Source organism: Hyla sarda, chromosome 8 (assembly GCF_029499605.1).
Source record: "Hyla sarda isolate aHylSar1 chromosome 8, aHylSar1.hap1, whole genome shotgun sequence".
Taxonomy (NCBI): Eukaryota; Metazoa; Chordata; class Amphibia; order Anura; family Hylidae; genus Hyla; species Hyla sarda.
The window spans coordinates 172,237,320-172,381,498 of record NC_079196.1 but is presented as its reverse complement, the minus strand read 5'-3'; the positions used below and the strand labels follow the sequence as shown (position 1 = coordinate 172,381,498).

The following is a 144,179-nucleotide window of genomic DNA, read 5'->3' as shown; positions in this document are numbered from 1 at the left end:
TGTAGTCTGTGATCTACAAGTACACCCAGATCCTTCTCTACCAGTGACTTTGCCAGTTTAATCCCCCCTAAGACATACGATGCATGCAGGTTATTAGTACCCAGATGCATAACTTTACATTTATCCACATTGAACCTCATTTGCCAAGTGGATGCCCAGACACTTAGTCTATCCAAGTCATCTTGTAACTTATGCACATCCTCTATAGACTGTACTGTGCTACAAAGCTTGGTGTCACCTGCAAAGATAGAAACAGAGCTGTTAATACCATCCTCTATATCATTGATAAATAAATTAAACAGCAGCGGGCCCAGTACTGAACCTTGGGGTACACCACTAATAACCGGGGACCAATCAGAGTACGAATCATTGACCACCACGCTCTGGGTACGATCCATGAGCCAGTGTTCAATCCAGTTACAAACTAAAATTTCCAAACCCAAAGACCTTAACTTACCTGTCAGACGTCTATGAGGGACAGTATCAAATGCTTTAGCAAAATCCAGAAACACTATATCCACAGCCATTCCTCTGTCAAGGCTTCTACTCACCTCTTCATAAAAGCAAATTAGATTGGTTTGACAACTTCTATCCTTAGTAAACCCATGCTGGCTATCACTTATAATACAATTATCCCCTATGTATTCCTGTATGTAATCCCTTATAAGTCCTTCAAACAAATTACCCACAATGCACGTTAAACTTACCGGCCTATAGTTTCCTGGGGAAGACCTAGAGCCCTTTTTGAAGATTGGCACCACATTCGCCTTGCGCCAGTCCCTTGGCACAATACCAGACACCAGAGAATCTCTAAATATCATGAACAGGGGTACAGATATTACTGAACTTACCTCTCTAAGAACTCTTGGGTGTAGTCCATCCGGTCCTGGGGATTTGCTTACATTTATATCACTTAACTTACCTTGTACCATCTCTACATTAAGCCAGTTCAGTACATTACATGATGTGTTACCAGCACTGACCTGGCCAATGTCCGCTCCTTCTTCCATAGTGTATACAGAACTAAAGAACCCATTCAGTAGCTCCGCCTTCTCTTGATCGCCTGTGACAACCTCCCCATTATCATTATTAAGGGGTCCTACATGCTCTGTCCTTGGTTTTTTTGCATTTATATATCTAAAAAAATATTTAGGATTAGTTTTGCTTTCTTTGGCCACCTGTCTTTCATTTAGAATTTTTGCTGTTTTTATTACATTTTTACAGATTTTATTAAGCTCCTTGTACTGTTTAAATGTTATAGCTGACCCATCAGATTTGTATTTTTTGAAGGCTATTTTTTTGTTGTTTATTGCTCTTTTAACATCATGTGTCAGCCATGTAGGATTTAGTTTTAATCGTTTATATTTGTTCCCCTTTGGTATATATTTAGCTGTATAGTTATTTAGAGTTGATTTAAAGATGTCCCATTTACCTTCTGTATCAGTATTTGACAAAACCTCCCCCCAGTCTATGTCCTGTAGTGCAGCCCTCAGCCCAGGGAAATTTGCCTTTTTAAAGTTATATGTTTTTGCCTTCCCCGCCTGTCTTTGTTTTCTACATTTTAAGTCAAAAGTAACTATATTGTGGTCGCTATTACCAAGGTTTTCCCGCACAGTTACATTACCAACCAGCTCTGCGTTGTTGGAATGATCAGATCCAACAAGGCATCACTTCTTGTTGGGTCCTCCACAAACTGGCCCATAAAATTATCCTGCAATAAATTTAGGAATTGTCGCCCCTTTGTAGTTTTGGCCAACCCCGGACCCCAATCTATATCTGGATAGTTAAAATCTCCCATTATTACCACTGTACCTGCCCGGGCGGCCCTCTCTATTTGTTTATGAAGCCGAACTTCTATCTCTTCAGTGATATTAAGGGGCCTGTAGATTACACCAAATACTATTTTTTCAGTATTTCCCTCCTTTTGTAATTCTACCCACAATGATTCCACATCCTCAGAATCATCACACACTATGGCATCGTTCACACTGACTTTCATACCACTTCTTACATACAGACAGACTCCACCACCTTTTCTGTTCATTCTATCCTTGCGAAACAATGTAAACCCCTGCAGATTGACAGCCCAGTCATGCGAGGAGTCCAGCCATGTCTCAGTGACCCCAACTATATCAATATGTTCCTCCAGTATCAAGGCCTCAAGCTCCCCCATTTTATTTGCTAGGCTTCTGGCATTTGTGAACATACACTTTACATTTCCATCCTTTATGTTATTGGGGTTAATGGGATTCAAGGGTGTAAGTTTTATTTTCCTATGAAGCCTAATCCTATTAACTATTCTAACCCCTCCCTCCGCTCCACCCCCAGGTACATTTATAATTCCCACCTCTCTATCTACACTATCTTCCCCCTCTTTGCTGTAGGTTCCCTCCCCCCAAGTCCCTAGTTTAAACACTCCTCCACTCTTCTAGCCATCTTCTCCCCAAGCAAAGCTGCACCCTCCCCATTGAGGTGCCCGTCCCTACGGTAGAGCCGGTAACCGACAGCGAAGTCAGCCCAGTTCTCCATGAACCCAAACCCTTCCTTCCTACACCAGCTTCTGAGCCACTTGTTTACCTCCCTGATCTCCCGCTGCCTCTCTGGTGCGGCTCGTGGTACTGGTAGTATTTCAGAAAAGACTACCTTGGAGGTCCTTGCCTTAAGCTTGCGGCCTAAGTCCCTGAAATCATTTTTAAGGACACTCCACCTACCTCTTACTTTGTCATTGGTGCCAATATGTACCATGACTGCTGGGTCCTCTCCAGCCCCGCCCAACAACCTGTCAACCCGATCCACGATGTGCCGAACTCGTGCGCCAGGCAGACAACACACTGTTCGGCAATCCCGGTCTTTGTGACAGATTGCCCTGTCTGTCCCCCTAATAATTGAGTCCCCCACCACTAGTACCTGTTGTCACGATGCCGGCTGGCAGGAGGTGGATCCTCTGTGCCAGAGAGGGATTGGCGTGGACCGTGCTAGTGGACCGGTTCTAAGTCACTACTGGTTTTCACCAGAGCCCGCCGCAAAGCGGGATGGTCTTGCTGCGGCGGTAGTGACCAGGTCGTATCCACTAGCAACGGCTCAACCTCTCTGGCTGCTGAAGATAGGCGCGGTACAGAAGCAAGGTCGGACGTAGCAGAAGGTCGGGGCAGGCAGCAAGGATCGTAGTCAGGGGCAACGGCAGGAGGTCTGGAACACAGGCTAGGAACACACAAGGAAACGCTTTCACTGGCACAATGGCAACAAGATCCGGCGAGGGAGTGAAGGGGAAGTGAGGTATAAATAGGGAGTGCACAGGTGAACACACTAATTGGAACCACTGCGCCAATCAGCGGCGCAGTGGCCCTTTAAATCGCAGAGACCCGGCGCGCGCGCGCCCTAGGGAGCGGGGCCGCGCGCGCCGGGACAGGACAGACGGAGAGCGAGTCAGGTACGGGAGCCGGGATGCGCATCGCGAGCGGGCGCCACCCGCATCGCGAATCGCATCCCGGCTGGAGACGGTATCGCAGCGCACCGGGTCAGTGGAGCTGCCCGGAGCGCTGCGGTAGCGAGAGTGAAGCGAGCGCTCCGGGGAGGAGCGGGGACCCGGAGCGCTCGGCGTAACAGTACCCCCCCCCCTTGGGTCTCCCCCTCTTCTTAGAGCCTGAGAACCTGAGGAGCAGACTTTTCTCTAGGATATTGTCCTCAGGTTCCCAGGATCTCTCTTCAGGACCACAACCCTCCCAATCGACCAGGAAAAAGGTTTTCCCTCTGACCTTCTTGGAGGCCAGTATCTCTTTAACGGAGAAGATGTCCGAGGAGCCGGAAACAGGAGTGGGAGAAACAAACTTAGGAGAGAAACGGTTGATGATAAGTGGTTTAAGAAGAGAAACGTGAAAGGCATTAGGAATTCGAAGAGAAGGAGGAAGAAGAAGTTTGTAAGAGACAGGATTAATCTGGCACAAGATTTTGAAAGGACCAAGATAGCGTGGTCCCAATTTGTAGCTAGGAACACGGAAGCGGACATATTTAGCGGAGAGCCATACCTTGTCTCCAGGAGAAAAAATGGGGGGAGCTCTTCTTTTTCTATCAGCAAACTTCTTCATGCGTGATGAGGCCTGTAAAAGAGAATTTTGGGTCTCTTTCCATATGGTGGAAAGATCACGAGATATTTCATCCACAGCGGGCAAACCAGAGGGCAAGGGAGTAGGGAGGGGGGGGAAGAGGGTGACGGCCGTACACCACAAAAAATGGGGATTTGGAGGAGGATTCAGAGACTCTGAAGTTATACGAAAATTCGGCCCATGGTAGAAGATCTGCCCAGTCATCCTGGCGGGAGGAAACAAAATGGCGTAAATAATCACCCAGGACCTGGTTAATTCTTTCTACTTGCCCATTGGATTGAGGATGATATGCAGAGGAAAAGTTTAATTTAATCTTGAGTTGTTTACAGAGAGCCCTCCAGAATTTTGACACGAATTGGACGCCTCTATCCGAGACGATCTGCGTGGGCAACCCGTGAAGACGAAAAATGTGTACAAAAAATTGTTTTGCCAACTGAGGCGCTGAAGGAAGACCAGGAAGAGGGATGAAATGTGCCATCTTGGAGAATCGATCAACGACCACCCAAACAACAGTGTTGCCACGGGATGGGGGTAAGTCTGTAATAAAGTCCATACCAATCAGAGACCAAGGCTGTTCGGGGACAGGCAGAGGATGAAGAAGACCAGCGGGCTTCTGGCGAGGAGTCTTATCCCGGGCACAAACAGTGCAGGCTCGTACAAAATCCACAACATCCGTCTCCATAGTCGGCCACCAACAGAAACGAGAGATGAGTTGCACGGATTTCTTGATACCCGCATGACCTGCGAGGTGGGAGGAGTGACCCCATTTGAGGATTCCGAGGCGTTGGCGTGGAGAAACGAAGGTCTTCCCTGGAGGAGTTTGCCTGATGGAGGCTGGAGAAGTGGAGATCAGGCAGTCAGGGGGGATGATGTGTTGCGGAGAGAGCTCTACTTCCGAGGCATCCGAGGAACGAGAGAGAGCATCGGCCCTAATGTTCTTATCGGCAGGCCGAAAGTGAATTTCAAAATTAAATCGGGCAAAGAACAGAGACCACCTGGCCTGGCGAGGATTCAGCCGTTGGGCAGACTGGAGATAGGAGAGGTTCTTGTGATCGGTGTAAATAATAACTGGAAATCTTGATCCCTCCAACAGATGCCTCCATTCCTCAAGTGCTAATTTAATGGCTAGAAGCTCTCGGTCCCCGATGGAGTAGTTCCTCTCAGCCGGAGAGAAGGTCCTAGAAAAAAAAACACAAGTAACAGCATGCCCGGAAGAATTTTTCTGTAGAAGGACCGCTCCAGCTCCTACAGAGGAGGCATCAACCTCCAATAGGAAGGGTTTAGATGGGTCAGGTCTGGAGAGCACGGGAGCCGAAGAAAAGGCAGACTTGAGCTGTTTAAAGGCGTCTTCCGCTTGAGGAGGCCATGACTTAGGATTGGCATTCTTTTTGGTTAAAGCCACGATAGGAGCCACAATGGTGGAAAAATGTGGAATGAATTGTCTGTAATAATTGGCGAACCCCAAAAAACGTTGGATAGCACGAACTCCGGAGGGGCGTGGCCAATCTAAGACGGCAGAGAGTTTGTCTGGATCCATTTGTAGTCCCTGGCCAGAGACCAAGTATCCTAGGAAATGAAGAGATTGACATTCAAACAGACATTTCTCCATTTTGGCATACAGTTGATTGTCACGAAGTCTCTGAAGAACCATGCGGACATGCTGGCGGTGTTCTTCTAGGTTGGCAGAAAAAATCAGGATATCGTCCAGATATACAACAACACAGGAATATAAGAGGTCACGAAAGATTTCATTAACAAAGTCTTGGAAGACGGCAGGGGCGTTGCACAGGCCAAAGGGCATGACCAGATACTCAAAGTGTCCATCTCTAGTGTTAAATGCCGTTTTCCATTCATCCCCCTCTCTGATGCGAATGAGATTATAGGCACCTCTTAAGTCCAGTTTGGTAAAGATGTGGGCACCTTGGAGGCGATCAAAGAGTTCAGAGATGAGAGGTAGGGGGTAGCGTTTTTTTACAGTGATTTTATTAAGACCGCGGTAGTCAATGCAAGGACGTAGAGAGCCATCTTTTTTGGACACAAAGAAAAATCCGGCTCCGGCAGGAGAGGAAGATTTGCGGATAAAGCCCTTCTTTAAATTTTCCTGGATATACTCAGACATAGCAAGAGTCTCTGGGACAGAGAGAGGATAAATTCTGCCCCGGGGTGGAGTAGTACCCGGGAGGAGGTCAATGGGACAGTCATAAGGCCTGTGAGGAGGTAAAGTCTCAGCTTGTTTTTTGCAAAAAACATCCGCAAAGTCCATATAGGCCTTAGGGAGACCGGTTACAGGAGGCACCACAGGGTCACGGCAGGGAGTACTGGGAACCGGTTTAAGACAGTCCTTGGAACAAGAGGGACCCCAACTCTTGATCTCCCCAGTGGACCAATCCAGGGTAGGGGAGTGGTGTTGAAGCCAGGGTAGTCCAAGGAGAATTTCGGAAGTGCAATTGGGGAGGACCAAAAACTCAATTTTTTCATGGTGAGATCCGATGCACATTAGGAGGGGCTCCGTGCGGAAACGTATGGTACAGTCCAATCTTTCATTGTTAACACAATTGATGTAGAGAGGTCTGGCGAGACTGGTCAGCGGGATGTTGAACCTGTTGGTGAGAGAGGCCAAAATAAAATTTCCTGCAGATCCGGAATCCAAGAAGGCCTTAGTGGAGAAGGAGAAGGTAGAGGCAGATATCCGCACAGGCACAGTAAGACGCGGAGAAGCAGAGTTGACATCAAGGGCTGTCTCACCATTGTGCGGGGTCAGCGTACGTCTTTCCAGGCGGGGAGGACGGATAGGACAATCCTTCAGGAAGTGTTCGGTACCGGCACAGTACAGGCAGAGATTCTCCATGCGGCGTCGTGTCCTCTCTTGAGGTGTCAGGCGAGACCGGTCAACCTACATAGCCTCCACGGCGGGAGGCACAGGAACGGATTGCAGGGGACCAGAGGAGAGAGGAGCCGGGGAGAAAAAACGCCTTGTGCGAACAAAGTCCATATCCTGGCGGAGCTCCTGACGCCTTTCGGAAAAACGTATGTCAATGCGATTGGCTAGATGAATGAGTTCATGTAGGTTAGCAGGGATTTCTCGTACGGCCAGAACATCTTTAATGTTGCTGGATAGGCCTTTTTTAAAGGTCGCGCAGAGGGCCTCATTATTCCAGGATAGTTCTGAAGCAAGAGTACGGAATTGTACGGCGTACTCGCCAACGGAAGAATTACCCTGGACCAGGTTCAACAGGGCAGTCTCAGCAGAAGAGGCTCGGGCAGGTTCCTCAAAGACACTTCGAATTTCCGAGAAGAAGGAGTGTACAGAGGCAGTGACGGGGTCATTGCGGTCCCAGAGCGGTGTAGACCACGACAGAGCTTTTCCAGACAGAAGGCTGACTACGAAAGCCACCTTAGACCTTTCAGTGGGAAACTGGTCCGACATCATCTCCAAGTGCAGGGAACATTGAGAAAGGAAGCCACGGCAAAATTTAGAGTCCCCATCAAATTTATCCGGCAAGGATAGTCGTAGGCCTGAAGCGGCCACTCGCTGCGGAGGAGGTGCAGGAGCTGGCGGAGGAGATGATTGCTGAAGCTGTGGTAGTAGCTGCTGTAGCATCACGGTCAGTTGAGACAGCTGGTGGCCTTGTTGCGCTATCTGTTGTGACTGCTGGGCGACCACCGTGGTGAGGTCGGCGACAACTGGCAGAGGAACTTCAGCGGGATCCATGGCCGGATCTACTGTCACGATGCCGGCTGGCAGGAGGTGGATCCTCTGTGCCAGAGAGGGATTGGCGTGGACCGTGCTAGTGGACCGGTTCTAAGTCACTACTGGTTTTCACCAGAGCCCGCCGCAAAGCGGGATGGTCTTGCTGCGGCGGTAGTGACCAGGTCGTATCCACTAGCAACGGCTCAACCTCTCTGGCTGCTGAAGATAGGCGCGGTACAAGGGAGTAGACAGAAGCAAGGTCGGACGTAGCAGAAGGTCGGGGCAGGCAGCAAGGATCGTCGTCAGGGGCAACGGCAGGAGGTCTGGAACACAGGCTAGGAACACACAAGGAAACGCTTTCACTGGCACAATGGCAACAAGATCCGGCGAGGGAGTGAAGGGGAAGTGAGGTATAAATAGGGAGTGCACAGGTGAACACACTAATTGGAACCACTGCGCCAATCAGCGGCGCAGTGGCCCTTTAAATCGCAGAGACCCGGCGCGCGCGCGCCCTAGGGAGCGGGGCCGCGCGCGCCGGGACAGGACAGACGGAGAGCGAGTCAGGTACGGGAGCCGGGATGCGCATCGCGAGCGGGCGCCACCCGCATCGCGAATCGCATCCCGGCTGGAGACGGTATCGCAGCGCACCGGGTCAGTGGAGCTGCCCGGAGCGCTGCGGTAGCGAGAGTGAAGCGAGAGTGAAGCGAGCGCTCCGGGGAGGAGCGGGGACCCGGAGCGCTCGGCGTAACACCTGTCTGGCCTGCCCTGTACTCCTCCCTCCCTCCTTACTGGAGCAGACACCCCCCTGGCGGTCAGAGGCGGTATCCTGCTGCAGTTCTGCTTGCTCTGTAATGGCATCCCCCTCATCTGCCAAGCGGGCAAACTTGTTGGGATGTGCCAGTTCAGGACTAGCCTCCCTGACACTTTTTCCCCTACCCCTCTTTCTAACTGTAACCCAGCTAACTGCCTGACTGTCCTGCAACTCCGTCCCACTGTCCTCCCCCACCTCTATTCCCGAGAGTGCCTGCTCAGTGAGCAGGAGACTCCTCTCCATGTTGTTAATGCTTCTCATTGTTGCCAGTCGCCCCTCTAGATGCAGGATCTGGGCTTCCAAACGGACAACTAGCACACATCTCGCACAACAATATGCACCCTCAAACTGTTGTTCAAGGATTGCATACATTGAACAGGATGTACATTGGACTGCATTTTCCAACATGGAGGCCATCTAATTATGGGGATTTCACAAATGTATAGGAAAAAACAGACAGTCAAAATTACACTTAAAATTTTTTGTAGACCTTGTGGGTTCAAAAATTAAAACTCACAGCGATCTCAACCTCCTGCTTTCAAACTCCAGTTTTTGAAACTCCTCTTTCACGCCCCCTGTTACACAGCAACACTCAGAAAGAGCAAGCTCTCAATAAGAGTCCCAAGCTAAGATTTATACACCTGTGCCCAATCTACTCCTCCTCCCCCTAGAGGTGGAACAGAGAAAAAAAAAAAAAAATGAAAAAGGGTGTTTAAACTCTAACAGTTATCCCACTATGTGCAAAAGAGAAAAACTTACCCAAAATATGAATGTGGGCTATAGGCAGTCGCACCCACTCCACAGATTCACTCCGCACAACAGATAATCACAGTTTTTGAAACTCCTCTTTCACGCCCCCTCTTACACAGCAACACTCAGAAAGAGCCATCTTGTAGCTGGGAACGCGGAAGCGAATATACTTGGCAGAGAGCCACACTTTGTCCCCAGGAACGAAGACAGGAGGAGTTCTTCTCTTCTTATCGGCATGTCTCTTCATACGAGACGAGGCCAGTGGGAGCGACTTTTGAGTCTCCTTCCAGATAATAGAGAAGTCCCGGGTAACTTCATCTACAGCAGGCAATCCAGAAGAAGTGGGAATGGGGAGGGGGCAGAGGGTGACAGCTGTACACCACAAAGAACGGGGATTTGGCGGAGGATTCAGAGTTTTTGAAATTGTACGAGAATTCAGCCCAGGGTAGAAGGTCGACCCAATCGTCTTGGCGGGAGGAGACAAAATGACACAAGTAGTCACCAAGAATCTGGTTAACTCTCTCTACTTGCCTATTGGATTGGGGGTGATAGGAGGACGAGAAATTTAATTTGATTTTTAATTGATTACAGAGAGCTTTCCAAAATTTCGATACAAATTGAACGCCTCTATCCGAGACGATATGCGTGGGTAGCCCGTGAAGGCGAAAAATATGCATAAAAAATTGCTTCGCCAATTGTGGCGCAGAAGGAAGACCTGGAAGCGGAATGAAATGTGCCATTTTGGAGAAACGATCAACGACCACCCAGATGACGGTGTTGCCATGAGATATAGGCAAATCCATAATAAAATCCATGGCAATTTGGGACCACGGCTGCTCAGGAACGGGTAAAGGATGGAGGAGTCCAGCAGGCTTCTGGCGAGGGGTCTTATCCCGGGCGCAAACTGTACAGGCCCGAATGAAATCAGTGACGTCACCCTCCAGCGTAGGCCACCAATATAAACGAGAAATAAGCTGGATGGACTTCTTGATGCCAGCATGGCCAGCGAGGTGAGAGGAATGTCCCCATTTGAGGATCTTGAGGCGCTGGCGTGGAGGGACAAAGGTCTTCCCAGGAGGAGTTTGACCAATAGAAGCTGGAGCAGAGGAGACCAGGCACCCAGGAGGTACAATGTGCTGTAGAGGGACTTCAGATTTGGTGGCATCAGAGGAACGTGAAAGGGCATCAGCCCTGACGTTTTTGTCAGCAGGACGAAAGTGAATCTCGAAGTTAAAGCGGCAAAAAACAACGACCACCTAGCCTGGCGAGGGTTCAGACACTGGGCAGACTGGAGGTACGAGAGATTTTTGTGGTCAGTGTAAATGACAATGGGGTGTTTGGAACCCTCCAATAGATGCCTCCATTCTTCGAGTGCTAACTTGATGGCTAGAAGTTCACGATCACCAATGGAGTAATTTTTTTCTGCCGGAGAGAAGGTTTTAGAAAAGAAACCACAAGTAATATTACGTCCGGTAGAGTTTTTTTTGGAGAAGTACTGCTCCGGCTCTGACTGAGGAGGCGTCCACTTTCAGCAAGAAAGGTTTCGATGGATCAGGTCTGGACAGCACTGGAATATAAGCGAAGGCAGTTTTAAGGCGGTTGAAGGCCTCATCCACTTGAGGAGGCCATGATTTAGGGTTGGCATTCTTCCTAGTCAGGGCCACAATAGGGGACACAATGGTGGAAAAATTGGGAATAAACTGTCGGTAGTAGTTGGCAAATCCTAGGAAGCGTTGGATAGCACGGAGTCCAGAAGGGCGTGGCCAATCTAAAACCGCTGACAGTTTGTCTGGGTCCATTTGAAGTCCCTGGCCAGAGACTAGGTAACCTAGGAAAAGAAGAGATTCACATTCAAAGAGACATTTCTCCATTTTGGCATACAGGTGATTTTCGCGGAGTCTCTGGAGCACTAGGCGGACATGACGATGGTGTTCCTCTAGACTAGAGGAGAAAATCAGGATGTCGTCCAGGTAAACCACAACACAGGTATATCACAAGTCCCGAAATATTTCATTAACGAAGTCCTGGAAGACCGCAGGAGCGTTGCAGAGCCCAAAGGGCATAACAAGATATTCGAAATGTCCGTCTCTGGTATTGAATGCGGTCTTCCACTCATCCCCTTTCCTGATGCGAATAAGATTATATGCGCCTCTTAAGTCCAATTTAGTGAAAATATTGGCGCCACAAAGACGGTCAAAGAGTTCAGAGATCAAAGGCAGGGGATAACGGTTTTTGATGGTGATTTTATTTAAACCGCGATAGTCAATGCATGGCCATGGGAACCGTCTTTTTTAGAAACAAAGAAGAAACTTTCGAATGAAGCCCCTCTTTAGATTTTCCTGGATATAGTCAGACATGGCTTGAGTCTCTGGGGCGGACAGAGGGTAGATCCTGCCCCAGGGTGGAGTAGTACCAGGAAGGAGGTCAATAGGGCAGTCATAAGGCCTATGAGGTGGCAAAGTCTCTGCTTGTTTTTTACAGAAAACATCGGCAAAGTCCTGGTAAGCCTTGGGAAGACCTGGTATAGGTGGAGCAGACGTGAGGCATTGTTTGAGACAAGATGAACCCCAACTCTTGATCTCCACGGTGGTCCAGTCAAGGGTAGGAGAATGACGTTGGAGCCATGGCAGACCGAGGAGGATTTCAGAGGTGCAGTTGGGTAGGACAAGAAATTCAATTTTTTCGTGATGCAGTCCAATGCACATTAGCAGGGGTTCTGTGCGGTAATTTTTCTCCGTTGACTGAAGAGATGTAGAGTGGTCTGACGAGACTGGTCACTGGGATGTTGAACCTATTAACAAAAGAGGCCAAAATAAAATTTCCTGCAGAACCGGAGTCCAAGAAGGCGACAGCTGAGAAGGAGGAATTAGCAGAAGGAGAAATCCGCACAGGCACAGTAAGACGTGGAGAAGCAGAATTCACACCTAGAGCTGTCTCACCTTTGTGAGGAATCGGAGTGCGTTTCTCCTGACTCAAGCGGATAGGACAGTCTTTTAGAAAGTGTTCGGTACTAGCACAGTACAGGCATAGATTCTCGGTACGGCGGCGAGAATGGCACAGGAACAGATTGCAGTGGACTTGAGAAGAGAGGAGCCGGGGAGAGAAATCGCCTGGTGCGAACAAGATCCTTCTGTCAGAGGTCCTGGCGTCTTTCAGAGAAACGCATGTCAATGCGGGTGGCCAAATGGATAAGTTCAGACAGGTTAGCAGGAATTTCTCGTGCGGCCAGTACATCCTTGATGTTGCTGGATAAGCCTTTCTTGAAGGTCGCGCAGAGGGCCTCATTGTTCCAAGATAATTCAGAGGCGAGGGTACAAAACTGGATGGCGTATTCGCCTACGGAAGAACTTCCTTGGACTAGGTTCAGCAAAGCAGTCTTGGCAGAGGAGGCCCGGGCTGGTTCCTCGAAGACACTCTGAACTTCAGCAAAGAAGGACTGGACAGTGGCAGTGACAGGATCATTGCGGTCCCAGAGCAGTGTGGCCCATGACAAGGCCTTTCCAGACAGGAGACTAACCACAAAAGCCACCTTAGACTGTCCGACATCATCTCCAAGTGTAGGGAACATTGAGACAGGAAACCACAACATAGTTTAGAGTCCCCATCAAATTTGTCCGGCAGGGACAGGCGGAGGCTGGGAGCGGCCACTCGCTGCGGAGGAGGTGCAGGAGCTGGCGGAGGAGATGGTTGCTGAAGCTGTGGCAGAAGTTGTTGCAGCATGACGGTCAGTTGGGTCAGCTGTTGTCCTTGTTGCGCTATCTGTTGAGATTGCTAGGCGACCACCGTGGTAAGGTCAGCGACAACTGGCAGCGGGACCTCAGCTGGATCCATGGCCGAATCTACTGTCAGGATCCGGATGGGTAAACTGTGAGGATACTTTTGGTGGATCCTCTGTGTCAGTGGGGTGATGACGTGGGCCGTACCAGGGGAATGGAATCTAAGGGGTTACTGGTTTTCACCAGAGCCCGCCGCAAAGCGGGATGGACTTGCAGCGGCAGGTAACCCCCAGGTCGTTCCACCCGATAGCGACTCAACCCCAACTGACGGCTGAGACAGGCGCGGTACAAGGGATTAGGCAAGAGCAAGGTCGGACGTAGCAGAAGGTCAAGGTAGGCAGCAAGGATCGTAGTCAGGGCAACGGCAGAGGGTCTTGGACACTGGCTTGGAACATACACAAGAAACGCTTTCACTGGCACTGAGGCAACAAGATCCGGCAATGCTAGGAAGGGGAAGTGGGTTTTTATAATGAGGGCACAGGTGTGAGTACTGATTGGGCCAGGCGCCAATCAATGGCGCACTGGCCCTTTAAATCTCAGAGAGCCAGCACGCGAGCGCCCTAGGGAGCGGGGACGCGCGCGCCGGGACTGAGCCGACGGAGGATGGGACAGGTGAGGGGATTGGGATGCGAGCCGCTACGCGGGTCGCATCCCCGCCGGTGAGACTAATGCAGCGCTCCCGGTCAGCGGGTCTGACCGGGGCGCTGCATGGAGGTGAACGCCGCGAGCGCTCCGGGGAGGAGCAGGGACCCGGAGCGCTCGGCGTAACACCAACTTGTGCAAATGGGGTCTTTCATGCTGTCGTTGAGGGACCCTCATATAAAAAGGCTGAAGGAGAATAACCTGTACTGGGTGTCCACGCTACAAGACCCCCGGTATAAGCTGAAAGTGCCTGAAATGTTAACCAATTACCGCAAGTTGGAAAGGATGCAGCAGTTCCAAAATAAATTAAAAAGTATGCTTTACACAGTGTATAAGGGTGATGTGACAGCACAACGGGAATCTAACAGGGGAAGAGGTGAAAGTAATCCTCCTCTTCCCACGACCACGCCGGCAAGGACAGGATGCTTTACAGACGTGTTGTTGATGGAGGAAATGCAGAGCTTTTTAAGTCCTACGCATTGCCACAGCCCTTCGGGGTCCACCCTCAGAGAACGACTCGACCGTCAGGTAGCAGACTACCTGGCCTTAACTGCAGATATCGACACTCTGAGGAGCAATGAACCCCTTGACTACTGGGTGTGCAGACTTGACCTGTGGCCTGAGCTATCTCAATTTGCGAAAGAACCTCTGGCCTGCTCTGCTTCAAGTGTCCTGTCAGAAAGGACCTTCAGTGCAGCAGGAGGTATTGTCACTGAGAAGATAAGTCGCCTAGGTCAAAAAAGTCTAGAATACCTCACCTTTATTAACCTCCCTGGCGGTATGATTCTTTCTGGAAATTTGTACCAAAAGCGGTACAATTTTTTGCACTGAATTTCACATCTACCCCCCCGCCCATTTCACATCTCCCCCATCACATTCCCCTCCCTTTTCACATTCCCCCTCTCCCTTGTCACATCCCCCCGTCACATTCTCCCCCCTCCTTGTCACATTCGTCCCCCTTTGTCACATTCCCCCCCTTGTCACATTCCCCCCCTTGTCACATTCCCCCCCTTGTCACATTCTCCCCCTTCATGTTACATTCCCCTTCCCCTGTCACATCCCCCCCTTGTCACATTCCCCCCCTTGTCACATTCCCCCCCTTGTCACATTCCCCCCCTTGTCACATTCTCCCCCTTCATGTTACATTCCCCTCCCCCTGTCACATCCCCCCCTTGTCACATCCCCCTCCTTCAAGTCACATTCCCCCTCTCCTGTCACATTCCCCCCTCTTGTCACATTCCCCCCCCCTTGTCATATTTCCCCCTGTCACATTTCCGCCCCTTCATGTTACATTCCCCTCCCCCTGTCACATCCCCCCCCTTGTCACATTCCCCCCTCTTGTCACATTCCCCCCCCCCTTGTCACATTCCCCCTCTCCTGTCACATTCCCCCCTCTTGTCACATTCCCCCCCCCTTGTCATATTTCCCCCTGTCACATTTCCGCCCCTTCATGTTACATTCCCCTCCCCCTGTCACATCCCCCCCCTTGTCACATTCCCCCCTCTTGTCACATTCCCCCCCCCCTTGTCACATTCCCCCCCTGTCACATTTCCCCCCCCCTTCATGTCACATTCCCCCCCCCCTTGTCACATCTCCCCCTCTGTCACATTCCCCCCTTTGTCACATTCCCCCCTTTGTCACATTCCCCCCTTTGTCACATTCTCTCCCCCCCCCCCCCCCCCCCCCCTTGTCACCATGTCCTGCAGTATCATACACTAGGTTTGCCGGGCAGATTTCAAACCTAGTGTATTTGCTGCAGAACAAGTCCTTTCCCCTTCAGCCAATCACAGGCTTTACACCACTGCGGCCTGTGATTGGCTGAGAAGTGAAAGGTCCTGTAAGATGAATAGAGCAGGGACCAGAGCGCACGGAGGGGGAACGACATCTTCAGGGACAGGGACTAGGTGAGCAAAAGTTTTTTTTATTTTATTACTTTTTCCTTTTACATTTAGCTCAGTGTTTTTCTAACAGGGTGCCTCCAGCTGTTGTGAAACTACTACTCCCAGCATGCCCGGACAGCCTTTGGCTGTTCGGACATGCTGAGAGTTGTAGTTTTGCAACAGCTGGAGGCCCCCTGGTAGGGAAACACTGACTTTTAGTATTTTTCTTTACCTGCTCTGGCCGGCCCCCGCATGTTTTCCCGGGGGCCGCATCGCTATATCGCATTGCTTTTGCGATATATCGTGCAGCCCGGCCGGGAACTCTGCAATTCTACCCCGAGCGTGACTCGGGGTTACCGATCCTGGCTGGGAAAATTAACCCTGAGTCACGCTCGGGAATACCGCTCAGGAGGTTAAGATGAATGAGGGATGGATCCCGAAGGGACTGACAGTGGGCGATACAGTGGGCGATAAAAATGGCATGTGTACATGCATAATTTTTCTGGCCTCTGGTGCTGCACTGTGGCTTCAAAAACCAAACCAAAAAAAAGGCACATAACAGGGATTAAACTAATAAGAATAGTATTACTTAACATACCACTCCTATCTGGTGGCACATTAGATTGCACGTGCAGTGCCCCAAATTTGAAGTAGGAGGTCCGACCAAGCATCTTTTTCCATCTCCAGGTTCCTAAAATCAATGCCATATACACATCCCCTGATAGGGGACGTAACAGGGATTAAACTGATAGGAATAGTACTACTTAACACACCTTATAATAACGCAGAGAGGCAACGCAGAGAGAGGAGTCTGAAGAAGAGAAGTCAGAGGAGGAAAGTGGCTTTGAGGAGTGAGAAGACCAAACACAGCAGGCGTCCCAGGGGGCTGGTGTTGTACGTGGCTGGGTGGAGGAAGAGACCTTCAATGACATCAGTGAGGACAAGGAATGGGACATGGCTAGCTTGGTATCCAACCTTGTGCAAATGGGGAGTTTGCGGTTGTGCAAATGGACTGTTTGCGGTTGTTTGCGGTGCGTTAAAAGGGGAGTTTGGTCTGTCACTGCGAAGCGGGCGTAACCCTTACACTACCTGATCGATACAACATCATACCTGATGTTTTAAAGCACGTTATTCAAAACAATTAAGGAATGTTAGGTGATTTATGCCCTTTATGGATTAAAACCAGACTCTGCATCAACTATGTAATTTTCCATGGGAGTTTTACAATGGATCCCCCTTCGGCATGCCACAGTCCAGGTGTTAGTCCCCTTGAAACAACTTTTCCATCACTATCGTGGCCAGAAAGAGTCCATGTGGGTTTTAAAATTCGCCTGCCTATTGAAGTTTATGGCGGTTCGCCCGGTTCGCCTGTTCGTGACATCACTACTCCAAAGTAAAGCTTGATGAGGTTGCTCTGGCAATGTAGCTGATAATACAGGGATGTGCTGCTTTCCTTCCAACAATCTCTAGAGAGCAGTGCATTTGTGATGCTGAGGATACGGATCCTTATCAGAAACACAAAATGTCACACCCAGCAAGCCTCACACACTTTCAACGGACTCCCTGTAAAGCTGAAAAGTTGTATTTACCACAAACAGGTAGTAAACCCATAGCTGTAAAGGCACAACTGTTAGGTTTCCTATAATTATAGGATGCAAGGAAGAATACTACCAGTGGCACCAGTTCACAATTGTTTGACCAGGTTCATAATGTTAGTGTCCCGGGGTCTAAACACTGCATCATTGAGTCAATGATACAATCCCTTTTATCCCCAAGGGATTTTTGCCAATAGAGTCAGTTTGTCACTATAACATTTTTGTAGGTTCACAATACAGGCCTTCACAGATCATAATTTCCAGCACATGCTGCAGATGCTTAATTGGACTGAGTTTTGGAGGCCAAGTCACCACAATGAACTTAAGGCTGCCCTATAATTATAGACACAACACTTGTAGGCATTAATGGTTTGACGATTAACCTGGTGACTGGGTATTGAAGGGGTATTTCAGCTCTAAAAATGTATTCTCTATCAACAGGATAGGGGATAAGTGTCTGATCGAGTAAATCCATGGATAGTGGATAAGATGTTTACAGCGGAGTGCCCCTTTAAGTGTTTAAGAATACCCTATAAGCTACTAAGAATGGAGAGAATTAAAACATTCTAAATATGGCTTAAATAAATGCTTTTTAGGATGTCCTTTAGTATATAAGTGTAAAGCCATTAAGGAAGCTCAAAATAATAATAAGGATAATAAAATTACTTACAAAGAATACTTGAAGTAAGTGGCCAGAACACTGAATTAAGACTGGAGGGGACGGAGATTACATGTGCGGTGCACTCCCTTTATTCCAGGGGAATAAACAGCTTGTTATCCCCAATCCTAAAGATAGAGGATTACTTCTTGAGATGGAATTACTCCTTTAATGCCTGACCTAGCCTAGACACTCTGAGCTTCTGGGGCAAATATACACTGTAATTGAAAATGTAAGGCTATTTCTAAGTTTCTAATGTTAATCATATATTGAAATATATATGTGCAAGTGACATCTGGTTATTAACCCCATAGGGACTCCATTTACCTTAAAGGGGTTATCCACCATAAGGTGACTTTAGTACTTACCTGCCAGACAGTAATGGACATGCTTAGGAAGTATTCATGCTTGTCTTGGGGCTAAATGGCTATTTTGTGAGTCCACTATAACGCTGTGGCTATCTTTTTGTGAAATGGCTATTTCCTGATGAAGTTTCCTCCCTCCAACTACAAGTCCAAGGCTCCCTTGTTTATAAGTGTAAGTTCACTTTTCTCCCTCCCGCTCATCAGTCACCCCACCCTTTGCAGCACACCTAAGCTATGCAGGCTGTTCACGAAACTACAATTCCATGCATCCTTGTGGAGAATGATCTCCTTCCCACGCAGTGGTCGCTCCAACCATTGAAGCAGACAGTCTCCCTTTTACAGCCAAACTAGTGATATTGGCCCAGATTTATCAAACTGTGTGAGAGAAAAAGTGTAGTGATTTTCCCACAGAAACCAATCACAGCTCAGCTTTCACTTTACGAGAGCCCGTTAGTTGAGCTGTGATTGGTTGCTGTGCGCAAATCACTCCTCTTTTCCTCTCAAACAGTTTGATAAATCTGGGCCATAATGTCTCGGGCTGCACTGCAACCTGGGAAAACCTGAGACGGCACTCATTTTGTATTCTGTTAAAAATAAACATCAGGGCAAAGATCACTTAAGAATTGCAAGACCATCTATCAAACACAGGTACAGACACTATATTACTAGCAACACTAAATTAAAGTAAAATAAAAAATAAATCCTGGAATACCCCTTTAAGAACTGGGTCCTATTTCTCAAACTGATGTGTATCTTTAAGTGGCAATAACTTTAGAATGTTTTTACTTATTGAAGTGATTACGTTTTTATGTGATTATTTTTTGTGACATCTGTACTTTATATTAGTGGTCAATTTTTGCTAATATATGCAGCAGTTTTTGTAAGAAACTCCAAAATATTACGTTGCACAGAGCAGGAGATCAGCAGGACATATGCATACATCCATTCGCAGTAACATACCCACAGATAGGCATACGTCCTGGGGAGGAAAGGGGCTAATGGGCTGGTACAAATATAGAGTTTTAGAATTACAAATGGAAAGGTTAGTAAATGTTTCCAAAGGAAAAGACCTCCATAATATAACATTTAGGGGGACATTTCTCATTGTTTGCTTTGGTGAGTTCTGTAGTCATTTTTTTTTTTTTTTTTTTGCTTTAGTTTTGCTTATGTGCTACATATTTATCATACTATCACAGGGGGTGAACAATTTGGAGCACATAAGCAAAACAAAAAACTTGCAGCTGAGACTTTGTGAGACTTAAAATTTGCTCACGTACGGGAGTTTTGTACTTCAGGTCAGACCTGGAGTAGACTTGCGACTTTTTGAAAGGGGTTTTGCGACTTTCCCAATCATAAATACCTGACCACTGCAAAGTGAAAACTGAACTTTTCTTAGGTAAGGCTGTTTGTAACTTTTTTGCTTACTCACAAAAGTCGCCAAAAAAAGTGCTTAGGCGCACGTGAGACTTTTTGTGCGACTTTTGTAAGCAAAACAAAGGCTCTAAATACCTTGATAAATGTCCCACTTAATGTTTTAAAATCCTCTCTATGCCTGTCTGAAAAACAGGACCAAATGAAGGTACAATATGGGACAATGGAATTCTATCAGTCCATACTATGGATCGATACACAAATACAGTAAAGCCTGAGTGATGTGATTTTCCACTTTGCTCAGAAAAGTTTTATTATTATTATTATTATTATTAATGTCATGTTGTATCACTAAGTACAAAGTATGAAGAAGCACAATAGTCAAATTGAAGACTGTTTTTTAAATGTAATTTAAATATAGTTTAACTAAAATGAATTAAATTTTAGTTGCATACAGTCCTGTTACTGACAAAATTGTGCAATAGTCACTATTGTTGACCACTTTCTAAAAGTTATCAGATTGTTGTGGTTAGTAAGAGGATGATGCAGCAGAAATGTACATGAGTTAACAACAGGAAGGTCACTATATAAAGGACACTCAGTGGCCGAGCTGCACAGCACCCTGCAAGACATTCTTCTCTACAAGCTCCAACCCAACAGCAACAATGGTGCACTGGACTGCTGAGGAAAAAAACGCCATTACCTCCATTTGGGACAAGGTCAATGTTGAACAGGATGGTCATGATACCCTGACAAGGTAATGGCACAACCATATCACATCATTTTCACCATTTTATTATTAATACATAAAATGTGATTTTTTTTTATTTCCTATTTCCTATTTACACCCTTCTTATTTCCTATTTGTTTCTTTTAACTTGCCAGTCAGTGAAGATATTGATATTTACATGCAGGGGTAAAATACTCTCAATGGTTGTAGGGGGATGAAGGGGATGAAGGGGATGCAGTGCTGGAGTAGCGCTCTGTGTCTTCTTCTGAGATTGTCCATACACAGTGGTACTTCCAGAACACCTAGCTGTGCAATGTACTGCAGCTAGCTGTTCGGTGACTGTTGTGCATCGGCAAAACAGTAAAGGGGACATAGCGCTACACTTGTCTCCCTTTCATACCCACATCAGAAAGTTTGCTACTCTTATATGCACATAAGCAAACATCTGATAGTTTGCTCCAATGTACCAATGTATGAACCAAGATATTACAGATAATAGTAGCAAACATTTATGGTTAATAGAGGTGGAAAAGGTTTCCAGCCTCTAAATAGGAATTAGAATATTTCCATTGACAGATAATACACATATAGTAATTGGTGAGATCATGAGATGCAAAGTAAATGTACAAAATGTACAATGAATGAAATATATTTACATATACACAACAGTAACATTAAGACCCTTTTTCAAAATGAATAAAATGTCTTATTTTATTTTCTCATTAGACTGCTGGTCGTGTACCCCTGGACCCAGAGATACTTCAGCAGCTTCGGAAACCTTTCCAATGTGACCGCCATCTCTGGCAATGCCAAGGTCCACGCACATGGCAAGAAGGTGCTCTCCGCTATTGGCGATGCTGTCCATCACTTGGATGATGTAAAGCATCATCTGGCTGCTCTCAGCAAGACCCATGCCACGGAACTCCATGTGGACCCCGAAAACTTCAAGGTAGAAAATTACTTTTTACTCCATTACCATTCATTCCTAACCCGCTAGATTATTATTGATTGACTTTTTCACTTCCTATTGGTGACATTTTTGTGAAGAAGCCAGTCATTGCCATTTACTATCAGTGCAGTGCTCTATCCATAGTAATGGGACTATTGCAGATGTTTTCTAAACTATTCTATAAATAAATGTGACTGTCTCATATACATGAGATGGACGTGAGTTATTACATACATTGGCTGACATTTATCATTGTCTTTAGACTGTTTTTTGTGTCTACAAAAGGCGCAAGCAGGGTTTATTTGCGCCTTTTTTGCACCTTTTGGTTTACACATTTCTGCTGATTTTGAGTTGGAATCCACTGATTTTGGCAATACACATGATACGGAAGGGTATTATGAACTGCGCCTTTTTGTGAAAAGGTGCAAAAAAGGCGCAAAGCCTCTGAAAAGTCTCCAAAACTACACCAGCCCAGAGTTAGCTTTTTGGTGTATGTGAAGAGAGAAATTTCAGAAAATGTGACCTGCACAAAATTTATCAAATGCTCTGTGACCATTTAATACATTTGGTGCTCCTACACATTACCAGAACACCAAAAAAAAGGTTTAGAAAAATGCTTCACTCACACCTACAATGATAAATGCCGGCCAATGGCCGGCATTTATCATTGTAGGTGTAAGTGAAGCTTTTTTCTACACCTTTTTTGTGTGCTGGTAATGTGTAGGAGCACCAAATTTACTAAATGGTCACAGATAATTTGATACATTTTGTGCAGGTCACATTTTCTGAAATTTCTCTCTTCGCATATACCAAAAAGCTAAGCTAAGACTGCGCTGGTGTAGTTTTAGAGACATTTCAGTAGCTTTGCGCCTTTTCTGCACCTTTTCACAAAAAGGCGCAGTTCATAATACCCTTCCGTATCATGTGTATTGCCAAAATCAGTGGATTGCAACTCAAAATCAGTAGAAATGTGTAAACCAAAAGGCACAAATAAACCCTTCTTGCGCCTTTTTGCGCCTTTTCTAGACACAAAAAACTGTCTAAAGACAATGATAAATCTTAGCCATTATGTTTTCTTGAATTAGTCGCTTCTATCTCCCATACCTTTTTTGTAATATTTTTAAAAGAACTTAAACTTTAACAGTTTAACATTTAACAGTTTAGTTTAACACTAACTATAAACTTCTCTTCCACAGCGTCTCGGAGAAGTTCTGGTCATCGTCTTGGCCTCCAAGTTGGGATCTGCATTCACCCCTCAGGTCGAGGCTACTTGGGAGAAGTTCATCAATGTCCTGGTTGCTGCTCTGAGCCACAGCTATGTCTAAATCATCAAGACATTTCTGCTGAAAATGCTGTCACATAAAATAAAAAAGGCTTTGAGAAGTTAGAATTGTATTTTTCCTTCTTCCTTACAACTTGCTACACATAAAGTACACAATAAATCTGCTCATGTGATTCCCATAGATGTCAGCATCTTGTCACCTACATTGTAAAGGAGTATTCCGTCCAGAGTGGACTTTTTTTTTGGTGTGACACTGTTTATACATTTTTATAGTACTATATAATATAAAATTATCACAATTTTTTCTAATTCAAGCTTTTCTATATAATCCTAGATCTTGTTTCAGATGCTTTACTTTTTGTAACTTGAAAGGGTATTATATTAGTTCTATCAGTATAAAAAGTTATACGATCTTACAATGTACTTACTGTAACAATCCCATACAGTTTTTAGAGCTTTGCTCATTGTCACTTATAGGGAATCTTCACTGTTTACATCCAATGGATAAAAATCTGTTCTGGTCATCTGATGAACACACAGGTAATCGGCTAATGGCAGTGCCTTGTCTTGTGACAAGATGTGAAATGATGTGTTCATCATATGACTATGACAGATGGAGGTAATCAATGAAGGTCCCCGCCGCTCAAGTAGAGATCTTGAAAACGAAATACAATCAATGTAGGGACCATAAGATTATGGGTACAAGGCTTGTGTTTGGCATGCACATTCAAAATGCACTGTCAAGTATATTCACAGACTTATGAAACTGAATGCTGAAAGAGTTGCAATTGAGGGTACATTCCCACTGTTTATTGCCGCTGCTTAACATGGCTTAATAACCTATGGATGATGGAGGCCCATAGGTTATAATGTCATCCATTTAAGAAATACATTATAAAAAAGCTATAAAAGCTCATGACTTATCCATTAAAGGGGCTTTCCCATTTACTAAAAGATGTCTCTCTATCAATCTCAGGCCTGCTTGCGGCTGATGAACGTGGCCAGGAAGCTAAAAACAGCCAAGTCAGCTGTCTTACACAATTTGCATTGATATAAAAGTATAGGGTATAAGTGTCTGATTTTGGGGGGCCCAAACTCTGGGACCTCCCATGATCTTCTGTATGGGGCTGGTAGACTCACCTGTCCTCAGAGTGCTCCAGCACCCACCCTCGGAGACAAGCAGAAGTGACAGGCCGCTCAGCCACTCATCAACCTGTGATTTAGCTCAGCGGGCCATCACTTCTGTTCATCTCAGAAGGTTGGGGCTATAGCCCTCCGAGGATTGGTGAGTTGCAGGGCCCTATATGGGACCCACCACGATCAGACACTTATACCCTACCCTAAGGATTGAGGATGAGTTGAGTTTCAGTCCAGGCATTCAGACAGTCCAGGCATTCTGGAAGTTGTAGTTCTGTAACATCTGGCCCTTCAGATGTTGCAGAACTACAACTCCCAGCATGCCTGGACAGTCTCGGCATGCTGGGAGAGGTAGTTTTGCAACATCTGGAAGGGCACAGTTTGGAGACCGCTATACAGTGGCGTCAGAACTGTAGCTCTCCAGATGTTGCAAAACTACAATTCAAAGCATGCCGAGACTGTCCAGGCATGCTGGGAGTTGGATTTTGGCAACATCTGGCACTTCAGATGTTGCCGAACTACAACTCCCAGCATGCCTGGGCAGTCTGGGCATGCTTGGAGTTGAAGTTATGCAACATCTGGAGGGCTACAGTTTAGGCACCAGTACACAGTCGTCTCCAAACTGTTCTCCTCCAGTTGTTGCATAACTACAACTCCCAACATGACCCTCGGCTGTCTGGGCATGCTGGGAGTTGTAGTTTTGCATCAACTGGAGGCACACTAGTTGGGAAACATTGTCTTGTTTCATAACTCACTGTTTCCCAACCCGTGTGCCTCCAGCTGTTGCAAAACTATAACTCCCAGCATGCACTGACAGACCATGCATGCTTGGAGTTGTAGTTTTGCAACAGCTGGAGGCACACGTGTTGAAAAATACTGTTTTAAGTAACAAACTCTCAGTGTTTTGCAACCAGTGTGCATCCAGCTGTTGCATAGCTACAACTCCCAGCATGCATGGACAGCCAAAGGGTAAGGCTCGTAGTTGTAGTTTTACAACATCTGGAGGTTTCCCCCCTCCCCCTCCCCCCATGGTCAGACCTGGAGTAGACTTGCGACTTTTTGAAAGGGGTTTGCGACTTTCACACATCATAAATACCTGACCACTGCAAAGTGAAAACTGAAATTTTCTTAGGTAATGCTGTTTGTAACTTTTTACTTACTCACAAAAGTCGCCAAAAATGTGCTTAGGCGCATGTGAGACTTTTTGTGCGACTTTTGTAAGCAAAACAAAGGCTCTAAATACCTTGATAAATGTCCCCCTTAATGTTTTAAAATCCTCTCTATGCCTGTCTGAAAAACAGGACCAAATGAAGGTACAATATGGGACAATGGAATTCTATCAGTCCATACTATGGATCGATACACAAATACAGTAAAGCCTGAGTGATGTGATTTTCCACTTTGCTCAGAAAAAGTTTATTATTATTATTAATGTCATGTTGTATCACTAAGTACAAAGTATCAAGAAGTACAATAGACAAATTGAAGACTGTTTTTAAAATGTAATTTAAATGTAGTTTAACTAAAATGAATTTAATTTTAATGGCATACAGTCCTGTTACAGACAAAATTATTGACCACTTTCTAAAAGTTATCAGATTGTTGTGGTTAGTAAGAGGATGACGCAGCAGAAATGTACATGAGTTGATAACCAGAAGGTCACTATATAAAGGACACTCAGTGGCCGAGCTGCACAGCACCCTGCAAGAGATTCATCTCTACAAGCTCCAACCCAACAGCAACAATGGTGCAGTGGACTGATGAGGAGAAAGCCGCCATTACCTCCACCTGGGACAAGGTTGATGTTGAACAGGATGGTCATGATACCCTGTCAAGGTAATGACACAACCATATAATTTTCACAATTTTATTATTAATACTTAGAATATGATTTTTTTTTTTAAAGTTTACACCCTTCTTATTTCCTATTTGTTTCTTTTAACTTGCCAGTCAGTGAAGATATTGATATTTACATGCAGGGGTAAAATACTCTCAATGGTTGTAGGGGGATGAAGGGGATGAAGGGGATGCAGTGCTGGAGTAGCGCTCTGTGTCTTCTTCTGAGATTGTCCCTACACAGTGGTACTTCCAGCACACCTAGCTGTGCAATGTACTGCAGCTAGCTGTTCGGTGACTGTTGTGCATCGGCAAAACAGTAAAGGGGACAAAGCGCTACACTAGTCTCCCTTTCATACCCACATCAGAAAGTTTGCTACTCTTATATGCACATAAGCAAACATCTGATAGTTTGCTCCAATGTATCAATGTATGAACCAAGATATTACAGATAATAGTAGCAAACATTTATGGTTATTAGAGGTGAAAAAGGTTTCCAGCCCCTAAATGGGAATTAGACTATTTCCATTCACAGATAATACACATATAGTGATTGGTGAGATAATGAGATGCAAAGTAAATGTACAAAATGTACAATGAACGAAATATATTTACATATATACAATAGTAACATTTAGAACCTTTTTCAAAATTTTCTCATTAGAGTGCTGGTCGTGTTCCCCTGGACCCAGAGATACTTCAGCAGCTTCGGAAACCTTTCCAATGCGACCGCCATCTCTGGCAATGCCAAGGTGAAGGCTCATGGTAAGAAGGTGTTCTCTGCTATTGGCGATGCTGTCCAACACATGGATGATGTAAAGAATCACCTGGCTGCTCTCAGCAAGACCCATTCCCAGGAACTCCATGTGGACCCCGAAAACTTCAAGGTAGAAAAAGACTTTTTACTCCTACCATTCATTCCTAACCCGCTAGATTATTATTCATTGACTTTTTCACTTCCTATTGGTGACATTTTTGTGAAGAAGCCAATCATTGCCATTTACTATCAGTGCAGTGCTCTATCCATAGTAATGTGACTATTGCAGATGTTTTCTAAACTATTTCTATAAAGAAATGTGACTGTCTCATATAATGAGATGGACGTGAGTTGTTACATACATTGGCTGACATTTATCATTGTCTTTAGACTGTTTTTAGTGTTTACAAAAGGCACAAGCAGGGTTTCTTTGCGCTTTTTTTGCGCCTTTTTGTTTACACATTTCTGCAGATTTTGAGTTGCAATCCATTGATTTTGGCAATACACATGATATGGAAGGGTTTTATGAACTGCGCCTTTTTGTGAAAAGGCGCAAAAAAGGCGCAAAGCCTCTGAAAAGTCTCCAAAACTACACCAGCCCGGAGTTAGCTTTTTGGTGTATGTGAAGAGAGAAATTTCAAAAAATGTGACCTGCACAAAATGTATCAAATGCTCTGTGACCATTTAATAAATTTGGTGCTCCTACACATTACCAGCACACCAAAAAAAAGGTTTAGAAAAATGCTTCACTTACACCTACAATGATAAATGCCGGCCAATGGCCGGCATTTATCATTGTAGGTGTAAGTGAAGCTTTTTTCTACACCTTTTTTGTGTGCTGGTAATGTGTAGGAGCACCAAATTTACTAAATGGTCACAGACAATTTGATAAATTTAGTGCAGGTCACATTTTCTGAAATTTCTCTCTTCGCATATACCTAAAAGCTAAGCTGAGACTGCGCTGGTGTAGTTTTAGAGACTTTTCAGTAGCTTTGCGCCTTTTCTGCACCTTTTCACAAAAAGGCGCTGTTCATAATACCCTTCCGTATCATGTGTATTGCCAAAATCAGTGGATTGCAACTCAAAATCAGTAGAAATGTGTAAACCAAAAGGCACAAATAAACCCTTCTTGCGCCTTTTTGCGCCTTTTCTAGACACAAAAAACTGTCTAAAGACAATGATAAATCTTAGCCATTATGTTTTCTTGAATTAGTCACTTCTATCTCCCATACCTTTTTTGTAATATTTTTAAAAGAACTTAAACTTTAACAGTTTAACATTTAACAGTTTAGTTTAACACTAACTATAAACTTCTCTTCCACAGCGTCTCGGAGAAGTTCTGGTCATCGTCTTGGCCTCCAAGTTGGGATCTGCATTCACCCCTCAGGTCGAGGCTACTTGGGAGAAGTTCATCAATGTCCTGGTTGCTGCTCTGAGCCACAGCTATGTCTAAATCATCAAGACATTTCTGCTGAAAATGCTGTCACATAAAATAAAAAAGGCTTTGAGAAGTTAGAATTGTATTTTTCCTTCTTCCTTACAACTTGCTACACATAAAGTACACAATAAATCTGCTCATGTGATTCCCATAGATGTCAGCATCTTGTCACCTACATTGTAAAGGAGTATTCCGTCCAGAGTGGACTTTTTTTGGTGTGACACTGGTTATACATTTTTATAGTACTATATAATATAAAATTATCACATTTTTTTCTAATTCAGGCTTTTCTATATAATCCTAGAGCTTGTTTCAGATGCTTTACTTTTTGTAACTTGAAAGGGTATTATATTAGTTCTATCTGTATAAAAAGTTATACGATCTTACAATGTACTTACTGTAACAATCCCATACAGTTTTTAGAGCTTTGCTCATTGTCACTTATAGGGAATCTTCACTGTTTACATCCAATGGATAAAAATCTGTTCTGGTCATCTGATGAACACACGGGTAATCGGCTAATGGCAGTGCCTTGTCTTGTGACAAGATGTGAAATGATGTGTTCATCATATGACTATGACAGATGGAGGTAATCAATGAAGGTCCCCGCCGCTCAAGTAGAGATCTTGAAAACAAAATACAATCAATGTAGGGACCATAAGATTATGGGTACAAGGCTTGTGTTTGGCATGCACATTCAAAATGCACTGTCAAGTATATTCACAGACTTATTAACCTGAATGCTGAAAGAGTTGCGATTGAGGGTACATTCCCACTGTTTATTGCCTCTGCTTAACATGGCTTAATAACCTATGGGTGATGGAGGCCAATAGGCTATAATGTCATCCATTTAAGAAATTGTCACGATTCGGCTTCCAGGTAGTGGATCCTCTGTGTCAGCGAGGGATTGGCGTGGACCGTGCTAGTGGACCGGTTCTAAGAGGCTACTGGTTTTCACCAGAGCCCGCCGCAAAGCGGGATGGTCTTGCTGCGGCAGTAGCAACCAGGTCGTATCCACTAGCAACGGCTCTACCTCGCTGACTGCTGAGAAGGCGTGGGACAGAAGGACTAGGCAGAGGCAAGGTCAGACGTAGCAGAAGGTCGGGGGCAGGCGGCTAGGTTCGTAGTCAGGATGGGTAGCAGAAGTTCAGGTACACAGGCTTTGGACACACTAAACGCTTTCACTGGCACAAGGCAACAAGATCCGGCAGGGGAGTGCAAGGGAGGAGACTAGATATAGCCAGGGAACAGGTGGGAGCCAATTAAGCTAATTGGGCCAGGCACCAATCATTGGTGCACTGGCCCTTTAAGTCTCAGAGAGCTGGCGCGCGCGCGCCCTAGAGAGCGGAGCCGCGCGCGCCAGCACATGACAGCAGGGGACCGGGACGGGTAAGTGACCTGGGATGCGATTCGCGAGCGGGCGCGTCCCGCTGTGCGAATCGCATCCCCAACGGCCATGACCGTGCGGCGCTCCCGGTCAGCGGGACCGACCGGAGCGCTGCAGGGAGAAAGACGCCGTGAGCGCTCCGGGGAGGAGCGGGGACCCGGAGCGCTAGGCGTAACAGTACCCCCCCCCTTAGGTCTCCCCTTCTCTTTGTCCAGTAACTGCCTCCCCTGGGATGAGGACACCGGGAAAGACTGGAGGGTTTCCTCAACGGCAGGCAGTACAGCAGGAGTGGGAATGGGGAGGGAGGGCAGAGGGCGAGGCCTGGCACGGGGCAGTGTGACACCAGGACGGGGGCCATGGGGTGGCACAGAGGCTTGCCTGACTGGACTGGGAGGGGGGGAGAGGCACTTCCTGTGGCAGGCAGAGTCCCAGTTCCTGATCTCCCCGGTGGTCCAATCAATGGTGGGGGAATGAAGCCGGAGCCAAGGCAGACCGAGGAGAACCTCAGAGGTACAGTTGGGGAGAATGAAGAATTCAATCCTCTCAAGGTGGGGTCCAATAGACATGAGGAGGGGCTCTGTGCGGTAACGCACGGTGCAGTCCAATCTGGCTCCGTTGACCGCGGAAATGTAGAGCGGCTTGACGAGACGGGTCACCGGGATGCTGAATTTATTAACAAACGACTCCAAAATAAAATTTCCTGAGGCACCGGAGTCCAAGCAGGCCACGGCTGAGAGGGAGGAGCTGGCTGAAGAAGAAATCCGCACGGGTACCGTGAGACGTGGAGGAGCAGACTTGGAACCAAGAGACGCCACACCCACGTGAGCTGGGTGCGTGCGTGCGTTTCCCAGGCGTGGAGGACGGATAGGGCAATCCACCAAGAAATGCTCGGTACTGGCACAGTAAAGACAGAGATTTTCTTCCCTGCGGCGATTCCTCTCTTCCTGGGTCAGGCGAGACTTATCCACTTGCATGGCCTCCTCGGCGGGAGGCCCAGGCGTAGATTGCAACGGATACTGTGGGAGAGGTGCCCAGAGATCTAAGTCTTTTTCCTGGCGGTGCTCTTGGTGTCGCTCAGAAAAACGCATGTCAATGCGGGTAGCTAGATGGATGAGTTCTTGCAGATTGGCAGGAATCTCTCGTGCGGCCAGCACATCCTTGATGCGACTGGATAGGCCTTTTTTAAAGGTCGCGCAGAGAGCCTCGTCATTCCAGGATAATTCTGAAGCAAGAGTACGGAATTGTACGGCATACTCGCCAACGGAAGAATTACCCTGGACCAGGTTCAACAGGGCAGTCTCGGCAGAAGAAGCTCGGGCTGGCTCCTCGAAGACACTCCGGAGTTCAGCGAAGAAGGCCTGGACTGTGGCTGTGGCAGGATCATTGCGGTCCCAGAGCGGTGTGGCCCAAGACAAGGCCTTTCCTGAAAGAAGGCTTACTACGAACGCCACCTTAGACCGTTCTGAAGGAAACAAGTCCGACATCATCTCCATATGCAGGGAACACTGAGACAAAAATCCACGGCAGAGTCTGGAGTCCCCATCAAATTTGTCCGGCAGGGACAAGCGGAGGCTAGGAGCGGCCACTCGCTGCGGAGGAGGTGCAGGAGCTGGCGGAGGAGATGGTTGCTGCTGTAGCAGAGGCAGAAGTTGCTGTAACATGGCGGTCAACTGCGACAGCTGCTGTCCTTGTTGGGCAATCTGCTGCGATTGCTGAGCGACCACCGTGGGAAGATCAGCGAGACTTGGCAGCGGCACCTCAGCGGGATCCATGGCCGGATCTACTGTCACGATTCGGCTTCCAGGTAGTGGATCCTCTGTGTCAGCGAGGGATTGGCGTGGACCGTGCTAGTGGACCGGTTCTAAGAGGCTACTGGTTTTCACCAGAGCCCGCCGCAAAGCGGGATGGTCTTGCTGCGGCAGTAGCAACCAGGTCGTATCCACTAGCAACGGCTCTACCTCGCTGACTGCTGAGAAGGCGTGGGACAGAAGGACTAGGCAGAGGCAAGGTCAGACGTAGCAGAAGGTCGGGGGCAGGCGGCAAGGTTCGTAGTCAGGATGGGTAGCAGAAGTTCAGGTACACAGGCTTTGGACACACTAAACGCTTTCACTGGCACAAGGCAACAAGATCCGGCAGGGGAGTGCAAGGGAGGAGACTAGATATAGCCAGGGAACAGGTGGGAGCCAATTAAGCTAATTGGGCCAGGCACCAATCATTGGTGCACTGGCCCTTTAAGTCTCAGAGAGCTGGCGCGCGCGCGCCCTAGAGAGCGGAGCCGCGCGCGCCAGCACATGACAGCAGGGGACCGGGACGGGTAAGTGACCTGGGATGCGATTCGCGAGCGGGCGCGTCCCGCTGTGCGAATCGCATCCCCAACGGCCATGACCGTGCGGCGCTCCCGGTCAGCGGGACCGACCGGAGCGCTGCAGGGAGAAAGACGCCGTGAGCGCTCCGGGGAGGAGCGGGGACCCGGAGCGCTAGGCGTAACAGAAATACTTTATAAAAAAAAAAAAGCTATAAAAGCTCATGACTTATCCATTAAAGGGGTTTTCCCATCTACTAAAAAGATGTCTTTCTATCAATGCTTGCGGCTGCTGAGCGTGGCCAGGAAGCTAAAAAACAGCCAAGTCAGCTGTCTTACACAATTTGCATTGATATAAAAGTATAGGGTATAAGTGTCTGATTGTGGGGGGTCCAAACTCTGGGACCTCCCATGATCTTCTGTATGGGGCTGGTAGACTCATCTGTCCTCAAAGTGCTCCAGCACCCACCCTCGGAGACAAGCAGAAGTGACAGGCCGCTCAGACGCTCATCAACCTGTGATTTAGCACAGCGGGCCATCACTTCTGTTCATCTCAGAAGGTAGGGGCTATAGCCCTCCGAGGATTGGTGAGTTGCAGGGCCCCATACAGGACCCACCACGATCAGACACTTATGCCCTACCCTACGGATAGAGGATGAGTTAAGTTTGCCAGAATGCCCCTTTAATGCCTCAGAGTTGTCAGGATCCGGACTGGTATGCGGGGAGGACACGGGTGGTGGATCCTCTGTGTCAGTGAGGTGATGGCGTGGGCCGTACCAGGGGAACGGAATCTAAGGGGTTACTGGTTTCCACCAGAGCCCGCCGCAAAGCGGGATGGACTTGCAGCGGCAGGTAACCCCCAGGTCGTTCCACCACTCAACCTCACTGACTGCTGAGACAGGCGCGGTACACAAGGACAAGGCAAGAGCAAGGTCGGACGTAGCAGAAGGTCTGGGCAGGCAGCAACGGTTCGTACTCAGGGGCAACGGCAAGGGTCTGGATACACAGGCAATGGAACACACAGAAACGCTTTCTCAGGGCACAAGGCAACAAGATCCAGCAGGGACAGGAAGGGGAAGTGGGTTTTTATGGAGTGGGGAGTGCTTAGAACTAATCGGGCCAGGCACCCCCCTCCCCTTTGGTCTCCCCCTCTTTTTGGAGCCCAGGAACCTATGGATGAGCTTCTTGTCGAGGATATTGTCCTCGGGCTCCCAAGACCTCTCTTCAGGGCCACAATTCTCCCAGTCAACAAGAATTTTTTTTTTACCTTGGAGGCGAGGATTTCTTTTACCGAGAAGACGTCAGAGGACCCAGTGACAGGAGCAGGAACGGTGACCTTGGGGGAAAAGCGGTTAAGAATGAGAGGTTTGAGAAGGGATACATGAAAGGAGTTAGGAATACGAAGAGAAGGAGGAAGATGGAGCTTGTAGGAGACAGAGTTGATTTGACTTTTGACTCTAAATGGCCCGAGGTAACGTGGACCCAGCTTGTAGCTAGGGACACGAAACCGAATATATTTGGCAGAGAGCCACACTTAGTCACCAGGGGCAAAGACAGGAGAAGTTCTTCTCTTCTTATCCGCATGTCTCTTCATTCGAGAAGAGGCCAGTGAGAGCAACTTTTGAGTCTCTTTCCAAATCGAGGAAAAATCCCAGGTCAATTCATCTACAGCAGGAACTCCCAATGAAGTGGGAATGGGGAGGGGTAAGCGGGTGACGGCCGTACACCACAAAGAACGGAGACTTGGCGGATGACTCAGAGTTTTTGAATTCAGCCCAGGGTAACAGGTCGACCCAATCATCTTGGCGGGAGGAGACAAAATGTTGCAGGTAGTCACCAAGGATCTGGTTCACTCTCTCCACTTGACCATTGGACTGCGAGTGGTAGGAGGACGAGAAATTTAATTTGATCTTTAATTGATTACAGAGAGCTCTCAAAAATTTAGACACAAATTTTTCTTTATTTTTTAAGTTCTTGCCGTTCACCGTACGGGATCATTAACATTATATCTTAATAGTTTGGACATTTATGCATGTGCAGGGATGTGGAAATTCTATAGCCCGACGCTCGGGACAAGTAGTTTTGGGCGCCGGGCAGGTGAATTGTTTATAGATTTAGCCCTGTATCGGGCTAGCAGGGACAGACAGACTTCCCCCTTATTTTTCTTTAATGTCGGTGTGAGGCGCAGGAGCGGATACAAGTCTACACCTCACACCGGCACTCAGGGTGTATGGAGGGGGCGGCGGCCCCCAGCTGACTGCAGAGCCCCCTTATCTCCCCTCCCGGAGGATGGACGGAGCTCAGAAGACACAGCAGGGAGAGAGAAAGGATGTAGACAGCTCCGTGCACATCTCCATCCCCCACACACAGCTCTATCCCTCCCCCTCCCCTGCTCTGTCTAGACAGGACCTAATTCACCACGGGGAGGTTGCTTGTTTGCACGGGGAAAACACAGAGCAGGGGGGAGGAAGGGGGAGAGAGGAGAGGACGGAAATCTCACCTCACACCGGCGGTGACTACAGCTCTGATGTCCACTCATGGCGGCTCAGGTGATGAGACCAAGAATACAGGCGGCAGGAAGGGTGGTTGTATATGAATGGTGTGAGTGTATGTGTGATGTGTGTATGTAATGTATGATGGGGGGGGGCGCGGCAGGTGTATGTATGATGTGTGCATATGTATGGTGTATATCAGTGTTTCCCAACCAGGGTGCCTCCAGCTGTTGCAAAACTACAACTCCCAGCATGCCCTGGGCATGCTGGGAGTTGTAGTTTTGCAACAGCTGGAGGCACCCTGGTTGGGAAACACTGGTGGATATGTATAGTGTGAGTGTATGTGTGTATGATGTCTATGTGTGATGTGTATGTAATGTATGATGTGTGTATAATGTATGTAAAGTGTGATGTGTATGTATGTGATGTATGATGTGGGGTGGGCAGCGGCAGGTGTATGTATGATGTGTGTATATGTATGGTGTATATGTATGGCGTGAGTGTGTGTGTATGTAATGTATGATGTTGGGGGGGCAGTGGCGGGTGTGTGTGTGTATATGGGGGCAGTGGCTGGTGTATGTATGATATGTGTATGCATGAATGTTTTGTATAGGAGTGGACTGTCACGTCGGGCATTAGGGCAGTTGTACCATATCATTTTATTTATTTTTAGTGGCACCCGCACTAAATTGCACCCCCAGAATCCCACCCCTTCATACTCACCCGCCAACGAAGAGCCCCACGGATGCACGCAAACACGCCCGAACCAAAACTACAACTCCCAGCATGTTGGACCATAACCTAAACTGTAGAACTATAAAGTGTAACATGCTGGGAGTTGTAGTTTTGGTTGGTGTCAGCTGCAGAGCTATAGGCTGCATCAGGGCATGCTGGGTGTTGTAGTTACTAACTGTAATTCCCAGTATTCCTTGACATAGACTATGGCTCTGCAGCTGACACAAACCAAAACTACAACTCCCAGCATGTTACACAATAACCTTAACTGTAATACTATACAGCACAACATGCTGCAACACCCACACAACCATAGGCTGCATCAGGGCATGCTGGGTGTTGTAGTTATCTACTAACTAAATGCAACTTCCAGCATTTTCTGACACAAAATGCAGCACATAAACTGGAGAAGCAGAACCCCCCCCCCCCCCCCCAGTAACACATAAGTCCCTATGAAGACTGAAAAATAGTGATTAAAATATTTTAAAAAGTGCGTATATATGTGAATAAGCCCCTTACTAATAAAAGTTTCCAATTTTCTTTAAATATAAATAATGTACAAAAATAAAACTTAAGTGGTATCGCTACATGTGGAAATGTCCAGACTATTAAAATATAATAATTAAACCGCACGGTGAACGGTGTAAATGTAAATAATAGTCCAGAATTGCTCATTTTTGGTCACTTCATATTAGAAATTTTTTATAAGGTGATCAAAAAGTTATATCTAGACTTTTCTGGGCTTGTCTGGGGTATAAGAGGAGCTACAGCTCTCCCGCCGCTAATAGCCTGACATACTGCGATCACCTATTAACCCATTAGATCAGCGCTGTCAGCAGTGTCTAAAGGATCTTATATCCATCCCTGGTGGTCTAGTGGGGGGGGGGGGGGATCGTACTATTTTGGTTGAAATTATTTCATCAACCAGGACAAGTGGATTTTCTTGAGGGACAAGTAGATTGTGTTCCGCTTTAGTCCCTTGGACAAGTAGTTTTTTTTTTTATTTCCACACCCCTGATGTGGCGATACCAAATATGTTTATTATTATTATTATTATTATTATTTTAACTTTTTTGGGGTAAAATGGGAAAAAAGGGACAATTTACATTTTTATTGTGGGAGGGGATTTTTCAAATTTTTTAAACTTTTTTTTTTTTTTACAGTTTTTTACTTCTTTCTTTTTACACTTTTTATGTCCCCATAGGAGACTATTTTTAGAAATCACTTGATTGTTAACCTCCCTGGCGGTATGATTCTGTCTGAAAATTTGTACCAAAAGCGGTACAATTTTTTGCACTGAATTTCACATCTCCCCGTCACATTCTCCCCCCTCCTTGTCACATTCTTCCCCCCTTGTCACATTCCCCCCTTGTCACATTACCCTCCTTGTCACATTCTCCCCCCTCCTTGTCACATTCTCCCCCCTCCTTGTCACATTCTTCCCCCCTTGTCACATTCCCCCCTTGTCACATTACCCTCCTTGTTACATTCTCCCCCCTTCATGTTACATTCCCCTCCCCTGTCACATCTCCCCCTGTCACATTCCCCCCTCTGTCACATACCCCCCTTGTCACATCCCCACCTGTCACATTCCCCCCTTGTCACATTCCCCCCCCCTGTCACATTCCCCCCTGTCACATTCCCCCCTCTGTCACATCCCCCCCTTGTCACCCCCCCCTGTCACATTCCCCCCCTTGTCACATCCCCCCTCTGTCACATTCCCCCCCCCTGTCACATTCCCCCCTCTGTCACATTCCCCCCCTTGTCACATTCCCCCCTGTCACATTCCCCCCTTGTCACATTCCCCCCTGTAACATTCCCCCCTCTGTCACATCCCCCCACCTTGTCACATCCCCCCCTGTCACATTCCCCCCCTTGTCACATCCCCCCCTCTGTCACATTCCCCCCCCTTGTCACATCCCCCCTCTGTCACATTCTCCCCCCCCCTTGTCACATACCCTCCCTTGTCACATCCCCCCCTCTGTCACATTCCCCCCCCCCTTGTCACATCCCCCCTCTGTCACATTCTCCCCCCCTGTCACATTCCCCCCCTTGTCACATCCCCCCCTCTGTCACATCCCCCCCCCTTGTCACATCCCCCCTCTGTCACATTCTCCCCCTGCCCCCCCCCCCCCCTCTTCTCACCTTGTCCTGCAGCAGAATACACTGGGTTTGCCGGGCAGATTTCAAACCTAGTGTATTTGCTGCAGAACAAACCCTTTGCCCTTCAGCCAATCACAGGCTTTACACCACTGCGGCCTGTGATTGGCTGAAAAGTGAAAGGTCCTGTGAGATGACTAGAGCAGGGACCAGAGCGCACGGAGGGGAACGACACCTTCAGGGACCGGGATTAGGTGAGCAAAAGTTTTTTTTATTTTACTACTTTTTCCTTTTACACTTAGCTCAGTGTTTTTCTAACAGGGTGCCTCCAGCTGTTGTGAAACTACTACTCCCAGCATGCCCGGACAGCCTTTGGCTGTTCGGGCATGCTGAGAGTTGTAGTTTTGCAACAGCTGGAGGCCCCCTGGTAGGGAAACACTGACTTTTAGTATTTTTCTTTACCTGCTCTGGCCGGCCCCCGCAACGGGAGCCGACCAGAGCAGATAATCGCAAGTTTTCCCAGGGGGCCGCATCGCTATATCGCATTGCTTTTGCGATATATTGTGCAGCCCGGCCGGGAACTCAGCAATTCTACCCCGAGCGTGACTCGGGGTTACCGATCCTGGCAGGGAAAATTAACCCCGAGTCACGCTCGGGATTACCACTCAGGAGGTTAATACTGTTCAGTGCTATGCATAGAGCATAGCACTTATCAGTATTATGGGCGATCTTCTGCTCTGGTCTACTGAAAGGCAGATCAATGCACAAGACGCCGGAAGGCAGCGTAGGCAGGTGAGGGGACCTCCGTCCGCCATGTTAGCTGGTCTAATCCCCGCAGCCGTGCCATAGGCAATCAGATCAGCCAGAACTGTAGCCAGACTGCAGTTGGATTATGAGAATGGGATATTAGGATGGGATGTGAGGACGGAATATGAGGATGGTATATGAGGTGGGGATATAAGGAGGGGATAGGAGGACAGGATATGGGGTTGGATTATGAGGATGGGCTATGAGGTCGGGGTTGGATTATGAGGACAGGCTATGAGGTCTGCATATTAGGACGGGCTATGAGGTCTGCATATTAGGACGAAAGCGTCACTGTTACTTTTTCTCTCCCACGAGGTTTAAGTGGGCAATGCTGGGTACTCTACTAGTTACTATATGATCAGCTAATCTGATCAGCTTCTATGAGGAGGTCAGTTATAGATTGGACTGGAGTAAAGCTGTGGATGTTATATGTGGTGACGGTGTGATGAGGGCAGATGGAATTACCCTAGGGGCAGATGGCATTAACCCTTTGTGTTCATGACGCCAGGGCATGGTTTATCCTCTACACCACCTGAAGGTATACCGCTGGATCCTGGGCTAGGCACGTTGGCAAATAATGACCCCGATGCCAAGTTATGGAACAACAGCAGCTTTACTGAGTCAGACAGTTGGAATAGTCTATGCAGATTGGCTAGGCCACAGAGGTGACCAGTCACTTCAGAGACCACAGGGCTTGCTGGGACTTACAGTGTACTTGGACCATTTGATGCAGGGCCATGCTGACTTGAGACAGGTTGACTTAGGCTGACTTGATTGAGATTGACTATACCCCGTTTGTAGCTTACCAGGCTTTGACTTGGACCTGGGGGGTAGTGGACTTGTGGATCCGTGGCTGCGTGGTAGACTTTGGCCTCCTCTGGACTCCAGACACAACTAGGACTTGACCTTGCTGCACTCAGCAGAGAAAAGCATAAGAGAGTGAGCTAGCTCCATCCAGGGCTTATATGAGGGAGACAAGGAGGGGTCCCATAGGTCACCCTGTAGGTCACATGGTCACTGGAACCTCACTGAGTTACAATCACATGACTTAAAGGCATAAGACATTTTATATACAACACTCTTTATAGCAAGCATTGAAGCAGATATACAAAGGAACAGGTGCAGGGGGGCCCAGGGGTCACTGTATGGAGGCTGCCTGACAGGGCAGCAAGGGTACAGGAGTGCAACTCCTGTACTGGGCCACCACATATATATCTGGACTTTTCTAAGGCATTTGATACTGTGCCACACAAAAGGTTAGTACATAAAATAAGGGGACTGGGACTAGGGGAGGATATATGTAAATTAGTTAGCACCTGGCTCAATGACAGGAAGCAGAGGATGGGGATCAATGGAACTTACTCTGGTTGGGTGGCAGTTACTAATGGGGTTCCACAGGGGTCAGTACTGGGTCCACTTCTTTTCAATATGTCTATAGATGGCATTGTAGAGGGATTACAAAGTACAATTTCAATATTTGCGAATGATACTAAACTGGGTAAGGTCGTCACAAAAGAGGATGATAACATATCAGAGGAAGACAAAGGCTTGGGCACAGACATGGCAAATTAAGTTTAATGTGAATAAATATGAGGTTATGCACTTCGGCCATAAAAACAAAATGTACAATTATGTGTTAAATAATAAGACATTAGGTAAAATCTCTACAGAAAAGGACCTGGGGTATTGGTGGACAGTAAATACAGTGGGGAAAATGTATCAAAACGTTTATTGGAGGAAAAGTTAACCTTGCTCATAGCAACCTATCAGATTGCGATCTGTAATCTGATTGGTTGCTATGGGCAACTCAGCAACATTTCCTCTGAACAGGTTTTGATAAATCTCCCCCAGTGATTTTAATGATCAGTGCCAGGTAGCTGCTGCCAAAGCTAATTAAGTCATGGGATGTATCAAGAGAGGCATAAAGGCTCTGAACAGGAACATTTGCCTCTGTATAAATCATTGGTCAGATCACATATAGAGTATTGTGTCCAATTTTGGGCACCTGGACCCAAGAGGGATGTGGAGAGGTGCAGTGGAGGGCAACAAAGATAATAAATAATATGGGAGGATTATAGGACCAAGACAGGTTATCAAGCTTGGGGTATTTTAGTTTGGAGAAAAGATGGTGATTTGATCACAATGTACAAATATATGAATGTACAGTACAGAGATCTTTCTAGTGATTTTTTATACCTAGGTCAGTAACCATGACAAGGCGGCATCTTCTAAATCTAGAGGAAAGAAAGTTTCACCATCATCACTGACAGAAATTCTTTACTGTAAGAGCAGTGAGACTATGGAACTCTTTGCAACATGATGTGGTGATGTCTGACTCAACAAACATGTTCAAGTGGGGCCGGGATGTTTTTCTAGAGAAATATAATATTGCAGCGCATTAATAAAGATATGACCCCTGTCGGCGCATTTATAAATATATACCCCCCGCAGCGTATGTATAATGTGCCCCCCGCAGTGCATTTGTCATAATATGCCATCGCAGCACTATATGTGAAAAGTATCTAGCAGCAGCGCAAAGGGCCAGCAGCCGGTCGGGCCGATGATGCTTATACAATACTTTTTATACATAGCACTGCAGTGGCATATTTATATAGAAGCGCTGGGTGGAGGGGCAGACATATAGCCTATATATATCTAGCCCCTCACGCATTTATAATATGCCCCCACAGCACATTAATAAAGATATGACCCCCGGCACTTTTATAAATATATATACCCCTGCAGCACATTTGTCACAATATGCCACTGCAGCGCTATATGTGAAAAGTATATCTTTCAGCTGCACATCAGGCCAGCAGCCGGCCGACGGGATGATGCTGAGAGAATACTTTTCATACATAGCACTGCGGTGGCATATGTATATAGAAGCGCTGTGAGGGCAGATAATGCTATATGTCTGCCCCCCAAGCGCTTCTATATACATATGCCACCGCAGCACTATGTGTGAAAAGTATTGTATCAGCATCATCGGGCCGGCTGGCTACAGGCCCAATGCGCTGCTGCTAAATATACTTTTCACATATAGCGCTGCGGTGGCATATTATGACAGATTCGCTGTTGGGGTTTATATATTTATAAATGTGCCGGGGGGGGTCATATCTTTATTAATGCGCTGTGGGGGCATATTATAAATGCGCTGGGGGGCTAGATATATAGGCTATATGTCTGCCCCCCCCGCAGCGCTATATATATCTTGCCCCCCACAGCACTTTTAATATACATATAGCCCCCGATGCCACTCAAAATGTTCATTTTAAAAAACCCGCTGGGAGCCCTCAATGGCTCCTCGGTACCGGCCATTCAGGGCTCCAGGCGGGGGATTTAAAATGAAAGTAAAAACATACGATACATCACAGGGTTGCAGACCTTGCCGCCCGCTCTCCTGCTTTTTAACTTCTGATCACATCGGGATCCAGTGCGATCAATCCCTCAGCCCCTGTACTACAACCACCATCATGGAACAGACTCTGTTCCATGATGGGGGTAGTAGTACAAGCACTAATATAGTCTCCCCAGCCACCCGCAGAGTCCTGCAGCCAGGGAATTACTACTCCCATCATGGAAACAAGTCTGTTCCATGATTTTAGTAGTAGTAGTCCCACAACACTGCAGGAGTCTGCTGATGTCACCTCTTCTGAGCATGCTCAGAAGTAATAACAGATATTATAAACCAGGTGCAAACGGATGACATTGCAGGTTCATCTGTTTGCCATAGACTTCAATGTTAAATTTAAAAGAACACTTTTTCACACGTTATTTTTGACAGCAAAAAAATAAAAATTCTGCATTCAACGTCTTATGGCCATCAAAAATAACAGATTAAAAAAAACGTGTGCAAACGGATGATAAAGGACTGTAATAAAAATCCCATTGAGATCAATGAGATCCTTTTACATCCCTTTGCAACCTTTTTGCAAAAGTAGTAAACGGAGTGCAGAGCGGGGATTTTTTGATGAGAGCAGGCGGCTGTGTGAATGAGCACTTAAATGTATTTCTTCCCTGTTGGTGAAATGTTTCTTAAGAAGCCTCCCATTGGCATTTACTGTCTATTAGTGCTGGTTCCCCTTTTCCACAGCAATGTAACTATTTCTATTACTGTTCTATTCTATCAATGTATGTGAGATAGTTGTGTAGTATTATATGCAGAAATGTACTGCAATACTGAATATGTCATGTCACCTTGTATCAGTCACTTATCCCTCACAAGCCATTTTAGATTATCTAAATAAATACATTCAAATAAGTAACTCTAATCTTCTCTTCCACGGCATCTTGGAGAAGTTCTGGTCATCGTTTTGGCCTCCAAGTTGGGATCTGCATTCACCCCTCAGGTCGGGGCTACTTGGGAGAAGTTCATCAATGTCCTGGTTGCTGCTCTGAGCCACGGCTATTTCTAAATCTTCCAGACATTTCTGCTGAAAAATGTTGCCATAGATAAGTACAAAAAAAAAAAAAGGAAAACTACTTTTAAAAGTTAGAATTATGTTCTTGCTTCTTTCTTTTTCTTTCAATAGTTTTTTATTGAATTTTACCAAAATAGAAAAACAAACATGTATAAAGGACAGGCGCCGCTGTCAACGTATTATTTTACAACTAGAAAAACAGCGAACATTTGTTTACTGCATATAGGAAGACTTGATTGTCGATTCAATCTTACATATAAGATAGGCAGTTGTTTAACCAAACCAAAAGGAAAGCAGAAATAAAAGACTAAAGTAAAATAAATAAAAATAAAGGAAATATAACATCTTCGAGATAACTTACGTGGTAGAATGCGTGCGTACCAATAATGTTATATATGCATATACATATACATACATATACACACACGTACACATTTTTTTTCTTTGATCCTTATATATCTGATATATAATGAAACGTAGAAAAGTGCAAATGCCAAGACATTACTTATAGAACAAGATGATGAAAAGGTTTAACTCTAATAATGGATGTCAATGTGCCCCATGTAACCTAATGTCGTGAAAAGATTGCGAAAGCTTATCCTGGTTCTTCAAAATTTTGTTGGAGGGGTTGCGATCAAAAAGGTACCCTCCTTCACATACTATGGAACTGCCCAATCATCCAAATGTTCTGGCTAGAATGCAAAAATCTCTTGACATCTATATTTTTAACTGTTCCATTCCGTGGAATCCCCAACTAGCCCTTCTTTATATAGGTTTACAAACTATACCCCCTCCACTAAGAGAATTATTTTGTATTATCACGATAATTGCTAAAAACACGTTATTGAGTAACTGGAAAACTCCATTGGTCCCCTGTTTTGATATCATCCTGAATAAAATAAATACTACATATTCATTCGAAAAGGTTATAGCTAGGGGTTCTGGAAAGTTGGACAAATTTAACATCAGATGGTCTTCATGGTCTCTGTCCTCTCATTGTAGAGATATTTAGATTAAAAGTGATTTTTCCACTGACATGATGTTCTTGCTTCTTAAAACTTGATACACATAAAACTTAATGTAATTCATTAAACTACACAAAAAAGTACTGCCCAAAGTAACCAAGTAGATAGGGACAAATGGACTTCAAAGGTGCGGTGGGTCTTTTGCGGTGCTGACTCGGAACAGGCACATCAGGTGAGTATAAAAGGTTTATTAAAATGCAACGCGTTTAACCGCACATGGGCGGCTTCATCAGGCATCAGGAATCATTCAAAGTAACCAAGTGACTGCTATTTTATATGTCACATCACACATATTCATCGCCTCTACATTTTAAGGGGGCATTCTGTTCAAAGTGGACCTCTGTATATGTAATATCCCAGTACAGGACATGGTCCTGTACTACCCTTAGGCCCTGTCAGGTTGAGACCTCAGTGACCTGGGGGCTCCCCTGCAGGGTTTCCCCTGTTATTTCCAGAATGTTGTGTATACTACTTGAATATATAGACAGGAACCTAATGTATAGATAGAGCAGAGGACCTGTGAGAGGTTGTCTCAAGGACCTGTAAGTCTGTCATGTTATGTTATGCAGTCCCATGATTTGTTGTCACATGTTCTTCCAGAGAGCACCAGCTTAACCTATGACCCGCTACTTGACCAATGGGCCTTAGTCCAGCCCCCCACTATATAAAGGGGCGGCCATTACAATTCACTCTCTTATCTCAGATTCCACCTGCTTCTGAGCACAGCAAACACCAGAGATCTCAGTGTTAGTGTCCAGCATCTGGAAGACCACAAAGCTACAGTCATTCCAGTAAGTCAAAAGTCTATGTCTGCTGTCACTACAAATAATCAAGTCACAAATAATCAAGTCCTGCATGTAGTCAAGCCTCAAGATAATTGTCTTAAGTCTATAAGAAGTATTATTGGTTCCAGCAAGCTGCGAGGTCCTTCTGGGTTCCTGGCCATCTCTTTGGGAATCTGGCTTAACTGTGAAGATAATACCATCTATATTAAACTCAGTAAAGCCTCTGCTAAACCATAACTGGTTGTGGACTCTCATTTCTTAACTAGCCATTGGAATAGCGGAGATACCGTTCGTGTGGTTCTGGTACCAAAAACCACTCTGGCGTCACAAACACTAGGGGTTAATAACATCTTGCCCCAGGGGTAATACCATCTGATCCCACCACCTTCACCGCTACACTCGTGGTCCTGCCATACACCAGTGGTCCACCACATATACATCCTACAAACTAACAAATTTCTCTCTAAGGGTTCAGATTTAAGTGTGAGATAGAAGTGTGTTTCTCACTGTGAGTTTGAACCGGGTGGGCTCAAGAATGGGAAGTTACGCTGAAGAAAATCCGCAGCCGATTACATATTCTCATATTCTCCATAGGGAAATTTTTGCTGCTGAAAATCTGCTGTGGAGAGCCTGCCCCAGTTAAAACTCACAGCAGGAAACACACTGCTATCTCACAATAAATCCGCCCATGACCGGACCCTTATGGTACATTCAGACATGTGTATTTTGCTGCAGATTTTCTGCTGCTGAATTTCCTACCCTGTGACTTCAATGGGTAGGAAAATCATCAGCAAAAAATCAGTAAAATACCTACGTGTGAAGTACCCTAAGGGCTCGTTCCACGAACGCATTTAATAGTGAATTCATAGTGTGTTTCCTGCTTCGAGTTTGGAAGGGGGCGGGCTCACAGTGAGTTCCCTATCTAATTCACCTGTGTGAATGGGCCCATAATCAGTTTCCAATACTTAACCACAGCAACTTTTTGTTAAAGGGGTACTCCGGTGGAAAAACAATTTTTTTTCTTTTTTAAATCAACTGGTGCCAGGAAGTTAAACATATTTGTAAATTACTTACTTACTAAAAAATCTTAATCCTTCCTGCGTTTATTAGCTGCTGAATACTACATACGAAATTATTTTCTTTTTGGAATGCTCTCTGATGACATCACGAACACACTGCTCTCTGCTGACGTTATTATAATAATATTAATAAGTCTTTATTTATTGTTGTCCTTAGTGGGATTTGAACCCAAGGCCCCAGCACTGCAAGGCAGCAGTGCTAACCACTAAGCCACCATGCTGCCCTTAGCATACATCTGCTATGCACAGTTGCTAAAATGGACAGAGAGCACGGTGGTCGTGATGTCATCAGTGTTCCAAAAAGAAAGGAATTTCCTCTGTAGCATTCAGCAGCTAATAAGTACTGGGAGGATTAAGATTTTTTAATAGAAGTAATTTACAAATATGTTTTACTTTCTGGCACCAGTTGATTTAAAAAAGAAAAAAAATTGTTTTTCCACCAGAGTACCCCTTTAAAGGGGGAAGTATGGTAATTCTTTGCGTAATGAAGGGTAATCTTGTTACAAAAGTAATAACACTGCCAAAAACCCACTTAACTAAGCAATATTTAAGCTGTCAATCTCAGTTTGTGGTACATTTTATAGAACAGTGGTCTCAAACTATGGCCCTTCAGATGTTGCAAAACCTCAACTCCCAGCATGCCCAAACAGCCATTTTCTGCAGCCAACGGCTGACCAGGCATGCTGGGAGTTGAAGTTTTATCCACAAACAAAAAAGAACCAATTGTGTAAAATTAAATACCTTTATTAAACATATATCAAAAAAGACATACACTTTAAAAATAGAAAGAACATTAAAACATAGGCAATTTCAGTAACAAGAACAGATGACTGGAGATGGTACAGGAGGTATAACATTACATGGAATACGGAGACAGGACCAGAAAATTAGTATAGTAAATTCTCTGAAAGATGACAAGGTATATAAAGAGGAGGAAACTCACACTATAGAGAGAATCAGAGATAAATGACTATGACATGAAAATAAACATCCTGTAAACATAAAGCTGCAAAACAAAAAGGAATACAGCAAACACCTAAAGACTATCCGCCATGCATGCTACCACCTACCAAGTCCAATCCCAACATACGTTTCGCGTTGTGCTTCATCAGGGGGCGTGTCTAAACCCACATACAGGTGAGTATAACTATTCATAGTCAGCCAATCACAACACCTTTCATATCACAGCCACACAGCAAGAGTCCAATCATAGAATACATAGAAGGATCAGCACAGGTTAATGTTACACAGCTGAGATTCCTACCCAGAAAGACATGCGCCAAAGTCGGCGTGTGATCCGGAAGTTGTCACTGCCACCTATGACGCAGCCTATTCTGCGCTGCAAGAGAGCGAGGAAGAACTCCGGAAGTGGTCTGGCCGTGTCACATGACGGGAGAGGGTCACATGACCCGCCGGCGGCTCCGTCAGAGAGCGGGGCGGGGCAGAGTCGAAGTTTTGTATAAGTATACGAGTTGAAGTTTTGCAACATCTGGGGGGCCACAGTTTGAGACCACTGTTAGAGAATGTGTATGTGGGTTACAATATATAGGCCGTACTACACAACCTTTACGGTGGAAAATGATACTAAACAACAGCAGGGCTTAAAGAATTCCTAAAACATGGTGCTACTAAACATTGTTTCCTATTCCACTCAAAGAATCCTAAGTCAATCATTATATATCCAATTGATCAGATCATAGACAGAAAAATGAAAGTTATAGGGGTCAGAATAGGGCGATTTTTAATCATACTTATTTAGTTAAAAAAAAGTTATTCTTTTTTTAAAAGTAGTATAAAAATACAAAAACTATGTAAATATGGGTATTGTTGCAATCCCCCATACACATACAGAAATAATATTTTTGTTGTTTCTCCATATATTGTATGGTAAAATAAAAGGTGTCATTACAAAGTACGATTGTACCCACACAAGAAAAATAGTGTCCATACACAATAGCATATAGCATTTAAAAAGTTGTATATTAACCCTTAGAGGACCCATGTAAATGTACATCATGGTGTCCTAATACTATTGCTACTTATTGCTATGAGACAGGATCTCATCTGTAATGGCAGACATCAGCCCATCATAAACCCTTTAGTTGCTGATCAAGGCATGAGCCCTCATACAGCCATGTATGCAAAAATATAAGTAAGTTATTGGGGTCAGAATAGGGCAGTTTTAACCCCTTACCGAACCCAAGGTGTACTGGTATGGTGCAGGCCTGTGCATCTTGTCCACGTCATAATTGACAGATGCCCGATGCTATCAGCAGTAGACATCTGCCGGTATTAAAGGACATCACATTAACTGGTTAAATGTTGTTATCAATGGCGATCACAGCATTCAAACACTAAATGCCGGTTATCCCTGGTGTCTAGAGTTCCAATTGGCATCCCCACAAATAATATACTGTAAACAAAATAATAAACGTATTTGGTATCACTGTGTGTGTAATTGTCCAAACTATTGACTTATTACAATAGAATGTCCCAATAGCAGATACTCATTGTGAAGGACTTATAGTCCCAGCGAGTGCACAGCTCCAGGGGGCTCGACCCAACATCCTAGTATCCACAAACAAGAGAGAATGAAGCGGCACTCCAAAAGGATTCAATCCAAGCTGGTGTTTTATTCACCCTTCAGTACATAATGCATTATGTACTGATGGGTGAATAAAACACCAGCTTGGATTGAATCCTTTTGGAGTGCCGCTTCATTCTTACAGTATAATCTCCTAAGTGTCGTTTAATCACCCCCTTTCCATCTCCTGTATCATTTTATCCCCCCTTTTATACCCTGTGCCATCTTATTCCCCCATGCATTGTGCCAAATTATCCCCCCTTACCTCCTGTGCCACATCATTTCCCCTTGATCCCCCTGTGTCATTTCATTCCCCCTTCATTACCCTCTGTGTAAATTCATCACCCCCTTTATGAAGTGGCACAGGGGGATAAAGGGAGAATAAAATGGCACAGGGGGTGGTAAAGAGGGGGTGATGAATTTACACAGAGGTTAATAAAGAATGAAATAGCACAGGGGAAGAAGGTGGCAAAGGGGGATCATAGAAGGAGGTGAATGGTGTGGTCGGCGGATGTACAGAAGCAGGAGACCACTGTTTCAAAATTGGTCTTCTGCTTCTGTGCTGGGGCATCTGCAGAGGAGTGCAGCGTGGGCCTGGGCCCCTTACTGAGGTATTGGCTGTACAACTGACGGAAGCCCTGTGTACAAAGTAGGGCCGGCACATAAGCTTGGTTGTCCCCTATTGGGAGTGTTTTGTCCCCTAATGGGAATGTTTTGTCACCTATTGGGAGCATTTTGTTCCCTAATAGGAGTGTTTTGTCCCCTTTTGGGTGTGTCCACGTCTGCGATTGGGAAAGTGCTCACTAGGAGCAATGATCCCCCAGCACTTCCAGACACATGGACATGTGGAAAACACAAACTTTTATTCCATCATTGTTAAAAATATCAAGGTGCAAAAATAGATAAAAACAAGGACCGACGCATTTTGGCTATGTAGCCTTTTTCAAGGTCTGCTTAAACACATGCAAAATGCTGAATAAATACTCTAGTGAAAATAGAACTTTCCCCTGATGTACACATCACTTCTTGTATCATTCCTGAAATTAACTTCAAGCTCACACCTGGCAAACACATGATATCAAAAATTTACGGGAGCCATAGAAAATACATGTGAATGTAGATATACATAACTTCAGTAAGGATAACAATGGAAAAATATTAGCCAAAAAAAATCCCAATTAGTAAAATAACATTATGTCTGACCTCTGGTTGAAACCTTCAGGTACTCTTGTCCCCATCTTCATAATCCAATATGGTTCTCTAGAACATAATTTGCGTGTTCTATCACCGCCCCTCAGGGATTTAGTAACATATTCTATCGGTGTAACCTCATTTGAGTAACTTTACCATCATGCACATCCCTGAACTTCATGTGTTGGCCAGGTGTGAGCTTGAAGTTAATTTCAGGAATGATAGAAGAAGTGATGTGTACATCAGGGGAGAGTTCTATTTTCACTAGTGTATTTATTCGGCATTTTGCATGTTTTTAAGCAGACCTTGAAAAAGGCTACATAGCTGAAATGCGTTGGTCCTTGTTTTTATCTATCTTTGCACCTTGATGATTTTAACAATGATGGAATAAAAGTTTGTGTTTTACACATATCCATGTGTCTGGAAGTGCTGGGGGATCATTGCTCCTAGTGAGCACTTTCTTCTTCTACCACATTCTTTGTCTGCGGCAGCAACGCCCCGACAGCACCTGGACTAATCAGGAATCAAGGCAGCTGCAAAGAGTATGGAGAGGTGAGAGGACTTTATTTGCTGCAAATACATTAAAGGGGTATTGCAGGAATTTTTTTATGTGACTATGCTACAGGGGCTGTAAAGTTAGTGCAGTTCATAATAGTGTCTGTACCTGTGTGTGACGGTTTTCTCATAATTCTTCTGTGATTGTCACCCCACTATTTATTTTTACCAGCATACAAAATGACTGTTGTCTCAGATTTTTCCCAGCTTGCAATGCGGCCGAGACCTGACTCACTAGTCAGCTGATGACAGGGAGCCTGTCTGCTTCAACGGGTGGAGGAATCAACGGGTGATAGAGAGATCAATCTGCAACTAATGCAACAGCTGTAGGCACCCTGATTGAAAACCACAGGTCTTTTGTTTCAATAGGTGGGGTGGCTGATGTGTGGGAGGGAGGAAAATTGAATTGTAGGATTTGTAGTCAAAAAAAGAAAAGTCAAACAGGAAATACAAGTTCACAAAAAGCTAACCACAGTATTATGGTAATGTCATAACATAGCCATTTAGCCCCAGGACAAGCGCAGATCCTTCCTAAGCATGTCCATTACTGTCTGCCAGGTACGTACTAAAATCACCTTATGGTGGAGAACTCCTTTAAGTCTAATGGGACTCTGTCGGGGAATTAAAAACTGCCTGCTATTGGGAGGTTTGACGTAAAATTCAAAAATATTCCAAATGCCAAAATTGCATGTTTTAGTCATATCCCAGAAAAAATTGAATAAAAAGTGATCAAAAAGACAGAACTACACAAAAGTAGTACTGTTGAAAACTACAGGTCATGGTGCAAATATTTAAATCCTAACACAGCTTCGTAAGTGGGAAAAATAAAATAACTATAGGGGTCAGAACATGGCAATGGGCAGAGTTTTTAGTTTATTTTCAATCATAAAACAAAAAAGATTATCCAAATTTGGTATCATTAGAATCATACTGACCCATAGAATGAACTTTGCATGTCAGTTTTACCGTATTGTAAAAAGATAATTGCACCACAAAATTGCACAATTCCATATTTTTATTAAATATTGCTCTACACATTTTATTTCTGGCTTCGTAATAATTAATATGATAAAATGAAATACGCCAATGAAAAAAAAAATTGTTCCACAACAAATAAGCCCTAACACAGCTTTATCAGTGGAAAAATTAAAAAGATATGGATCTTAGAAGGTGGGGAGGAAAAAAAAAAACATAAGCCAGAAATCAAAATTTGCTGGCTAATGAAGGGGTTAAATATATTTATTTTCTTTCTGAAAGCAAGACTATTTTTAAAGAAGTAGTAACGGAACAGACATACATGTAAAGATGGGTATTGTTTTAATTTTATTGACCCACAAAATAAATAGAACTTGTCAGGTTTTACCCTAAAGTGCACTACGTGGAAATAAAAAGTAGCAAAATTGTGTTGTTGTGTTTTCAATTTCACCCCACAAATAATACTTTTTTCATTGTGTTGTACATTTTATGGTAAAATGAAAATTGGCCGTGAAAAAAAAAACAAGCCCTCACATGGGTCTATGGATAGAAGCTTTAAAGATTTATATCTCTTAAGGCGAGGAATAAAAAATGAAAAAGCAAAAATGTAAAGTGTCTGTGTCCTTGAGGGATTAAATTTTATCAACACTAATATAGACACTTTAAATGCTCAAAACCGAGCAACAACAAATATCAGGAGGGGGCTGAGAAGTACATCCTCAGGATGGTATATCTCTAAATGTATAGATGTATCCAATAACCTCTGCCCTAAATTGCAGTGAAATGCAAATTGCATGTACAAATATGTCAAAAAATGCAATTGTAATGGTAAAGTGCACTGTGCAGATAACAGAAATGTATCTATGTCTGTAAGCAGTGAAATAAAGCAGGTAGGAATAAAGCTCTAACAGCAAAATAAAGAAAAAAATGCTGAAGAAAAGTGCAAATAGATGAAGGTCAAAAGAGCAATAACAAATAGGGACCTGTAAGGCTGTGATAGTTGGATATATACAAGGCAGAGGATCAGAGGGGGAAAAAATTACTAGGGAATGATTGAGACAAAAAAAATGTGCCCCCACTGCTACCCCGTGCATTCTGTAGCTCTTTGGCAGCCTTCTCAGGTGTAATGTGGTATATATAATAAAACACAATTGGTTGCACAAAAAATACAAGCTTTAATATGGCTCTGTGGATGGAAAAATAAAATAATTATGTCTCTTAAAAGGCGAGAAGGAAAAAAAATGCAGAAATACAAATCACCCCTTAACGTCCAAATGAGCCTGGTCATGAAAGGGTTAAATTGGAGTTGACAACACTTTTCAATACAGCTTTATATAGAAAATGTATGTTCTTTATGGAAAGCAAGGGCAGATAGCCTATATAAACATACACTGACATATGTCTGAGGATATTCCTCTGTGAAGAAGTTATCTTCTATCCACAGGACAGTGTCATATCAAGCTGATTCTTGGGGGTCTGACAGTCAGGACCTTAACCAAATCCCAGAATGAATGAAGCGTACTGCACGCATTGTTTGGAGGTCCTATAGAGGATGGGTAGAGCCCTGGCTGCGGTGTGCACTATTTATTTAAGGGACAGTTTGTCTCTGTTCTCAAGTCAGATTTCTAGGAATAGCATATACCTCGCTTCAAACAGGGGACAGCATACTAAGGAGTTTAATAATTATATGACATGCTTTAAAAAGTCTAAAAAATTATGACAACCACATACATACATTACACCTAAGAGATTGCACAATTTGTTTGTTTGGTTTTGGACAAGGGCACAGCCACAGTATTCGAGATGTAACCTTTGGTCTGTAATTTTATAAGATGGGTTCAGGAGAAGTATAGGTTATTTTACAGGCTTACAATATGGATGGATTCAGGAACATGTTCCATGCTGCGGACACTGTAGGGAAAAAGCCAGATCACATCCATTGTCAAGTTCAAAATCAATATGGGAATGGGAGGACTACAGTACCCAGAAAGATTATCAGAATTAGGGTTATTTAGTTTAGAAAAAAGAAGGCTTAGGGGAGACCTAATAACTATGTATAAATATTAGACATGTGCAGAACCAAAAATTTTGTTTTTTTCGTTTTTGTTTTTTAAAATTTTTCGGTTCTGTGAACATTCGGAATGCTGTGCATTCGACATATTCGGTTTTCGGATTGCTCCGCATATTTTTTTTTCTTTTTCGGGTGCATTCGTTTAAAAAAACAGATGCATTCGTTAAACACAACAAATGCATTCGTTAATTCTGATTTTTGGTTCTGCACATGTCTAGTGATCCCTCAACATACGATGGTAATTTGTATGTTGAGGGATTCGTGCAATGTAAAAAAGTAAAGTCCTACTCACCTGTCCCCGCTGCTCCCGATGGTGTCCCCGGGCCTCCGCTGGGCTCTCCTAGTCCTCTTCAGTACTCCGCTGGGCTCTGCTGGGCTCTCCTGGTCTTCTCCGGTCCTCCGTTGCCTGCCGCAAGGCCTTACTGGGCCTCCGTAGCGACGTCATCACGTCGCTGCCGCACGGCGTTCCTATTGGATGACGGGACGGCGTGCGTGACGGCGTCATGACGACGTGAGAGGGAGACCTGTATGAAGGCCCCGGACCAGCCCAGGACCCACCGGAGGAAGGCCCAGAGCAGCGCGGAAAGGTGAGTGAACCTGCTTCAACTGCTATCCGGCAGCAGCTTAAGCATTATGTGCTGCCGGATAGCAGTTGATGCATGGCCCCGACATTCGTTATACTGATAACGAATGCATTCGTTGTTCGTTAACATGCATATTCGTTATGCATTAGTTAACGAATGTATTCGTTAACTGTATATTCGTATGCTTTTTCGGGATTTTGTGATTTTTTTTTTCGTGCATTCTTTTCGTAACGAACATCCGAAAACGGGAAACATTTTTTGTTCCGTGTTCGTTACGAAACGAATTGCTCATGTCTAATAAATATATCAGGGGGGCGTGCAGAGATCTCTCCCATTATCTATTTATACCCAGGACTGTATCTATAACAAGGGGGCATCCTCTACGTTTAGAGGAAAGAAAGTTTCTACACCAGCACAGAAGGGGGTTCTTTACTGTAAGAGCAGTGAGACTGTGGAATTTTCTGCCTGAGGAGATGGTCATGGGGAACTCTGTAAAAGAGTTCAAATGGGGTCTGGATGCATTTTTGGGGAGTAATAACATCGCTGGTTATGTATACTAGATTTATAGGGACAGGAGGTTGATCCAGGGTTTTATTCTGATGCCATATTTGGAGTCGGGAAGGGATTTTTACCTCTAGTTTGAGGTTTTTTTTGCCTTCCCCTGGATCAACTCAGTAGGGACTCATTAGGGATATAGGTTGAACTTGATGGACTCTGGTCTTTTTTCAACCTCATAAACTATGTTACTATGTTACCATGTAATATCATCCAGCGTTTACATTTCACGGACTAATTGTACACAACAAACTTGCACATACGGAAAAGCAGCTTAACGCATTGCCATATACGTCGTCTAGTAGTGACAGCTGGATGTCATTGAGGTAATAACAATTTTGCATCTGTCATGGCCTCTGATGTGTGTGATCTAAGATGTGTTCCATAAGGCTTGATGACAAACAAAGGTGACCCAGTCGATGTTGCCATTGCTTTTTACTTAGAAAAACAAGAAGAAAAAAAGCCAATTTAGGATTTTTAATGAGGACAATTCAAAAGAGAGAAACATCTGAGGGCGTTGATGTAAACCTAAGTTTGCATAAACCTAGTAGTTTGAAATCTTAAAAACAGGCAAACCATTCATCAAAACATACAGTAAATTATCAAAAGTACTTTGGATCAAGGCAATTTATTATTTTTATACAATTTTTTCGGAGAAATCAACCAAAAAAGGGTCTACAGCAATGTTAATGTTGGAACAAGCTGTTGATAGACAGTTTCCTCCATCATTTTTTCCTTGGCGGGGATTTGCGCCTTTCAGACAGTAGTTAGCGACAAAAATGTGCAAAACACTAAAAGGCACAAATGATAAATGACTTACCATTTTGAAATCATAAGTGAAATCATGTCCACGAAAGAAAAAAAAAAAAAAAGGCTGTTCAGGAAAGCCGCACGCATTTGTCCCAAAAACGACTGCACCAAATGGATGCGACAAACATATGTAAAGAAAAGACGGGTAAAGACGATTAGAAATTCCCCCCAATCTACTTCTCTTTTCTTTGTTCTATGTTAATTTTGTAAAATGTATAAAAAACTTATTGAAACCAAAAAATGTTATGCGTAACTATTATCCTGCATACATGTATTTACACAGCATGTATTTATATGTGTAAACCATAAAAATCTATCACATTGAAGTCAGTTTTTAAAACAATAGTCATGACTTATATGAATTTTAGTTGAATACAATTGTACAATAACACTATTGATGGTATTGTAGAACTATCGGCAAAGTTTTACAAAACACAACACCTACTGTGTTGACCACTTTCTGAAAGTCATCAGATTGTTGTGGTCATTAGGAGGATGACGCAGCAGAAATGTACATGGGCGGACTGCAGGAAGGTCACTATATAAAGGACACTCAGTGGCCAAGCTGCACAGCACCCTGCAAGAGATTCATCTCTACAAGCTCCAACCCAACAACAACAATGGTGCACTGGACTTCTGAGGAGAAAGCCGCCATTACCTCCACCTGGGACAAGGTCGATGTTGAACAGGATGGTCATGATACCCTGACAAGGTAATGACACAACCATATAATTTTTACCATTGTAATACTATTTATTTCCTCTAGCGGGTTTTAACACTAAGGCTTGTTTCACGCTAGCAAATTACTCCGTCTAGCAAGTTCCATCGCTAGTTCCGTCCTAAAATCAGCTGTCACCGGCAGTAACCAAATCCTATACGTCCATTAGAAAATCCCATTATAGTCTATGGGATTTTTCGAATATCCATTTTAATCCATTATAGTCCGTTACTGACAACGGACGTTATTTTGTGACGGAAGATAGTACGGAAGAAAATAGTTCATGAACTATTTTCTTCCGTACTATCTTCCCTCACAAATCAATAACGGACTATAATGGATTAAAACGGATATAAGAAAAATCCCATAGACTATACTGGGATTTTCTAACGGACGTATGGGATTTGGTTACTGCCGAAGTGAACTAGCGATGGAACTTGCTAAACGGAGTAATTTGCTAGTGTGAAAGAAGCCTAAGATTAGCTCCTGTTTCCTATTTGTATTTCTAAATGCAGATAAGATCACTCACTGTAATAGAAGAGATATCTCTGTGAGGCAGTTTGCTTCTCAATGTTAACATTTCTGTTTGCTATCATTTATGTTTTGTGCTGTATTACATTCATTATCGTGATGGGTGGGTATCCCAAACATGTGTAAAAATTTAATTTTGCTTAGATATTTTTTTACTTTTATCCAGTCAAGGACACTTCAGTGTATAAAATGAAACAAACCAGGATGTTGGATAAAATTGTAGCAAACAGTTTAGCTTAGTATGATGTGTGAAAAGGAATGTAAACATAGAGATTATGGAGATATTGAAACAAACACAGTATACAATATACAATGGATAATCTCAATGTCAGTGATCTATATGTATGTCATATCAATCTATCTTTCTATTTGTCTGTCTATATCTCAAATAGTAATATTCAGACATTTTTTTTAAATCTACATGGTGGGCCATTTATATGGATACACCTTAATAAAATGGGAATGGTTGGTGATATTAACTTCCTGTTTTTAGCACATTAGTATATGGGAGGGGGGGGGGACTTTTCAAGATGGGTGGTGACCATGGAGGCCATTTTGAAGTCGGCCACTTTGAATCCAACTTTTGTTTTTTTTAATAGGAAGAGGGTCATGTGACACATCAAACTTGTTAGGAATTTCACAACAAAAACAATGATGTACTTGGTTTTAAAGTAACTTTATTCTTTCCTGAGTTATTTACAAGTTTCTGACCACTTATAAAATGTGCTCAATGTGCTGCCCATTGTGTTAGATTGTCAATGCCACCCTATAGCAACACCGCAGGAGAAATGCTAGCACAGGCTTCCAGTATCCGTAGTTTCAGGTGCGGCAGAATGGGCAAAACTAAAATTGGAACAGGACCCTCAGTTTACGCAGAAGATTTTGTTCAGTGATGAGGCAAACTTTTATGTGTATGATGAAGTTAACAAACAAAACCACCGCTATTGGTCTGACACTAAACCACATTGGATAGATCCCTCCAAGACTGTTGGAACACAAAAATTGATGGTATGGTGTGGTATATGGGGTACAAAGATAGTGGGGCCATTCTTCATCAATGGAAATCTCAAGGCCACTGGATATGTGAAATTGCTACATGATGATGTGTTTCCCTCTTTATGCACTGAAGCTGGCACATTCCCTTTGTTTTTCCAGCAAGATGGTGCACCACCACATTATGGGTGTCAGGTCCGAGCATTCCTAGATGAACAGTTTCCTGGAAAGTGGATTGGTCATCGTGGGCCAGTTGAATGGCCCCCAAGGTCTCCCGATCTGACCCCCTTAGACTTTTATCTTTCTGGTCATCTGAAAGCAATTGTCTATGCTGTGAAGATACGAGATGTGCAGCACCTGAAACTACGGATATTGGAAGCCTGTGCTAGCATTTCTCCTGCGATGTTGCTATCAGTGTGTGAAGAGTGGGAGAAGAGGGTTGCATTGACAATCCAACACAATGGGCAGCACATTGAACATATTTTATAAGTGGTCAGAAACTTGTAAATAACTCATGAAAGAATAAAGTTAGGTTAAAACCAAGCACATCATTGTTTTTCTTGTGAAATTCCAAATGTCTGATGTGTCACAAGACCCTCTTCCTATTGAAAAAACAAAAGTTGATTCAAAATGGCCGACTTCAAAATGGCCACCGTGGTAACCACCCATCTTGAAAAGTTCCCCCCCCCCTCATATATACTAATGTGCCACAAACAGGAAGTTAATATCACCAACAATTCCCATTTTATTAAGGTGTATCCATATAAATGGCCCATCCTGTATATAAAAATAAAATACATTCTTTTTTTTCCATTAGGCTGCTGGTCGTGTACCCCTGGACCCAGAGATACTTCAGCAGCTTCGGAAACCTCTCCAATGTGACCGCCATCTCTGGCAATGCCAAGGTCCATGCTCATGGCAAGAAGGTACTCTCCGCTGTTGGTGGCGCCGTCCATCACTTGGATCATGTGAAACATCACCTGGCTGCCCTTAGCAAGACCCATGCCGAGGAACTCCATGTGGACCCCGAAAACTTCAAGGTAAATAATATCTTCTATTAATAAAAATATAATACTTTTCAGCTTACTCACGCAAATACTGTTATTAAACTAAATAGAGCTCAAAGGGATACTCTGCTGCTCAGCGTTTGGAACAAACTGTTCCGAACGCTTGAGCCGTTGCCGGGAGCTTGTGACGTCATAGCCCCACCTCCTCATGACGTCACGCCTAGCCTCCTCAATGCAAGTCTATGGGAGCTGTCACGCCCCCTCCCATAAACATGCATTGAGGGGGCGGGTTGTGACGTCACGAGCTCCAGGCGACATTACTGTTGCCATTCATCACATGTATGTAATGGTCTCATATATATGAGATAGATGTGCACTATTATATGCAGAAATGTACCACAATGCATATGTTACCCTCAATCAATCCATGAATGTTACCAAATAAATTCCAAGTCTAACTCTAAACTTCTCTTCTACAGCGTCTCGGAGAAGTTCTGATCATCGTTTTGGCATCCAAGTTGGGATCTACATTCACCCCTCAGGTCCAGGCTGCCTGGGAGAAGTTTGTCAATGTCCTGGTTGCTGCTCTGAGCCACGGCTATTTCTAAATCCCCCAGACATTTTTTGGTTAAAATGTTGTCACAGATTTGTAAAAAAAGGAAATAAAAAATTACTTTTAAAAGTTAGAATTGTGTTCTTGTTCCTTCCTTATAACTTGCTACACATAAAGCCCAATGTAATTCATTAAAATACACAAATAAACAAGCCCAAAGTAACCAAGTGACTCCCACAGATGTGAGTATATGTCAGCATCTTTTCACCTACATTGTAAAGGAGCCTTCTGTTCACGGTGGACTTCTTTCTAATGGTCATACATTATTTCAGTACTATGCAGGCTCTAAGGTCTTGTTTCCAATACTTGACCACAGTAACTAAACGGAAATTACAATTATTCTTTGTGTAATAAAAAGTCATACAATTTTACAATATATTTTCTGTGTCAGCTTCAGATAATGTTTAACCCCTTAAGGACCGAGCCCTTTTTCACCTTAAGGACCGGAGCGTTTTTTGCAATTTTGACCACTGTCACTTTATGTTTTTTCGTGACATATTCTACTTTAACTTAGTGGTAAAATTTTATGGTAACTTGCATCCTTTCTTGGTGAAAAATCCCAAAATTTGATGAAAAAAATGAAAATTTTGCATTTTTCTAACTTTGAAGCTCTCTGCTTGTAAGGAAAATGGATATTCAAAATATTTTTTTTTTTGGTTCACATATACAATATGTCTACTTTATGTTTGCATCATAAAATTTATGAGTTTTTACTTTTGGAAGACACCAGAGGGCTTCAAAGTTCAGCAGCAATTTTGAAATTTTTCACAACATTTTCAAACTCGCTATTTTTCATGGACCAGTTCAGGTTTGAAGTGGATTTGAAGGGCCTTCATATTAGAAATACCCCACAAATGACCCCATTATAAAAACTGCACCTCCGAAAGTATTCAAAATGACATTCAATAAGTGTATTAACCCTTTAGGTGTTTCACAGGAATAGCAGCAAAGTGAAGGAGAAAATTCAAAATCTTCATTTTTTACACTCGCATGTTCTTGTAGACCCAATTTTTGAATTTTTGCAAGGGGTAAAAAGGAGAAAATTTTTACTTGTATTTGAAACCCAATTTCTCTCGAGTAAGCACATACCTCATATGTCTATGTTAATTGTTCGGCGGGCGCAGTAGAGGGCTCAGAAGGGAAGGAGCGACAAATGGTTTTTGGGGGGCACGTCACCTTTAGGAAGCCCCTATGGTGCCAGGACAGCAAAAAAACACACATGGCATACCATTTTGGAAACTAGACCCCTCAGGGAATGTAACAAGGGGTAAAGTGAACCTTAATACCCCACAGGTGTTTCACGACTTTTGCATATGTAAAAAAAATTATTATTTTTTTACCTAAAATGCTTGGTTTCTCAAAAATTTTACATTTTTAAAAAGGGTAATAGCAGAAAATACCCCCCAAAATTTGAAGCCCAATTTCTCCCGATTCAGAAAACACCCCATATGGGGGTGAAAAGTGCTCTGCTGGCGCACTACAGGTCTCAGAAGAGAAGGAGTCATATTTGGCTTTTTGAAAGCAAATTTTGCTATGGGGGCATGCCGCATTTAGGAAGCCCCTATGGTGCCAGGACAGCAAAAATACACACATGGCATACCATTTTGGAAACTAGACCCCTCGGGGAACGTAACAAGGGGTTAAGTGAACCTTTATACCCCACAGGTGTTTCATGACTTTTGTATATGTAAAAAAAAAATTTTTTTTTACCTAAAATGCCTGTTTTCCCAAACATTTTACATTTTTAAAAAGGGTAATAGCAGAAAATATCCGCCAAAATTTGAAGCCCAATTTCTCCCGAGTACGGCGATACATCATATGTGTCCCTAAACTGTTGCCTTGAAATACGACAGGGCTCCAAAGTGAGAGCGCCATGCGCATTTGAGGCCTAAATTAGGGACTTGCATAGGGGTGGACATAGGGGTATTCTACGCCAGTGATTCCCAAACAGGGTGCCTCCAGCTGTAGTAAAACTCCAAGCATGCCTGGACAGTCAGTGGCTATCTGGCAATACTGGGAGTAGTTGTTTTGCAACAGCTGGAGGCTCCGTTCTGGAAACCGTGGCGTACCAGACGTTTTTCATTTTTATTGGGGAGGGGGGCTGTGTAGGGGTATGTGTATATGTAGTGTTTTTTACTTTTTATTTTATTTTGTGTTAGTGTAGTGTAGTGTTTTTAGGGTACAGTCGCACGGGCGGGGGGTTCACAGTAGTTTCTCGCTGGCAGTTTGAGCAGCGGCAGAAAATTTGCTGCAGCTCAAACTTGCAGCCAGATACTTACTGTAATCCTCCGCCCATGTGAGTGTACCCTGTACATTCACATTGGGGGGGGGGGGGGGAACATCCAGCTGTTGCAAAACTACAACTCCCAGCATGGACGGTCTATCAGTGCATGCTGGGAGTTGTAGTTTTGCAACAGCTGGAGACACACAGGTTGTGAAACACCGAGTTTGGTAACAAACTCAGTGTTTTGCAACCAGTGTGCCTTCAGCTGTTGCAAAAGCTACAACCCCCAGCATGTACGGACAGCGGAAGGGCATGCTGGGTCTTGTAGTTATGCAACAGCCGGAGGCATACTACATTGGCTGGGGATGCTGGGGATTGTAATTATGCAACAGCTGGAGACACACTGGTTTACTACTTAACTCAGTGTGCCTTCAGCTGTTGCAAAACTACAACTCTCAGCAGTCACTGACAGCCAACGGGCATGCTGGGAGTTGTAGTTATGCAACCACCAGATGCACCACTACAACTCCCAGCATGCACTTGAGCTGTTTGTGCAAGCTGGGAGTTGTAGTTACACAACAGCTGAAGGTACACTTTTCCATAGAAAGAATGTGCCTCCAGCTGTTGCAAAACTATAAGTCCCAGCATGCCCATAAGGGCATGCTGGGAGTTGTGGTGGTCTGCCTCCTGCTGTTGCATAACTACAGCTCCCAGCATGCCCTTGTTGCATGCTGGGAGCTGTTGCTAAGCAACAGCAGGAGGCTGTCACTCACCTCCAACGATCCAGCCGCACAGGTCAGTCCCTCGTCGTCTCCGCCGCCGCCGCTGCTCCTGGGGCCCCGATCCCAACAGGGACGCCGGAGATCGGGGTCCCCAGCACCGGGGGTCGTCTTCCCGCACCCGCTCACGTCCTCCGGAAGAGGGGCGGAGCGGGTTGCGGGAGTGACACCCGCAGCAGGCGCCCTGATTACCGGCCGACAAATCAGAGCGATCGTGAGGTGGCACCAGTGCCACCTCACCCCTGCTGGCTATGGCTGTTCGGGGCCGTCTCTGACGGCCCCGATCAGCCAGTAATTCCGGGTCATCGGGTCACTGGAGACCCGATTGACCCGGAATCCGCCGCAGATCGCTGGACTGAATTGTCCAGCGATCTGTGGCAATCGCCGACATGGGGGGACATAATGACCCCCCTGGGCGATATGCCGGGATGCCTGCTGAACGATTTCAGCAGGCATCCGGCTCCGGCTCCCCTCCGGCTAGCGGTGGGGGCCGGCAATGCTCAGGGCGTATCCATACGCCCTCGGTCCTTAAGGACTTGGAAACGGGGGCGTATGGATACGCCCTATGTCCTTAAGGGGTTAATAGGGTTCTCTGCCCCTAGACATCTTATCCACTATCCAAAGGATAAGGGACAAGATGTCTGATCACTGGGGTCCAGAACGCTTCGGGAGGTTTCAGGTGGCTGTGGCCATGACATCACGCCCCATCCATCCATTTCTATGGCCTCCTAATATTAAATGGACCATTTAATATTAGGAGGCAAGTGAGAGTGGTATTAGGAGAATTAAAAAATATCACCAAAATTCAGGTAAAATACAATATGACAGAATTAGCTGGGATACCAGTATTCTACTACTTCTCAAAGTTTTGGAAATCATGTTGATTACCTTGAGGGTGACAAAATATCTGGACTTCATGCAAAAATATGTGAGTAGTTTTGAAAGAATAGGAGGTGAAAGAGGATTATTTTCTAATTACAGCAGATGTCAGATCATTGTATTTTTTAAGGTAATAAGGTTTGGTAACTGCGTTTTTTTCTGGAACAGGACAATCATAGCCAACAGGAACAAAACTTTTATTTCAGATTTAGAGCATTTTTCATGAACCCACAATTATTATTAAATGGTACAGCAATGGGCAAAATATGATCCAATTACGTCCCCTGAGGAAGCTCATTCTGAGTGAAACATATGTTTGGGTGGGTACATGCATGGGTAAGGCTTGTATGCATGATACATTTTTGGGACCACTTTTATTTCATTCTATCCTGTTTCATTCATATTGGGGGAGATTTATCAAAACCTGTGCAGAGGAAGAGTGGTGCAGTTGCCCATAGCAACCAATCAGATTGCTTCTTTCATTTTCCACAGGCCTCTTTAGAGGCCTGTGGAAAATGAAAGAAGCGATCTGATTGGTTGCTATGGGCAACTGCACCACTCTTCCTTGATAAATCTCCCCCATTGTGAGTTAATTGCACTGTGCACTTTGGGGGAGATTTATCAAAAATCTGTGCAGAGGAATAGTGGCCTTTTTGCCCTTAGCAACCAATCAGATCCCTTCTTGTAATTTTGACAAGGCCTCTGCAAAACGAAAGAAGCGATCTGATTGGTTGCTATGGGCAACTAGGCCACTTTTCCTCTGCACAGGTTTTGATAAATCTCCCCCTTATGTATATCTTTAGTCTATATATGAATTGAGAAAGATATTTTGATATGACTTGATATGCGTTTACCCTGCCTTCCTTTGTCTTGTACTCCCGAAAAGGGTTGCTATTGGTGCCAGTTTACTAATATGTATGTTTTTATCATGTTTTTCTTATTCTAATAAAGATTCTTGCATCTTGATTAATATCTGTAGTAGTGTTATGTTTTGGTGGGAAAAATCCAAATTGATGCTAACACATCCACAGTGTACTGGGAATGGCAAGTTACACTGTTAAATTGGCATATGTCCATCAAAATCAACCAAGGAGGGGAGGAGAAGGATGAAGGGTTGGGGTATGAGGGGATAAAGGGGAGGGGAATATGATACTAAATTTCTAAATATGTGTTAAAGTTATTTTATGCTAAGACTTATCGAAACCTGTTTTAAAGGTCTCAACTGTTTTTGTTGTGAGCAGTTCCTGAGGTAGACTGTTCCACAAATTCACAGCTCTAATAGTAAAGAAGGGTTGTCGCCCCTGGAGACAAAACCTTTTTATTTCTCCACCTTGTCTCATTAAATACCCCCCCTTTAAACTTTTCCTCTAAAAACTAAACTAATATATCCTGCTGGCCTTAGAAGCAGCTACTTGACATTGAATGCTGTTCTGTAGTCTATGATCTATAAGTACACCCAAATCCACCTCTATCATATTATGCATGCAGGTTATGAGTACTTAGATGCCTTACTATACTTTTATCCACATTGAACCTCATTTGACAAGGGGATGCCCAAACATTTAGTCTGTCCAAGACCTTAACCCCTTAAGGACGCCGCCTGTTTTTACCTGTAAAATATTATGAGATATATTTATTTTTCAATATACAATATAATTGAATATATATGTATTAACGTTATGGTAACCAGGTGTTGAAATAACAAGCTCACCAGCAGCTCTTTTAAGAATATCACAGCATGTATAGATAGGGAATCTTTCCATTCTATTTCAAGTACACATGTAGTGTGGGGAAGAACAAGGCCATATGTGGATGGTTGGTAATTTCCAATCAGGAACGAGTACATAACACATACACCCACAAGTGAATACATATTCAACCAACCCACATGGCAAACCATATATGTATATTTATAGATAGGGAATACATCCTGAATTAGGATAAACACACCCACATGTATAAAGGACACTCCTTCAGTCATCATAAACATGACTAGGGGATATTATAGCTGCTGTAACCTACCTCCCACCAACCCCTTTGTACCCATAACAACCCCTTACCTTAAACACGACAGACACAATGTTGGTGGTAACAAGGCCACAGCAGCCCCTTTATTAAATAACACAATTAAAACGTTGTAATGCAACTATAGTATGAACATCATACATAAACATTGTATAAACATCCTTAAACATAATTTAACATAAGTTAACATGTCCCTAATACATGAGGAGGAGGACCTGAAGGCACTGTTACCGAGCCCAAACTAGAATGGGGCCTCCCTTACTCCTAGCCGTGAGCACCTGCACAGGAGCACCGTTTTGTGAGGCCCCCCGACCATCCTGGGACCCATGTCCCCTTGAAGAATTTCTCCATCGGGCTGGGAACCGCTCCCAGCCCACCTCCACACTGTATCCCATCACCTCCATGCCATCCACATGTACCTCCAGGTCTCTCTCCTGCCACCGCCACAACGGCGACAAGTGACACCTCACTAGTCACCGTTCCTCCACAAACTAAGGGCTCTTTCCACTACCTCTCGAATCTCCAAAATCCATAGATCCATTCCCAAAACATTGAGGTGGACCCCATCCTCAGCCATGAACTCCAAAGGGCCCCCCTCCAATTCCCGATGTCGCACCACCAGTCCCCCATTCCGGGCCACGAATTTGCTAATAACCTTATTAACCTTAATCCGAGCCCTATTTAAAGCCACCACCGAACGAGCCTGCCTCCACTTGCGCCTAGCCACCATCTCGGACCACACAACAATCAGGCCAGGAAAGGACGACCACAACCTGAACAAGTCCATCTTGATGTCCCTGATCAGATCGCGCGATCTCCGCACACCCAAATCATTCCCACCCAGGTGTATAACCAGGACATCGGGGGCCCTATCCAAATGGACAAAGAACTGAACCCTGGCCAACAGCTCCGCCCACCTCATTCCCCCCTTCCCCAACCAATGCACCTGTCCTGCCGAACTCTCCAAGCCCAACTGGCGGCCCGCCGGGCGAACACCAGCCCTCACCCCGCCCCTCACCACATATGAGTGGCCGACAATCCAAATCAGTCCCGGGCCAGCACCTGAAAGACAAAAACAACAAGAACAAACTACCAACCGCACTCCCAAAACACACAGCACTCACACCAAATGAGGACGAACATACAGTTGAAACCTCTCCGACTCCCACCTCCCGATCCGCCGAATGACGTCAGGCCCCAAGCCCCACCGAGACGCCTCGGTGGCTGCCCCGATGCGGAACGAATGAGAGCTATACTCCCTCGCACCGCAACCCACCATCTTCAAACATTTCCGAAAACCCCCAACAAATTGAAAACGCGACAAGAACCCCCCGTCCGCATGCACCAATAGAGGACCCACAACCCTCGTCCGAACTTCCAAAAATGCGGCATAACAAAAAACCGGACACATATCCGAACCCCGCAAAGCCGCCAAACACACAGTCGCCCCACGACCCACCTGATCCGTCTTAGAATAGCGCAAAAAACATCGTAACACCCCATCAGCCAGACTCACATCGGAAAAAAGCAAACCCCCAACACGCCGCTTACTAGGCGCCACCAGTTCCGAAATACGAAACGCCCCAAAAAACGCCAACGCAAACGCCAGCCGAAACAAGCGACACTCATAATCCGAAAAACATATCTCCCCCAACGCCACCCCCAACTGACACAAAAGCGGAAAAGTCACTGGGCGCCTCACATCCCTGGACACCGCCCCTTTCCGAAACCCTCTCAACGTCTGCCGCACCAAAAACGACTTAGAAACATCCGGCAAACCCCGAACTTTAAACCGCATTATCCACCCCCGGTACATGCAACGCCACCACTTGTGAATTAAGTTCCAACACCCTTAACACCAAATGCCGCAGCAACGTAACCACGGGCGGAGAACTCGCCGTCTGGTTGTTAATGGCCAAGACCACCCCCATGTTATCACAATGGAAACACACCTTCCGATTGCGAAACATCTCACCCCACACAAACACCGCCACCACAATCGGGAACAGCTCCAGGAATGCAAGGTTTTTCGTCAACCCCGCCTCCTGCCACTCACCCGGCCATTGCCCCACGCACCACTGACCCTGAAGAAAAGCCCCAAACCCGCAGCCCCCTGCCGCATCGGTATACAAGTCCAAATCCACACTCGACACCGGCTTCCCCATCACCACCGAACGGCCATTATACCGACTCAGAAAATCCTGCCACACCCCCAGGTCCGCCCGCAACCCAGCCGACAGCCGCACATAGTGGTTAGGCCGCGAGACACCCGCCGTAGCCGCAGCGAGACGCCTGCAAAAAACACGCCCCATAGGCATGATCCGGCACGCAAAATTGAGACGGCCCAACAAAGATTGGACCTCCCGCAGTTGCAACTTGCGAACCCGACATGCCCTCCCCACCGCCTCCCTCAGTTCTCCCAGCTTATCCTCGGGCAGCCGACACTCCATGGCTACCGTGTCGATCACTATGCCCAAAAATTTAACCGAGGTAGACGGGCCTTCCGTCTTTTCAGGCGCCAACGGGACGCCAAACCAACCCGACACCCGCTCCATTTCCCGCAGCAAAATCGCACATACCCTAGACCCAGCCGGGCCCAAAAAAAGGAAGTCGTCCAGGTAATGTAGAACCGACTCCAAACCTGACTCACTCCGCACCACCCACTCCAAAAAGGAACTAAACTGCTCGAAAAACGCACAGGAAACAGAGCAGCCCATAGGTAAACACAAATCCACAAAAAACCGACCCCCCAAACAGCACCCCAACAACGCAAAGCTGTCCGGGTGTACCGGCAAAAGACGAAACGCCGCCTCAATATCCGTCTTAGCCAACAACGCCCCCCTGCCGTACTTCCGGACCCACACCAGCGCCGCATCAAACGAGGTGTAAGACACAGCGCAAAGCGCCGGGTCAATGCCATCATTCACCGACCCCCCAACTGGATGGGAGAGGTGATGAATAAGGCGAAACTTGTTGGGTTCTTTCTTAGGGACCAAGCCCAATGGGGAGACCCGCAAGCCCATTAACGGAGGCGACTCGAACGGTCCAGCCATCCGACCCAACGACACCTCCTTCAACAACTTTTCCTCAACTAAATCCGCGCGGGCCAACGCCGAAACCAGATTCCGAACTGCCCCATTACCGGACCCCATCCCCTCGAAGGGAATACGAAAACCCTCCGTAAACCCAGACCGCAAAAATTCCGCCACAACCCTATTTGGGTACCTGGCGAGGAAAGGTGCCATCCTTCCCACCTGCACCGGGGTCGCCCCTCTTCACGTCAACCTCTCCCAGTCTCCCTCTTCCCCGCCGGAAACAGCGCGACAGCCCGTGTCCTCCCACGCCGCAGCCCGAACATTCGTGTTTAAACCGGCACTCAGCGCCGAACTTGCAATTCCCTTCATTGAATTGCCAACACACTCCTTTTCCGGCCCCCGCCGACCGCCCAGACCCAGAACCAGCCCCCCCTGCGCCGTCCCGAAAGGACTGCAAGCCACCCCCCCCCACGCGGAGCGGCCATCAGCCGCATCCACAGCCCAATATCTTTATGGTCCCACCGCAGGTCAGAACGCACCGCCATACGCTGACGAAATTGTTCGTCGTACCGAAGCCACGCCGAACCCCCGTACACCCTGTACGCCTCCCCCACCGCATCCATATAACAAAAGAGACCGGAGCAATGCTCCGGCGACTTTTCCCCCACCACACAGGCCAAAATTGCGAAGGCCTGAAGCCAATTCGAGAAAGTCCGCGGTATCAGCCGGTACCGCCGACGCTCCTCCTCCTCCACCTTCTCCAACCGTTTCGACTCATCCAGACGCACTCTATCCAGGTTAAATTTTTCGAGCGGGAGTAGCGAAAAAATATCCACGTACTCCCGCTTCCAAATTTTCTCCCTCACTTCGGCCCTGAGGTGCGCGCCTAAGGGGCCCTCAAAGCACAAATAAACCTCCCCCCTAGCCGCATCCGCCAAACGAACCCCCCCACCGGACCCCGAAGCCGCTACCACCGGGGGAGTCCCCACCTGCTGAACCCCCGCGCCACCCCCAGAAGCCACCCCCAGCGCCACCCCCGGAGCCACCTGCCCCCCAGGTCCCTCAGCTGCGCCCCACACAGGTAACGGCGACCCACCCACGTACAACCCGCTACCCCGCAACAAAGCATGCAACCCATCAACAAAAAACTGCAATCCCCCCAACCCACCCGCCCCCACCCCCAAACCCGCCGAACTGGAGACATTGGTGTACTCACCGGACCTCACCGGCACCGAACCAGCGGCCGTAGCTCCAGCTGCAGGACGACTCCGGATCTCCTGGACTTGACTCACGGCAACAACAGGAGGAGGAGCCAGGGGAACCCTGCCCGCGTGGATAGCAGCATCACCGGACGAATCTCCACCAGCAGCAACTTCAGCACCCTCGGGCCTCCAGACCCCGCTACCACCCGCGCCCGCTACAACCCCGAAGGGGAGCAGGGGATTGGCCAGCGGATCCAGAGGAAGAACCGGCACCTCCGCCAGCAGCAGGTCGTCGTCGCTGGCATCACTAGGGGCGGGGCTGATCTCCTCACCTCCACACACTGCAGCCCCCCCCGCCGCAGCCGCAGCCGGACGCACTCTTGGAGCCCGCCGACCTCCTCCCAAGGAAGAGGCCGCAGGCGCACGATGAACTTCGGCCTGTGTCACCACCAGGCCAGCCGAGGCCCGCCCCTCCGGCTGAGGGGCGGGGTCAGTCAGGGCACGCGCCGTCCTCCGTCCTCTGGCCTGCTCCCTCGCCACCGGAACCTCCGGGGAGCAGGCCGCCGATTCACGCTCCCTCCGACGAGCCCGGGGCGCACCGCCAGCACGCCCCGCATTCCGCCCTGCCGCACCGGCAAGCGCGGCAGGCGAACCCTCAGGCCGCACACCACTGGCCTCCCCGGTCCTCCCACCAGCGGCAGCGGCCGAAGGGCTCACCCGCCATCGCCGCGCAGAAGGAGAGGTGTCAGGGGACAAGCGCGCAGGCGGACGAGAGCGCCGGCCGCTAGACCGGGACCCGGGCTCCGCCACCGGCAGCACCATCGGAGCAGCGTAAGCGGGGAACTGCTCCGCAAACCACTGGGGCCCACGAAGCAGCGCCTCCTCTCTCACCCTCCGCAGAATCTCCTCCATCACAGGTCAGGTAGGGAGCACTGTACACTTTCCTTCCTGCGTCCCGACTGACCCTAACTTCCTATTCCTTCCCTATATCCCCCTTCTTAACTCCTCCCTTTCCTCTAACAGCTTCCTGCTCAACTCCATTTAACCCTATCCCTGCTGCATAATTCCCCTGTCATGTGCCCCTCCAGTCCTATTCTATCCCTTCCAGGGCATTCTCACCCATCATCTGAGCATAAGTGGCTCCAGAGAAAGCCAACGGGAGTGCACGGTGGAAGGAAGCCCAGGAGACCAGGCCAACCTGGAGGAGGCGTGGATGAAGACGCTAGGACAACTGACCAGATGGGAGAAGGAGGCGGCCATCTTAGACAAGGAAGCAAGATGAATCCATTATTTTGTATGGACTGACTAGGCCTGAGATGGTGAGATGGGATTATCCTGACATTAACCTCTACCATTCCTAAGAAAACTCCTAAATAGTATATAAACTAATCATTGTAGTAAGATATACTATATCTATGTATATATAAGTGTCATATTTAGTTAAAAAATAATCCACTTTTCATATAAAAGCCTGGCATGATAATTTCTCCATCGTAGATAATTGTTTTCTTGATTCTGACATTTCTAACATTACTGAACCCAATTTTTCAAATCTTGCATGTGTCTCTGTAAGTGGTAATACCTCTGACATGCTTTTACTTAGCGACATGATTCTGAGTTTGTTTTTTCATGACATTGTACTTTATAAGGTAAGAAGTACTATATAGCATGAATGTTGTGCACAGCTATCTGTTAACTGATACTCCCGAGCCTTGGCTTTTGACAGCTAGATACCGTCCTATATGTGAAGTGCTCTGTTCAGTGGTGCGTTAAAGTCATAAAGATAAAGTCTATGGCATGAACAGAACAAAGAGAAATTACCACACTCTCACCATAAATCTTGCTGCTGTAAAAGTCTTTATTGCTTGACATGCAAATACAGGATCGGTACAAATGGAACTGGGCAGTGTTCTCAGGAGGGACCTGATGAAGCTCAGGTGAGCGACACGGTCCGTTGCCCTTTGAACGCTACGCCCGCTTGTCACTGCCTGGATCCATTTGTACCAATCCTGTATTTGCGTGTCAAGCAAGAAAGACTTTTACAGCTGCAAGATTTATGGTGAGTGCACAGTCATTTCTCTACATTATGTTTCTATTGTACTTTATATTAGTGGTAAATCTCAGTTTATTCATGCAGCATTTTTTGTAAAAAACTCCAAAATATTGGGAAAAATTGGAAAATTTCTAGCGACTTTTTAAATTGTTTTTTTCTGGAATTCACTGTATGGTAAAAATTATTTTATTTTTATTCTGTGGGTCGTTACGATTATGGCGATACCCAATTTATATAGCTTTTTTTTTTATATTCTTTTTCCCAGCAAAATCCTTTTTTCCCCTTTTTTTGTGCCGTCATGTTCTGACAGCCATAACTTTTTCTTTTTTTTTTTTTTGTCCAAAGCCATTATGGGAGGGCTTATTTTTTGCGGGACAAGCTGTACTTTTTTTTATTGGTACCATTTTTGTGATACCATTTTTTCCCTCATACGTGCATACCATATATGTACATCTAAGTAGTGTATCATTTTGTACCTATTAATCTGTCAAGGGCCTACATACTGTGAAAGGACAGCCAAAAGTAATCACCTGCTGCTGTTCCAGACAAATACTGTTTAAAGAGTAGTGAAGCGTATTGTAATACCCTCATATACGCGCTAAGTATGTCAGGCAGAGAAGTGCCAGGATGTGCACAGAGGAGTGACAGAGGCCTAAATACTTCAGGCAGAGGTCGTAGCAGACTACGGGCGAGTGGCAGCAGGAGTCACAGCGAGAGGCCTGAGCTCCCGTTATCAGCTAGCGGTCGTGTCTTAACCAGCAATCCATCTGCCGTCGTCGATTGGTTAACACGGTCATCCAATTCATCACAAGTGACATCTGACACCCCCAGTCAACAGTCGGTGGGTTCCTCAGACACAACCCTCAGTTGGCATGGCCGTGGAGCAGTCCCTGTCCTCCAATTGCCTCTGTCCTATGCTGTTCCCTCCCCTACAGAAGTATCTTATGCTGTGGGTTAAGCTCTAATAGAGGACAGTCAGCAGCTACTGGACAGCCAAGAAAGGGAGGAGACATGCGCCGCTTGCTCTGCTAAGCGGGCAAGTAGTGATGAGGAGAGTGACGTAGGAGGCGATTTTGCCAGGGTTCAGGGTCCTGAAGCAGACACTGTTGAGGAATCTGAGGAGGACATCAGTGACGTGCAGACACTCCTTGATGATGATGAAGCAGATCGCAATTGGGAGCCAGATGCAGAAGGGGCTTCATCATCATCAGGAGAAGAGAGTTGCAGGTTGCCCTTGAGGCAGCAGCTGAGCCAGCAAGGCGGTAGCATGGTTGGCAGTCAACATGGTGGCAAAAGTGGAAATTCTGGAGCCAAACATGCCCGGGGGAGACCACCTGCTTGAAGGCAGTCTACCTTTCCGGGAGGTAGTGAAACAGGGGTTCCTGAAGACGGTGCCAGTAGCAGTCAATTAGTGTGGACTGTAGGTGGGAAAATTAGCTACTCGGCGGTGTGGCAGTTTTTCATCAGGCATCCGGAGGAGGTTCACATAGCCACATGCAAGATATGTCGGCAGAAGGTGAAGTGTGGCCAGGGTCCCAATGTCAGCACCACGGCCCTGCATCAACACATGCTTCACCACAATAAAGCAGTCTGGGAGAACTGTGGCTCCGATGTAGTGGTCCAGCCTGCTGCATCACCCAGTGGCCAGCCACTCCCTCCTTCAGCCAGCCAAGGCTCCACCACCTCAACTGAAGGGAGCTGTGTGTCATACCCTCCTTCTGTCGCTCCAGATGCTCCTGCTTCTCCCACTTTTAGTCAGCCATTCCGCCAACAATTCCGCAAAGAGACAACAGTATGCGCCCACTCATCCAACGGCGCAGAAGTTGAATGTGCTCCTGTCTAAGTTGCTGGTGTTGCAGTCCCTCCTTTTTCAAGTGGTGGACTCTGCACCTTTCAGAGAATTGATGGCTTGTGCCGAACCGAGGTGGAGAGTGCCAAACCGTCATTTCTTTGCGAAGAAGGCAGTACCAGCCCTGCATAATTTTGTACAAGAGAAGGTGGTCCAGTCCTTGAGCCTGTCGGTGTGTTCAAAAGTGCACGGCAGCGCCGATGTATGGAGCTGTAACTACGGGCAGGGACAGTACATGTCTTTAATGGCATACTGGGTAAATGTGGTTCCTGCATAGCCACAACAGCAACTTGGAGGTGTCACATCGCTTCCTCCTCCACACTCTCGCTCTCAGGAAGTTGGTCCTGTGACAGTGTGCGACTCCGCCTCCTCATGCTCCACCGTGTCCTCGGCCTCCACTGCACGTACAAATCTCAGTGGCCCTTCATCGTACCATGTGTGTAGGGCACGGCGGTATCACGCTGTTCTTCACATGGTTTGCCTTGGCGAACGGAGTCACACAGGGGAGGAACTGCTAAAATTCATTCATCAAGAAATCGGTGTATGGCTTAATCCACGAAATCTGGAAATGGGAACCATGGTGACCGACAACTGGAAGAACATCGTGTCCGTACTGCGACAAGAAGTGTGAAACATGCGCCCTGCATGGCACACGTGTTCAATCTGGTTGTCAAGCACTTCTTGAAGTCTTCACCCCATTTGCAAGACATCCTAACAATGGGAAGGAAACTGCGCATGCACTTAAGCCACTGGTACACCGCAAAGCACACCCTCCTTGAGCTGCAGCATCAGAATGGTATCCCACAACATAGTCTGATTTGTGACGTTGCCACACGTTGGTATTCCACCCTCCACATGTTGGACAGACTATACGAACCAAGAAAAGCCATCACCGATTTCTTGATGATCCAAGCAGATAGGGGTACTCCCCTGTGTAACTTCAATGTGAACCAGTGGCAGCTCATACGTGACACCTGCCGTTTGCTGAGGCCCTTTGAGGAATCCACATTATTTGTAAGTCGCCTGGATTACGGGATGAACGACATCATTTCACTCCTACATTGCCTACAACAAATGATTGAAACGATGGCTGGTCACGGCAATGGAGACATTGTGCTACATGAGCCCTGTGGGGGCTGAACTGGAGGAGGAAGATGAGGGGCAGAGCGGAGCACAGTTTAGGTTGGATGAGATGGGCGGTGTTTCTAGTCATCGGACGAGAGGAGGAGCAGGAGCAGCTAGAGGAGCTAGAGGGTTATTATGAGGAAGGTGAGACAGAGGACCTAGACACACCGTGGCAGTATGCAGTGGAGATGGAGGCAGGGAGTCCCTCCGAGTCACTGGTGCAAATGGCACGATGCATGCTCAGTTGCTTGAGTAGTGACCCCCGAATTTTCAAAATTCGTCAGCGGGATGACTTCTGGCTCTTCACCTTATTGGACCCTCGCTAACATCACAGAATGGGAGCCTTTTTTACACCAACTAAGAGGGAGGACAAACTGAACTACTACAGAGAGATCCTATGTAGTCAGTTGGCCGATGCCTATTGGCAACATGGTCCATCCACTCGCAGGTCTGACTCGGGGGGCCCTCTGCGCTCACCTTCCACTGCCAAGGCTGCTGGGGAGGGGAAGGGTTGCCAGAGCAGGAGCAGCTCCATTATCAACAGCCTTAGTCTACAGTCGCTGATGAGTACCTTTCTTCACCCGCATAGTGGAGCAACTCATCAACAAGAGGTAGACATGGAGCTGGACCTGAACCAGCAGGTGGTGGCATACCTTGACATGGCCATGCAAACAAACCTTGAAGATCCGCTGATCTTCTGGGCACCCAAACTTGATTTATGGCCGCTACTAGCAGTTTGCCCTGGAAAAGCTGTCCTGCCCGGCCAGTAGTGTGCCATCAGAGGGGGTGTTTAGTGCGGCCAGGGCAATAGTCACCCCACGGCGAACTCGTCTGTCCACGAAAAATATGGAGAGACGGACCTTTGTGAAGATGAATCAGGCATGGATCAGCCAGGATTTCCAGCCACCAATGCCAGATGCCTCAGAGTAGATTGACTATGCTGCTACACCAACACTTCACAATTATGGTTTTGAAACCCTCTTGGGTTATCAATTAGGGTTATGAAACCCTCTTGGGTACTGCGAATGCCTGCTCCTGACTGATCCTGTGTCTTTCAGGAACTACTTGCCTCACTGATGCTTCTGGCCTTCGGCCTTTAATTTTTGGATGTTTAGCAGTAGCTAAATACATGCTTAATGCACATTTCAACATTGATCTTTAAATGTAGGCAGTTATGAAACCCTCTTGGGTACTGCAAATGCCTGCTCTTAACTGATCATGTGTCTTTCATGAACTACTTGCCTCACTGATACTTCTGGCCTTCGGCCTTTAATTTTTGGGTGTTTAGCAGTAGCTAAATACATGCTTAATGCAAATTTCAACATTGATCTTTAAATGTAAGGGGTTATGGAACCCTCTTGGGTACTGCAAATGCCTGCTCCTGACTGATCCTGTTTCTTTCAGGAACTACCTGCCTCACTGATGCTTCTGGCCTTGGGCCTTTAATTTTTGGATGTTTGCACTAGCTACATACATGCTTAATTGAAATTTCAAAATTGATCGTGCAATGTATAGGGTTATGAATGCCTCTTGGGTACTGCTGATGCCTGCTCCTGACTGTGTTTCAGGAACTACTTGGCTTATTGATGCTTCTGGGCTTGGGCCTTAAATTTTGGGATGTTTAGCACAAGCTAAATACATGCTTGATTGAAATTTCAACATTGATATTTCAATGTAAGGGGTTATGAAACCCTCTTAGGTACCTCTGATGCCTGCTCCTGACTCCTCCTGTGTCTTTCAGGAACTACTTGGCTTACTGATGCTTCAGGGCTTGGGCCTTAAATGTATGGATGTTTTGCACTAGCTTACTTACATACTTAATTGAGATTTCAACATTGATCTTTCAAGCTTAGGGGTTATGAAATCCTCTTGTGTTCTGCTGATGCCTTTTCCTGACTGTGTCTTTCAGGAACTACTTGGCTTACTGATGCTTCTGGGCTTGGGCCTTAAATTTTTAGATGGTAGCACTACCTAATATTCACCTTTTATTTTAGGGGTTGTGAACCCTTCTTGTGTACTCATGCTGCTTCCTGCTCCACTCTGTCAGCCTGTTGGTCCTGTGACAGTGTTCGACTCCACCTCCTCATCCTCCACCATGTCCTCAGCCTCCATTGCCCGGACAAGTCTCAGACTCTCAGTGGCCCTTCAGCATACCATGTGTATAGGGCATGGCGGTGTCACGCTGTTCTTCACATGGTTTGCCTTGGTGAAAAGTGTTGCAAACAATGGCTGGTCAGAGCAATGGAGACATTGCGCCTATCTCTCATGGCCACATGAGCCCTGAGGGGGCTTGTTAGATTTGGCCCTTTGTACCCACAGCCGGGGTCCGGGACACTAAAACTTGGGAGTTAAAAGTAAAATTTCAGAATCATTAAATTAAATTTCAAATTCTTAAATTTAAATAAAAAAATCATACATTTCAATGGTCTCCTCATACTTCAGCCAACTCCAGGCTGTGTCATTCAGACAATATATGGTTTCTAATACCGCTGCTGGGCCTGGGTCTGGGATTAAAAATGTTGTTATGCTAGGTAGCACTAGCTATCCAAATTATTCTTTTTAAAATTCAAAAATTCTTGTGTTTTTTCTTGGGGATTGTGAAGCCCTGGGGTCTCCTCATGCTTCAGTCAACTCCAGGCTGTGTCATTCAGGCAATATATGGTTTACTGATACCGCTTCTGGGCCTGGGAATAAAATTTTCTTATGGTAGGTAGCACCAGCTATCCAAATTCTTCATTTTAAATTTCAAAAATTCTTGTGTTTTTTGGGGGGATTGTGAAGCCCTTGGGTCTCCTCATGCTTCAGTCAACTCCAGGCTGTGTCATTCAGGCAATAATGGTTTACTGATACCGCAGATGGGCCTGGGTCTGGGAATAAAAATTTTGTTATGGTAGGATGGACTAGCTATCCAAATTCTTCATTTTAAATTAAAAAATTCTTGTGTTTTTTCTTGGGGATTGTGAAGCCCTGGGGTCTCCTCATGCTTCAGTCAACTCCAGGCTGTGTCATTCAGGCAATATATGGTTTACTGATACCGCTTCTGGGCCTGGGAATAAAATTTTCTTATGGTAGGTAGCACCAGCTATCCAAATTCTTCATTTTAAATTTCAAAAATTCTTGTGTTTTTTGGGGGGGATTGTGAAACAATGGGGTCTCCTCATGCTTCAGTAGACTCCAGGCTGTGTCATTCAGGCAATATATGGTTTACTGATACCGCTGCTGGACCTGGGTCTGGGAATAAAAATTTTGTTATGGTAGGTAGCACTAGCTATCCAAATTCTTCATTTTACATTTCTGAATTCATCTTTTAATCTTAGGGATTGTGAAGGCCTAGTCTCTACTCATGCTGGTGCCAACTCCTGGCTGTGCCATTCAGCCACTATGTGGTCTCCTCATGCTGCCAACACTCCACGCTGTGTCATTCAGCCACTATGTGGTCACCTCATGCTGCCAACACCTCCACGCTGTGTCATTTAGCCATTATATGGTCTCCTCATGCTGCCAATACCTCCACGCTGTGTCATTCAGCCACTACATGGTCTCCTCATGCTGCCACCACCTCCATGCTGTGTCATTCAGCCACTATATGGTCTCCTCATGCTGCCAACACCTCCATGCTGTGTCATTCATCAACTACATGGTCTACTCCTGCTGCCGCCACCTCCACGCTGTGTCATTCAGCCACTATATGGTCTCCTCATGCTTCAGCCTCATCCAAGCTGTGTCATTCAGCCACTATATGGTCTCCTCATGCTTCAGCCTCATCCAAGCTGTGTCATTCAACCACTATATGGTCTCCTCATGCTGCCAAAACCTCCACACTGTGTCATTTAGCCACTATATGGTCTCCTCATGCTACCAACACTTCCACGCTGTGTCATTCAGCCACTATATGGTCTCCTCATGCTGCCAAATCCTCCACACTGTGTCATTCAGCCACTATATGGTCTCCTCATGCTGCCAAAACCTCCACGCTGTGTCAGTCAGCCACTATATGGTCTCCTCATACTGATACCACCTCCAGGCTCTGTCATGGTGCCAACATTGAGACCCTGGCCACGCTTCACCTTCTGCCAAAATATCTTGCATGTGGTTATGTGAACCTCCTCCGGAAGCTTGATGAAAAACTGCCACACCGCCGAGTAGCCACACCGCACTAATTGACTGCTACTGCCGCCGTCTCCAGGAACCCCTGTACCACTACCTCCTGGGAAGGTAGGCTGCTGCGAAGCAGGTGCTCTCCCCCGGGCACGTTTGGCTCCATAATTTCTACTCCTGCCACCACGCTGACTGTCAATTATGCTACCGCCTTGCTGTCTCAGCTGCTGCCTCAAGGGCAACCTGCAACTCTCTTCTCCTGATGATGATGAAGCCCCTTCTGCACCTGGCTCCCAATTGCGATCGGCTTCATCATCATCAACAAGTGTCTGCACGTCACTGATGTCCTCCTCAGGTTCCTCAACAGTGTCTGCTTCAGGACCCTGAACCCTGGCAACACCCCCTCCCACGTCACTCTCCTCATCACTATTTGCCCGCCTAGAGAAGGAAGCGGCAGATGTATCCTCCACTTCTTTGCTGGGCAGTAGCTGCTGTCCTCTATTGGACGTCCTCAGTGAATAGTGGAGTTGAACCCACAGCATAAGATACTTCTGTAGGGGAAGGAACAGCATAGGACACAGGCAATGGGAGGACAGGGACTGCTCCACGGCCATGCCAACTGAGGGTTGTGTCTGAGGAACCCACCGACTGTTGACTGGGGGTGTCAGATATCACTTGTGATGAAGTGGATGACCATGTTAACCAATCGACGACGGCAGATGGGTTGCTGGTCGAGACATGACCGCTACCTGATACCTGCTGCCACTCTCCCCTAGTCTTCTGCAACCTCTGCCTGAAGGATTTAGGCCTCTGCCTCTCCTCTGTGCACATCCTGGGACTTCTCTGCCTGACATACTTAGTGCATATATGAGGGGAGTACAATAAGCTTCACTACGCTTAAAACAGTGTTTGAATTCAAGTAGAGAAAACATATATGGTCGCACATCTACATTTTGTATTTTGATCTAATTGCTTCTCAGGATAAATTCAAAAACTAACAGGTTGTTAGTATACATTTTGATCAAAAGGTACACGCCCACTTGCCACGTCAAGGCCACCTATTTAGATTGGGTCCCTAACGTCCCTAGCATAAAATGGCGTAGCACTGAGTGGCGACCACCACCACCACCGCCGCAACACCAGTGTCCACAGGGGGAATGACCCAATGGCAGAGCGGCCCAAATGCCACTCAAACCAGTCCCTGGGCTGCACCTCCCCACAGACACGGTGCCACGGCAGCAATGGATGCTGCGCAGCACCACACCAGTGGGAAAAAGGTGTAAAGGCTCACTTACCATGTGCTCCCAGTCAGACTGGGAGGCTGCCAGAAATGAAAGGGCCCTGTGTAGCTACCTGCTACTTTATATAGGGTTGGGCTGAGGGGGTGGGGCAGAGTGCAGACCAAGTGAAAGCAACAAAAAAAAGGAGGGGATAGAAGACACAATGTGAATAAAGAGAAGTAGAGAAAACAGACAAGGTCGCACATCTACATATTGTATTTTGATCTAATTGCCTCTCAGCATGAATTCAAAAACTAACAGGTTGTTAGTATACATTTTGATCAAAAGGTTCAAGACCACTCGCCACGTCAAGGCCACTTATTTAGAAAGGGTCCCTTACGTCCCTAGCATAAAATGGCGTAGCACAGGGCGGTGACCACCACCACCGCAACACCATTGCCCACAGAGGGAGCGACCCACTGGCAGAGCACCCCCAATGCCACTCAAACCAGTCCCTGGGCCACACCTCCCCACAGACACAGTGCCACGGCAGCAATGGACGCCTCACAGCACCACACCAGTGTGAACAGGTGTGTACTTTTGGCTGGCCTTTCACAGTAACTAGGCCATTAAGACTTTAACAGGAACAAAATGGTACAGCACGTAGATGTAGGTGTGGTATGCACTTATGAGGGGAGTACAATACACTCCACTACACTTAAAACAATATTTGTCTAGAACAGCAGCAGGTGTGTACTTTTGGCTGGCCTTTCACAGTAAAGTTGCCCTTAAGACTTTAACAGGAACACAATAATACACCACGTAGATGTACGTACATGGTATGCAGTTATGAGGGAAGTACAATACGCTCAACTATGCTTAAAACAGTATTTGTCTAGAACAGCAGCAGGTGTTCACTTTTGGCTGGCCTTTCACAGTATCTAGGCCCTTTACAGATTAACAGGTACAAAATTGTACTCTACTTTGATGTAGGTATGTGGTATGCACTGATGAGGGCAGAAAAATGCTCTACAGTACACTTTAAAAGTATCTGAGTGCAACACCAGCCGGTGAGTAATTTTGCCTGGACTTTCACAGTATGTAGGCCCTTGACAGATTAACAGGTACAAAATAATAAACTTATTAGATGTATGTATGTGGTATGCCCGTATAAGGGCAACAAAATGCGCAACAATACACAAAAAAAAAACCTGTATTTTTGTAAAACACCAGCCAGTGATTACTTTTGGCTGTCCTTTCACAGCATGTAGGCCCTTGACAGATTAACAGGTACAAAATAGTACACTACTTAGATGTACATATGCGGTATGCACTGACGAGGACAGAAAAATGCGCTACAATATGCCTAAAAACTCTGTATTTTTGTAAAACACCAGCCAGTGAGTACTTTTGGCTGTACTTTCACAGTATGTAGGCACTTGACAGATTACCAGGTACAAAATAGGACATTGCTTAGATGTACGTATGTAGTATGCACTTATGAGGGCAGAAAAATGTGCTACAATGCGCCTAAAAACTCTGTATTTTTGTAAAACACCAGCCGTGGATTACTTTTGTCTGTCCTTTCACAGTATGTAGACCCTTGACAGATTAACAGGTACAAAATAGTACACTACTTAGATGTACGTATGTGGTATACACTTATGAGGGCACAAAAATGCGCTACAGTACCCTTAAAAAAACATATTTGTGTAAAACACCAGCAGCACACAACAGTGCTGCAGCCAAAAAAAGATTTTTTGCACTCTGTCAAAGACTATTAGGAATGGACTGCTGGGTAATATACTGTCTACAGACTAGTATAACCAGCAGATGATTTTTGGTGGAAATTATTCCTGCCTCCTCTGCTAAGGTTTATGAAGTGGAGGCAGCTTGTTGAAATGTATGAGGCAACACACAGCTCTCTGCCCCTCTCTGTAATACAATGCTGAAGAAAGTGACTGGGAGGTTAATGCCTGCAGCCGCAGTAAAAATCCTTTTCAGTGAAAAAACAGTGCTCTCTGTCCATGAAAACGCTGATGTGACTAGGAGGATGTTAAACACTGCTGGACTACGCTTTTCTCTGCTGTAACACACACACAGGACCTGCGTGCTATGATATTTCTGCAGCGTATTGTAATGAAGTGACTGGCCGCAAGATGGCTGCCGATTATATAGGGCTGTGACATCACAGGGGTGACTGGCTGCTGATAGGCTGCATCCTGCATGTGATTCAGGGTCATCCCGCCTACTTGCCTTCCCACCTTGCCTTCCCACCTTCCCAGAGTTCCTTGCCCCATGTACTGACATGTGGATCCACCATTTTAGATGCCCTGGAGCCTACACAGCAGTAAATGGAGTTTAATGAAGCAATTTGCGCAATATTCGCATTCGTTGTGAATCGAATATTCCTGAAATTCGTGACAAATTCGAGTTCGTCAGCTTCGATTCACTCATCTCTAAATACAGGGTGGGCGATTTATATGGATATACCTTAATAGCATGGGAAGGGTTGGTGATATTAACTTCCTGTTTGTGGCACATTAGTATACGTGAGGGGGGAAACTTTTCAAGATGGGTGGTGACCATGGTGGCCATTTTTAAGTCGGCCATTTTGAATCCAACTTTTGTTTTTATAATAGGAAGAGGGTCATGTGACACATCAAACTTTTTGGGAAGAAAGAAAAAACAATGAAAAACAATGATGTGCTTGGTTTTAACGTAACTTTATTCTTTCATGAGTTATTTACAAGTTTCTGATAACTAAATGATGATAAAATGTGTTCAATGTGCTGCCCATTGTGTTGGATTGTCAATGGAACCCTCTTCTCCCACTCTTCACACACTGATAGCAACACCGCAGGAGAAATGCTAGCACAGGCTTCCAGTATCCATAGTTTCAGGTGCTGCAGAATGGGCAAAACAAAAATTGGAACAGGACCCTCAGTTTACGCAGAAGGTTTTGTTCAGTGATGAGGCAAACTTTTATGTGAATGATGAAGTTAACAAACAAAACCACCGCTATTGGTCTGACACTAACCCACATTGGATAGATCCCTCCAAGACTGTTGGAACACAAAAATTGATGGTATGGTGTGGTATATGGGGTACAAAGATTGTGAGGCCATTCTTCATCAATGGAAACCTCAAGGCCACTGGATATGCGAAATTGCTACATGATGATGTGTTTCCCTCTTTGTGTACTGAAGCTGGCACGTTCCCTGAGTTCTTCCAGCAAGATGGTGCTCCACCACATTATGGATGCCAGGTCCGAGCATTCCTAGATGAACAGTTTCCTGGAAAGTGGAAAAGTGGTCATCGTGGGCCAGTTGAATGGCCCCCAAGGTCTCCCGATCTGACCCCCTTAGACTTTTATCTTTGGGGTCATCTGAAGGCAATTGTCTATGCTGTGAAGATACGAGATGTGCAGCACCTGAAACTACAGATACTGGAAGCATGTGCTAGCATTTCTCCTGCGGTGTTGCTATCAGTGTGTGAAGAGTGGGAGAAGAGGGTTGCATTGACAATCCAACACAATGGGCAGCACATTGAACACATTTTATCAGCTCAGAAACTTGTAAATAACTCATGAAAGAATAAAGTTATGTTAAAACCAAGAACATCATTGTTTTTCTTGTAAAATTCCCAATAAGTTTGATGTGTCACATGACCCTCTTCCTATTGAAAAAACAAAAGTTGGATTCAAAATGGCCGACTTAAAAATGGCCGCGATGGTCACCACCCATCTTGAAAAGTTTCCCCCCTCACATATACTAATGTGCCACAAACAGGAAGTTAATATCCCCAGCCATTCCCATTTTATTAAAGTGTATCCATATAAATGGCCCACCCTGTATATTCCACATAAGGACAGAATAAAAAGACATAAAAACACAGCATAAAATAATGTAGTTTATGATATATGCATATCTATAAAACCTGCAAGGGGTGGGAGGGGGAGCCCATGTAAATTGCTTGGTAAAATGTGGCCAGTTGATAGACCTCTATGCTTACTAAAAACACTGCTGCATATGAACAGATAAGGGCGGGAAGGGGGGGGGTAGCGTGTATGGGAATAAAAAGTGTGAACACACAATCGTGGTAAAAGTAAAGTCAGCCTAAATAGCAGCTTGACAACCGAAAAGAATGTGCAACAAATCACATGAAAAATAAAGTGCTAAGTGCAAAAACAATCAGGTGTAACAATATGAAGCAAACAAAGTGCTAGTGCAAGGGGCATAGCAGCAGTGACACTGGTAGGGTAATACATACAAAGAGGGCTCCACCACACTGCTCCATATCTCCAACGCATTTCGCCCAGGGGCTTTATCAAGGAGTGAGATAGTGAGGGATAAGCGCAGTAGATATATATATATATATATATATATATATATATAACACTGAACCAATCGGGTTCCATATACACACCTGCCGGCATTCTGAGATCTCCAGCGGAGATGGCCGTAACCACTGCGCATGCGCGTGATGTGCGAAGTATTGCGAGATGCCCGCAATTTATGTAAAAATGTCTAAGGGAAAATGGCTGCCATTGTAGCCAGTGCGCATGGGCGCGCATTGGGCACTAGAGGTAAAGGTGGATGTTATCTCCACCAAAATGGTCATGGTGATATGTAAAAATGAATATATATAAACTGGTGCATATATGGATTAGTGGATGGAATAATAATGAGGCAAATACATACATGAAGCCGGAATGTATGGACTGTGAATAAATGGATACATTTAAGTGAAAAATTAAATACATACATCAGGGACCGAGGGAGGGGGGAGGAAGGAAGGAAGAAAGAACAGGGGGGAGAGGATGAAGATAGTGTATAATACATACTTAGTGTAAATAATAAAATACATGCAGTAGACATATTGGTGGACATGCAAATATACATGGGTGAGTGAAGAAGAGAGTGGGGGTAGGGAGGGGGGGAAAGAAGGGAAGAAGACCAATGCGTTCCGAAAATATGACAAATACCTGATACCTAAAAAACAAACATAATAAGTGTTAGTATTAATGTAAGATGAAAAAAGGAATAAAATGGTTAGATAATAAATACAATGTAACAACAATTAAATTAATACCGCATAAAACAAAAAAGCATATGAAAAAGTCATGGTATATAAGACAAATAATGGAATTGTGTACATACATGGTGAAAAAAAGGGGAAAGTATGGAAATATATAGGTAACACGTAAGTGAAGACAAATATACAGTCATGGCCGTAAATGTTGGCACCCCTAAAATTTTTCAAGAAAATGAAGTATTTCTCACAGAAAAGGATTGCAGTAACACATGTTTTGTTATACACATGTTTATTCCCTTTGTGTGTATTGGAACTAACCCAAAAAAAGAGAGGAAAAAAAGCAAATGGGACATAATGTCACACCAAACTCCAAAAATGGTCTGGACAAAATTATTGGCACCCTTAACTTAATATTTGGTTGCAGACCCTTTGGAAAAAATAACTGAAATCAGTCGCTTCCTATAACCATCAATAAGCTTCTTACACCTCTCAGACAGAATGTTGGACCACTCTTCTTTTGCAAACTGCTCCAGGTCTCTCTTATTGGAAGGGCGCCTTTTCCCAACAGCAATTTTAAGATCTCTCCACAGTTGTTCAATGGGATTTAGATCTGGACTCATTGCTGGCCACTTCAGAACTCTCCAGCGCTTTGTTGTCATCCATTTCTGGGTGCTTTTTGACGTATGTTTGGGGTCATTGTCCTGCTGGAAGACCCAAGAACTCAGACTCAAACCCAGCTTTCTGACACTGGGCTGTACAGTGCAACCCAAAATCCATTGGTAATCCTCCGATTTCATGATGTCTTGCACACATTCAAGGCACCCAGTGCCAGAGGAAGCAAAACAACCCCAAACATCATTGAACCTCCACCATATTTCACTGTAGGTATTGTTTTCTTTTCTTTGTAGGCCTCATTCCATTTTCGGTAAACAGTAGAATGATGGGCTTTATCTTGGTCTCATCTGTCCACAAGAAGTTTTCCCAGAAGGATTTTGGCTTACTCAAGTTCATTTTGGCAAATAGCGGGATTTAAACACAAGGCCCCAGCGCTGCAAGGCAGCAGTGCTAACCTCTGAGCCACCATGCTACCCTTAGCATACATCTAATATCCACGGTTACAAAAATGGACAGAGATGTCAGCAGAGAGTACCTGAAAAATTAGGCATGTACACATGCCTGAAAAATGTGGTATTGCTGCAGCCGCTACTGTAGCAGCGGCCATAAAAATTGCAGCACCATAACAATTGCAGCAGCAGAGGCCAGAAAAATTAGGCATGTACACATGGATGAAAAATTGGGTATTGTTGCAGCCGCATCTGTAGCAGCAACCAGAAAAATTGAAGCACCAGAAAAAGTGCAGTAGCAGAGGCCTGAAAAATTAGGCATGTACACCTGGCTGGAAAATTTGGTATTGTCGCAGCTGTAGCAGCAGCCATATAAATTGCAGCACCATAACAAGTGCAGCAGCAGAGGCCAGAAAAATTAAGCATGTACACATGGATGAAAAATTGGGTATTGTCGCAGCCCCATCTGTAGCAGCAGCCAGAAAAATTGCAGCACCATAACAAGTGCAGCAGCAGAGGCCAGAAAAATTAGGCATGTACACCTGGCAGAAAAATTTGGTATTGTCGCAGCTGTAGCAGTGGCCATAAAAATTGCAGCACCATAACAAGTGCAGCAGCAGAGGCCAGAAAAATTAGGCATGTACACATGGATGAAAAATTGGGTATTGTCGCAGCCGCAGCTGTAGCTGTAACAGCGGCCATAAAAATAGCAGCACCATAACAAGTGCAGCAGCAGAGGCCAGAAAAATAAGGCATGTACCACCTGGCTTGAAAATTTGGTATTGTCGCAGCCGCTGCTGTAGCAGCGGCCTGAAACATTTCTGTTTGTTTTGCCAGGCAGAAAGTGCCCTAAAACATTGAACCCTAGTTGGTGGCGGATAAGTCACGCAAGTCATCCGACATTCAGAGTTCAAATACAGCAGCGTGTGGACCATTTTTAGGCCAAGGCAGCTCATCTGATCAGGCCTTGTTCAGTCAAATGTATCACCCAGTGTCAGTCCCTTTGGGATCCATCCCTCATTCATCTTAAGAAAGGTGAGGTAATCCAGACTTTTTTGACCAAGGCGACTCCTCTTCTCAGTGACAATACCTCCTGCGGCACTGAAGGTCCTTTCTGACAGGACAATTGAAGCGGGACAGGCCAGAAGTTCGAGCGCAAATTGGGATAGCTCAGGCCACAGGTCAAGCCGGCACACCCAGTAGTCAAGGGGTTAATCGCTCCTCAGAGTGTCGATATCTGTGGTTAAGGCCAGGTAGTCTGCTACCTGTAGGTCAAGTGGTTCTCTGATGGTGGACCCCGAAGGGCTGTGGCGATGCATAGGACTTAAAAAGCTCTGCATGTCCTCCATCAACAGCATGTCTGTACAGCTTCCTGTCCTTGCCAGCGTGTTTGTGGGAGAAGGAGGAGGATTACTTTCACCTCTTCCCCTGTTAAATCCCGGTTGTGCTGTGCTTCCTGTCCTTGCCGGCGTGTTCGTGGGAGAAGGAGAAGGAATACTTTCACCTCTTCCCTTGTTAAATCCCTGTTGTGCTGTGACATGACCCTTATACGCTGTGTACAGCATACTTCTTAATTTATTTTGGACCTGCTGAATCCTTTCCACCTTGCTGTAATGCGGTAACATGTCAGGGACTTTATGTTTATACCGGGGGTCTAGTAGCGTGGACACCCAGTACAGGTCGTTCTCCTTCATCCTTTTTATACAAGGGTCCTTCAACAGGCACGACAGCATGAAAGACCCCATTTGCACAAGGACGGATGCCGAGCTACTCATGTCCCGTTCCTCGTCCTCAGTGATGTCAGGGAAGGTATAATCTTCCCCCACAGCCACGTACAACACCACGGGAACCAGATAGGTGACAAGGAGCACCCTGGGATGCCTGCTGTGGTTGGTCTTCCTCCTCCTCTTCAAAGCCACATTCCTCCTCTGACTCCTCTTCCTCACAATCCCTTCCAGCGTTGCCGCAGGTCCAGCAAGTGATGCTGATAAGGCTGTTTCTGGTGGTGATGGTGTCCACAACTCTTCCTCTTCACGCTCATCTACTGCCCGATCCAGCACTCTTCGCAGTGCACGCTCCAGGAAGAAAACAAACGGTATGATGTCGCTGATGGTGCCTTTGGTGCGACGGACCAGGTTTGTCACCTCCTCAAAAGGACGCATGAGCCTACAGGCATTGCGCATGAGCCTCCAGTAACGTGGCAAAAAATTTCCAGCTCCGCAGATGATGTCCTAGCACCCCGGTCATACAAATATTCGTTGACGGCTTTTTCTTGTTGGAGCAGGCGGTCGAACATTAGGAGTGTTGAATTCCAATGTGTCGGGCTGTCGCAAATCAAGCGCCTCACTGGCATGTTGTTTCGCCGTTGGATATCTGACAAGTGCGCCATGGCCGCGTAGGAAGGCCTGAAATGGCCACACACCTTCCTGGACTGCTTCAGGACATCCTGTAAGCCTGGGTACTTGAGCACAAAGCGTTGTACAATCAGATTACACACATGTGCCATGCACGGCACATGTGTCAACTTGCCCAATCTCAATGCCGCCAACAAATTTGTTCCGAAGTCACAAACCACCTTGCAGATCTCCAGTTGGTGCGGAGTCAGCCACTGGTCCACCTGTGCGTTCAGGGCCGACAGGAGCGCTGGTGCGGTATGACTCTCTGCTTTGAGGCAAGTCAACCCCAAGATGGGGTGACACTGCCGTATCCGGAATGTGGAATAGCACCTGGGGAGCTGGGGGGGTGCCGGTGATGTGGAGCAAGAAGAGGCAGTGGAAGAGGACTCGGCCGAGGATGTTATGGAAGAGGATGGAGTAGGAGGAGTAGAGGAGGTGGCAGCAGGCCTGCCTGCAAGTTGTGGCGGTGTCACCAACTCCTCTGCAGAGCCACGCATTCCTTGCTTGGCAGCCGTCACCAGATTTACCCAATGAGCAGTGTAGGTGATTATACCTGCCCTGACCATGCTTTGCAGACCAGGTATCAGTGGTCAGATGGACCCTTGCCCCTACACCGTGTGCCAGACATGCCATAATTTCCTTTTGCACAATGGAGTAAAGGTTGGGGATTGCCTCTTGTGCAAAAAAATTTCGTCCGGGTACCTTCCACTGCGGTGTCCCAATGACTACAAATTTTTTAAAGGCATCAGACTCCACCAGCTTGTATGGTAAAAGCTGGTGGGCTAGCAGTTCCGACAAGCCAGCTGACAGACGCCGGGCTAGGGGGTGACTTTGAGACATTGTCTTCTTTCGCTCAAACATCTCCTTGACAGAGACAGAGCAGGAACTGCTCAAGGCGAGAGACGGAGAGGCCGATGGTTGAGAGGGGGCAAGGAGGGCAGCAGTGCTTGACCTGGCTGAAGATGCTGGACCAGGAGGAGGATGGCGGCTTTGACTTTGTGTGCTGCTTGTACTGACGTGTTGATCCCATAGGCGTTTGTGATGTGACATCATGTGCCCTTGCAAAGCAGTTGTGCCTAGGTGGGTGTTGGACTTCTCACGACTCAGTTTCTTCTGGCACAGGTTGCAAATGGCCTCGCTGTTGTCAGAGGCAGACACACAAAAAAAAAGCCACACTACTGAGCTCTGCAATGACGGCATTCTGGTGGTGGCAAGAGCATGCGTTGATTGGCGTCCCGTCTGGCTGACCCCGGGTGTCGATGCATGCTGTCTAACTGTGCCACTAGCTCCTTGCAACGACCTCCCCCTGCTTCCAACTAGTCTCCTACTCCTCTCTGTCTCCCCATCTGAACTTTCCCCCTCTTTTTCTCTTCTAGCGGGCACCCACGTGGCATCCACGGACACATCGTCATCATCAACACATTCACCGCTACAACATCATCATCCCACCGTACGTCCATGTGTGTAATGCTGCCTGACTGAGACATATCCCTGTTAACTACATCCTCTGGCAATAATGGTTGTGCATCACTCAGGTCTTCAAATTGATGTGTAAATAACTTCTCTGACGGATCAAGTAAAGCTGCTGTGGTGCTAGTGTTGGTGGTGGCGGCAGGCGGGCAAGTGGTAGCATGAGAGGTGCCCGAAGCTAAGCTAGAGGAGGAGAAGGACAGTGCGTCAAGGTTCCGAGTGGAAGCTTTAGTAGTAGATTGGGTGTCTTGTGATAGTCAGACAACTAAGTCTGGTTTGGGGGTTCAGGGTACGTGGCCTCTGAACACTGGCCATTCTAGGGCCAAAGGGAATCCCAGCACCACAATGGCCCCTGAGGGTTGGCCTTCCTCTGCCTGTCATTTTGTTGGTTAAATTTACACAAGTGTCACACCTAATGGGATTTGCACTAGGGTGACACAATTTGCCCTGCAGGCAGGAAAATTGGCAACTGTGACGTGAACTAACAGTGACGGCTGATTTTATTTAACAGCCAAAAAAGGTATTTTTTTTACTTTGCGCAACTGTCACACCTAATGTGATTTGCACTAGGGTGACACAATTTGCCCTGCAGGCAGGAAAAATGGCAACGGTGGCGTGAACTAACAGTGACGGCTGATTTTATTTAACAGCCAAAAAAGGTTTTTTTTTTTATTTGCGCAGCTGTCACACCTAATGTGATTTGCACTAGGGGGACACAATTTGCCCTGCAGGCAGGAAAAATGGCAACTGTGACGTGAACTAACAGTGACGACTGATTTTATTTAACAGCCAAAAAAAGTATTTTTTTTTTATTTGCACAACTGTCACACCTAATGTGATTTTCACTAGTGTGACAATGAGCAAAAAAACTTGCCAGTGGAGTTCCCCTTTTATGCAGTGGTCCCCAACCAGGGTGCCTCCAGCTGTTGCAAAACACACAGACTGATATATTTCAGCCCTTTGAATACTGTAGTAGTTAGTTGCTTTAAAGAAAAAAAGCATGCCAGCGGAGTTCCCCTTTTAAGCAGTGGTACCCAACCAGGGTACCTATAGCTGTTGCAAAACCTACGGACTGATATCTTTCAGCCCTTTGAATACTGTAGTAGATAGTTGCTTGAAGAAACTTAAGTTTGATTCTGGAGTACCCCGTTTAACCAGCGGTTCCCTCCCAACCAGGGAGCCTCCAGCTGTTGCAAGACTAACGGACTGATATCTTTCAGCCCTTTGAATACTGTAGTAGATAGCTGCTTGAAGAAACTCAAGTTTGATTCTGGAGTACCCCTTTTAACCAGCGGTTCCCTCCCAACCAGGGTGCCTCCAGCTGTTGCAAGACTAACGGACTGATATCTTTCAGCCCTTTGAATAATGTAGAAAAGTGGCGTAGCTATAGAGGTCGAAAGGGTCCCAATCGCGACCGGGGCCAATAGCCTGGGGGGCCCGCAGAGGGCTGGTGGGAGAGCAGCGCAGGCATGCACGTGACCTGTCACAGCCTCTGACCCCGCGAGATCTATCCCAGGCAGCCGGCAGTGACAGGAGAAGCAGACTCTCCAGCCTCGCACCACTTAGCTTCAGGAAGGTGAGTAGAGCCGAGCCGGGATTGGTGGGGGGTGTAATGTTGATGAGAAGGACGGGGTGGGGGTTGGGATGTGGAGTAATGTTGATTAGGAGTAGGAGACCGAGGACAGGGTGTGTGTGTGTGTGTGTGTGTGTAATGATGAGGGGGGGGGGACCGGTGATAATGAGGAGACTGAGGATGGAGTGTGTGGGGGGCTTTTACTATACAAAATGCCTTCCTCTAATACTGAGGCAAACTAGATTACCAGATATCCAGATGTTGCAAAACTACAACTCCCAGCAAGCCCAGACAGCCAACGGCTGCTTGGGCATGCTGAGAGTTGTAGTTTTGCAACAGCTGAAGGGCTGTCCAGGCATGCTGGAGAAACACTGGAGCAGTAGCCCATAGCAACTAATCAGATTCCAACTTTTCTTTTAAAAAAAAGAAAAAAGGCCTCTGAAAAATGAAATCTGAAATGTGATTGGTTGCTATGGGTGACTGCTCTATTGTTCCTCTGCACAAGGTTGGATAAATCTCCCCCATTATTCTTGCCATGAAAAAGCAACAGGAATGGAGACAAGCATTGGTGTGATGTTATTTACATGGGACTGTATATTGGTGTAGGGGAGTGATGTTATTTACATGGGACTGTATATTGGTGTAGGGGAGTGATGTTATTTACATGGGACTGTATATTGGTGGTATAGGAATTATGTTATTTACATGGGACTGTATATTGGTGGTATGGGAGTGATGTTATTTACATGGAACTGTATATTGGTGGTATAGGAGTGATGTAATTTACATGGGACTGTATGTTGGTGGTAGGGGAGTGATGTTATTTACATGGGACTGTATGTTGGGGGGTATAATAGTGATGTTATTTACATGGGATTGTATGTTGGGGGTATAATAGGGATGTTATTTACATGGGACTGTATGGTGGTGGTAGGGGAGTGATGTTATTTACATGGGACTGTATGGTGGTGATAGGTAAGGAATGTTATTTACATGGGACTGTATTTTGGTGGTAGGGGAGTGATGTTATTTACATGGGAAAGGACTTAGGAATGTAGGGGGGAGTTCAGGGGAGCATGAAGAGGACTTACAAGTCTAGGGGGAAAGAGGGGGAAACAAAGGAATCGGGAGGAAGATTTATATTATATTCAATGTACAGCATATAGCAGGGTTATATTTAGAGGCTACAGTGTGTGGCAGTATTTTACTCAGGTGGTAAAATGTGTACCTGTATTATATTCAGGGGGTACAGTGTGTGGCAATAATATATTTAGAGGGTACAGTGTGTGGCAGTATTATATTCAGGGATACAGTATATGACAGTATTATATTCAGGGCGTACAGTGGGTGGTAGCATTATATTCAGGAGGTATGGTGTGTGAGGGGGGGTATGGGTAGGGGGGCCCAGGACAATTTTTAGCATCGGGGCCCTGTGGTTTCTAGCTACGCTGATGTAGTAGTTAGTTGCTTGAAGGAACTTAAGTTTGATTCTGGAGTACCCCTTTTAACCTGCGGTTCCCTCCCAACCAGGGTGCCTACAGCTGTTGCAAGACTAACGGACTGATATCTTTCAGCCCTTTTAATACTGTAGTAGATAGTTGCTTGAAGGAACTTAAGTTTGATTCTGGAGTACCCCTTTTAACCAGCGGTTCCCTTCCAACTAGGACTGATATCTTTCAGCCCTAAAAAGGGCTTTTTTGGAAGCTGTCCTTAAAGCAGATGTTACACTAGTGCTTTAGGAGTAAACTGGACCCTGAATACACCACCTAGCAGCAACCTAGCTATCGCTTTCCCTATACAGCAGGAGCAGCTTCTCTAACCCTCCAATTCCTAAGCCTGCAGCGTGCTGAATGAGGCTAAAATGAAGGGAGGGACTGATGCTGATTGCCTGTAATGTGTCTGCTGACTCTGACTCACAGGGTCAAAGTTTACTGCAATGTTAAAGTATAGGGGGCGGATCGAACTTCACATATGTTCGCCCGGCGATGCGAACGCGAACATGCTAAGTTCGCCGGGAACTGTTCGCGGGCGAACAATTCGCGACATCTCTAACAAAGGGAGTGAACATGTGTATAGCAAAACGTGTTACTGCAATCCTTTTCTGTGAGAAATACTTAGTTTTCTAGAAAAATTTCAGGGGTGCCAACATTTATGGCCATGACGGTAGGAGGTAGTAGGGTCAAGAATAGTTTGAGGTGTTTAAAAAGACATATCTAGAAAGACGAAGTGTGTGGGGTATGTTGTGAGAGAGGTGAAAAATAAAACCAGAAACTGGTGCAAGAGGGTAATGATGAGCCTAAGCAATAATCATGAATGACATGGGAAGAAGAGAGAAAAAAAGGTATATAATGAATGAATGGGGATGTAAAAGTAACAAGCAGAACCATGTAGTATCAGAATATGTAAAAATATATATAAATATGCATTATAATATCGGTAAAGAGAATGTGTCAAAGAAAAGGGAGGACATTTCCCAATGAGTTGCCAAAAATTTGCATATATATGCCAAAAAAATGAGGTATTATACTATGTCAAATCGACTAAAGAGCAAAAGTGTGTGGAATAAAAATAATTTAAAACAATGAATGTAAAAAATATATGTATAAAAGATCGACTAAAAATAATAAATGCTTACAGGAAAGACATTAAACTGTTTACTTGGAGTTGGAGATATGGAGCAGTGTGGTGGAGCCCTCTTTGTATCTATTACCTGACCATTGTCACTGCTGCTATTCCCCTTGCACTAGCACTTTGTTTGCTTCATATTGTTACACCTGATTGTTTTTGCACTTAGCACTTTATTTTTCACGTGAATTATTGCACATTCTTTTCGGTTGTCAAGCTGCTATCTAGGCTGACTTTACTTTTACCACGGTTGTGTGTTCACACTTTTTATTCCCATACACGCTACCCCCCCCCCTCCCTTATCTGTTCATATGCAGCAGTGTTTTTAGTAAGCATAGAGATCTATCAACTGACCACATTTTACCAAGCAATTTACATGGGCTCCCCCTCCCACCCCTTGCAGGTTTTATAGATATGCATTTATCATAAACTACATTATTTCATACTGTGTTTATATGCCTTTTTATTCTGTCCTTACATGGAATATATTGTTGTAATAATGAATTAAATAAAATATATATATATTTTACACAAAGCTATTTATTCATTTTATCGTTATATTTTTCTTGGGGTTATTGCTCGATGGAAGCTTGGGGGAAGTTATTGAATGGGGCCTGAAGCTGAAAGGTTCGGTCCTTCGGCAGCTGCCCATGCCGCCCCATCATCAGGTAGAAAGGGGTGTACCCTGTCAAACAATGGACCGTGTTGTTATAAATCTCCAATAATTCGTGCAACAATCAGGGCCACTCTTCCTGCTTGGATACCGAAGCTGCTCGCAACATGTCGATAAAGACTTGATTGAAGCTCTCACAGAGCCCGTTCCCTTGAGGGTGGTAAGCTGTCAGCAGTTTCTTACAGGGGTGGAACTGACACAGCTCCTGGAAAAGTAGGGCCTCGAAGGCCGTTCCTCGGTAACTTAGGACAGACTCCGGACACCCAAGGGTTTATACCCAATTGGGGTAGAACATCTGGGCTGCTGTTTTGGCTGTGAGTTCTCTAACAGGTACTACGACAACCCATTTGGAGTAGTGATCCACCATGGTGAGAGCATAAGTGTACACGGACCAGGTAGGAGACAACTTGACATGGTCTAGTGTTACCAACTGATTAGGCCTTTCACTCTGGATGGAATGGAGGGGTGCTCTTGCATCCTTGCGCACATTCTTGGTGACGTTGCAGACTGAACACTCACTGCGCCATTTCTCGATGTCGCTCCGCATCCCAATCTAGTAGAATCTTCGCCTGACAGTAGCCTCGGTATTGTGGACTCCAAAGTGCCCCGACTAATCATGATATGCATTGAGGACCATCGCCGCGTCTCTTCGGGGAACCAGAACCTGATGAAGTCGATCACCAGAGACCGGATCCAAAGAATTTCGGTACAACAGTCCCTTGTGCACGAACAGTCGCTTCCTCTGTTGCCACAGACGTTTCAACTCGTAGTGACACTGGACCCGGCATAGACGAGTTGGTACCTTTTTCATTAGAAGGTAGTCCAACAGATCCCCCATGACTCGACTTTCGTCTTGTAGAGTCTTCCAGGTGTATAGGTCTTCTTGGACCTTGGTTCACCGTCCCCAAGGGGGGTCACAACATTCTGATTCACGAACTTCTGGTAAAATGGCGGCATCTCCACATCTTCCCACTCATCTTCGACAGGTGGTTCTTCGCTGGGGGTCATCCGAGACAGTACATCGGTGTTGACGTTTGACTTGCCGCTCCTGTACTGGATGGCGAAACTGTAGTTGGCCAATCTTGAGGCCCAACGCTGCTCGATGGCACCCAACTTGGCAGTATTGAGAAAGGCCAACGGGTTGTTATCTGTGTAGACAGTGAATGGAGTGGCAGCCACATAGTGCTTAAACTTTTCAGTCACACCCATACAAGGGTAAGAAGTTCCAGCTTGAAGGAGCTGTAGTTTGCATCATTTTTTTCTTCTCCTCGCAGGTTACAACTAGCATAGGCTATTACACGCACTTGCCCTTCTTGAACCTGGGACAGGACAGCCCCCAGACCATTGAAGCTGGCATCAGTATACAGCCGGAACGGCTGACTGCAGTCTGGATATGCCAGGATGGGTGGCTCTGTCAGCAGATGTTTTAGAGCTCGGAACGCTGTCTCTTGCTCCTTGGCCCATTCAACTGGTAGTCTTCCACTGTAGTTCTCCTTCACCGTACCCTGCAGGAGAGCCGTGAGGGGTTCTGCAATCTGGGCAAAGTGGGGAATGAAACTGCAGTAGTAGCCGGCAAATCGCAGGAAGCTCCTGACATCTTTTACCATGCGCAGGGTAGGCCAGTTCTTGACAACTTCCTCTTTTTCAAGATTAGGCTGGACTCCCTCTGCGCTGACAACATGACCCAGGTAGTGTACCTGCGGCTTAAGCAGATGACACTTTGATGGCTTAATCTTCAGCCCATGCTTGATCAGGACTTGGAAGACATCTGACAGATGACTGAGGTGCTCCTGGTAGGACTTGGAATACACAATGACATCGTCCAAGTTCAGATGGCCCAGGCACCTTTCCATCAGACGCTGGAATGTAGCAAGGGCATTACATAGCCCAAATGGCATACTCTTAAACTCGAACAGTCCCATGGGTGTCACAAAAGGCGGTCTTCTCTCGGTCTTCCATGGCCATAGGTACTTGCCAATACCCGCTGGTTAAGTCCAAGGTGGAGAGTTAAGCAGCCGACCTGATGGCTGTGAGTGACTATTCAATTCTTGGCAGAGGATAAGCGTCCTTATGTGTGACATTGTTCTGCTTCCTGTAGTCAACACAAAAGCGGATAGTTACGTCCTTTTTCTTGACCAAACAAGGGGCGCTGCCCAGGAATTCTGGCTTTCTTGAATGACGTCCGCCTCTTTCATGTCGGCCAGCATCTTCTTGACAGTCTGATACATGCCTGGCGTGACCAGACGGTGTCTTTCTTTAATAGGTGGACTGTCACCGGTGAGGATTCTGTGTTGGATCATAGACGTATGCCCAAAGTCTTTACAAAAAGACTCCCTTTACTTGATCCCTTGGGGTAGTATCATCTCCTACTTGGAGTTGCGCCCACTAGGGCTCAAGGGTACTTGCACCGGATCCTTCAGCCACTTGGGCCGCACGCTGTCGGGCCACCTTGCGTTCTGTTAGGATGTCCCTTGACTCTATGAGATACAGCTGGGTAACTGGGGTGTATTTAGGTAACACAGTAGCAGCATCAGACAGATTGACTAACCTGACTGGGATTCTCCCATTGCCAACTGTGACAAGGCTTCTCGCAGCTCAGACAAGGGCATGATCTTCCAGTTGCATAGGTTCCAGCAGGGCTTGATAGTTCCCCCCCCCCCCCCCTTTGTTGGCAACTTCTGCTCCACCTGTACAACTTTCAAGTGGTGCTGTGCAGCCCCCTGGCCTGAGGCTAAGCTTCCACTAGGTTTTTTTCTGGCAGTTTTTGGAATATTGCCACTGCAGTTATTGAGCCAAAGCCAGAAGTGAATTCAAAAGGAATAGGACATATAAAGGAAGGACTTACACTTCTTCTCCCTTGTGGATCCACTTCTGACTTTGACTCAAAAACTGCAGTTGTAGTTTTCCAAAAACTGCCAGAAAAAAAAAAAACAAGTGGAAAGTTAGCCTGAAGGAGACATGTAGGGGAGAGAGGCATGCAAGGAATCTACTACTTTAGCAAAACAGTTTCTCATAATGTTCATCCCCAATATAAACTCAGCAGATCCTTTATCTGACACATTAGTTACAATCACTCCCTGCCCTCTACATGCTACAAGTACATGCTCTCCCAACTGAATGGTTGGCTCCCAAAATCCATGTCTAGGTTTTGGTTTCCCATTACCCACCACTACTCTAAAGTCAACATCATCAGGCTCACACAATAAACTAGCATCCCAATACTTATAGAAACATTTTTAGGTATAGTAGACACTTGTGACCCTGTATCTATCAGCGCCTTCAACTGTACACCTTCTACAACAATTTTTACATCGGGGCAGTAGCCGACATAAAGTGCGAGTCCTGACCAGGGCCGTTTGAAGGAATTTGGGGGCCCCGAGCAAAATGGAAATGGAGGCCCCCCCCCCCCCTTTGATGTTCACGCACGTCACGCTCTAGGGCCGGCGTCAGGACATAGTAACGCCAGCCCTTGAATTCTGGCAGCGCAACGTGAGCGAACTTCGATACGACGCACATTAGGTGCAGCAGTGTTCCCCCCACATTAGGTACAGCAGAGTTCCCCCCTTACATTAGGTTCAGCATAGTTCCCCCCACATTAGGTGCAGCAGAGTTCCCCCCACATTAGGTAGGCAGTGTTCCCCCCACATTAGGTGCAGCAGAGTTCCCCCCACATTAGGTTGGCAGTGCTCCCCCCCACATTAGGTACAGCATAGTTCTCCCCACATTAGGTGCAGCAGTGCTCCCTACCCATACCCCCTGTCCAGACCCCCCCCCCCCCAGGGCCATTTTTTTTGGTGGGGGTCTGACTCCTGAGACCCCCACCGATCACCTCGGTTAAAGTGGTTCTCCAGCTGTTGGAAAGCTAAAACTCCCATCATCTCTGAAGAGCGTCTGGCAATGGGTGTTGTAGTTTTCTAACAGCTGGAGAGACACAGATTGGACACAGTTTTACCCATCATCACTGCAGAACTTACAAGTGACTACAGCTCTGATGGGACAGTCAGGAGAATACACAATGATATCAGTGACCTGAGTGACGTCTTCTGACCTGAGTGATATCTTCTCTGTTATCTTTTCTTCTTCATCTGGTCCAGAGACCAGGTCTTCCTCCAGCTCCATCTTCTCTGCAGAGTCTGATATCCAGAGATCATTGGCTCCTCACTTTGTCAGCAGATCCTCATCCTCTGCATGAAGACAGTAATCATTATAACCTTGCCAGAAAGTGTACCCTAAATAAAATACTGCCCCTCACTGTACCCTGAATATAATACTGCTATACACTGTACCCTGAATATAATCCTGCCACACACTGTACCCTGAATATAATACTGCCACACACTGTACCCTGAATATAATCCTGCTATACACTGTACCCTGAATATAATCCTGCCACACACTGTACCCTGAATATAATACTGCCCCACACTGTACCCTAAATATAATACTACCACACACTGTACCCACTAAATATAATACTACCACACACTGTACCCACTAAATATAATACTGCCATACACTGTACCCACTAAAGATAATCCTGCTATTCACTGTACCCACTAAATATAATTCTGCTATACACTGTACCCTAAACATAATACAGCTATACACTGTACCCTAAATATAATACTGCCCCATACTGTACCCTAAATAAAATACTGCCCCACACTGTACCCTAAATAAAATACTGCCCCACACTGTACCCTAAATAAAATACTGCCCCACACTGTACCCTGAATATACTGCCATACACTGTACCCTGAATAAAATACTGCTGTACACTGTACCCACTAAATATAATACTGCCCCACATTGTACCCTGAATATAATACTGCCACACACTGTACCCTGAATATAATCCTGCCACACACTGTACCCTGAATATCCTGCTGCCACACACTGTGCCCTGAATATAATACTACCACACACTGTACCCTGAATATAATACTGCCACACACTGTACCCTGAATATAATGCTGCTCCACACTGTATCCACTGAATACAATACTGCCACACATGCATACACATCATATATACATATATACCCCTCTTATCCTCTGTGTCCTCATCACCCCCATAACCCCCCCACCAAACCTCTCCTCTTCCCCCCCATAACCCCCCGCACCTCTCATCAACCCCATAACCCCCCAAACCTCTCCTCATCATTACTATAACTCCCCCCCCCACCTCTCCTCATCACTATTATAACCAGGGGGGGTTATGGGGGGGTGATGAGGAGAGGTGCAGGGGGGGGCACCTCTCATCACCCCCATAACACCCCCCCTGCACCCCTCATCACCCCCATTACACCCCCCTGCACCTCTCATCACCCCATTACACCCCCCTGCACCTCTCATAACCCCCATTACACCCCCCTGCACCTCTCATCACCCCCATAACACCCCCCCTGCATCTCTCATCACCCCCATTACACCCCCCCTGCACCTCTCATCACCCACATAACACCCCCCCTGCACCTCTCATGACCCCCATAACACCCCCCCTGCACCTCTCATCACCTCAAGTACACCCCCCCTGCACCTCTCATCACCTCCAGTACACCCCCCTGCACCTCTCATCACCCCATAACACCACCCTGCACCTCTCATCACCTCCAGTACACCCCCCTGCACCTCTCATCACCCCCAAAACACCCCCCTGCACCTCTCATCACCCCCAAAACACCCCCCTGCACCTCTCATCACCCACATAACACCCTCTTGCACCTCTCATGACCCCCATAACACCCCCCCTGCATCTCTCATGACCCCCCATAACACTCCCCCTGCATCTCTTATGACCCCCATAACACCCCCCCCCCCCCCACACATACACACACCTCATCACCATTGCAGTCTCCTAACCACCATACAATCCTCCTCATACCCTCCCCCCCCCCCCGGCCCCCCGCGCCAGTTTACTTACCCTGCCGGGGATCGTTGCAGCGGCGTGAGTCTGCTGCTGCTGCTCCTGTCACTGCACGGAGGATGCTGGAGGTTCGCGTGGGGACGTAAGCAGGGACAGGTCAGGTGATTGGCGTAGACGTGCGTGCCTGCGCAGGGCACGTGACGTCTCTACTCCAATCAGCCCCTGACCTGTCCGGTGCCGGTTTGAATTTTTCACCTCATGCTTTGTTTCTTAAGGGGCCCGCGCCCTACAAAAGGTAATTTCATTGAAATGTGCGGGCCCCCCGTAGTGCCCCATCGCTACAGGACGGGCAAGCACCAGCTCTGCTCGGGGCCCCCCAGCCAGCTCGGGGCCCCAAGCAATTGCTTGGTTTGCCGGTCCGGTAGCGACGGGCCTGGTCCCGACTTAGGTCTTTCGGGGTTTGGACCCGGTGACTGTTTTCCTGAAGGCCGGTCTGCGACCTCAGGGGAAATCTGTTTAAATCCCAACATTGCATCTTCCAATTTCCTGACTTATTGCAGTAAGTACAAAAGGGCCTTTGAGTCCCCAAGGGCCCATTGGGTGGAGGATTGCGGGGTTAAAAATGCGGGGGCAGGAACAGGTTTTCTATATGGGGGCTTTTCACGATCAGGTGGAGCAGCCCGGGTGGTAAGCTCATTCACCGCCTTAGTAAACTGTTCAAGGTCCTGCTTAGAACAGTTGTAGGTCAGAGGCTGTGTTGACTAGCAAAGCAGATGATACTGGGGTGGGGGCAGTGATGGTGGTGGTATGGGCCTAACTACCTCCCCTAGTGGCTCTTGGACAGGGGTACAATCTTCCTCTAACTCAATCCCGGACTCAATCACTTGGACAGCCAGTCTCTTAAAAGATGGGAAGGACAAATTAGGGTTTTGGATTGCTAACATTCTCAACGGGGCTTTGTCCCACTTATTATGAGCTCCATCGATAAATCTGTCCATTAACACCTTGTTGCCCTGCTCGGGGGGTTATACCATCTAGTTTTTGGACAGTCTCTAAGGCATTCTGTAGGGCTACATGTTAAGCACGTAAAGTCTCACCTGGCTTCTGTCGCCTTTCATACAGCCGGAGACGTACCTCTGACGGAGAATGTGACTCAAAAAACTGGTACAGGCCTTCAAAGATCTACTCTACAGTTGCCTTCTCGGAGGCTGGCCAGGTGAGGACTTCCTCTAGTGCTGACCCCTGCAGTTGTCCTTAGAGCAATGGCACCTGTCTATTAGGAGGGAAAGAGTAAAATACAAACAGAGTCTAGATCCTTTCCTTGAAATCCCTCAAGGTGAAGGGTTCTCCATTGTAAGTAGGGAGGACATCGTTCCCCATTAATACCAGTGCTGACGCTGTAACACCCAGGTTGTTAATGGGGACTGCAGGCAGGAATGGCAGCATTCCGGCCGCTGGGGCAGCAAATGATCCCGCTGCTGGAGATGAAAGGGCACCACGTTTGCCTGGTTGATCTGGAGAGCTGGGTGCTGACATCTTGTAGACTTTTTTGAGTGCGCCATCACTTTAAGAAGAATTGAATACGCTTTCGCTTTAAGATGAATTGTGTGCGCTGTCGCTTTAAGATTAATTGAGTGTGCTGAGGTGCTGCAGCGGCTTAGTCTTTTGCAGGTACCCTGTAATACTACTGGGAACTAGGGGGTTAACATGGCTAGTTACCGGCACAGGAGACTGGATTCTGATGCCCGCAGGTACTTGCAGAGTCTGCGCTGCAGTGGGTGTCGGGTAATAAACAGCAGAGCCGGACGCAGCCACCGGCCCCTCCAATATGGCTGCGCCCAGGGAACTTCCTGTTTCGATCCGGCCGGTAAAGTCTTCCCCTGTGCAACACAGGGTGGATCTTTGATTCCTCCTTGCAACACCGAAGAGGCGTCGCCGCTGGGAACTGACGGGGCAGAGCTGCGACCACTCGTGTGCATGGCAAACACCGGACCAATTCCACAGCAGCAAACAACAGTCTTTCCTTCACCTCCCCCTCTATTTCACAAGAGCCACTATTAAAACACTTCTCAATGACAAAGTTCCGTACACTTTTCTGGTGCAAACTTCTGTCGCATCGGCCTGCGCTTTCTGCAAACGAAACTGGACATAGTTCCAACTATGGGGGGGGGGGGGGGGGTGGAGTTGTGGCTTGTAGCATATGGCACACACCCATATCCTGTTCGTAGGATGCCAAATATTGTGTTAACGGGGAGTGATGATGCAGGGCAGATAGAATTACCCAAGGGGCAGATGGCATTAACCCTATCCTGTTTGTGACGCCAAGAAGTTGAGGCATCGGGGTGTGAGGTGCAGGGTAGATGTTATAACCCAAGGGGCAGGTGTTATTAACCCCTTCTTGTCGTGATGCGAGGGCGTGGTTTAGCCTTAAAGTGTACCTCTCATGAAACAAACTTTTTATATATTAAAGACAAAGCCCTACTGAACAATTTTTCAATTGCTTTTATTTGAAAAAATGTCATTCTTTTCATGTTTTTTTTTTTTTTACTTTGAAAACTCCTCCACTAGGGGTCTCCCCAGCAGTCCTGGCCGCAAGCATTTGGGACTCAGGGTGTGAGTCTGAAATCACTCTGCAGCCAGGACACATAGGAGCTCAGCGCAGCTCCCAGCCTGTCAATCAGACTGAGCTTGCACACAAGCAGGGAGCACTCCTGACCCACCATGTGCCTTTTTCCTGCAGGGCATGGCAGCTCTGTCCTCTGAACAGAGAGGAGAAGACTCAGGAGCTGCCACATTCGGGAGCTGTATGCACATTCCCTCTTCTCTTTTTCTCAGTTCCTCTCGACTCTCTCCACTTACTACATGGCTAATTATATATGCATATGCCGTGCTTATCTCGCTCTCTCTGCCGGACTTGCTGTTGATATGATGACCCCCCCACCCCCACAATGCTCTGTATTGAGCTACTGAAGAGCATAGAAAAAATATATTTTTAGGCGTTTTTAAAGCAAAATAAATGCAGGGATAGACTTAGTCAGAGTCAGGGACAGATGGGGAGGGGGATTAGGGAAAGTTTAGTTGATGATAGGTACTCTTTAACCATCTGAAGGTAATACCATTGGTCCTGGGCTATGCATGGGGTCAATGAAGACACCGACAACAAGTTACGGACAACGGTAGCTTTATTGAGGTTAGACATATGACACAGTCTATGCAGTACAGCCAGAATCCCAAGGAGGTGACCAGTGACACAGGGGGACCTCGCAGGCTTGCTTACTTGCAATGGACAGGTGGCTGCAGACTTTAGGCTTGAGGCCTCCAATGCTCCGGATACACACACTGAGATGACTTAACTGCACTGGACCTCAGGAACTAAGAGAGAGATTGCAGCCCCTCCCTAAACAAACCCCCTATATGTATTACACTGCCCCATATAGTAGTCCCTTCTGTGCCCTGTAGAGTATTAGGCCCCAACATTGTCCTCATACATTATAATGCCCCCTCACATTGTCCCCATACACATCCCCCATACATAATAATGCCCCCTCACATTATCCCCATAGATTATAATGCCCCCTCATATGGCCCCCATATATATATATATATATATATATATATATATTAATGCCCCCTCACATGGCCCCTATATATATATATATATATATATATATATATATTAATGCCCCCTCATATATATATATGTTAATGCCCCCTCACATTGCCCCTATATATATATATTTTTTTTTATGCCCCCTCACATGGCCCCCATATATATATAAATATATATATATATATATATATATATATATACATATATATTAATGCCCCCTCACATGGCCCCCATATATATATATTAATGATCCCTCGCAGGGCCCATTTATATAATAATGCCCCCTCACATGGCCCCCATATATATAATAATGCCCCTTCACATGGCCCCATATATATATTAATGCCCCCTCACATGGCCCCTATGTATATTAATGCCCCCTCACATGGCCCCTATGTATATTAATGCCCCCTCACATGGCCCCTATGTATATTAATGCCCCCTCACATGGCCCCTATGTATATTAATGCCCCTTCACATGGCCCCTATGTATATTAATGCCCCCTCACATGGCCCCTATGTATATTAATGCCCCCTCACATGGCCCCTATGTATATTAATGCCCCCTTACATGGCCCATATGTATATTAATGCCCCCTCACATGGCCCCTATGTATATTAATGCCCACTTACATGGCCCATATATATATTAATGCCCCCTCACATGGCCCCTATGTATATTAATGCCCCCTCACATGGCCCCTATGTATATTAATGCCCCCTTAACATGGCCTTCATATATATTAATGCCCCCTTAACATGGCCTTCATATATATTAACGCCTTTAACAAAAACAAAAACACCACTCACCTCTGCCTCGTTCCCCCGCAGCTCCTGTTCTCTCCTCTTCTCTCTGCTTCCTGTGCTGACAGCCTCCGCAGAGCCGCTGCCGCACAGGAAGCCCGGGCTGGAGTGACAGGACGGAGCCGCCGACTCCTTCCTGTTACGTCAGCTGCCGCAGCCGAGCGCACGCTCAACGCTGTTTGCGTCTTAAAGGCGCACTCAGTGTCAAAAGCTGCGGTCGCTCGGGGATTCGGGACAGGTGTCCCGGATCCCCGGGCGCAAACACCCCCCCCCCCCCCTTCACCTGCTGGCCCAGTCGCAGGGGGAACGATGGGGCCAGCAGGTGAAGGGTCGGGTTATGCACATGCAGGGACCGTGCCAGCACCGGTCCCAACATGTTGCAGCCCTAGGGCCCCGGGCCCTCTGAGTGCCCGGGCCCCTGACTGGGGTACTGGCTGTAACCCCCTGATGGCGGCCCTGCCTGTAGAGAGGAAAAGTGATGCAGTTGCCGAGAGCAACAATCAAATTGCTACTATTTATTTTTCAAAGGCTTTCTTAAAAATTTATGAAGCCACCTGATTGGTTGCTATGGACAACTTCTCCACTTTTCTTCTCACAGGTTTTCATAAATCTCCCCCAATATGTGGGAATATTATCAAATTATTAAGGCGGTTTTACAGTAACCAGAATAGGGTATTTTTGATTATAACAGAGTGCGGCGCAGATACATACTTTGGAGCACAGTGTTTTACTGTACTGCCCTCTGCTGTAATCTTATTAAAAATACATAAATAGAAAAAAAAATTGGGTGGGGTGGTCCCTGGGGCGGGCCACCTAGGGGGAAGGGGGCCTAGGCCTTTACCTGTGTTAGGGGCCCCGAAATTTCTGATGGCAGCCCTGTTACTCTATGTGAAATCATGGTGAGTGAGGGTGGGCTCAGTGCTTGCCTCAGATACTCTTCCTGAGCAGTAGATGTCAGAATGAGTGAGCGGCAAAACAGAGGGATGAGTGAGCTAAAATTAGACACATAAAAAAGAAATGTAAAGCATCTGACCGAATAAGTAACATATATTAGCATTATTTGTTTCTGTGATATGACAAGTACGTTTTAAGGCAGTGTTTCCCAACCCAGTCCTCAAGGCACACCAACAGTCCAGGATTTTAATTTTTCCCTGTTCTATTCCAATGGAGTAACTGAAAAAACCCGGAATGTTGGTGTGCCTTGAGGACTGGGTTGGGAAACACTGTTTTAAGGAATGGGTGAAAAGTGTATGGTTTGCTTCAATTACATGGTTTGGAAAAAAAAACTGTGGGGAATATGGAGGTTGTAATAAGCACAAGCACAATAAGAGTTAGTTGGATTGTGGTTATAAGTGAAAATAAAAGTTGATCTAGAGGGGGCCGACACTGAGTATAACACCTACAGTCAATTGGGTGAAAGTTTTTAGTGAATTGGGAAAATGGAACCTGAGTGAGTGGTCTGTGTTGGATCTGGTCATTTATCCTCAACACATTTATCTTTACATGTGCTTCTTGTACATTTGCATCACTGTACTTATAGAGAAATAATTGGTTTTGTTTGTATGTCCAGTTGATTTTATTCCCCTGATGAACCCTGATATTAGTTTAGGGGGGAAATACATTGGGAACATTATTTGTAAAAAGGAATTATGGGGGCCTCGCTGACGCACAACAGAAATGACTACCATATTTTTCGCCGTATAAGACGCACTTTTTATTCCCCAAAACTGGGGGGGAAAGTCGGTGCGTCTTATACGGTGAATACACCCCTATCGTGGCGGTCCCTGCGGCCATCAACGGCCGGGACCCGCGGCTAATACAGGACATCACCGATCGCGGTGATGCCCTGTATTAACCCTTCAGACGCGGCGATCAAAGCTGACCGCCGCGTCTGAAGGGAAAGTAACACTAACCCAGCTGTTCAGTCGGGCTGTTTGGGACCGCCACGATTTCACTGCGGCGGTCCCGAACAGCCCGACTGAATAGCCGGGTTAGTGCTTACAGGACACCGGGAGGGACCTTACCTGCCTCCTCGGTGTCTTCTCCGTTCAGGGATCCCCTGTATGGCCGGCGCTCTCCTTCCTCGTCATCACGTCGTCGCGTATGTGCGTCATCGTGCGTAACGACGTGATGGCGGCGACGGAGAGCGAGGATACCCGGCCAGCAGCAGAGACGTTCCGGAGCGACGGGGACACGGCGACAGCGATGGAGCGACATCCAGGGCAGCGGTGACGGGTCCGGAGCGGCGGGGACACGTGAGTATTACCTCCTATGCAGTGGTCTTCAATCTGCGGACCTCCAGATGTTGCAAAACTACAACTCCCAGCATGCCCGGACAGCCAACGGCTGTCCGGGCATGCTGGGAGTTGTAGTTTTGCAACATCTGGAGGTCCGCAGGTTGAAGACCACTATTGGGTTCAAAATCTTTATTTTTTTAGATTGTGCCCCTAAAAATTGGGTGCGTCTTATACGCCGGTGAGTCCTATAGGACGAAAAATACTGTATATCATGTGACCAATATGTTGCTATACTCTTAGTTGTATACCTACTTACGCTATTTGTGATTTTTTTTTGTGGCACCCCGTTTAACTTTCTCTTTTCTCTATTCCATTGTTTGGGGAGCATCTTGATTACACATTTTGTCATTAGGTCATTGTTTTTATTATTTTAGAGTATATCTAATAAACATTGCTTTAGTTGAGCATTTCTGGTGCTATTTCTCTGTGATAGGGAGAATGTTTACAATTGATGTTGTTCTCTATTTATGACCGATATCTGTGACATTGGGTGATTGACATGAAGTATAAGAGGTCCCAAGTAGGTATAAGAGTACGTTCACACTGCGTAAATACCACAAGCAGAATTATGCGCAGTGAAGTATAACATCAATGTGAATGGGTCTTCCACGAGAACCGTTCACACTGAGCAATTTCAGCTGTGGACAATTTCGGCGCTGAAATTGTTCCGTGCAAAGAAGGAACATATTCATTCTTTGCGCGGAAGTCCGCGAGCTCTGCATAGCTGTCAATAATGATGGTGAAGGGCCGCGGGTGGGTGGATTTGCATTTAGAAGCGGCATCGTAAATTAATGAAGGAAGGACAGGGATTTCTGTTGGCTGGGGCACACCATGTGATTTTATAAACTATAAAGTGTCATCTACAAATTGATTGGGATTCGGGAAAGTAATGGATTCCCATGGGAAAGTAGAGTAGATCCAGTTAACGTCAATTAATTTAAAGTGAGATGAAGAGATTTTCCATAGAGGAGTATTCCTCGTCAGTCTTCAAGTTTTATCTTTCTATGTTCATACCAAATGTTTGTTTTTTATAGGCTGAAAATATTGCTAAAAACACGATATCCCACATGACTGTTTATACATCTATACAAGAATCGGAAACTATAAAAACATACATATCTTTTTATCGTATGTGTTGTATGATGTGCATATTATATGTTGCATCTGTATTTTTTATCAGGATTACCAATTTAAAAACAAGATGTTCAGTTATTTCAAGATTGTAATGAGGCCATGGGATATTCTGGAAATTTGTGTTAAGCTTTTAATATTATGCGCTGAATATAACAAATCTTAAATTGCTTTAAAGGGGTACTCTGCTGTCACGCGCCCTCCCATAGGCTTGCATTGAGGGGGCAGAGCGTGATGTCACACGGGGGCGGAGCCGTGACATCACACTGCTCCGTCCCCGAGATCGCCAGTAATCAGACCCAGAGGGACCACGCTCCGGGGACTGATTCTAACGGGGTGCTGTATGCAAGATCACGGGGGTCCCCAGTGGCGGGACCCCCGCGATCAGACATCTTATCCCTGATCCTTTGGATAGGGGATAAGATGTCTTAGCGCCAAAGTACCCCTTTAATCTTTGTATGGTGTCTATGTGGTTTTTCTGTGCTCTGCTTACACTGAACAGCTGGGATAAGCGGATAAAGAGGGGTCAAAAGGCATGGGTACAAGAGCCATTAGCAATTAAAATGTCTGAAATTGAAGCTGCTGTGGAAGGAACCATCTTCGTCTATTTCCCCTTGAAACACCTGAGACTAGAGTAAGTGCGCTTGGCCGCACGAAACAACTTGTTCCGGGTTCTCGTCCTCCACTCACCTCCCCCGCCTGTTGTCATCGCTTGCATGATCGGAATGCAATAAAGACCATCCTGGTGAGTGCGGCTCCTGTCTTCTCTTTGTACTTGTATCTGCTATCTGCTTGGCTACGCACCTCCGCTGTTGGCTTTTCGTTGAGTCCTGTCCTATGTGTCGCTGCACGCCACTTTCAGCTGCCTAGTTCCGTATATGCCGGCATTTTACCCCTTCCTTGCTTACACCTGAGACATAAGTTTGGTGTGACAGCATTTATTGGCACACATAGTAGCAATTTCATATCATAAAATGTAACCAAAAACATTTATTTCATCATATCATGGGAAAACCAAATTTGCACAAAGTAGAACTACACTACTTTACAAATGTTTTCAAATAAACTGGTGGCAGAAAGTTAAACAGATTTGTAAATTACCTCTATTTCAAAATCTGAAGCCTTACAGTACTTATCATCTGCTGTATACTACAGGGGAAATTGTGAATTATTTCCAGTCTGACCACAGTGCTCTCTGCTGACACCTCTGTCCATGCCAGGAACTGTCCAGATTAGAAGCATATCCCCATATAAAACCTTTCCTGCTCTGGACAGTTCCAGACACGGCCGGAGGTGTCAGCAGAGAGCACTGTGGTCAGACTGGAAAGACCGTCACAAAATTCTGTACTATACAGCAGCTGATAGGTACGGAAAGGGTTAAGATTTTTAAATAGAAGTCATTTACAAATCTATTTAACTTTCTGGCACCAGTTGATTTGAAATTTAAAAAAAATTCCCACCAAAGTTTCCCTTTAAAACATTTTCCCTATTCACAGGGTAGGGGATAAGTGTCTGATCACAGGGTTTTGTGATAACCAATGGGACCCCATGCGATTTTCAGCATGAGGCACTGTCTCTCCCTCTGCATGGAGTGGCATGTTGGTATGCACTCCATGCATTTTCGATGGGAGCACCAGAGATATACGAGTATCTAGTGCGGACACTCTGCGATCAGACACCTATCCCCTAGGGGATACGCTATAAAGTGGTGGCATACCCATTTCATAACAATAAACAATTTTATTTGTTGCCATTCTGCTGCATACATTTGACAGCATTTTTTTTTTATTGTATGTTTAACCCACTAGAGGACGCAGGGTGTACAGGTATGCCCTGGGCACCAGGCATCAGAATTTAAATTTACATCCTGTGCAGCAGGAGCTGCACTCGCATCATAGACCGTGGGTCCCAGCTGCTATTAGCAGCCAGGGATCTGCAGGTAATGGCAGTCATCAGAGATTGCACCGATGTCCGCAATTAACCCCTCCAATGCCGTGATCAATGCAGATCACGGCATTTGCGGCTATGCGGCAGTTCAGGTGGCTGCTGCACAGTGGCAGGAATCAGATCAACTAAAATGGCAGCCGGAGGTTTCCTTACCTGCCTCCTGCTGCCATCATGGGGTCTTCTTCTCTGGTCTGCCATTGAGCAGACCAGAGGAGTAGATTGCCATCAACACTGATCAGTGCTATGCCTATAAATAGCACTGATCAGTATCAGCTGTTTTTTTTTTTTTGCAAAAAATAGTGCCCTCTGAGGACTATGAAAGCGCCAAAAAAAAGTTTTAATAATAGTGAATAAGCCACTCCCCAATAAAAATTAAATTTCTGTGAAGGGGTTAAAGTAGTACAATAATAGAAAAACTACATAAATTGGGTATCGTTTTAATCGCATTGAACTACAGAATAAAGATAATGTATAATTTTTACCATAAAGTGCACTGATTAATCCCTTGGGGACGGAGCCCATTTTGACGCTAAGGACGGGAGCATTTTTTGCAAATCTGACCTCTGTCACTTTAAGCATTAAAGGGGCACTCCGGTGCTTACACATTTTATCCCCTATCCAAAGGATAGGGGATAAGATGCCTGATCGCGGGAGTCCTGCCGCTGGGGACCCCCGTGGTCTTGCACGCGGCACCCCGTTTGTAATCAGTCCCCGGAGCGTGTTCGCTCCGGGTCTGATTACCGGCAAACACACGAACGGCGGCGTGTGACGTCACGCCTCCGCCCCTCAATGTAAGCCTATGGGAGGGGGCGTGACAGCTATCACACCCCCTCCCGTAGGCTTGCATTGAGGGGCGGAGCGTGACGTCACACGGGGGCGGAGGCGTGACTTCACACGCCGCCGGCCGTGTGGTCGCCGGTAATCAGACCCGGAGCGAACACGCTCCGGGGACTGATTACAAACGGGGTGTCGCGTGCAAGATCCCTGGGGGGGCCCCAGCGGCAAGACTCCCGCGATCAGGTATCTTTTCCCCTATCCTTTGGATAGGGGATAAGATGTGTAAGCACCGGAGTACCCCTTTAATAACTCTGAGATGCTTTTACTTATGAATTTGATTCTGAGATTGTTTTTTTTTATGACATATTGTACGTTATGTTAGTGGTAATTGTCGATACTTGCGTAATTTCTTGGTGAAAAATTCCAAAATTTCATGAAAAATTTGAAAATGTTGCATTTTTCTAACTTTGAAACTTTCTGCTTGTAAGGAAAATGGTCATACCAAATTAATGATATACTGAGTCACATATATAATATGTGCAAATCTAAAATAAAAGAGAGGCAGAGCTTCCCATAGGGCGGTAAGCCATTTTACCTGATGAAGAGGCATTGTAGCCTTGAAACGCGTTGTTATATGGCTTGATCAATAAAGAAACAATCTACTTGAAACTTCTCCTGCAGTGGTTTGCGCTACCTATACCGGTCCTTTTCCTGTGATTACTCATCCACATATATAATATGTCTACTTTATGGTTGCATCATAAAGTTGACATGTTTTTACTTTTTGAAGACATCAGAGGGCTTCAAATAAAGCAGCAATTTTCCAAATTTTCCCCCCAAAATTTAAAATCGGAAATTTTTAGGGGCCAGTTCACTGTGAAGTGGATTTGAGGGGCCTTTCTGTGAGAAATCCCCGATAATGGTCCCCATTATGAAAACAGCACCCCTCAAAGTATTCAAAATGACATTGAGAAAGTTTGTTAACCCTTTTAGGTCACAGGAATAGCAGCAATGTTGAGAAAACTTGAAATCTCAAATTTTTACACTAACATGTTCTTGTAGCTCCATTTTTTTTTTTTTTACATAGGGTAAAAGGAAAAAAAATACCCGGAAATTTGTAACCCAATTTCTTTTGATTATGGCAATACCTCATATGTGCATGTAAAGTGCTCTCGGAGTGCACAACATGGCTCAGGAGGGAAGGAGCAACTTTGGGATTTTGGAGAACCAATATTGCACATTATTTTTTCTGGGGGCATGTTGGATTTAGGAAGTCTCCAGGGTGCCAGAACAATGGACCCCCCCCCCCCCACATGTGACCCCAATTCGGAAACTACAGCCCTCATGGAATGTAATAAGGGGTGCAGTGAGTATTTACACTCCACTGGGAAGAAATATGTGGATAGATTCCTCTTAGGAAGGCGCTGGTACCCAAAGATGCATCGGAGGAGAAGTTCCCACTCTCGGCGTTTGAAGAGCCCCTTGGGGCTCTTCAAACGCCGAGAGTGGGAACTTCTCCTCCGATGCATCTTTGGGTACCAGCGCCTTCCTAAGAGGAATCTATCCACATATTTCTTCCCATTGCTTACTACCGGACTGACGGACGTCAAACCGGGTGGTTCCTCGTGGCAGCGGTTTCCCTTGATTTCTACGCTACTATAGGTGTTGTGCTCTAAGCGCAACACCTAGGGGTAAGAACCCATCTTTATGTTACACCTTCATTATCATCAAACGGTCCTCACTAGGGGCGCACCTCTTGTTGTTTTTTTTCTCGTTTTTTATTATTTACACTCCACTGGCATTTGACAGATCTTTGGAACAGTGGGCTGTGCAAATGAAAATGTAATTTTTATGGACGAATGTTAAAAAAATCTGTCGGACACCTGTGAGGTTTCAATGCTCACTGCACCCCTTATTACATTCCTTGAGGGGTGTAGTTTACAAAATGGGGTCACATGTGGGGGGGTGGTCCACTGTTCTGGCACCTTTGGGGCTTTGTGAATGCACATGGTGTTCAATTCCAGCCAAATTCTCTCTCCAAAAAACAAATTTTGTTCCTTCTCTTCTGAGCCCTGTAGTGCGCCAGTAGAGCACTTTACATCCACATATAGGGTATTTTCATACTCAGAAGAAATGATGTTCCAAATTTTGGGGGACTTTTTCATCTATTACTCCTTGTGAAAATGAAAAATGTGGGGTAACACCAGCATTTCAGTGAAATTTTTTTTTGCTGCAGCTCAAACTTACGCAGAAACTCACTGTAAACCCCCGCCTGTATGAATGTACCCTGTACATTCACATGGGGGGGAGGGGTGTACAAACCTCCAGCTGTTGCAAAACTACAACTCCCAGCCCGCACTGAGAGACCGTACATGCCTGGAGTTGTAGTTTTGTCACAGCTGGAGGCACACTGGTGGGGAAACACTAAATTAGGTAACAGACTAACTCAGTGCCTTCACACCAGTGTGCTTCAAGATGTGTCAAAATTACATCTCCCAGCATGCACGGTCTGTCAGTGCATGCTGGGAGTTGTAGTTTTGCAACAGGTGGAGGCACACAGGTTGGCAAACTTTGAGTTTAGAAACAGACTCTAACTCTGTGTTTCCCAACCAGTGTGCCTACAGCTGTTGCTAAACTGCAACTCCCAGCATGTAATGACAGCCAAAGGGCATGCTGGGAGTTGTAGTTATGCAACAACTGGAGGAAAACAGTTTGGAGACCACTGTGTAGTGGTCTCCAAACTGTGGACCTCCAGATATTGCAAAACTACAACTCAAAGCATTGCCAGACTGTCCAGGCATGCTGGGAGTTGTAGTTTGGCAACATCTGAAGGGCCAGATGTTACAGAATTACAACTCCCAGCATGCCTGGACTGTCTGGGCATGCTGGAAATTGTAGTTTTGCATCATCTGGAGGTCTACAATTTGGAAGCCACTGTATAGTGGTCTCCAGACTGTGCCCATCCAGATGTTGCAAAACTACAACTCCCAGCATGCCAAGACTGTCCAGGCATGCTGGGAGTTGTAGTTCTGCAACATCTGAAGGGCCAGATGTTACAGAACTACAACTTTCAGCATTCCTGGGCTGTCTGGGCATGCTGAGAGTTTAAGTTTTGCAACCTCTGGAAACCACAGTTTGGAGACCGCTGCTGCAGGCCTCCGGCGTGCGTCCCCTGCGTCGTTGCTATGCACGGCGCGGCGCACTGACGTCATGCGCCGTGCCGTGCAGCGCATAGCAACGACGCAGGGGATGCACGCCGGAGGCCTGCAGCAGCGCGGACCCGACCCCGGCAACAGGTAATTATGCCACCGGGGATGGGGGGAGGCAACGGGGCAGCGGCGCCGGCAATGGGTGCCGCTGCCCCTTCTCTCCCCCTGGCTGTCGGCGCCGCTTCTCTCCCCCTGGCTATCGGCGCCGGCAATGGGGCGCCGGCACCGATAGTAAGGGGGACAGAACGGGCAGCGGCGCCGATAGCCAGGGGGAGAGAAGGGCCGGCAGCAGGGCTCTAGACCCCAGAAAAGGCAGGGGGAGAGAAGCGGGCAGCGACGGCCTCTCTCCCCCGGCCTTTCCTGGGGGTGTATCGGGGTATGCACGCGCACACACGCACCCTCACTTTACCATGGATATTTGGGTAAAAAACTTTTTTTACCCAAATATCCTTGGTAAAATGAGGGTGCGTGTTATAGGCCGGTGCGTTGTATACCCCGATAAATACGGTATGTACATACCTCACAGTAATGTAGTAACTATTAATAGCAATATTGGGGGAGATTTATCATTCAAAGTGTACCCTACTCTTTTGTTTACTGCCATTTTTTCTGTCTAACTTTTTCCATTTCAGCGTGTAATTTATCATAAGTGTGTGTACTGTAGATGATGAATTCCCCGCCACTCCGGGCGGGAAAAGCTCTAGCTTACGAGGTTTTGTATGTGCACTTTTGGTCGGCGTACTTTAGCTCCTGGAAATAAGGGTCTGCGCAATTTTTTGTGACTTATTCTAAAAGTCGCATATGATAAATAAGGGTGCACTGCATGTCAAAATCGGAAATAGGTGTACTGCTACTCAAAAACTTAGGAAACGTCTACTACAAAAGTTGCACAAATGTCGCTAAAATTACATGACTGCGCCATCACAGCGCCAATAATAGACGGAAAATAATGTCTATATTGAATGATAAATCTCCCCCATTGGCTCCACTAGAAACTTAAAAATAAATTAATAAATAATAATATTATATACATACTATGTTTCTATGTAGTCCTGCTGATTAGTTGTAACTATGTTTACCTTTATTTATTGATTACTAGCTGAGTACCCGGCGTTGCCCGGTTTTTCCTTCCTCATCCTTGTTGGGGAGGAAAATCAACAGAGGAGGAAACTTTTGACTTCATATCCAATCCCCATATATTGTTTTCATATCCCAACCCCATATCCCGTCCTCATACCACAACCTCCTATCCCGACCTCCTATTCATTCCTCCTATCCCATCCTCCTAGCCCAACCCCCTAGCCCGACCTCCTATCCCGACCTCCTTTCTCAACCTCCTATCCCATCCTATCTTGACCTCCTATCCCGTCCTCATATCCCGACCTCCTATCCCATCCTCCTATCTCCACCTCCTATTTCCACCTCCTATGCCGTCCTCATATTCCGTCCTCACATCCCGACCTCCTATCCTGACCTCCTATCCCGTCCTCCTATCGCCACCTCCTATCTCCACCTCCTATCCTGTCCTCATATCCCGACCATCCCGTCCTCCTATCTTGACCTCCTATCCCGTCCTCATATTCCGACCTGTAATACGTGTACCAGGTATTGAAATATCTCCAGCCGTACGGAAGTTATGTGGGAACATACATTTCCCATTGATTTGCATGTGACGTTAAACAAAAACCCCGACCCTCACATACGGGGGTAGTTAAGGGTTAAATTAACTATCCTATATTTTAAGTGGACATATAAGTAACATGTGATCAAGTATTATCAAGTATTATGCAGTAACATATATTTCCCATTGACTTGTATGGGACTTTAAACATAAGCCCCCCCCCCCTGGCAAATGGGGGTGAGTAAGGGTTAAATGACCTATCCTATGTTTGTTGTTGACATATAAGTAACGTGTGTGCCAAGTTTCATGTTAATATCTTTAGCCGTTTGAAAGGTTTTGTGGAACATACACACACACATATACACACACACACGCGTTGAGTTTTATATATATAGATTACGAGTGCTCACATTTTTGTGCTGTGTCTAGTAAAGTTGCTATTATAGGTCTATTATTGATGACAATATATCACAAAGTACAATAGTCGCTGCATTGACTATTTTCTTAGTTATCAGATTGTTGTGGTCATTAGGAGGATGACGCAGCAGAAATATACATGGGTGGACTGCAGGAAGGTCACTATATAAAGGACATTTTATGTCCAAGATCCACTACAAACTGCAAGAGATTCATCTCTACAAGCTCCAACCCAACAGCAACAATGGTGCAGTGGACTGCTGAGGAGAAAGCCGCCATTACCTCCACCTGGGCCCAGGTCAATGTTGAGCAGGATGGTCATGATACCCTGACAAGGTAAGAACATGCAGACTTCATGGGGGAGATTTATCAAAACCTGTGGACAGGCAAAGTTGCCCAGTTGCCCATAGCAACCAATCAGATCGCTTCTTTCATTTTCCACAGGCCTTGTTAAGAATGAAAGAAGTGAGCTGATTGGTTGCTATGGGCAACTGGGCAACTTTGCCTGTCCACAGGTTTTGATAAATCTCCCCCCATGCCTCTTTTATTACACATCGTTGTATAACTATTGCTTCAAGCATCATTTAATAGTTTACCAACTCCAATATACATTTACCCTGTTTCCTGCTTCTTTCTTATGCTTCCTAGATTTTATGTATTGCATAATGAAAACTTGCTAAACTTTCTAATATAATGTTTCTAACCATGTAAATTGTAAATAACGTGGAGTGGTGCCCATCTCACTTCCCAAGCCCGCAGCGCTCGGACTGGCGTGGGCAGCACCTAAGTGTGTAGACTGAAAGACAAGTGAATGTCCAGCGCAGGTAGATGCAGAACCTCTTTATTGCAATAAAAACTTCAGTACATGGACACTGGTGACGCATTTCGGCCCTGGCGTCGGCCCGACGCCAGGGCCGAAACGCGTCACCGGTGTCCATGTTTTCCATGTACTGAAGTTTTTATTGCAATAAAGAGGTTCTGCATCTACCTGCGCTGGACATTCACTTGTCTTTTAACCATTTAAATATCTCTACTATCTCTACTGTCAATGAATGGGAACCTTCACATCCATATGGCTAAAAGCCAGACATATGAACGTTTGCTACAATGATATCGTGTCTATGTGATTTTCGATGCTCCTAACACATAATAAATGTCTACAATGAATCTCTATACTGTTTCAGCCTCTGGGGAAAAAAACTGAAAGTTTGAGACATTTGTATTATATTATGATGATTAACATTTGTTTGCGTAAAATTGAGAACAATGGGGGAGATTTATCAAAACCTGTGCGGAGGAAAAGTTGCCCAGTTGCCCATAGCAACCAATCAGATTTCTTATTTCATTTTGCAAAGGCCTTGTTTAAAATGAAAGAAGTGAGCTGATTGGTTGCTATGGGCAACTGGGCAACTATTCCTCCGCACAGGTTTTGATAAATCTCCCCCAATGTCGTTGAACATTGAGCTTTCCTAAAATATTTTTATATTGTTCTCAATAGGCTTCTAGTCGTGTACCCCTGGACCCAGAGATACTTCAGCAGTTTCGGAAACCTGTCCAATGTGACCGCCATCTCTGGCAATGCCAAGGTCCATGCTCATGGCAAGAAAGTTCTTACAGCTATCGGTGGCGCCGTCCAACACATGGATCATGTGAAACATCACCTGGCTGCTCTCAGCAAGGTTCATGCCCAGGAACTCCATGTGGACCCCGAGAACTTCAAGGTAGAAATGTATTTATTAATATGGAGATATATATTTATACAAGTTAAGTGAATTGCATGTCCCAATAGTATAGAAAAAACTACTATTTCCAATGGGGGGGCATTTATGCCACTAGAGCCATGCTGTTTATTAGCAGCTCTTGACTGATAGAGAGGGGTCATTGGGGTCCTAGTAACTCCCTCTATGATGTCAATGCCTTAGTCAGACAGATGTGCAGGGATTGCCTCTGTGAGAGGATCCTTTAAATCATCAACTTCTTATAGTGCATGTGTCTCAATTGTCTCATATACTTGAAATGGTTAATCTCCCACAAACAAACTTGTTTAGTCCATAAGGCTGGTCTGTAAGAAGTAACTAATAAACTGTTTACTCATCTTCCACAGCGTCTTGGAGAAGTTCTGGTCATCGTCTTGGCCTCCAAGTTGGGATCTGCATTCACCCCTCAGGTCGAGGCTGCCTGGGAGAAGTTCATCAATGTCCTGGTGGCTGCTCTGAGCCAAGGCTATTTCTAAACCATCATGTTGTTTCTTGTAAAGATGTTATGACAGATCTATAATAAAAATGTATTTTACACTAACACCATTGTTATACTTGTACTTGTCCCTATAACAACCAAATAGGCAAAGTAACCACAGAATGTCACATAGCCTCTGGGCACTTACATTGTAAAGGGACTTTCGTATATGTGGCTATGCCCATGCATTGTTCTAGTACTACGTAGTACAGATATTTCCCAAGGTCTTCTATGAAGGTCACAAGGGGTTCTGTCAGCCATTTTGTGCTAGCAATACTGTCCTACATAGTCATCAGGAAGGGGATAGCATCCATACCTTCAAAAAAAATTGTATGACTGCAAAAACAGCTAAAGAGTTGGGGGGGGGGGGGCTTCATCTATGCTCCCTGTAATAAGAGCTGTCAATCTCAGGTGAAAGGCAGGGTTGGGAAGACTCTCATTACGAGGAGCTCAGGAGAAGACCCCCAACTCTTCAGGAGCAGGTAACTAATACAATTAGTCTAAAACCCTTTTATTGGCCATGTAAAGTGCATGACTAAAAGCAGAGGTAGGATACTCCACACACACCCCTCTAACCCCGCCCCCGCGCTGCCTATTTAGGGCTGTCTGCGGTTTGCTAGCAAAAAACTGTTGATAGTTTCCCTTTAAGTTGTTACTGTCATTGATAAATTTTAATAACATATGTAAACTGGTCATATTTTATTGTATAATGAAGCGCAAATCATATCTACAAAAAAATGTAAGCACACTCAGAATTTCCCTACCCCCCTTTTTCCCACACAAGGAAGTAGTTCAGTCAACGGAATGAATGTTCCCTCAAAAATAAGAAATTCCCTCCTTTGCTGCTATGTAGTAGTTTTCAAATGTGCTCTTTGGTGAGGACCATTTAATGGTCCAAGCACCTATCTCTTTAACTACAGAAGTAAAAAAATAACGTGGCACTCCACTTGTGGTGAAAATCTGTAGCAATTTTCATTCAAGCAATCCAAAAAGTAACATTTTGGTCATTTAAGATCTTCCTTAGACCGGATTGCTGCAGAGGAACTGTAAGTTAAGGAACCAGTTGCGGTCAGGTACCATACAGAGGAGCGAGTGGTGTGAGCTACTATCCACCTGCGACTATGGTCGCCACACCACTCACTCTTCTGCACAGTACCTGACCGCTACTGGTTCCTTAACTTACAGTTCCTCTGCAGCAAGGAAGGTCTTAAATGATCGAAACGTTACTTTTTGGATTGCTTGAATGAAAATTGCTACTGATTTTCACCACAAGTGGAGTGCCACGTTATTTTTTTTACTTCTGTAGTTAAAGTGATAGGTGCTTGGACCATTAAATGGTCCTCACCAAAGAGCACATTTGATAAGTGGAGTGCCACGTTATTTTTTTACTTCTATTGAAACAGTTTGGGACCCTAACTGAGCACCCACTTTAATAGGGAGTGTCGTATTTATTGCATTATATCATTTTAACTACCGTAAATAAACGCCTGGCAAGAATGCTGCAGTTTAAAATTAGTATAGACAGAATCCCCTCAAAACATTGTATCAATTTGTATAATTCAATAAAAAAAAATAATAATAAAGGGGATGTGATGGGGCAATGCCTGGCAATGAACCAATGCACTTATATTTCATTAACCCTGTTGTTTTATATTGCAGTGATCCAACAGATAAATGCCTATAATATATACTCTCCTCATTCCAGAGTACTCCTTATCTTCATGGCTCCTGATGCTGTCCAGTGTCAAGAAATATTGTACATTGGAATGATAACTTCCCCCCAATGTCCTCCTGATGCAGCCAGTGATAAACCATGCCCCGACCTGTAAAGCAACCTGAGGGTGAGGGAACAAAGCATGAGTCTGGACTGGGCCTTGAACATTTCCCTTAAAGGGTACCTCTCATCAAATAAACTTTTGATATATTTTAGATTAATGAATGTTGAATAACTTTCCAATAGCATGTTAATGAAAAATATGCTTATTTCTATTGTATTTTTCCAGATCAGTCCTGTCAGCAAGCATTTCTGACTCATGCTGGAGTCCTAAACACTCAGAGTGGCCAGCCTGCTTTGTTCACAGCCAAACAGGCTGTGAACAAAGCAGGCTGGCAGCTCTGAGTGTTCTCCTTTGTGAACAAAGCAGACTGGCAGCTCGTAGTGTTTAGGACTCCAGCATGAGTCTGAAATGCTTGCTGCCAGGACTGGTAGGGAGACCCCTAGTGGTCATTTCTTCAAAGTGGAAAATTAAATAGAAAGAAGCATATTTTTTAATAACATGCAATTGTAAAGTTATTCTGCATACATTAATCTATAATAAATCAAAAGTTTTTTTGATGAGAGGTACCCTTTAACTGATCTAAATTTATGGATCTGGTATAGAGTCTAGATTTACTCCAGCATGCAGTTGAAATTTATGTAGTGGTCTGGTTTGGGGTCTGAATTTATTTAAGGGGTCTGATCTAAAGGTCAGAACAAATTTTGGCATCTGGCCTGAGGTCTGAATATGTTTGCCATCAATTCTAGAATATTTGCATCTGGCCTGAGGTCTTACTTAATTTTAAGGTCTGCTCTGAAGTCTGGATTAATTTTGGGGTAACAATTCGGTAATTAGAGAGGGGCCTTATTTGGCTCACTTCAGCTTAGTAAGAGGGTCCTCATGGTTAGATTCCAGAGCTGGGCTGCCCTTTTTAAGGCAATAACTCTGCCTAGGAATAGGGACTTAGTAATAGAGTTTAATATGAGACATGAATAGGCCCATAGAATCAACTGTCTTTTACTTTTGAGTGACAAAGACTACACTGACTGTTAAAGTTCCATTGCGGAAAACCCACCGTAGATTATGTATGTGTGAACGTAGCCTTTCAAGGCTGTTCTGAAAACACCAAAAAGGAGCCCAGCACAGCAATCTGTCAGTAACCTACAGTATATAGTATTCTTATACACAAAATCTTATTTAACATATCATACAGCTAGATAACTTAAAGGGGTTATCCATCATAAGGTGATTTTAGTACATACCTGTCAGACAGTAATGGACATGCTTAGGAAGGATCTGCGCTTGTCTTGGGGCTTAATGGCTATCTTGTGAGATTACCATAACACTGTGGCTAGCTTTTTGTGAACTGGCTATTTTCTAATGGAGTTTCCTCTCTCCAACTACAAGTCCCATAATTCCTTGTGTGTAATTGTGAGGTCATTTTTCTCCCTCCCACACATCAGCCATCCCACCCATTGAGAATAAATCCCCTCAAGGAAACCCTGACTAAAGACCCTCTAACAAATCTAAAACATAACTTTTATTTCATGGCGAAACGTTAGGAGGAGGAATGACTATGTGGCATGAATATATACTGAATTGGGTTGCTGAAGCATAGTAGTCTGTAGACAGTATCAAAAAAAGTATCCAAACTGAATACAGCACCCTGATAAAGAGTAGTCCGTATAGGACACTAAGATTCTTATTGACAGCATTTCATGCAGGCATTAGTCGTAGTTTTAACACCACTGCCACCTAGTGGCTAATGAGCACATTATCACCCCTTTTTAACTATTACAGAAATAAAAGTTGTGTTTTTGATACTTTAGAGGGTCTTTAGTCCAGGTTTCCCTGAGGTGATTTATTCTCCAAGGATTGTGTTAAAATGAATGGGCCCAGGGATCCTCTGGGGACATTTGGTGTAAAAGATACCCCACCCATTGAGGCACACCTGTGCTGCCTTTCATGCAATTGACCAGTGTTTTTTTAACCAGGGTGCCTCCAGCTGTTGCAAAACTAAAATTCCCTGTAGAATGATCTCCACCTCCCTCCCCCCCCCCCCCCCCCCATCCAGTGGTCGCTCAACCACCCATTGAAGCAGACAGGGTGTCTGTCATTACCTGACTAGTGAGGTAATGTCTCAGGAAGCACTACAACCTGGGTAGACCTTAGATGACACTCATTTTGTATGCTGTTAAAAATAAGCTTCGGGGCAAAGATCACATAAGAAATGCAAGACCACCATGAAACACAGGTACAGACACTATATTATGAACTACTCTAACTTTACAGCCCCTCTAGCATAGTCAAAAAAAAACAAAAAACTGGAATACCTCTTTAAAGCTCCTGGGACTATTATATGCTGTTTATAATGATATATTTACAATTACAAGACATTTTTCAGTTTTATCACGGTTTAACATTTGTGAAAATCATGGTAAAAAATTAAATTGTAAAAAAGGACAAAACTTAAAACCCATTTTTTGTGTTTCTTTTTTCTTCTCTTTTCAGATCCGTGTATGCAGAGGATTGTGGTGCATTCTGTGGATTATGGCAATGAACTCTATTTTTTTTCTTTTAATAAAATTGCTAACGAGGGCTGTGGAAGAGTGAATAAAATATTTTTTCCAATGTGTTGTGTTTTTTTTAAATTGAATTTTCAGGCTTAGTAGTGGAAGCCGTCTTATTGACGGAACCCCCAATTATTACCCCGGTACCTACTGCCCCATGGGTGACGGGGATCTGGGCTAAACTCCTCCACTGGGTAATTACTTTTGTATTTATTCTACTGCATTTTGTCCTGTCGCTTCCTGTGCTTTTTATATTTTGGGTTGTGATTTGGTGGCTTTACATGTTTAGTTACTCTGTTATGCAGACTGTTTTACTGTGGAAGTAACATCACTATCCGAGATCTCTTGTTCTATCTCTGTATCACCGGGATGCATATCTGGCATTCCATCTCTTACAATTTTTAAATGCTTTTAAAAGTATGTCATTATTTTGTATTTATGCATCAATAGATTTATTGTTACAACTTGATCTACAGTAGATACGCCTGCTTTTTGCTTTGTATTTTGTATTTTTGCGTGGGATCTTTATATTTTCTTGGGAGCTCCTTTGTGCCTTTTTTTAAAAGAAAAGAAATCTAGTTCATCCGCCATGATCCATCAAATCCGCCGTAATCATCTGCATGCACGGATCTGAAACGGGAAGAAAAAAGAAACACAAAAAATGGGTTAGTACATTTAGTACATGTAGTAAAATGCAATGTCTTCCCAAACAGAGAGCCTCCAATTGTTGCAAAACTACAACTCCCAGCATGCCCAGACAAACTTTGGCTGTCTGGGCATGCTTGGAGTTGTAGTTTAGCAACAGATGGAGTCTCCCTGTCTGGGAGGACACTGCTAGAAGGGTCTATTGACATTATACAAAACATACAATGTGAACAGAGCCTCATACTTACCACTCTGCCTCCTGTCTGTAGCTCCGCCCCTAATGTCATCATCACTAGGGGGCAGACACGGTAGGAACAGGGAGTGAGGAAGGTAAGGGGATCTCCTCTTCTGTATACACTATATACAGCTGTTTATAGAAAGCTGTATATGCTTTTCAATTGTTTTTTATTGGATTTTTCAAGAAATATACAAGTAAACAATCAAACATTTACTGAAATGATACGAATAGACAATATTCATAAGTCAGTAATCATTATAAGGATCTAGAACTAATATACCGCCCAAAGGGTTAACCAGTTAACCAACAGTGTAAGTTAACTCTTTCCTTGCTGGGCTGGTGCATAGCGCTCTTAAAGGGGTTAAGTGAGCCAGCAATGTGTATACTGTATACACATTGCAGGCTCACTATAAGTTCTTGCTGGGCAGTAGATATGCAACGTATCTCTACTCCTCAGCATCAGCTGTTCTCCCGCCTCTGTAGCCGTGAGCACAGCTGAGTCCCGAAATCCACATCAGGAGGATCGCAACAGGTGTCAGGAGTGACAATTGCTGTGATCTGTCCCTTACTGCAGGTACTACTGCTCCCAACATGGAGCACACTCTGCTCCATGCTGGGAGTTGTAGTACCTGTACTAATTCACAGATCGCAGTGGGTGTCACAATTGCAATCTGTCTATTAATGCAGGTACTGCAGCTCCCAGCATGGAGCAGAGTGTGCTCCATGTTGGGAGCAGTAGTAGCTGCAGTAAGGGATAGATTGCAGCAAATGTCACTCCTGACACCCACTGTGATCCTCCTGTATAATGTATAGATGCGACCATACGCTCTACTATGGTCCCTGCACGGCCGTATATATACACCTATTGATATCTCCTGCAGAGAATTGTGATTGGCTGGAACCATCTGGCCAATCACAACTCTCTGGGGGAAATATGAATCGTCATGAATTCACATTGCAGAATACAGTGCAGGATAGCGGAGAAGAAGCGGCCAACTTGTTCCATGCTGGGAGTAATAGTATTACCTAAAAAAAATGAAGAAAAAAAAGTGAAAAAAGTTAAAAACACACTCACACACACACTTTATTAAACACATTATTAAAATACATTACTAATAAAAAATTATTTATAAAAATGAATTTACATTTAATACATTTACATTTTTACATTTAAATGGCCCCTTTCTACATTTTAATTATTGTCGGCTACATTTTTAGTTCCCTGCCCACATAAATTTTTATTAATAAAAAAATTTTGTTATAAAAATATAAATTTCGTTACATACAATTTTCTCCATTACTACTGTATCTATTTTTTTTTAATGGTACCCTACGAAATTTTAATAAAAAAGGTATCTCCAACCCTTTTTTGTATCCAAAAAAAGAACAAGAACCACCTACAAAAACGCCAAAGTAAAAACCCACATGGCGCTTTTCTTGCCGTTTTTTCACTCTCATAGACTTCTATGGGAGGAAAACACCAAGATTTTCCTGAAAAAAACTCCAAAGTCTGAACAAGATGTCGTTTTTGAAAAACTGCCAAGGAGCCAAAAATAGTTGAAAAACACCAAAAGGATAAAAAAAAAAAAAACACCAAACTGAAAAATGGCAAGTGTATATGGCATTTTGCATTACCCTATTGACTTGCAGCTAACATCTGGCCGCAGCGTTTAAAAAAATAAAAATAAAAAACGCCATGCGGCATTTTTGTTATAAAAAAAAAACAAGTGGAAACCTAGCCTAAAAGGACTTTACTTGACCTTTGCATTTTCACATTGCCAAAAATATAAACTGGGTTCATACGCATTATTTGTTACTCATTAAGGTCAATATTTTAGCCAAAACCCAGGATAGGTCCAAAACACAGACAAAAATCTTTCCATTATTGTTTTTTTTCTGCAATGCTTCAACTCCTGGTTTTCGCTAAAAATACTGACCAAAATACTGATCAAATACTAACCAAAATATTAAGCATGAACCCAAATAAAAAGAGAATTTTATATGGCAACCACCATCAGTTCCAGGAAAAGTACAGTTTTTTTTTTTACCTTTCAGCTATACAGTATTAGTGTTTTCAGCTCTTAGTAGTAAATACAGATGACAGATTCCCTATAATAGTAAAATAATGCATTTGAAACCTGAGAGAAAATACAGAAATACATGGATCGCTTATCCTAAGGAAAGGCAATAAACATAATATCCTAGAAAAACATCTTCAATCAATTTATACAATTCTAATGATAAAATAACAGAAGCATACTGTATACCACAGATGCACTTTTCTAGCAAGTAAATCTAGCCTTAAAGGGGTACTCCGGCACTAAACATCTTATCCCCTATCAAAAGGATAAGGGATAAGATGTTAGACCGCGGGGATCCCGCCGCTGGAGACCCCCGCGATCTCTCCTGTAGCACCCCCGTTTTTCAGCTGCACAGAGCGAGGATTGCTCTGTGGCTTATGACGAGCTATGCAGGGGACGGAGTATCATGATGTCACGGCCCCGCCCCCTCGTGACATCATGCCCTGCCCCTTAATGCAAGTCTATGTGAGGGGGTGTGACGTGACATCACGAGGGAGCGTGGTCTGTACGTCATAACCCCCGCCGCCCGCACCCAGTGTTCTAAACGAATGTCAGGTGCTGCACAGAGGTCGTGGGGGTCCCAGCTGAGGGACCCCCACGATCAGACATCTTATCCCCTATCCTTTGTAGGGGTGGAGTACGCCTTTGAGGAACATGATATCCGAAAGATGAATATTCGTGCAACAACTATCACCTTAAAGTGTAATTGTCACTTCAGAAGACTTTTGAAATATCATAGAGACTGGGGTCTGGGTACTTAGACCCCCATGGATCAGAACAGCGAGAAGGGAAAAGCACATGTGACACTGGAAAACTGTCCTAATTGTGTCATTATTTTGCTGTGCTAAATTCCTATAGGAATCAATAGGGCTAGATTCCGCAGACAGTATATGTTTGTACGGGCATACTGGCATTTGTAGTTTTGCAACAGCTGGAGGCACACTGGTTCGGAAACATTGCTTCAATATAACATTAAGAAGTTTACCATGGAGTATTTTTACAGAATTTGAAGTCTGCATTTGTGGATCTGGGGCATGAGGAGTAAACTGGACCATGATGTGTTAGCAAGTCATATATTTATTCTGCTTGCATAAGGGATACTTTATTGAAAAGAGATATCCCTAAATATGATTAGAATTCTGGTCAGATGGTAGACCAATGTTCTATGTAAAATGTGCAGGCGATGGAGGTTTTCTTATCGTCATGTAATGTGGTCAGTAGTAGATTGTCCACTTTGTCTAGAGTCATCATTTCTATGGCTACTCGGAGGCTGATGCAGCAGAAATGTACATGGGTGGACTGCAGGAAGGTCACTATATAAAGGACATTTTATGTCCAAGATCCACTACAAACTGCAAGAGATTCATCTCTACAAGCTCCAACCCAACAGCAACAATGGTGCACTGGACTGCTGAGGAGAAAGCCGCCATTACCTCCACCTGGGCCCAGGTCAATGTTGAGCACGATGGTCATGATACCCTGACAAGGTAAGAACATGCAGATATCTTATGTGTATTGGGCTACATTTTATTGTTTCTTATATCCTTTACTACTGGGTTTATCTATGATTATATATTTTCTTTTCTTTCTCAATAAATCTACATGAGGGCTTTGGGATTCATTGTAGATTAATGTGTAATATTACTTATAATATGGAACAATGTATTCATAATTTTGGCTATCCATACTATTTCATATCGGCCCGTAGAGTATATGCTACACATGCAGTGAGTAATATATATATTTCTATGTATATAAATAATGTGTGTTTTCTCAATAGGCTGCTGGTCGTGTACCCCTGGACCCAGAGATACTTCAGCTCTTTTGGAAACCTGTCCAATGTGACCGCCATCTCTGGCAATGCCAAGGTCCATGCTCATGGCAAGAAAGTCCTTACAGCTATTGGCGGTGCCGTCCACCATATGGATGATGTGAAACATCACCTGGCTGCTCTCAGCAAGACTCATGCCGAGAAACTTCATGTGGACCCCGAGAACTACAAGGTAGAGTATTATCAGTGTGTTTTTATACTAGATTTCTCTACTTTAAAAAAAAATTACTTAATTTATACCAGATTTATCAACCTATCAAAGATAATAACTTGAGGGATCTGCCCACAGCAACCAATTACAACTCTACTTTTTTATGTAAGTGAGCTGTGAAAAAGGAAAGCTGAGCTGTGATTGGTTGTTATGGGCAAATCACTGAGCCCATTTTTGGCTTTAATAGGTTGGTAAATCTAGGTCAACATGTTCAATAAACCATTAATATTCTAAGAACTCTGAGCTGTCGGGTTTTCAGGTGATCAAATTCACCACATTTTATGTTGGAATATTAGTAAATTAGTTTTATGTTTTTGAAAAGGTGGGGGACAAGCCCCTTTTTCAGACACACATACCCTTTTCAGATTTTAAAGTGGAGAGTTAGTGACACGTGTCCCAAAAACCTTACAAAATGTACTCTTAAAAGCCCTAGTAAATGAGGCCCATAATATTTTGCCCCTTCATTTTGGTCTGCATTTTTTCAAAATTAGTAGAGGGTCAACAGCACAAAAAAGGTGCAAATTATTCTATTATTCTTTCTCTGTGTATGGGTTCTACTTCTGGCATTGGTAAGATTACTGGCCAAAATGAAAACCAAAGTGAGGACAAAAATACTGTGTGTGCGCATATCCCAACAGTTCAAACAGTCATTCAGTATAATGGTTTATTTACCGTATATACTCGAGTATAAGCCGACCCGAACATAAGCCGAGGCCCCGAATTTTACCCCAAAAACCCAGGAAAAGTTATTGACTCGACTATAAGCCTAGGGTGGGAAATACATCATCCCCTCATGTCATCACCCAGACCCCCGTCATCATCCAGACCCCCTTCATCATCACCGCCTGTCAATCCCTTCCTTCGTCATCATCCCTCCCCCTTCATCATCACCACCTGTCAATCCCTTCATCAGTGGTCTTCAACCTGCGGACCTCCAGATGTTGCAAAACTACAACTCCCAGCATGCCTGGACAGCCTAGGGTGGGAAATACATCATCCCCCCATGTCATCATCTAGACCCCCGTCATCATCCAGACCCCCGTCATCATCCAGACCCCTTCATCATCACACCTGTCAACCCCTTCATAAGTGGTCTTCAACCTGCGGACCTCCAGATGTTGCAAAACTACAACTTCCAGCATGCCCGGACAGCCATCGGCTGTCCAGGCATGCTGGGAGTTGTACTTTTGAAACCTCTGGAAGTCCGCAGGTTGAAGACCACTGCGGCCTTTGTCATCATCCAGCCCCCCCCCCCCCCTTTTGTTTTGTACTCACTTCCCCTCGGCAGGAACTTAGGGTGAGCTAGTCCGGGCCATCTATGCTGCAGGGACCGTCCGGTGGGGATGGTTAGTCGTTGCGGGCTGTCCATTTTCACCGGGGGGGGCCTCTTCTCCGCGCTTCGGGCCCAGACTAGTGATGTTGCCTTGACGACAACGCACAGGGACGTTGCGCAAGAAACTCCCTGTGCGTCGTCTTCAAGGCAACGTCACTACTCCGGGGCCGCGGAGAAGAGGCCCCCCCCCAGTGAAAATGGACAGCCTGCAATGACTAACCATCCCCACCGGACGGTCCCTGCAGCATAGATGGCCCGGACTAGCTCACCCTAACTTCCCGCCGAGGGGAGGTGAGTACAAAACAAAGGGGGGGGGGGGCTGGATGATGACTAAGGCCGCAGTGGTCTTCAACCTGTGGACCTCCAGTGGTTTCAAAACTACAACACCCAGCATGCCTGGACAGCCGATGGCTGTCCGGGCTTGCTGAGAGTTGTAGTTTTGCAACATCTGGAGGTCCGCAGGTTGAAGACCACTGATGAAGGGATTGACAGGCGGAGAGTTCACTCAAGTATAAGCCGAGGGGGGCTTTTTCAGTACGAAAAATCGTGCTGAAAATCTCGGCTTATACTCGAGTATATACGGTAATAAGTAAGCCAACAATTTTAAAAAATAGATATGATTCTTATAAGAATGACTTTGAATCTACACAACATTTTTATAGTTTTCATGTCCAATTCCCATATTCCAGTAACTATGCATTTCACTAATTATTTTTCACTTTTTTCACAGCGTCTCGGAGAAGTTCTTGTCATCGTTTTGGCCTCCAAGTTGGGATCTGCATTCACCCCTCAGGTCCAGGCTGCCTGGGAGAAGTTCATCAATGTCCTGGTGGCTGCTCTGAGCCATGGCTATTTCTAATTCTAAAATAGTTTTGACTGATTTGATGGTAAATAAAAATATTTATAACTAAATGCATAGTTGTGGTTATGAGTACTGATGTTCATGTAGTAGTATATTGCATGATTGACTGATCTTCTAAAAACAAGCATACCACTTTTCATCTGGCCCATTCACACAAAGGAATGTCTACCCAGATAACTTCAAAGGACAGGACAAGTCCGTGCTAGGACCACTCGGAATTGCAGTCTCCATTGTCGGCATTGCATTTCCAAGCGGATTCCGGTGAAAGAGTCCGGAATTTGAATTTCGACGGAAGATGTTTCTGCCACGGAAATTGTGCCATGTACACAGTGCAGCAGTATCCCATTGAAAACAAGGGGAGGCTGCTGTAATGGAATTTCTGAGAAAAATCTGGCAGCAAAGTTGCGCTCTGAAATTTGGCCTTGTGAATGGATCCTAAGTACAGGAGGACAACCGCCTCAAATCCACAAATTGCCAAGTCAGATTAATGTACTAGTAGGGTGTATTCACACGTACAATATCCTGCGCATATCTAATATACAGGATTTGAATGTAAACTAAATGAATGATCACAGCTTCAAATCCTGTGCATCAAATATGCGCAGGATACTGTACATGTGAATACACCCTTAAAGTTTTTACCAGGTAAAACCACAACTCCCAGCGCTGAAACCAGGCCCCCTGAAATCTATTATAATACACACTGTGCCTCCTGACATGTATTACAATATATAGCATTTACCCTGAAATTTGTTAGAATATACACTTGCACACATTTTGGCATTAGTAGTGATGGATTTGCTTGTGTGTCACAGTGAGACAAAGCTGCGATATCTAAGTGTGTGCAAGAACAAAACAGAGTAAAACCCTACGTAAACAACACAGTTCTCACAGTCATGAAATATTACCTCCATACTACTAAGAAAACACAGAAAAATATTACCAATGATGCCACTACATAATGCCAAAACAGTAATACCACACCATGACATTTACCATAACATTACCACTAGTAACATAGTTCATAAGGTTGAAAAAAGACCAGAGTCCATCAAGTTCGACCTATACCCCTAATGAGTCCATACTGAGTTGATCCAGAGGAAGGCAAAAAACCCTCATACTAGAGGTAAAAATCCTTCCCGACTCCAAATATGGCATCAGAATAAATCCCTGGATCAACGTTCTGTTCCTATAGATCTGTAATGTTATTCTTTTCCAAAAAATGCATCCAATCCCCTTTTAAATTCTTTTACAGAGTTCACCATGACCACCTCCTCAGGCAGAGAATTCCACAGTCTCACTGCTCTTACAGTAAAGAACCCCTGTCTGTGCTGGTGTAGAAACCTTCTTTCCTCTAGACATAGAGGATGCCCCCTTGTTATAGATACAGTCCTGGGTATAAATAGATCATGGGAGAGATCTCTGTACTATCCCCTGATATATTTATACATAGTTATTAGGTCTCCCCTAAGCCTTCTTTTTTCTAAACTATATAACCCTAATTCTGATAATCTTTCTGGGTACTGTAGTCCTCCCATTCCCCTTATTACCCTGGTTCCCCGTCTTTGAACCCTCTCCAGCTCCACTATATCTTTCTTGTACACTGGTGCCCAGTACTGTACATAGTATTCTATGTGTGGTCTGACTAGTGATTTGTACAGCGGTAGAATTATTTCCTTGTCGGGGGCATCAATGCCCCTATTGATACACCCCATGATTTTATTTGCCTTGGCCGCAGCTGCCCGACACTGGTCACTACAGATAAATTTACTATTAACTAAGACTCCTAAATCCTTTTCCACGTCAGTCACCCCAAGTGTTCTCACATTTAATACATAATCCCAGCCTGGATTTTTCCTCCCCATGTGCATTACCTTACATTTATCAGTGTTGAACCTCATGTGCCACTTCGCAGCCAAAACCTCAAGCCTATCCAGATCCATTTGTAACAGTGCACTGCCCTCTACAGTGTTTACCGCTTTACAGAGTTTAGTATCATCTGCAAAGATTACTACTTTACTATTCAACCCTTCTACAAGGTCATTAATGAATATATTAAATAGAACAGGACCCAAGACTGACCCCTGTGGTACCCCACTAGTAACAGTCACCCAATCAGAATAAGTACCATTAATAACCACCCTCTGTGTCCTATCACTGAGCCAGTTACTTACCCACTTACCCACATTCTCCCCCAGCCCAAGCCTTCTCATTTTATGCCCCAACATTTTATGTGGTACCGTATCAAATGCTTTGGAAAGATCCAGATATACGACATCCATCGATTGCCCTTTGTCCTGTCTGGAGCTCACCTCCTCATAAAAGCTGATCAGGTTAGTTTGACAGGACCGATCCCTCATAAAGCCATGCTGATATGGAGTCATACATTTATTTTTAGCAATATACTCCAAAATAGCATCCCTTAGAAAACCCTCAAACAATTTAAATACAACGGAGGTTAAACTAACAGGCTTATAAATCCCAGGGTCACCTTTTGACCCCTTTTTAAATATTGGCACCCCATTTGCAATGCGCCAGTCCTGGGGAACAGTCCCTGTTACTATAGAGTCCCTGAATATTAAAAATAGGGGTCCGTCTATTACATTACAACACGGGGGTGAATGCCATCTGGACCTGGCAGTTTGTCTATTTTGATTTTTTGTAGGCAACACTGTACTTCTTCCTGGGTTAGACAGGTGACTGTACTGGGGAATTTACCAGCATCCACATGGGCATCCACAGACCTTTTTCCATAAGACGGCATCATTTTAATGATATCCATGGTAGGGTTCTTTTTGAAGGGGAGGGACATAGACAGTATCACATAAAGCACAGGCATGCAAAGGGTTGGGAAACCTTCTGCAATGCTTAATAGAAGGAGCAAGCTGCCATTGGCTGGTTTGAATGTTGCAATTTCCCCACAGGATAGGGGATACAGTAAGTTAACTTTTGTGGGACTTTTCCTTTACGATAGATGACTACAGCGTTCTTGTCATTGACCGCTTTAGTAAAATGGTCCTTAATATGTATTCTATTGACTATACCAAAGCCAGCAGCCTTCTCTCCTTTAAAATACTCCTGTAAGGCTGTAAAAGAACATAACGGATTACATTAGAATGCTCTACGTGCACTAAAGAAGAAACAGGGTAACCAAGTGTAGAAATTGCTCAGTATTAATGTATTCAACGGTGACGCTATTTACACATCTTATTATCACTTAAGATACTTCAGTGGATATGATTAAGTTGTTATTATATAGGCTGCGGAAAGCAAACAAACAAAACAAGAAACGTAATGGGGTAGAATAACACAGAACACATCACTGCAGAAGAAAACTGAATATTCAGGACTTGTGTCAGTAAAAGGAGATCAGATAAAAATCCGGGCAAGGCGTTTAAAAAAAATACCTTAATTCATGACTCATCAAGTCCTATAGACAGTCAGCAAAATAATATGAGAGTATAGTAATAGTATGAGAATAGAAATACTTCAATACAATAGATAAAAAACAGGGATACACAATGCCGAAATAATAATGCCATGTGATGGCTAACTCTGCCATGATGTCCAAATACTTCCAGTCTTCAAATACCCAAATTGATGTGCAATGCAGTGCACATAATACAACCTATGTGCTCATAATTTATATTAAAGAAAAACAACAAAATGTTTTCCAGGGTAAAGAAACATTGCAAGTGGCGATATGATCTCTCAGTATTGACGCCTTTTGTGACTAGATTCCCTGCCTTTATCTTGCAGATGTGAAAAAGACCAAAACCTTTCAGTACCTTCACACTAAATAAAATATGTGCACAGATGCTCACGGCTGCACAGCAAATACAAACACACACAAAAAATACAAGATCTATGTGAACACTAAATCATTTTGAAATAACAATCAAGAAAAAAAAAAACTAAGTGGCCCCGATACCTTCAGCCCGCAGTTACTTGACACGAACACTCCAGGTAGGATAACCAGCCGCTTCCAGTAGCGGTGGTGGTAGGACAATGTAGACAGCAATCATTAACCCCTTAAGGACTGAGCCCTTTTTCACCTTAAGGACTCGGCCATTTTTTGCAAATCTGACCACTGTCACTTTAAACATTAATAACTCTGGAATGCTTTTAGTTATCATTCTGATTCCGAGATTGTTTTTTCGTGACATATTCTACTTTAACTTAGTGGTAAAATTTTTTGGTAACTTGCATCCTTTCTTGGTGAAAAATCCCAAAATTTGATGAAAAATTTGAAAATTTTGCATTTTTCTAACTTTGAAGCTCTCTGCTTGTAAGGAAAATGGATATTCAAAATAATTTTTTTTTTAATTCACATATACAATATGTCTACTCTATATTTGCATCATAAAATTGATGAGTTTTTACTTTTGGAAGACACCAGAGGGCTTCAAAGTTCCGCAGCAATTTTCCAATTTTTCACAAAATTTTGAAACTCGCTTTTTTTCAGGGACCAGTTCAGGTTTGAAGTGGATTTGAAGGTTCTTCATATTAGAAATACCCCATAAATGACCCCATTATAAAAACTGCACCCCCAAAAGTATTCAAAATGACATTCAGTAAGCGTTTTAACCCTTTACGGGTTTCACAGGAATAGCAGCAAAGTGAAGGAGAAAATACACAATCTTCATTTTTTACACTCGCTTGTTCTTGTAGACCCAATTTTTGAATTTTTGCAAGGGGTAAAAAGGAGAAAATTTTTACTTGTATTTGAAACCCAATTTCTCTCGAGTAAGCACATACCTCATATGTCCATGAAAAGTGTTCGGCGGGCGCAGTAGAGGGCTCAGAAGGGAAGGAGCGTCAAATGGTTTTTGGGGGGCATGTCACCTTTAGGAAGCCCCTATGGTGCCAGAACTGCAAAAAAAAACACATGGCATACCATTTTGGAAACTAGACCCCTCGGGGAACGTAACAAGGGGTAATGTGAACCTTAATACCCCACAGGTGATTCAAGACTTTTGCATATGTAAAAAAAACAAAATTTTTTTTTACCTAAAATGCTTGGTTTCCCTAAAGTTTTACATTTTTAAAAAGGGTAATAGCAGAAAATACACCCCAAAATTTTAAGCCCAATTTCTCCCGATTCAGAAAACACCCCATATGGGGGTGAAAAGTGCTCTGCTGGCGCGCTACAGGTCTCAGAAGAGAAGGAGTCACATTTGGCTTTTTTGAAGGAAATTTTGCTCTGGGGGCATGCCGCATTTAGGAAGCCCCTATGGTGCCAGGACAGCAAAAAAAAAACACATGGCATACCATTTTGGAAACTAGACCCCTCGGGGAACGTAACAAGGGGTAAAGTGAACCTTAATACCCTACAGGTGTTTCACGACTTTTGCATATGTAAAAAAAATTTAAAAAATTTACCTAAAATGCTTGGTTTCCCAAAAAATTTACATTTATACAAAGGGTTAAAGCAGGAAATACCCCCCAAAATTTGAAGCCCAATTTCTCCCGATTCAGCAAACACCCCATATGGGGGTGAAAAGTGCTCTGTTGGCGCACTACAGGTCTCAGAAGAGAAGGAGTCACATTTGGCTTTTTGAACGCAAATTTTGCTCTGGGGGCATGCCGCATTTAGGAAGCCCCTATGGTGCCAGGACCGCAAAAAATACCCACATGGCATACCATTTTGGAAACTAGACCCCTCGGGGAACGTAACAAGGGGTTAAGTGAACCTTAATACCCCACAGGTGTTTCACGACTATTGCATATGTAAAAAAAATAAAAAAATTTTTACCTAAAATGCTTCTTTTCCCAAAAACTTTACATTTTTAAAAAGGGTAAAAGCAGAAAATACCCCCCAAAATTTGAAGCCCAATTTCTCCCGAGTACGGCGATACCCCATATGTGACCCTTAACTGTTGCCTTGAAATACGACAGGGCTCCAAAGTGAGAGCGCCATGCGCATTTGAGGCCTAAATTAGGGATTGCATAGGGGTGGACATAGGGGTATTCTACGCCAGTGATTCCCAAACAGGGGGCCTCCAGCTGTTGCAAAACTCCCAGCATGCCTGGACAGTCAACGGCTGTCCGACAATACTGGGAGTTGTTGTTTTGCAACAGCTGGAGGCTCCGTTTTGGAAACCATGGCGTACCAGATGTTTTTCATTTTTATTGGGGAGGGGAGGGGGGCTGTGTAGGGGTATGTGTATATGTAGTGTTTTTTACTTTTTATTTTATTTTTTGTGTTAGTGTAGTGTAGTGTTTTTAGGGTACAGTCGCCTGGGCGGGGGGTTCACAGTAGTTTCTCGCTGGCAGTTTGAGCTGTTGCCGAAAATTTGCTGCAGCTCAAACTTGCAGCCCGATACATACTGTAATCCTCCGCCCATGTGAGTGTACCCTGTACATTCACATTAGGGGGGACCTCCAGCTGTTGCAAAACTAAAACTCCCAGCATGCGCTGACAGACTGTACATGCTGAGAGTTTTAGTTTTGCAACAGCTGTAGGCACACTGGTTATGTATCACGGAGTTTGTGACCTTACTCAGTGTTTCAAAACCAGTGTGCCTCCAGCTGTTGAAAAACTACAACTCCCAGCATGTACGGTGCATGGTGTAAGGTGACTGCTGGGAGTTGTAGTTTGCAACTGCTGGAGGCACACCGGTCGTGAAACACTGAGTTAGGTAAAAAAAAAAACTCTAAGTTTCACAACCAGTGTGCCTTCAGCTGTTGCAAAACTACAACTCTCAGCAGTCACCGACAGCCAACGGGCATGCTGGGAGTTGTAGTTATGCAACCAGCAGAGTCACCACTACAACTCCCAGCATGCACTTTAGCTGTTTGTGCAAGCTGGGAGTTGTAGTTATACAACAGCTGAAGGTACACGTTTCCATAGAAATAATGTGCCTCCAGCTGTTGCAAAACCATAAGTCCCAGCATGCCCATAAGGGAATGCTGGGAGTTGTGGTGGTCTGCCTCCTGCTGTTGCATAACTACAGCTCCCAGCATGCCCTTTTTGCATGCTGGGAGCTGTTGCTAAGCAACAGCAGGAGGCTGTAACTCACCTCCTGCTGTTGCTTCATCGCTGGACTGTCCCTCGCCGCCGCCGTCGCTCCTGGGGCCCCGATCCCAACATGGACGCCGGGGATCGGGGTCCCCAGCACCCGGGGTCGTCTACCCGCACCCGCTCACGCCCTCCGGAAGAGGGGCGGAGCGGGTGCGGGAGTGACGCCCGCAGCAGGCGCCCTGATTGGTCGGCCGGTAATCCGGCCGACGAATCAGGGCGATCGTGAGGTGGCATCAGTGCCACCTCACCCCTGCAGGCTCTGGCTGTTCGGGGCCGTCAGAGACGGCCCCGAACAGCCAGTAATTCCGGGTCATCGGGTCACTGGAGACCCGATTGACCCGGAATCGCCGCAGATCGCTGGACTGAATTGTCCAGCGATCTGCGGCGATCGCCGACATGGGGGGGCATAATGACCCCCCTGGGCGATATGCCGGGATGCCTGCTGAACGATTTCAGCAGGCATCCGGCTCCGGTCCCCAACCGGCTAGCGGTGGGGGCCGGAATTCCCACGGGCGTATGGATACGCCCTGCGTCCTTAAGGACTCGGGATGCAGGGCGTATCCATACGCCCTGCGTCCTTAAGAGGTTAATAGAAAAAACAAAAGGGACGAACAGGTGTCCTGCACTCACCGCATAGAACCTGGTTAATCAGCTCCCATCTCGGGCTGCTCCTCCGGCAGGGACTTCAGAACAGCGCGGGGCGCTCAGAGGCGACTGCCGATGGTTTCACGCATATGAATGCGCTTCATCCGGACTCGTTAACGAGGCCGGAGGAAGCGCATTCATATGCGTGAAACCGCTGACAGTCGCCTCTGATTAACCTGTTTGTCCCTTTGGTTTTTCTATTACTAAATAATTTAGAATTACGTTACTGCTATATTTAAGACGTATGTAAAACAGAGGGTCTCAGCACACATTTTGCTCAAACTATTTACCCATCTACCATTTCAAAGTGACCTCGTAAGATAAAGCATAAGATTTAGCTTTCCTATTGTTTGTAATCCTCCACTGCAGCAATTATTTGTAGCTTGGGGAAGTAGTTGCAGGAATGACGGCTGCCTTGGAGTAGTGATACATAGTATACAAAGGCAGTAAAAATGTTAGTTATATTTTTGTATATAGGGGGTTGAAGGTTCAGGGAAGCAGAATAGGTATAATCAAAGGGAACAAAGAGATCCAACACTGCAGACAGTAGGTTGTTTTTTTTATTTTTTATCTTTAAGAGTTATACTGTATATGTCAAAACATTTCCGAGGAACATTCTTAAGTCTGGAGCAATATAAAGACATCATATAAGAGTGAAGCAATTCTCTCCTATGATGCCCTACTGTACTTATACTGCTGGACACTGTGCCTATGCCTTGACAGCTAAGGTATGTTCCCACGGGGGAATGTGCGTGCGGAATTCCACTGGATATTCTACACAGACATTCCGCTGCAGCACTGGGATTCTGCTGCACTGTGCACATGGTTGAAATTCCACAGAAGATGTTTCTGCCACGGAAATCCCGATTCCAGCATCTGCAGAAAGAATAGAATTGTCTATTATTTCTGCGGATTTAGCTCGGAAATGGATTGCCGTCTATGAGATGTGCATTTCTGAGCAGAACTAGCACTTGCCAAATAATTCAAATGTGCGGAATGTCTTGTCTGTTTTCCGGGAGGACATGCCGCACATTTTCGGACTTGTGAACCCGGTCTTATACTGTGTACTCTCTATGCAGAAAGCTTGGCCATATGCACAAGGTCTAAAGCTGACCATAGATATATTCTTCTGGAGATCACTGGCAGATATAACTTATTTAAGTATCATCTGCGGTTAATTTCATGGGTATGACAACCACAGACCTTACATTGTCTGCAGATCTCATCACACTTAGCTGCCAATCTCCAGATAAATATCTTATATCTATGGCCAGTCTAAAACCGACTTCAGTGAAGAAAACTTACACATTTGAATATATGAAACTTTTAAATCACTTTTTATTATTATTTTTTATTATTTTATTTTTTTTTTATAAAATGTGACAAAAAAGCAGCAATTTTGGAATTTTTTTACGTTTACGCCGTTCACCATACGGGATCATTAATATTATACTTTCATAGTTTGGACAATTATGCACGCAGTAATACCAAATATGTTTTTTTTTTGTTTTTTTTTGTTTTTTTTATGTTACGCTTTTTGGGGTAAAATTTTTATTGGGGGGAGGGGATTTTCAAATTTTGTTTACTTTAAAAAAAAACTTTTTTACTTTATTTTTTACATCTGATTGCTTATACTGTTCAATGCTATGCATAGGCATAGTGCTGATCAGTGTTAACGGCAATCTTCCGCTCTGGTCTGATCAATTTCAGACCAGAGCAGAAGGCCCATGGAGACGGACGGAGGCAGGTGGGGGAACCTCCATCCGCCATTTCAGATGTTTGGATCCTCATGGCAGTGCCGTGGGTGATCCGATCATCCATTTAAACACGCGCATTGCCGCAGATGCCATGATCTGTATTGATTACACCATCTGAGGGGTTAATGGAGGACATCAGTGCCATTACCGGCGGGTCCCCGGCTGCTGATAGGAGCTGGGACCTGAAGTGCATGACGCGAGCACTGCTCCGATGCTCGCGGTCCTGTACAGGACGTAAATGTACGTCCTGGTGCGCGAAGTACTGCCGTTCGTGGTTGATGAGGAGTTAAAACATACTCGCGATCTCCTGCCCAGTGCCCCGACTCTGGGTGGTCCTGCTGATAGAGGATACATTTTTTTTTTTTAGACTGGACTACTCCTTTAAAACTACAGATTTTGTCATCAGATGGTTTAACATGTGTCATTCAGAAATACAAGAAGTCATTCTCTGCAATAAGCAGTTCATAGTCTCATTCAGATTAAGAGGTATTTCTTCTATCACCTGCCTCTTCTTTCATTGCTTATAGAAACAAGAAAAGTCATTTTATCTATGCTTGTCTAACTTAAGTTTTGCCCCCCATGTTTTTTGCCCTGTGGACATTTGAATCATAGCCATACTTAGAAAACAATAAAGCTTCTCACATGTTCCTGTAAAGAGAAAAGTGATGTTATTCAAAGCACTGACCATTTGATCAGTTTGGATAACATAATGTGTAAAGAGGACTAAAGATTTACCAAAAAAGATGCATGTTTCTCTTTCAGTCTATAATTTATCAATGCTAAAAAGGGTCATACCTGCCAAGAACAAAAAGCAGGTATAAATATTTGTGTAGTCTTAATAATAATATTGCAGAACTGCATAAATACGTCCTCTTAGGCAGGGCTATATTTGTTAGTAGGCACCCATGGGACTGTAAAAAATGCTAAGCACTTTTGATGTAGCTGCTGCCACCATGCTGTGGATTGGAGAAGTGCTCCAATTTTGGATCCGAATTCTTGTGAATTTTACCAGCAGATTTACAGCCACAGCCACTCATTATGTTGTGGATTTGTGATTGCCTCATGTTCTGTGTATGGGGTCCACCGTAAATCTATAACAAAATCCCCATGTAACGTAACATGCTTTCCCCCCCCCCCCCCCCCCCCCGTATTTGTGACAGATCTGCATAAAAAATGGTGATGCTTCTGGAATACTAATGTGATGTATTCAGTCCTAATGTCTAGGGTAAAACTTCAATTGAAGAGGGGCTCAGCTAAATCACAGGTGGGGTGCATTCAGTGGGCAAAGAGACAGAGGCTACCACTGTAATGTCCTGCACACCCGAAGTAATAAATAAATGATAATACTTCAATTCAAAATTGCTACAATTATTCCAAGTTTTTTAAATTGCCAACACATATACAAACAAAGCTTAAAATCCCAAAAAAGATGTCCTGAAAAAGGACACCAAGACACACACTGGAGGGGCCAGACGCTCTCCCTCCTGGAGCATGGATAGTAACAATTCAAAAATTACAACCAATGCCATAGGTCAGGAAAAAAAGCTTCTATAAATACATATCCCTGCATAAACACATGCTAGATGATCCCCCAGCTGCCTGTAGGTATAAATTGTAATCTGAAAATGTGTAAGAGGTAGTTGTAGGCAGATACTAGTGAAAAATTAAGTGCATCGATCGAATGGTAAAGAAACCTGATATCCTAATGGCAAAGTAGCAATGTGAAGAGAATGGGTTAACAAAGATCCATGCTCCACCAGGCCCCACGCGTTTCTTTGCTGTAAGCAACTTCCTCAGGGGTGTCTCAGCCTCAGCCTTTCTTAATCTATGCATTGTTTGTAATTTTTGAATTGTTACTATCCATGCTCCAGGAGGGAGAGCGTCTGGCCCCCTCCAGAGTGTGTCTTGGTGTTCCTTTTTCAGGACATCTTTTATGTGATTTTAAGCTTTGTTTGTATATGTGTTGCCAATGTAATAAACTTGAAATAATTGTAGCAATTTAGAATTTAAGTATTATGATTTATTTATTACTTCGGGTGGGCAGGACATTACAGTGGTAGCCTCTGTCCCTTGTTTTTGTACTAATGCTTAGGGTAACACAATGTGTAGGGAGATCTTATTTATGTAGGCAGATCTAACAGCCCTGTTGCCAAAGAGGTTCAAAAGCTCCAGAAATTACAAGGTTAACTAGTAGGGTTAAAATATGAGGGTTGGTATTCCAAACTCATTCAGGATAATTGCGTTAAATTATTAGTCTCATAAGGACAATTCCATTTCCTAATAGGGTATATGGATGTCATAAAGGGCGGCCCGCACTCAGGACCCACCACCTTTATGAGCAGAAACACATAACTGCATTATGACAGCAGCTCCTGGCCAAGTGAAGTGTCCCTGCATTATGTAAATGACTATTCATCTCCATAGTCCACTGCAGGAAAAATGCCTTGCAGAATTATCTGTATGCTGGGGTACTTGGAGCATGACCCCAGGGGATCAGCTGATCGCTGCAGTGCCTGCATTTTCAAAGGCGTTATTTCTAGAAGACAACCACATCTTCCCAGCTGTCAATATGTCCCAGGACACAATGCATGCAATCTGACATTATTTTGGGGTTGTATAAAGTGTTCCCAGTGTATACTTAAAACTGGGAAGAAGTCATATCGTGTACAAGTGTACCCAGTGTGTCCTGATCTGTCACTGCCATAAAGTGGGCCCCCAACCTCTGCAGACATGGTGGGAGTAAAGTAAAGCTTCTTTCTTGTGGTTAGCTTCAGCCTTCGGCTGACTTCTATGTATTAATATGTTACAGCAAAATTATTTGTGAATTCCAGTTTGTATGCTGTTTATATATTAATTATAGGCTTTATTTATAAACAAATCTCTGGTATTTTTCATAAGCACAATATTTGTAACCTTGGTTGCCCGTGATAGACATACCGTATTTTTCGCCGTATAAGACGCACTTTTTCTTCCCCAAAACTGGGGGGGAAAAGTCGGTGCGTCTTATACGGCGAATACACCCCTATCGCGGCGGTCCCTGCAGCCATCAACGGCCGGGACCCGCGGCTAATACAGGACATCACCGATCGCGGTGATGCCCTGTATTAACCCTTCAGACGCAGCGATCAAAGCTGACCGCCGCGTCTGAAGGGAAAGTGACACTAACCTGGCTGTTCAGTCGGGCTGTTCGGGACCGCCGCGATTTCACCCCGACGGTCCCGAACAGCCCGACTGAATAGCCGGGTTAGTGCTTACAGGACACCGGGAGGGACCTTACCTGCCTCCTCTGTGTCTTCTCCGTTCAGGGATCCCCTGTATGGCCGGCGCTCTCCTTCCTCGTCATCACGTCGTCGCGTACGTGCGTCGGCGTGCGTAACGACGTGATGGCGGCGACGGAGAGCGAGGATACCCGGCCAGCAGCAGAGACGTTCTGGAGCGACGGGGACACGGCGACAGCGATGGAGCGACATCCAGGGCAGCGGTGACGGGTCCGGAGCGGCGGGGACACGTGAGTATTACCTCCTATGCAGTGGTCTTCAATCTGCGGACCTCCAGATGTTGCAAAACTACAACTCCCAGCATGCCCGGACAGCCAACGGCTGTCCGGGCATGCTGGGAGCTGTAGTTTTGCAACATCTGGAGGTCCGCAGGTTGAAGACCACTATTGGGTTTAAAATCTTTATTTTTTTAGATTTTGCACCTATAAATTGGGTGCGTCTTATACGTCGGTGCGTCCTATAGGGCGAAAAATACGGTAAGTCCTTTTCAACAATAATATGTAAGATTTCTCATTATGAGTCTTCAGAAGTTACAGTTATTTTACTCTCAATAAAAAGTTAAAAATAGTGGTAAACCATAAATTGATCTTTGTTGAAACAAAAATAGTAATAAATACAATGATTATAATTAATTGTAACATCGTATGGTAAGCAGGTTTGTAACTGCTTAGTAGGAGCTTTTTACGTCCAGACCAATCGGATTTTCCAGGACTGAGTGGAAAGAATGACACAGCAGTAATGAAGAATGGGTGGATCTTAAGAACGACTTGTATATAAAGAAGAATCCATTGTATGGCTTCACTGTCATTTCCAGTGTACAATAACACTAGACAGCCATCATGGTTCATTGGACTGCTGAAGAGAAAGCTGCCATCACCTCCGTATGGAGCAAGGTCAACGTTGAAAGGGATGGACATGATGCTCTGAGCAGGTAATACTTATGCATAAATGTAAATATATATTACAATGTATATAAAAGTATCATTCTTCGTTGGACTGTTTAAGTCGCCTTATTTTCCCCGATATCTTTCACTTAGCTGTAGTTTGGAGGTCCTCTAACAAACTAACCCTTTCATTTCTTACCTGTCAATATTTTAATGATATTGTAATATATTACTCTTATTGTCTAACCACCATACAGTTAAATAAAGATAGAAAAATTAGGATGATATTAAATGTTTTTCATTTTGCTTGTAAACTATAGATTGCTGGTCGTGTACCCCTGGACCCAGAGATACTTCAGCAGCTTCGGAAACCTCTCCAATGCCACCGCCATCTCTGGCAATGCCAAGGTGAAGGCTCATGGCAAGAAGGTGCTCTCCGCTGTTGGTGGCGCCGTCCAACACCTGGATGATGTGAAACATCACCTGGCTGCTCTCAGCACATCTCATGCCCAGGAACTCCATGTGGACCCCGAGAACTTCAGGGTACGCCATACATTGCAACTTACATATACTATAGAATAACACAAACCTAATGATTAGTATCTGTAAATCTCCTTGATATAAAATATTGCCGACAGGTATAAAAGCAACAAATCTCTCTAACAAGGCAAAATTAAACTAGTATCTTGGTGCCATAGTAACTTCACGTACCTCATTTTAGAGTGTAGAACAATTACAGTCATCTATTACTGGAAATATTGCATTATACTGGAACATCAAGAGCTAAAAACAAAACTTCTTTTCTTCCACAGCGTCTTGGACAAGTTCTGGTCATCGTCTTGGCCTCCAAGTTGGGATCTACATTCACCCCTCAGGTCGGGGCTACTTGGGAGAAGTTCATCAATGTCCTGGTGGCTGCTCTGAGCCACGGCTATTTCTAAAACACTGTGGAAAAGTTATTTGAACATTGTTCCATCTAAGTTTCCAAAGACTTTCAAATGTCAGCCGAGTAAACTTTAATTTAAAAATTTAATAAAAGAAACAGCTTGTATTGTTTTTTTGTTTTTGTTTTTTTTACGTCCCATGGCATTAATCGTTTTAAAACTTAACACAGAATTTCCCTAGTATTGTTCTAGTAGGGAACGTTCACATGTGTGTATTTTCTGCTGCAGATCTGCTGTTGCAGATTTTGCTACCCATTGAAGTCAATGAGCAGCAAAATCTGCAGCAGATTGGCAGCAAAAATATGTGAACGTTCCTGGAAACTATGATTGTCCCACCAGCAACACTTATCACCTATCCACAGGACAGGAGATAACTGTAAGGACATGGGTCCCATGGGGGCAGAGAGTGTCACACTGTTATATGAAGGGGCACAGGGCCGTTTGAAGGAATTTGGGGGCCCCAAGCAAAATTGACATGGAGGCCCCCCCCCTCCCCACAGGGGGCATTATATGTGAAGGGCACAAGACAGGGGTTATTATAAAAGAGGGGCACATGTCAGGGGGGCATTATATGTAAGGGGCACATGACAGGGGGCATTATAAGTCAGGGGCACATGTCAGGGGGGCATTATATGGGCACATGACAGGGTGGGGCTGTCTTGTGCCCCTCACATATAATGCCCCCCTATCATGTGCCCCTCATATATAATACCCCTGTCCTGTGCCCTCACATATAATGCCCCCCTGACATGTACCCCTCACTTATAATATCCCCTGTCATGTGC

General features: G+C 45.2%; 6 protein-coding genes and 1 long non-coding RNA gene across 12 annotated transcripts; 6 read left to right on the top strand and 1 right to left on the bottom strand.

The window, feature by feature from the left end:
- Window positions 1-15,626: 15,626 nt before the first annotated feature.
- Window positions 15,627-22,699, top strand: LOC130284867 (hemoglobin subunit beta-2-like). 2 transcript variants are annotated; one of them, XM_056535748.1, is made up of 4 exons: window positions 15,627-15,677; window positions 20,155-20,399; window positions 21,099-21,321; window positions 22,518-22,699. In XM_056535748.1, the coding sequence occupies exons 2-4, from the start codon at window positions 20,308-20,310 to the stop codon at window positions 22,644-22,646; spliced, it is 444 nt and encodes a 147-aa protein (XP_056391723.1). In that variant the 5' UTR covers window positions 15,627-15,677; window positions 20,155-20,307; the 3' UTR covers window positions 22,647-22,699. The 2 variants fall into 2 exon arrangements, with proteins under 2 accessions (XP_056391723.1, XP_056391722.1); XM_056535747.1 differs by having other exon boundaries at window positions 15,632-15,677; window positions 20,236-20,399.
- Window positions 22,700-25,375: 2,676 nt separating this feature from the next.
- Window positions 25,376-27,841, top strand: LOC130284868 (hemoglobin subunit beta-2-like). The gene is made up of 3 exons (XM_056535750.1): window positions 25,376-25,576; window positions 26,241-26,463; window positions 27,658-27,841. The coding sequence occupies exons 1-3, from the start codon at window positions 25,485-25,487 to the stop codon at window positions 27,784-27,786; spliced, it is 444 nt and encodes a 147-aa protein (XP_056391725.1). The 5' UTR covers window positions 25,376-25,484; the 3' UTR covers window positions 27,787-27,841.
- Window positions 27,842-53,891: 26,050 nt separating this feature from the next.
- Window positions 53,892-58,089, top strand: LOC130284360 (hemoglobin subunit beta-2-like). Its single transcript, XM_056534637.1, has 3 exons — window positions 53,892-54,944; window positions 57,292-57,514; window positions 57,961-58,089. The coding sequence occupies exons 1-3, from the start codon at window positions 54,742-54,744 to the stop codon at window positions 58,087-58,089; spliced, it is 555 nt and encodes a 184-aa protein (XP_056390612.1). The 5' UTR covers window positions 53,892-54,741.
- A 217-nt stretch (window positions 58,090-58,306) lies between these two features.
- Window positions 58,307-115,491, bottom strand: LOC130283963 (uncharacterized). Its single transcript, XR_008846888.1, has 3 exons — window positions 115,382-115,491; window positions 107,819-108,038; window positions 58,307-58,413 (listed from the first exon to the last, which is right to left on the bottom strand). It is a non-coding gene; the product is annotated as an uncharacterized LOC130283963 (long non-coding RNA).
- On the top strand, window positions 69,463-117,391 carry LOC130283961 (hemoglobin subunit beta-2-like). Of its 5 annotated transcripts, none has more exons than XM_056533769.1 (4): window positions 69,463-69,557; window positions 115,215-115,435; window positions 116,598-116,820; window positions 117,204-117,391. In XM_056533769.1, exons 1-4 carry the CDS (start codon window positions 69,555-69,557, stop codon window positions 117,330-117,332), a joined length of 576 nt encoding a protein of 191 aa, XP_056389744.1. In that variant the 5' UTR covers window positions 69,463-69,554; the 3' UTR covers window positions 117,333-117,391. The 5 variants fall into 5 exon arrangements, with proteins under 5 accessions (XP_056389744.1, XP_056389747.1, XP_056389745.1 ...); XM_056533772.1 differs by lacking the exon at window positions 69,463-69,557 and adding an exon at window positions 90,004-90,126; XM_056533770.1 differs by lacking the exon at window positions 69,463-69,557 and adding an exon at window positions 90,023-90,126 and having other exon boundaries at window positions 115,191-115,435.
- An 8,488-nt stretch (window positions 117,392-125,879) lies between these two features.
- On the top strand, window positions 125,880-128,859 carry LOC130283962 (hemoglobin subunit beta-2-like). Its single transcript, XM_056533774.1, has 3 exons — window positions 125,880-126,112; window positions 126,406-126,628; window positions 128,731-128,859. Exons 1-3 carry the CDS (start codon window positions 125,910-125,912, stop codon window positions 128,857-128,859), a joined length of 555 nt encoding a protein of 184 aa, XP_056389749.1. The 5' UTR covers window positions 125,880-125,909.
- Window positions 128,860-142,328: 13,469 nt separating this feature from the next.
- LOC130284432 (hemoglobin subunit beta-2-like) lies at window positions 142,329-143,483 on the top strand. Its single transcript, XM_056534765.1, has 3 exons — window positions 142,329-142,497; window positions 142,771-142,993; window positions 143,263-143,483. The coding sequence occupies exons 1-3, from the start codon at window positions 142,406-142,408 to the stop codon at window positions 143,389-143,391; spliced, it is 444 nt and encodes a 147-aa protein (XP_056390740.1). The 5' UTR covers window positions 142,329-142,405; the 3' UTR covers window positions 143,392-143,483.
- The last annotated feature ends 696 nt before the right edge of the window (window positions 143,484-144,179 follow it).

Bases quoted from the DNA above. Each gene is read 5' to 3' on its own strand.
- LOC130284867 (XM_056535748.1), top strand. From the start codon at position 20,308: ATGGTGCACTGGACTGCTGAGGAAAAAAACGCCATTACCTCCATTTGG. The intron at 20,400-21,098 runs GTAATGGCACAA...TTTTCTCATTAG, and splicing joins GGTCATGATACCCTGACAAG to ACTGCTGGTCGTGTACCCCT. The intron at 21,322-22,517 runs GTAGAAAATTAC...TCTCTTCCACAG, and splicing joins TGGACCCCGAAAACTTCAAG to CGTCTCGGAGAAGTTCTGGT.
- LOC130284868 (XM_056535750.1), top strand. From the start codon at position 25,485: ATGGTGCAGTGGACTGATGAGGAGAAAGCCGCCATTACCTCCACCTGG. The intron at 25,577-26,240 runs GTAATGACACAA...TTTTCTCATTAG, and splicing joins GGTCATGATACCCTGTCAAG to AGTGCTGGTCGTGTTCCCCT. The intron at 26,464-27,657 runs GTAGAAAAAGAC...TCTCTTCCACAG, and splicing joins TGGACCCCGAAAACTTCAAG to CGTCTCGGAGAAGTTCTGGT.
- LOC130284360 (XM_056534637.1), top strand. From the start codon at position 54,742: ATGTACATGGGCGGACTGCAGGAAGGTCACTATATAAAGGACACTCAG. The intron at 54,945-57,291 runs GTAATGACACAA...TTTTTCCATTAG, and splicing joins GGTCATGATACCCTGACAAG to GCTGCTGGTCGTGTACCCCT. The intron at 57,515-57,960 runs GTAAATAATATC...TCTCTTCTACAG, and splicing joins TGGACCCCGAAAACTTCAAG to CGTCTCGGAGAAGTTCTGAT.
- LOC130283961 (XM_056533768.1), top strand. From the start codon at position 90,596: ATGGGTGACTGCTCTATTGTTCCTCTGCACAAG. The intron at 90,629-115,214 runs GTTGGATAAATC...TGTGGTCATTAG, and splicing joins CTATTGTTCCTCTGCACAAG to GAGGATGACGCAGCAGAAAT. The intron at 115,436-116,597 runs GTAAGAACATGC...TGTTCTCAATAG, and splicing joins GGTCATGATACCCTGACAAG to GCTTCTAGTCGTGTACCCCT.
- LOC130283962 (XM_056533774.1), top strand. From the start codon at position 125,910: ATGTACATGGGTGGACTGCAGGAAGGTCACTATATAAAGGACATTTTA. The intron at 126,113-126,405 runs GTAAGAACATGC...TTTTCTCAATAG, and splicing joins GGTCATGATACCCTGACAAG to GCTGCTGGTCGTGTACCCCT. The intron at 126,629-128,730 runs GTAGAGTATTAT...CTTTTTTCACAG, and splicing joins TGGACCCCGAGAACTACAAG to CGTCTCGGAGAAGTTCTTGT.
- LOC130284432 (XM_056534765.1), top strand. From the start codon at position 142,406: ATGGTTCATTGGACTGCTGAAGAGAAAGCTGCCATCACCTCCGTATGG. The intron at 142,498-142,770 runs GTAATACTTATG...TGTAAACTATAG, and splicing joins GGACATGATGCTCTGAGCAG to ATTGCTGGTCGTGTACCCCT. The intron at 142,994-143,262 runs GTACGCCATACA...TTTCTTCCACAG, and splicing joins TGGACCCCGAGAACTTCAGG to CGTCTTGGACAAGTTCTGGT.